The 138,461-nt window shown below is 56.7% G+C and overlaps 4 protein-coding genes across 4 annotated transcripts; 1 reads left to right on the top strand and 3 right to left on the bottom strand.

The window, feature by feature from the left end:
• Positions 1 to 49,088: 49,088 nt before the first annotated feature.
• LOC138065198 (uncharacterized) lies at positions 49,089 to 86,234 on the bottom strand. The gene is made up of 11 exons (XM_068929411.1): positions 86,192 to 86,234; positions 84,917 to 85,029; positions 64,775 to 66,100; positions 59,673 to 59,822; positions 51,869 to 51,912; positions 51,477 to 51,636; positions 51,121 to 51,205; positions 50,849 to 50,964; positions 49,956 to 50,123; positions 49,497 to 49,631; positions 49,089 to 49,241 (listed from the first exon to the last, which is right to left on the bottom strand). The coding sequence occupies exons 1-11, from the start codon at positions 86,232 to 86,234 to the stop codon at positions 49,089 to 49,091; spliced, it is 2,493 nt and encodes an 830-aa protein (XP_068785512.1).
• Positions 86,235 to 90,911: 4,677 nt separating this feature from the next.
• LOC104141844 (olfactory receptor 10A4-like) lies at positions 90,912 to 91,937 on the bottom strand. The gene has a single exon (XM_009671402.2). It carries the CDS (start codon positions 91,935 to 91,937, stop codon positions 90,912 to 90,914), a length of 1,026 nt encoding a protein of 341 aa, XP_009669697.2.
• A 26,903-nt stretch (positions 91,938 to 118,840) lies between these two features.
• Positions 118,841 to 123,201, top strand: LOC138065197 (sperm-associated antigen 4 protein-like). The gene is made up of 9 exons (XM_068929410.1): positions 118,841 to 118,860; positions 119,283 to 119,353; positions 119,891 to 119,952; positions 120,377 to 120,420; positions 120,654 to 120,813; positions 121,085 to 121,169; positions 121,326 to 121,441; positions 122,656 to 122,790; positions 123,049 to 123,201. The coding sequence occupies exons 1-9, from the start codon at positions 118,841 to 118,843 to the stop codon at positions 123,199 to 123,201; spliced, it is 846 nt and encodes a 281-aa protein (XP_068785511.1).
• Positions 123,202 to 128,114: 4,913 nt separating this feature from the next.
• Positions 128,115 to 129,137, bottom strand: LOC138065196 (olfactory receptor 6B1-like). The gene has a single exon (XM_068929409.1). The coding sequence runs from the start codon at positions 129,135 to 129,137 to the stop codon at positions 128,115 to 128,117; it is 1,023 nt and encodes a 340-aa protein (XP_068785510.1).
• Between the last annotated feature and the right edge of the window lie 9,324 nt (positions 129,138 to 138,461).

The following is a 138,461-nucleotide window of genomic DNA, read 5'->3' as shown; positions in this document are numbered from 1 at the left end:
ACAGATGGGCAGGGCCACTCTAAGGTGCTTGTTGCCTCAGGCCCAGGGCCTGTGCCTGCCCAAAGGCAGTAGGAACCTTCTGGTCATCTCAGCCAAGAGCGGTTTTTCCTGCCCTGGCTGCCTCGACAGTCTTGTTTCCAGGAGCTACCAGGAGCACGTAGCTCACGTCATAGCACATCCCCACCCAGCAACCTCAGACCTGCGTGTGGCGATCCCACACCAGAAATGACACTCATCTGCCAGGATGTAAACCCTGCATCTCCATGTCTGGTGTGTCTGTGGAATTAGCAACAACACTAGCAGGACGAAGCAGAAAGACAGAGGTGTTTGGGGGGACAAGAGGGTTTCCAGATCAGTGTATCAGAAAGCCACTGTAAGGTTGCAGCTACTCTAAAGGTGGTCAACGATATAGCCTTCAGAAAGGAGGGCATCCTTTGGAGAAAGCGCAGCAACATGACCAGGGACAGTGTGGGCACTCCAGGGCTGAGTCCAGGTCACAAGGTCAGGCCAGGTTACTCAGGGTTTTATCCAGGCTGTTGCCTTTCATTGCTGCCAGGGCACACTGCTGGCTCACGTTCAGTTGGTGTGCATGGAGACGCCAGGTCCTTTGCAGCAGAGCTGCTCCCCAGCCAGCCAGTCCCCAGCCTGCACTGTCTGCAGGGGCTTCTTCCTGCCCAGCTGCAGGACTTTGCCTTTGTCCTGGTGCAACTTCTCTCACTCGGGAGTCACTTTGCAAAGGTCTAGTGCGTTTCTGCCCAAGGAAGGGGAATTATGGAGGATCATTCCCAGGCAGGGGAGGCCAGTGCGGATTGTCCCCTTCCAACAAGGGAGAGCAAAGGAGATGAGATACGGAGCTCCTCCCTGGGCTTCTCCCAGGATGCTGCACAGCAGGACTGTCTTGTGATCCCCCGTGGGCAAATGCTCAGTCTCTTTCCAGAGGAGCATCTTGGCAGGTACTGCAGATGATGTGCAGTTTCCAGTGGCTCCTGAAAGTCTCTCGCCAGCTCTGCTGCAGAGTGTCTGGGTTGGTTAAAGAAGTAGCAGGGTCACTGTATGATGTGGCCAACACTCCAGATGGGCAGTGTCCAGGGTGAGTAGCAGGTATTTTTGTGGCCTTGAACTCCTCTCTTCCATCATCCATCAGATGGAGGCGTGTGCTGCTGGTTTTCCAGCTCTCAGGAGCAAGAAGGCTGAGTATGGAAATGAAGGAATTTGAGGAAATGAAGGTTTTGGGAGCCAAAGCGTAGATGTGTGAAAGAGGAGAAAAGCTTCAGCATGTCGATGCTTTATGTCCCTTGCAAATAAATCCACTCCAGGCAGCTCAGCCACATTGAAGATCCTGGCTCGGATGATGGAGGAAGATGAGATCTGTCAGTACTTAACACCGAACTGACCATCCCAGATGTTCACAAGCTGCCATAGGCTGGCGGGATCCAGGAGCAGTGACTGTACATGGAGATGTTGTGAAAAGAATTTGTCTGAGGTTAACACATCACTTCTCTGGAACCGGGAGACAGGGGCAGTGTCAGGGTGCAGTACTCTCCGACCAGGTTCCTTTAGCTATTCCACGTGTAGGGAGAGGGCAATGTTTAAGATCAAAGTTTATTCTGAGGGACTTGGGTGTTACATGGGATTTTTGGTTCGGCAGAGTGATTCAGCAATATACTGGAATCACAACTCCAGTGTCTACACTTGACAAACTCTAGCAATTGCAATACACAGTTCAGTCACGATACCAATGTGATTGCCATTACCGGTCTCAAATGTGCTCACCGTCATGATGCTGGGCATCCCCAGTCACCAGGAAGGAATCACGTGGGTTGATGCCAGCTCAAGCCCGTTGCTCTCTCCAGAATTCCTTAGTTAGTTGTTGAGGTGTTATGCTCTGTGTTGGGCTGAGCCACATACACACTTCCCCCATGCTGGTCTGGCTAATCTCAGGGAGACCTTCCCATTGCTTTGAACAAGCCAAGAAGAAACATTCACACCAGGCCCAACTAACGGATATGGCTGCTTATCTAACGCAAAGGTCACCCTCTGGCCCCCTTTGTGTGGAGATAAAGTCAGTCCTCTGTGCAACAGCAAGGATTAACGAGCCGCATCCTACACTGTTGCTGAGCTTCCTGGGGCACCTGGCCCTCTGAGCCTTCTCCCATTGTAGGGGTTGTTGGTCAGTCACACCCCTTCCCACTGAAAGCAACCCTTTTCCTGCACCCACACACACTCCCCTACCACTTCTGCCTCCCCTCCCTGCACTCATGCAGCCTTCCCAAAACCACCTCCCTCCTGCCTCCACAGCCACTCAGGCAGCAAGCTGCCGTGGCCTTGGCAGCTCCTCCGTGTGGGAGAGACACCCAGCAGTGCGCACTCCTCAAACACCTCCTGTATCCCACCAGCACCATCCCCTTTCTCTGCCTTCCAAATCCAGGCCCCCCAAATCAACCACAGCCCCTCCAACACCAACAGGCAGCCTCCAACAGGAGGTGGCCCAGCTGGGACTTCAGCCAGCCCCTCCAGGCCCTTGTCCGGCTCTCCGCCTCCTCCTTAGCAGAGGAGGGAGGCCAGGGATAAAAGGCTGGCACCTGCCCTGGCTGGTGGCAAAGGCCAGAGAGGCATGCCTGCCTCTGCCTTGGCCAGCACCTGGGCCTTTGAGAGCCTGTGATCCATGCACCCTGGGGACATCATCAGCATAGTCCCTGTTCCTGTCATCTGGGGAGTGAGAAGAGATTCAGGGGAAGGCGTTCTGGAAGGTTGTAAAAGGGTAGGGACGTGCGTCGAGACCTTGGTGTGATGTACATGCCATTAATGCAGCCTGCTGGAATGTAGGCGGGATGGCCTTTGCCTAAAGGCAGAGGTGGGATTCAGTTGTTTGGGCAGAGGTAGGGAACCTGAGGTGCCCTGGGGCACTTGCCCAGCAACCAGTCCAAAAGCATAAGGCTTTCCTGTAGGTCCCATGCGCTATCTGCTAGAAACATGTGATTCTGCTAAAAATCCCACGCATCTGACAGGGCCCTGCCAGCCCACTTTTACATCATTAAATCAAGTGTCTGCACTGACTTCCATCAACTCTTTACAGCGTAGGGATCTGCTTGCTCCTCAGCTTCATGATGAGTGGGGCTGCAGCAGCATTAGGCATCTGGTGTCATTCCCGAGGGCCAAGGAAATTGCCTACCTGAGCCCCAGGCTTGGCTCTCTCAGTTACTCCATCCGAGCCAGCAGACACTGGCACGTGCCTTGGACCTCCTCTGTCTCTTCAGCTGTTACCAGGTGTTGGTGTGCGACCAACTGACTGCCACCCTCCATCTCTCTTGGTTACAGTGGGAGCGTAGGCAAGGAGCTCGCATGCAGACACCTCTGTTGTGCCCACTTCAGCTTGGGCAAGGGGCATCCCACCTCCGGTGTTTTGGGGGAGCTGGTGGGAGAGAGCTGAATCCCACCCCACCCCAGGGGCTTCTAAAGTGCCCTGCAATGCCCAGATGGACTCATGTGAAGCCAAACCTGAACCATGAGTAAACGAGCTCTCCTCTGGCCCTTTTTCTAGGCATGCTGCCTAGTTAAGGGAGGGGAATGGGGTCTTCCAGGGTGGGACGTTTCCATCTCTCATAGATGACTGTCTTCTGATGAAACAAGTGGCAATGCTGAAATCAGTGTCTCTGCGTGGTTTAGAGAGGGACAAGAGGTCATTATTTTTGCCTGTCTCAGTGAACATTTCCCAGGAGGAGAAGGGAGCCCAGGGGAGAGAGAACATCAGGCCTTCAGCTGGGCCTCTGCTCCTGAGCGGGGCCAGGCTGCGGGGACCGAGGGAGCTGCTGGCAACCGGGCAGCACGGCCCCGAGACAGCTGTGGGCAGGAGCAGCTCCTCTGCCAAGAGCAGCGGGGCTCCGGGCACTGCCTGCTGCTGCTGACGGGAGATGAGGCGAGAGGGAGAGAAGTGAGAGGCAGTGTGGAGTGGGAGGAGAGAGGAGAGCTTCTTGTGGGGGAAATCTGCACAGCCCTTTGCATGGTAAGTCTGGCTGCAGGGCAATGCTGCCGAGGTTCCTGGAGGGGTCTTCTGCACCCACCCCATCCCATGACTGGAAGATTCTGATGCATTCAGTGACTCCTGGCAGGACAGAAGTCTCCCATCCTTCTCCCATCGAGAGGGCCCTATGGGGGTCCGGGGTGCTAAGAGCTCTAGCTCATGCAGAGGACATGTCCAAAAGGTCTTTTCAGAGGCAGGTGAAAGAAAGGCTGACTGAAAGGGAAGGAGCTTTCCTTCCAGTAAAAGCTAGTTAGTCCCAATAAAACTAGAAAACTCAGATCCTAATTTTGGCAGAGCTCCCTGCTCCTCACAGCACACTCCGCCAGTGCGCAGGGGAGCCCAAGCAAGGGAGCTGCGCACAGCTGCCGTCCGTAAAGGGAGAGGCAGTACAGGGGGTGGGATGGGAGCTGGAAAGTTTTGGGTTTTTTTGAAAAGTCTCTCCTAATTTCTTAGTTCCCCCAAACACGGAGAGAGCACAATGTACAACATCAGCTCCCTCTCTGAATTCCTCCTCCTGGCATTCGCAGACACGCGGCAGCTGCTGCTCTTGCACTTCGCACTCTTCCTGGGCATCTACCTGGCTGCCCTGCTGGGCAATGGCCTCATCATCACCACCATAGCCTGTGACCACCGCCGCCACACCCCCATGGACTTCTTCCTCTTTAATCTCTCCCTCCTCGACGTGGCCTCCATCTCCACCACTGTCCCCACATCCATTGCCCATTCCGTCACGGACACCACGACCATCTCCTACTCGGGATGTGCTGCCCAGGTCTTCCTGGTTTCCTTCTTGTTTGGAGGAGAGATTTCTCTTCTCACTGTCATGGCCTATGACCGCTACGTTGCCATCTGCAGACCCCTGCACTACGGGACCCTCCTGAGCAGCAGAGCTTGTGTCCAAATGGCAGCAGCTGCCTGGGGCAGCAGCTTTCTCAACGCTCTCCTGCACACTGCCAACACCTTTTCCATACCTCTCTGCCAAGGCAATGCTGTGGGGCAGTTCTTCTGTGAGATCCCCCACATCCTCAAGCTCTCCTGCTCACACTCCTACCTCCAGGAAGTTGGGGTTGTTGTGATTACAACCTGTTTAATCTTGGGGTGTTTCATGTTCATTGTGCTGTCCTACGTGCAGATCTTCAGAGCTGTGCTGAGGATCCCCTCGGAGCAGGGCCGACACAAAGCCTTCTCCATGTGCCTCCCTCACCTGGCCGTGGTCTCCCTCTTTGTCAGCACTGGCATGTGTGCCTACCTGAAGCCTCCCTCCCTCTCCTCCCCCTCCCTGGATCTGGTGGTGGCTGTTCTGTACGCGGTGGTGCCTCCAGCAGTGAACCCCCTCATCTACAGCCTGAGGAACAAGGAGCTCAAGGATGCCCTGAGGAAAGTGATTCAGTGGGGACAATGTGGGCACCAATAACCATCCCATGTGCACCCACTCATCATTCACAGGGTGTTTGGCATCAGGGCTCTCTGTTGTTCTTTTCTTGTTTGTCTTCCTTTTCTGATACATTCCCATTAAAAGAAAAAATTTTTGGTTTGTGCCACTTCTCAGGAATCTCATTTGAATCGGAGCCAGAGACCATGGTGAAGCAGGAAGCCAGGTGTCTCCCTTCCTCCGCAGAGATGGGGGAACCTCAGAGCCCGCTAGTCTGAGCTCCCTCGGATGCCCCCAGTGCAATGAGGGGAGTTTCCCTTTGCAGGGTCTCTTTTGGCACTGACACCAAGGGCGCTCAGGGGCACACAGTCAGGCTCGGACAAGTACAGACAGGGTGAGACTGTGGGTCCCGCGTCCCTTAGGCTCTTGGAAAAGGAGAAGGAGCATCAGGTTCCTGGGGGCCCCAGCTCGGGGCAGGCGGCTCTGTCGCTGGGGCAGCAGGAGCTGCGGAGGGGCTGCAGGGCCAGGGCTGTCGTGCTGTGCTGGGCAGCGGGGTGGGCATGGAGGGGCTGCAGCCGAACCACCACAGCGCCCTGCCCAGCACCGAGGAGACCCATAGACACTTTCTGCAGAGCTTTCTTAAGAGACATGGCAGGGTCTCAGATTTGCAAATGTTTCCATTTTTGCTAATTTCCAGGAGTTTTTACACTCTTGCCTGCCCTCCTGGATGGAGGAGGGAAGGCAGGAGGGAGGTTAGCAGCGGTGGAGAGAGGGCGGGAGGGAGGGAAGGCAGGAGGGAGGGGAGGCAGGAGGAGGGAGGCAGCGGCGGAGGGCGGGTGGGAGGGGAGGCTGCCCATGATGACCTCAGAGGGCAGTTTGGGGGGGTTTCCCAGGAGGGGGTTGCCATGCAGCAGGGCTAAAGACATCAGCCAGGTGACCTTGCTGGCCTTGGAAGACATCCACCCCACTCTGCCCCTGACCATCCGGCCACAGCCTGTGCTGCTGCTGCTGCTGCTTGCGATGCGGCCGTGCCAGGGACAGACCTTTCCATTGGTTGTTGATAAGGCTCAAGCAGTTCTGGGCGGCACAGCCTGCGGAGGTCTTGCTAGTGATGGCTCCTCCTTCAGCAGAGCTAGCTCTCCTCAGACTTGCTGAGGGCGCAGTCCATGCCCATGCCCAGGTGGCTTAGGAAGGTATAGAGCAGTGTCAGAGCCAGGAGGGCCCTCCGAGGAACGCTGCTTGTGAGCTACTGCTCGTTGGACTTGAGGCATGAAGCAGCAGCCTTGGAGCTTGGCACTCTGGCCAGTGTGCACACAGCTGGTGGTGCCTCTGCCCAGTGCAGGTCTTGCCAGCTCGTCAGCCCCTTGGCTCTTGGCTCCCAGCTGCTCAGGCCAGCATCTTCTCAGGCGCTCTTTGTCCGACTGGTGCTTGGGCTCTTCCTTGTCACTTGGGTCCTCCTCAGGGCAGTGGGGTCTCCAGGGAGAGCAGGGCTGCCGTGGCTGCCTCGGTCCCCATGCTGCCTTTGCCCTGTCCCCCACGCCACACAGTCACAGAATCACAGTGTGGTTGAGGTGGGAAGGGACCTCTGGAGATCCTCTAGTGCAACCCCCCTGCTCAAGAAGGGTCACCTAGCGCATGTTGCCCAGGATCATGTCCTGGCAGCCTCTGAATAGCTCTAAGGGTGGAGAGTCCACAGCCTCTGTGGGCAATTTGTTCCAGTGCTCAGTCTCCATCACAATAAAGCCGTTTTTCCTCCTGTTGAGACAGAGCTTCCTGTGTTTCAGTTTGTGCCCGTTGCCTCTCATCTTCTCACTGGGCACCACGGAGAAGTCGGGCCTCGTCCTCTTGACATCCTCCCTTCAGATACTTCTACACGTTGACAAGCTCCCCTCAGTCTTCTCTTCTCCAGGCTGAAGAGTTCTAGCTGCCTCAGCCTTTTGTCGTAGGAGAGCTGTGCCAGTCCCTTCATGATCTTCGTAGCCCTCTGGTGGACTCGCTCCAGGAGCTCCCTGTCTCTCTGGTAGTGGGGAGCCCAGAAGTGGACACAGTGCTCCAGATGTGGCCTCGCCAGGGCTGAGGAGAGGGGCAGAATCACCTCCCTCCACCTGCTGGCAACACTCTGCCTAATGCAGCCCAGGATCCCCTGGGCCCTCCTGGCCACAAGGCCGCATTGCTGCCTCATGGTCCACCCGTTGTCCCCCAGCACTCCCAGGTCCTTCTCCACAGAGCAGCTTTCCAGCAGCTGCAGACTGAGTCAGGGGTTTTGGGTTGCCTCCAGCCTCACAGGCCCAGCACACCTGGGCCCTGCTGCTCACCTTCACTCCTTGCGCTGCCACCACAAGGATCGCAGGGCAGGCTGTGTGGCCCAGCGTTGCCCCCTGTGACTCAGCTCCATCTTGTCCCCACTCCCAGCCTAGTGCTGCTGGCCCTGGTGGCTGCCCATGTCTACGTGGAGAGAGGCCTTACAAGAGAAGCCCCACACATGGCCAAGCCTGGCCCCCCCAGTAGTGGGCCCTTGGGTGAGGGTGCAGGTGCCTGGGCCTTCTGAGGGAGATTGTGTGATGAAGTACAGGAAGCCTGGAGGCCCTGGTGCCCTGGGGACACAGAGGTCAGTGGGTGATGCAGGGCGGAGTGGGGGGACCATCTGCCTGGCTTCCCTGCCCTCTGGGGTGTTACAGGAGTGCCTGGATGCTGGAGTTCCCTGCAGGGTGATGAGGCCTAGGGGTTGGAGGGTGTGTTGGGGGGCAGTGGGGCAGCTGCTTGCTTGCTAGGTTGTGTGGGGTCACGGGGCTGCGCGGACTCCAGGGCTCCTGACGCTGCGTCCCAGCGGCTGGATTAGGGAAGCCTTTGTGGCCCTTAGTGGATGACACCGTTGTCCCCTTCTAGCCCTTGCTGCTTGCTGTGTCTCAGGCTCTGAGGAGGGAGCAGGGGGAGGCTCGCAGCACAGATGGGCAGGGCCACTCTAAGGTGCTTGTTGCCTCAGGCCCAGGGCCTGTGCCTGCCCAAAGGCAGTAGGAACCTTCTGGTCATCTCAGCCAAGAGCGGTTTTTCCTGCCCTGGCTGCCTCGACAGTCTTGTTTCCAGGAGCTACCAGGAGCACGTAGCTCACGTCATAGCACATCCCCACCCAGCAACCTCAGACCTGCGTGTGGCGATCCCACACCAGAAATGACACTCATCTGCCAGGATGTAAACCCTGCATCTCCATGTCTGGTGTGTCTGTGGAATTAGCAACAACACTAGCAGGACGAAGCAGAAAGACAGAGGTGTTTGGGGGGACAAGAGGGTTTCCAGATCAGTGTATCAGAAAGCCACTGTAAGGTTGCAGCTACTCTAAAGGTGGTCAACGATATAGCCTTCAGAAAGGAGGGCATCCTTTGGAGAAAGCGCAGCAACATGACCAGGGACAGTGTGGGCACTCCAGGGCTGAGTCCAGGTCACAAGGTCAGGCCAGGTTACTCAGGGTTTTATCCAGGCTGTTGCCTTTCATTGCTGCCAGGGCACACTGCTGGCTCACGTTCAGTTGGTGTGCATGGAGACGCCAGGTCCTTTGCAGCAGAGCTGCTCCCCAGCCAGCCAGTCCCCAGCCTGCACTGTCTGCAGGGGCTTCTTCCTGCCCAGCTGCAGGACTTTGCCTTTGTCCTGGTGCAACTTCTCTCACTCGGGAGTCACTTTGCAAAGGTCTAGTGCGTTTCTGCCCAAGGAAGGGGAATTATGGAGGATCATTCCCAGGCAGGGGAGGCCAGTGCGGATTGTCCCCTTCCAACAAGGGAGAGCAAAGGAGATGAGATACGGAGCTCCTCCCTGGGCTTCTCCCAGGATGCTGCACAGCAGGACTGTCTTGTGATCCCCCGTGGGCAAATGCTCAGTCTCTTTCCAGAGGAGCATCTTGGCAGGTACTGCAGATGATGTGCAGTTTCCAGTGGCTCCTGAAAGTCTCTCGCCAGCTCTGCTGCAGAGTGTCTGGGTTGGTTAAAGAAGTAGCAGGGTCACTGTATGATGTGGCCAACACTCCAGATGGGCAGTGTCCAGGGTGAGTAGCAGGTATTTTTGTGGCCTTGAACTCCTCTCTTCCATCATCCATCAGATGGAGGCGTGTGCTGCTGGTTTTCCAGCTCTCAGGAGCAAGAAGGCTGAGTATGGAAATGAAGGAATTTGAGGAAATGAAGGTTTTGGGAGCCAAAGCGTAGATGTGTGAAAGAGGAGAAAAGCTTCAGCATGTCGATGCTTTATGTCCCTTGCAAATAAATCCACTCCAGGCAGCTCAGCCACATTGAAGATCCTGGCTCGGATGATGGAGGAAGATGAGATCTGTCAGTACTTAACACCGAACTGACCATCCCAGATGTTCACAAGCTGCCATAGGCTGGCGGGATCCAGGAGCAGTGACTGTACATGGAGATGTTGTGAAAAGAATTTGTCTGAGGTTAACACATCACTTCTCTGGAACCGGGAGACAGGGGCAGTGTCAGGGTGCAGTACTCTCCGACCAGGTTCCTTTAGCTATTCCACGTGTAGGGAGAGGGCAATGTTTAAGATCAAAGTTTATTCTGAGGGACTTGGGTGTTACATGGGATTTTTGGTTCGGCAGAGTGATTCAGCAATATACTGGAATCACAACTCCAGTGTCTACACTTGACAAACTCTAGCAATTGCAATACACAGTTCAGTCACGATACCAATGTGATTGCCATTACCGGTCTCAAATGTGCTCACCGTCATGATGCTGGGCATCCCCAGTCACCAGGAAGGAATCACGTGGGTTGATGCCAGCTCAAGCCCGTTGCTCTCTCCAGAATTCCTTAGTTAGTTGTTGAGGTGTTATGCTCTGTGTTGGGCTGAGCCACATACACACTTCCCCCATGCTGGTCTGGCTAATCTCAGGGAGACCTTCCCATTGCTTTGAACAAGCCAAGAAGAAACATTCACACCAGGCCCAACTAACGGATATGGCTGCTTATCTAACGCAAAGGTCACCCTCTGGCCCCCTTTGTGTGGAGATAAAGTCAGTCCTCTGTGCAACAGCAAGGATTAACGAGCCGCATCCTACACTGTTGCTGAGCTTCCTGGGGCACCTGGCCCTCTGAGCCTTCTCCCATTGTAGGGGTTGTTGGTCAGTCACACCCCTTCCCACTGAAAGCAACCCTTTTCCTGCACCCACACACACTCCCCTACCACTTCTGCCTCCCCTCCCTGCACTCATGCAGCCTTCCCAAAACCACCTCCCTCCTGCCTCCACAGCCACTCAGGCAGCAAGCTGCCGTGGGCTTGGCAGCTCCTCCGTGTGGGAGAGACACCCAGCAGTGCGCACTCCTCAAACACCTCCTGTATCCCACCAGCACCATCCCCTTTCTCTGCCTTCCAAATCCAGGCCCCCCAAATCAACCACAGCCCCTCCAACACCAACAGGCAGCCTCCAACAGGAGGTGGCCCAGCTGGGACTTCAGCCAGCCCCTCCAGGCCCTTGTCCGGCTCTCCGCCTCCTCCTTAGCAGAGGAGGGAGGCCAGGGATAAAAGGCTGGCACCTGCCCTGGCTGGTGGCAAAGGCCAGAGAGGCATGCCTGCCTCTGCCTTGGCCAGCACCTGGGCCTTTGAGAGCCTGTGATCCATGCACCCTGGGGACATCATCAGCATAGTCCCTGTTCCTGTCATCTGGGGAGTGAGAAGAGATTCAGGGGAAGGCGTTCTGGAAGGTTGTAAAAGGGTAGGGACGTGCGTCGAGACCTTGGTGTGATGTACATGCCATTAATGCAGCCTGCTGGAATGTAGGCGGGATGGCCTTTGCCTAAAGGCAGAGGTGGGATTCAGTTGTTTGGGCAGAGGTAGGGAACCTGAGGTGCCCTGGGGCACTTGCCCAGCAACCAGTCCAAAAGCATAAGGCTTTCCTGTAGGTCCCATGCGCTATCTGCTAGAAACATGTGATTCTGCTAAAAATCCCACGCATCTGACAGGGCCCTGCCAGCCCACTTTTACATCATTAAATCAAGTGTCTGCACTGACTTCCATCAACTCTTTACAGCGTAGGGATCTGCTTGCTCCTCAGCTTCATGATGAGTGGGGCTGCAGCAGCATTAGGCATCTGGTGTCATTCCCGAGGGCCAAGGAAATTGCCTACCTGAGCCCCAGGCTTGGCTCTCTCAGTTACTCCATCCGAGCCAGCAGACACTGGCACGTGCCTTGGACCTCCTCTGTCTCTTCAGCTGTTACCAGGTGTTGGTGTGCGACCAACTGACTGCCACCCTCCATCTCTCTTGGTTACAGTGGGAGCGTAGGCAAGGAGCTCGCATGCAGACACCTCTGTTGTGCCCACTTCAGCTTGGGCAAGGGGCATCCCACCTCCGGTGTTTTGGGGGAGCTGGTGGGAGAGAGCTGAATCCCACCCCACCCCAGGGGCTTCTAAAGTGCCCTGCAATGCCCAGATGGACTCATGTGAAGCCAAACCTGAACCATGAGTAAACGAGCTCTCCTCTGGCCCTTTTTCTAGGCATGCTGCCTAGTTAAGGGAGGGGAATGGGGTCTTCCAGGGTGGGACGTTTCCATCTCTCATAGATGACTGTCTTCTGATGAAACAAGTGGCAATGCTGAAATCAGTGTCTCTGCGTGGTTTAGAGAGGGACAAGAGGTCATTATTTTTGCCTGTCTCAGTGAACATTTCCCAGGAGGAGAAGGGAGCCCAGGGGAGAGAGAACATCAGGCCTTCAGCTGGGCCTCTGCTCCTGAGCGGGGCCAGGCTGCGGGGACCGAGGGAGCTGCTGGCAACCGGGCAGCACGGCCCCGAGACAGCTGTGGGCAGGAGCAGCTCCTCTGCCAAGAGCAGCGGGGCTCCGGGCACTGCCTGCTGCTGCTGACGGGAGATGAGGCGAGAGGGAGAGAAGTGAGAGGCAGTGTGGAGTGGGAGGAGAGAGGAGAGCTTCTTGTGGGGGAAATCTGCACAGCCCTTTGCATGGTAAGTCTGGCTGCAGGGCAATGCTGCCGAGGTTCCTGGAGGGGTCTTCTGCACCCACCCCATCCCATGACTGGAAGATTCTGATGCATTCAGTGACTCCTGGCAGGACAGAAGTCTCCCATCCTTCTCCCATCGAGAGGGCCCTATGGGGGTCCGGGGTGCTAAGAGCTCTAGCTCATGCAGAGGACATGTCCAAAAGGTCTTTTCAGAGGCAGGTGAAAGAAAGGCTGACTGAAAGGGAAGGAGCTTTCCTTCCAGTAAAAGCTAGTTAGTCCCAATAAAACTAGAAAACTCAGATCCTAATTTTGGCAGAGCTCCCTGCTCCTCACAGCACACTCCGCCAGTGCGCAGGGGAGCCCAAGCAAGGGAGCTGCGCACAGCTGCCGTCCGTAAAGGGAGAGGCAGTACAGGGGGTGGGATGGGAGCTGGAAAGTTTTGGGTTTTTTTGAAAAGTCTCTCCTAATTTCTTAGTTCCCCCAAACACGGAGAGAGCACAATGTACAACATCAGCTCCCTCTCTGAATTCCTCCTCCTGGCATTCGCAGACACGCGGCAGCTGCTGCTCTTGCACTTCGCACTCTTCCTGGGCATCTACCTGGCTGCCCTGCTGGGCAATGGCCTCATCATCACCACCATAGCCTGTGACCACCGCCGCCACACCCCCATGGACTTCTTCCTCTTTAATCTCTCCCTCCTCGACGTGGCCTCCATCTCCACCACTGTCCCCACATCCATTGCCCATTCCGTCACGGACACCACGACCATCTCCTACTCGGGATGTGCTGCCCAGGTCTTCCTGGTTTCCTTCTTGTTTGGAGGAGAGATTTCTCTTCTCACTGTCATGGCCTATGACCGCTACGTTGCCATCTGCAGACCCCTGCACTACGGGACCCTCCTGAGCAGCAGAGCTTGTGTCCAAATGGCAGCAGCTGCCTGGGGCAGCAGCTTTCTCAACGCTCTCCTGCACACTGCCAACACCTTTTCCATACCTCTCTGCCAAGGCAATGCTGTGGGGCAGTTCTTCTGTGAGATCCCCCACATCCTCAAGCTCTCCTGCTCACACTCCTACCTCCAGGAAGTTGGGGTTGTTGTGATTACAACCTGTTTAATCTTGGGGTGTTTCATGTTCATTGTGCTGTCCTACGTGCAGATCTTCAGAGCTGTGCTGAGGATCCCCTCGGAGCAGGGCCGACACAAAGCCTTCTCCATGTGCCTCCCTCACCTGGCCGTGGTCTCCCTCTTTGTCAGCACTGGCATGTGTGCCTACCTGAAGCCTCCCTCCCTCTCCTCCCCCTCCCTGGATCTGGTGGTGGCTGTTCTGTACGCGGTGGTGCCTCCAGCAGTGAACCCCCTCATCTACAGCCTGAGGAACAAGGAGCTCAAGGATGCCCTGAGGAAAGTGATTCAGTGGGGACAATGTGGGCACCAATAACCATCCCATGTGCACCCACTCATCATTCACAGGGTGTTTGGCATCAGGGCTCTCTGTTGTTCTTTTCTTGTTTGTCTTCCTTTTCTGATACATTCCCATTAAAAGAAAAAATTTTTGGTTTGTGCCACTTCTCAGGAATCTCATTTGAATCGGAGCCAGAGACCATGGTGAAGCAGGAAGCCAGGTGTCTCCCTTCCTCCGCAGAGATGGGGGAACCTCAGAGCCCGCTAGTCTGAGCTCCCTCGGATGCCCCCAGTGCAATGAGGGGAGTTTCCCTTTGCAGGGTCTCTTTTGGCACTGACACCAAGGGCGCTCAGGGGCACACAGTCAGGCTCGGACAAGTACAGACAGGGTGAGACTGTGGGTCCCGCGTCCCTTAGGCTCTTGGAAAAGGAGAAGGAGCATCAGGTTCCTGGGGGCCCCAGCTCGGGGCAGGCGGCTCTGTCGCTGGGGCAGCAGGAGCTGCGGAGGGGCTGCAGGGCCAGGGCTGTCGTGCTGTGCTGGGCAGCGGGGTGGGCATGGAGGGGCTGCAGCCGAACCACCACAGCGCCCTGCCCAGCACCGAGGAGACCCATAGACACTTTCTGCAGAGCTTTCTTAAGAGACATGGCAGGGTCTCAGATTTGCAAATGTTTCCATTTTTGCTAATTTCCAGGAGTTTTTACACTCTTGCCTGCCCTCCTGGATGGAGGAGGGAAGGCAGGAGGGAGGTTAGCAGCGGTGGAGAGAGGGCGGGAGGGAGGGAAGGCAGGAGGGAGGGAAGGCAGGAGGGAGGGGAGGCAGGAGGAGGGAGGCAGCGGCGGAGGGCGGGTGGGAGGGGAGGCTGCCCATGATGACCTCAGAGGGCAGTTTGGGGGGGTTTCCCAGGAGGGGGTTGCCATGCAGCAGGGCTAAAGACATCAGCCAGGTGACCTTGCTGGCCTTGGAAGACATCCACCCCACTCTGCCCCTGACCATCCGGCCACAGCCTGTGCTGCTGCTGCTGCTGCTTGCGATGCGGCCGTGCCAGGGACAGACCTTTCCATTGGTTGTTGATAAGGCTCAAGCAGTTCTGGGCGGCACAGCCTGCGGAGGTCTTGCTAGTGATGGCTCCTCCTTCAGCAGAGCTAGCTCTCCTCAGACTTGCTGAGGGCGCAGTCCATGCCCATGCCCAGGTGGCTTAGGAAGGTATAGAGCAGTGTCAGAGCCAGGAGGGCCCTCCGAGGAACGCTGCTTGTGAGCTACTGCTCGTTGGACTTGAGGCATGAAGCAGCAGCCTTGGAGCTTGGCACTCTGGCCAGTGTGCACACAGCTGGTGGTGCCTCTGCCCAGTGCAGGTCTTGCCAGCTCGTCAGCCCCTTGGCTCTTGGCTCCCAGCTGCTCAGGCCAGCATCTTCTCAGGCGCTCTTTGTCCGACTGGTGCTTGGGCTCTTCCTTGTCACTTGGGTCCTCCTCAGGGCAGTGGGGTCTCCAGGGAGAGCAGGGCTGCCGTGGCTGCCTCGGTCCCCATGCTGCCTTTGCCCTGTCCCCCACGCCACACAGTCACAGAATCACAGTGTGGTTGAGGTGGGAAGGGACCTCTGGAGATCCTCTAGTGCAACCCCCCTGCTCAAGAAGGGTCACCTAGCGCATGTTGCCCAGGATCATGTCCTGGCAGCCTCTGAATAGCTCTAAGGGTGGAGAGTCCACAGCCTCTGTGGGCAATTTGTTCCAGTGCTCAGTCTCCATCACAATAAAGCCGTTTTTCCTCCTGTTGAGACAGAGCTTCCTGTGTTTCAGTTTGTGCCCGTTGCCTCTCATCTTCTCACTGGGCACCACGGAGAAGTCGGGCCTCGTCCTCTTGACATCCTCCCTTCAGATACTTCTACACGTTGACAAGCTCCCCTCAGTCTTCTCTTCTCCAGGCTGAAGAGTTCTAGCTGCCTCAGCCTTTTGTCGTAGGAGAGCTGTGCCAGTCCCTTCATGATCTTCGTAGCCCTCTGGTGGACTCGCTCCAGGAGCTCCCTGTCTCTCTGGTAGTGGGGAGCCCAGAAGTGGACACAGTGCTCCAGATGTGGCCTCGCCAGGGCTGAGGAGAGGGGCAGAATCACCTCCCTCCACCTGCTGGCAACACTCTGCCTAATGCAGCCCAGGATCCCCTGGGCCCTCCTGGCCACAAGGCCGCATTGCTGCCTCATGGTCCACCCGTTGTCCCCCAGCACTCCCAGGTCCTTCTCCACAGAGCAGCTTTCCAGCAGCTGCAGACTGAGTCAGGGGTTTTGGGTTGCCTCCAGCCTCACAGGCCCAGCACACCTGGGCCCTGCTGCTCACCTTCACTCCTTGCGCTGCCACCACAAGGATCGCAGGGCAGGCTGTGTGGCCCAGCGTTGCCCCCTGTGACTCAGCTCCATCTTGTCCCCACTCCCAGCCTAGTGCTGCTGGCCCTGGTGGCTGCCCATGTCTACGTGGAGAGAGGCCTTACAAGAGAAGCCCCACACATGGCCAAGCCTGGCCCCCCCAGTAGTGGGCCCTTGGGTGAGGGTGCAGGTGCCTGGGCCTTCTGAGGGAGATTGTGTGATGAAGTACAGGAAGCCTGGAGGCCCTGGTGCCCTGGGGACACAGAGGTCAGTGGGTGATGCAGGGCGGAGTGGGGGGACCATCTGCCTGGCTTCCCTGCCCTCTGGGGTGTTACAGGAGTGCCTGGATGCTGGAGTTCCCTGCAGGGTGATGAGGCCTAGGGGTTGGAGGGTGTGTTGGGGGGCAGTGGGGCAGCTGCTTGCTTGCTAGGTTGTGTGGGGTCACGGGGCTGCGCGGACTCCAGGGCTCCTGACGCTGCGTCCCAGCGGCTGGATTAGGGAAGCCTTTGTGGCCCTTAGTGGATGACACCGTTGTCCCCTTCTAGCCCTTGCTGCTTGCTGTGTCTCAGGCTCTGAGGAGGGAGCAGGGGGAGGCTCGCAGCACAGATGGGCAGGGCCACTCTAAGGTGCTTGTTGCCTCAGGCCCAGGGCCTGTGCCTGCCCAAAGGCAGTAGGAACCTTCTGGTCATCTCAGCCAAGAGCGGTTTTTCCTGCCCTGGCTGCCTCGACAGTCTTGTTTCCAGGAGCTACCAGGAGCACGTAGCTCACGTCATAGCACATCCCCACCCAGCAACCTCAGACCTGCGTGTGGCGATCCCACACCAGAAATGACACTCATCTGCCAGGATGTAAACCCTGCATCTCCATGTCTGGTGTGTCTGTGGAATTAGCAACAACACTAGCAGGACGAAGCAGAAAGACAGAGGTGTTTGGGGGGACAAGAGGGTTTCCAGATCAGTGTATCAGAAAGCCACTGTAAGGTTGCAGCTACTCTAAAGGTGGTCAACGATATAGCCTTCAGAAAGGAGGGCATCCTTTGGAGAAAGCGCAGCAACATGACCAGGGACAGTGTGGGCACTCCAGGGCTGAGTCCAGGTCACAAGGTCAGGCCAGGTTACTCAGGGTTTTATCCAGGCTGTTGCCTTTCATTGCTGCCAGGGCACACTGCTGGCTCACGTTCAGTTGGTGTGCATGGAGACGCCAGGTCCTTTGCAGCAGAGCTGCTCCCCAGCCAGCCAGTCCCCAGCCTGCACTGTCTGCAGGGGCTTCTTCCTGCCCAGCTGCAGGACTTTGCCTTTGTCCTGGTGCAACTTCTCTCACTCGGGAGTCACTTTGCAAAGGTCTAGTGCGTTTCTGCCCAAGGAAGGGGAATTATGGAGGATCATTCCCAGGCAGGGGAGGCCAGTGCGGATTGTCCCCTTCCAACAAGGGAGAGCAAAGGAGATGAGATACGGAGCTCCTCCCTGGGCTTCTCCCAGGATGCTGCACAGCAGGACTGTCTTGTGATCCCCCGTGGGCAAATGCTCAGTCTCTTTCCAGAGGAGCATCTTGGCAGGTACTGCAGATGATGTGCAGTTTCCAGTGGCTCCTGAAAGTCTCTCGCCAGCTCTGCTGCAGAGTGTCTGGGTTGGTTAAAGAAGTAGCAGGGTCACTGTATGATGTGGCCAACACTCCAGATGGGCAGTGTCCAGGGTGAGTAGCAGGTATTTTTGTGGCCTTGAACTCCTCTCTTCCATCATCCATCAGATGGAGGCGTGTGCTGCTGGTTTTCCAGCTCTCAGGAGCAAGAAGGCTGAGTATGGAAATGAAGGAATTTGAGGAAATGAAGGTTTTGGGAGCCAAAGCGTAGATGTGTGAAAGAGGAGAAAAGCTTCAGCATGTCGATGCTTTATGTCCCTTGCAAATAAATCCACTCCAGGCAGCTCAGCCACATTGAAGATCCTGGCTCGGATGATGGAGGAAGATGAGATCTGTCAGTGGACTGACCATCCCAGATGTTCACAAGCTGCCATAGGCTGGCGGGATCCAGGAGCAGTGACTGTACATGGAGATGTTGTGAAAAGAATTTGTCTGAGGTTAACACATCACTTCTCTGGAACCGGGAGACAGGGGCAGTGTCAGGGTGCAGTACTCTCCGACCAGGTTCCTTTAGCTATTGCACGCGTAGGGAGAGGGCAATGTTTAAGATCAAAGTTTATTCTGAGGGACTTGGGTGTTACATGGGATTTTTGGTTTGGCAGAGTGATTCAGCAATATACTGGAATCACAACTCCAGTGTCTACACTTGACAAACTCTAGCAATTGCAATACACAGTTCAGTCACGATACCAATGTGATTGCCATTACCGGTCTCAAATGTGCTCACCGTCATGATGCTGGGCATCCCCAGTCACCAGGAAGGAATCACGTGGGTTGATGCCAGCTCAAGCCCGTTGCTCTCTCCAGAATTCCTTAGTTAGTTGTTGAGGTGTTATGCTCTGTGTTGGGCTGAGCCACATACACACTTCCCCCATGCTGGTCTGGCTAATCTCAGGGAGACCTTCCCATTGCTTTGAACAAGCCAAGAAGAAACATTCACACCAGGCCCAACTAACGGATATGGCTGCTTATCTAACGCAAAGGTCACCCTCTGGCCCTCTTTGTGTTGACATAAAGTCAGTCCTCTGTGCAACAGCAAGGATTAACGAGCCGCATCCTACACTGTTGCTGAGCTTCCTGGGGCACCTGGCCCTCTGAGCCTTCTCCCATTGTAGGGGTTGTTGGTCAGTCACACCCCTTCCCACTGAAAGCAACCCTTTTCCTGCACCCACACACACTCCCCTACCACTTCTGCCTCCCCTCCCTGCACTCATGCAGCCTTCCCAAAACCACCTCCCTCCTGCCTCCACAGCCACTCAGGCAGCAAGCTGCCGTGGCCTTGGCAGCTCCTCCGTGTGGGAGAGACACCCAGCAGTGCGCACTCCTCAAACACCTCCTGTATCCCACCAGCACCATCCCCTTTCTCTGCCTTCCAAATCCAGGCCCCCCAAATCAACCACAGCCCCTCCAACACCAACAGGCAGCCTCCAACAGGAGGTGGCCCAGCTGGGACTTCAGCCAGCCCCTCCAGGCCCTTGTCCGGCTCTCCGCCTCCTCCTTAGCAGAGGAGGGAGGCCAGGGATAAAAGGCTGGCACCTGCCCTGGCTGGTGGCAAAGGCCAGAGAGGCATGCCTGCCTCTGCCTTGGCCAGCACCTGGGCCTTTGAGAGCCTGTGATCCATGCACCCTGGGGACATCATCAGCATAGTCCCTGTTCCTGTCATCTGGGGAGTGAGAAGAGATTCAGGGGAAGGCGTTCTGGAAGGTTGTAAAAGGGTAGGGACGTGCGTCGAGACCTTGGTGTGATGTACATGCCATTAATGCAGCCTGCTGGAATGTAGGCGGGATGGCCTTTGCCTAAAGGCAGAGGTGGGATTCAGTTGTTTGGGCAGAGGTAGGGAACCTGAGGTGCCCTGGGGCACTTGCCCAGCAACCAGTCCAAAAGCATAAGGCTTTCCTGTAGGTCCCATGCGCTATCTGCTAGAAACATGTGATTCTGCTAAAAATCCCACGCATCTGACAGGGCCCTGCCAGCCCACTTTTACATCATTAAATCAAGTGTCTGCACTGACTTCCATCAACTCTTTACAGCGTAGGGATCTGCTTGCTCCTCAGCTTCATGATGAGTGGGGCTGCAGCAGCATTAGGCATCTGGTGTCATTCCCGAGGGCCAAGGAAATTGCCTACCTGAGCCCCAGGCTTGGCTCTCTCAGTTACTCCATCCGAGCCAGCAGACACTGGCACGTGCCTTGGACCTCCTCTGTCTCTTCAGCTGTTACCAGGTGTTGGTGTGCGACCAACTGACTGCCACCCTCCATCTCTCTTGGTTACAGTGGGAGCGTAGGCAAGGAGCTTGCATGCAGACACCTCTGTTGTGCCCACTTCAGCTTGGGCAAGGGGCATCCCACCTCCGGTGTTTTGGGGGAGCTGGTGGGAGAGAGCTGAATCCCACCCCACCCCAGGGGCTTCTAAAGTGCCCTGCAATGCCCAGATGGACTCATGTGAAGCCAAACCTGAACCATGAGTAAACGAGCTCTCCTCTGGCCCTTTTTCTAGGCATGCTGCCTAGTTAAGGGAGGGGAATGGGGTCTTCCAGGGTGGGACGTTTCCATCTCTCATAGATGACTGTCTTCTGATGAAACAAGTGGCAATGCTGAAATCAGTGTCTCTGCGTGGTTTAGAGAGGGACAAGAGGTCATTATTTTTGCCTGTCTCAGTGAACATTTCCCAGGAGGAGAAGGGAGCCCAGGGGAGAGAGAACATCAGGCCTTCAGCTGGGCCTCTGCTCCTGAGCGGGGCCAGGCTGCGGGGACCGAGGGAGCTGCTGGCAACCGGGCAGCACGGCCCCGAGACAGCTGTGGGCAGGAGCAGCTCCTCTGCCAAGAGCAGCGGGGCTCCGGGCACTGCCTGCTGCTGCTGACGGGAGATGAGGCGAGAGGGAGAGAAGTGAGAGGCAGTGTGGAGTGGGAGGAGAGAGGAGAGCTTCTTGTGGGGGAAATCTGCACAGCCCTTTGCATGGTAAGTCTGGCAGCAGGGCAATGCTGCCGAGGTTCCTGGAGGGGTCTTCTGCACCCACCCCATCCCATGACTGGAAGATTCTGATGCATTCAGTGACTCCTGGCAGGACAGAAGTCTCCCATCCTTCTCCCATTGAGAGGGCCCTATGGGGGTCCGGGGTGCTAAGAGCTCTAGCTCATGCAGAGGACATGTCCAAAAGGTCTTTTCAGAGGCAGGTGAAAGAAAGGCTGACTGAAAGGGAAGGAGCTTTCCTTCCAGTAAAAGCTAGTTAGTCCCAATAAAACTAGAAAACTCAGATCCTAATTTTGGCAGAGCTCCCTGCTCCTCACAGCACACTCCGCCAGTGCGCAGGGGAGCCCAAGCAAGGGAGCTGCGCACAGCTGCCGTCCGTAAAGGGAGAGGCAGTACAGGGGGTGGGATGGGAGCTGGAAAGTTTTGGGTTTTTTTGAAAAGTCTCTCCTAATTTCTTAGTTCCCCCAAACACGGAGAGAGCACAATGTACAACATCAGCTCCCTCTCTGAATTCCTCCTCCTGGCATTCGCAGACACGCGGCAGCTGCTGCTCTTGCACTTCGCACTCTTCCTGGGCATCTACCTGGCTGCCCTGCTGGGCAATGGCCTCATCATCACCACCATAGCCTGTGACCACCGCCGCCACACCCCCATGGACTTCTTCCTCTTTAATCTCTCCCTCCTCGACGTGGCCTCCATCTCCACCACTGTCCCCACATCCATTGCCCATTCCGTCACGGACACCACGACCATCTCCTACTCGGGATGTGCTGCCCAGGTCTTCCTGGTTTCCTTCTTGTTTGGAGGAGAGATTTCTCTTCTCACTGTCATGGCCTATGACCGCTACGTTGCCATCTGCAGACCCCTGCACTACGGGACCCTCCTGAGCAGCAGAGCTTGTGTCCAAATGGCAGCAGCTGCCTGGGGCAGCAGCTTTCTCAACGCTCTCCTGCACACTGCCAACACCTTTTCCATACCTCTCTGCCAAGGCAATGCTGTGGGGCAGTTCTTCTGTGAGATCCCCCACATCCTCAAGCTCTCCTGCTCACACTCCTACCTCCAGGAAGTTGGGGTTGTTGTGATTACAACCTGTTTAATCTTGGGGTGTTTCATGTTCATTGTGCTGTCCTACGTGCAGATCTTCAGAGCTGTGCTGAGGATCCCCTCGGAGCAGGGCCGACACAAAGCCTTCTCCATGTGCCTCCCTCACCTGGCCGTGGTCTCCCTCTTTGTCAGCACTGGCATGTGTGCCTACCTGAAGCCTCCCTCCCTCTCCTCCCCCTCCCTGGATCTGGTGGTGGCTGTTCTGTACGCGGTGGTGCCTCCAGCAGTGAACCCCCTCATCTACAGCCTGAGGAACAAGGAGCTCAAGGATGCCCTGAGGAAAGTGATTCAGTGGGGACAATGTGGGCACCAATAACCATCCCATGTGCACCCACTCATCATTCACAGGGTGTTTGGCATCAGGGCTCTCTGTTGTTCTTTTCTTGTTTGTCTTCCTTTTCTGATACATTCCCATTAAAAGAAAAAATTTTTGGTTTGTGCCACTTCTCAGGAATCTCATTTGAATCGGAGCCAGAGACCATGGTGAAGCAGGAAGCCAGGTGTCTCCCTTCCTCCGCAGAGATGGGGGAACCTCAGAGCCCGCTAGTCTGAGCTCCCTCGGATGCCCCCAGTGCAATGAGGGGAGTTTCCCTTTGCAGGGTCTCTTTTGGCACTGACACCAAGGGCGCTCAGGGGCACACAGTCAGGCTCGGACAAGTACAGACAGGGTGAGACTGTGGGTCCCGCGTCCCTTAGGCTCTTGGAAAAGGAGAAGGAGCATCAGGTTCCTGGGGGCCCCAGCTCGGGGCAGGCGGCTCTGTCGCTGGGGCAGCAGGAGCTGCGGAGGGGCTGCAGGGCCAGGGCTGTCGTGCTGTGCTGGGCAGCGGGGTGGGCATGGAGGGGCTGCAGCCGAACCACCACAGCGCCCTGCCCAGCACCGAGGAGACCCATAGACACTTTCTGCAGAGCTTTCTTAAGAGACATGGCAGGGTCTCAGATTTGCAAATGTTTCCATTTTTGCTAATTTCCAGGAGTTTTTACACTCTTGCCTGCCCTCCTGGATGGAGGAGGGAAGGCAGGAGGGAGGTTAGCAGCGGTGGAGAGAGGGCGGGAGGGAGGGAAGGCAGGAGGGAGGGAAGGCAGGAGGGAGGGGAGGCAGGAGGAGGGAGGCAGCGGCGGAGGGCGGGTGGGAGGGGAGGCTGCCCATGATGACCTCAGAGGGCAGTTTGGGGGGGTTTCCCAGGAGGGGGTTGCCATGCAGCAGGGCTAAAGACATCAGCCAGGTGACCTTGCTGGCCTTGGAAGACAGCCACCCCACTCTGCCCCTGACCATCCGGCCACAGCCTGTGCTGCTGCTGCTGCTGCTTGCGATGCGGCCGTGCCAGGGACAGACCTTTCCATTGGTTGTTGATAAGGCTCAAGCAGTTCTGGGCGGCACAGCCTGCGGAGGTCTTGCTAGTGGTGGCTCCTCCTTCAGCAGAGCTAGCTCTGCTCAGACTTGCTGAGGGCGCAGTCCATGCCCATGCCCAGGTGGCTTAGGAAGGTATTGAGCAGTGTCAGAGCCAGGAGGGCCCCCCGAGGAACGCTGCTTGTGAGCTACTGCTCGTTGGAGTTTGAGGCATGAAGCAGCAGCCTTGGAGCTTGGCACGCTGGCCAGTGTGCACACAGCTGGTGGTGCCTCTGCCCAGTGCAGGTCTTGCCAGCTCGTCAGCCCCTTGGCTCTTGGCTCCCAGCTGCTCAGGCCAGCATCTTCTCAGGCGCTCTGTGTCCAGCTGGTGCTTGGGCTCTTCCTTGTCACTTGGGTCCTCCTCAGGGCAGTGGGGTCTCCAGGGAGAGCAGGGCTGCCATGGCTGCCTTGGTCCCCACGCTGCCTTTGCCCTGTCCCCCACGCCACACAGTCACAGAATCACAGTGTGGTTGAGGTGGGAAGGGACCTCTGGAGATCCTCTAGTGCAACCCCCCTGCTCAAGAAGGGTCACCTAGCGCATGTTGCCCAGGATCATGTCCTGGCAGCCTCTGAATAGCTCTAAGGGTGGAGAGTCCACAGCCTCTGTGGGCAATTTGTTCCAGTGCTCAGTCTCCATCACAATAAAGCCGTTTTTCCTCCTGTTGAGACAGAGCTTCCTGTGTTTCAGTTTGTGCCCGTTGCCTCTCATCTTCTCACTGGGCACCACGGAGAAGTCGGGCCTCATCCTCTTGACATCCTCCCTTCAGATACTTCTACACGTTGACAAGTCCCCCTCAGTCTTCTCTTCTCCAGGCTGAAGAGTTCTAGCTGCCTCAGCCTTTTGTCGTAGGAGAGCTGTGCCAGTCCCTTCATCATCTTCGTAGCCCTCTGGTGGACTCGCTCCAGGAGCTCCCTGTCTCTCTGGTAGTGGGGAGCCCAGAAGTGGACACAGTGCTCCAGATGTGGCCTTGCCAGGGCTGAGGAGAGGGGCAGAATCACCTCCCTCCACCTGCTGGCAACACTCTGCCTAATGCAGCCCAGGATCCCCTGGGCCCTCCTGGCCACAAGGCCGCATTGCTGCCTCATGGTCCACCCGTTGTCCCCCAGCACTCCCAGGTCCTTCTCCACAGAGCAGCTTTCCAGCAGCTGCAGACTGAGTCAGGGGTTTTGGGTTGCCTCCAGCCTCACAGGCTCAGCACACCTGGGCCCTGCTGCTCACCTTCACTCCTTGCGCTGCCACCACAAGGATCGCAGGGCAGGCTGTGTGGCCCAGCGTTGCCCCCTGTGACTCAGCTCCATCTTGTCCCCACTCCCAGCCTAGTGCTGCTGGCCCTGGTGGCTGCCCATGTCTACGTGGAGAGAGGCCTTACAAGAGAAGCCCCACACATGGCCAAGCCTGGCCCCCCCAGTAGTGGGCCCTTGGGTGAGGGTGCAGGTGCCTGGGCCTTCTGAGGGAGATTGTGTGATGAAGTACAGGAAGCCTGGAGGCCCTGGTGCCCTGGGGACACAGAGGTCAGTGGGTGATGCAGGGCGGAGTGGGGGGTCCCTCTGCCTGGCTTCCCTGCCCTCTGGGGTGTTACAGGAGTGCCTGGATGCTGGAGTTCCCTGCAGGGTGATGAGGCCTAGGGGTTGGAGGGTGTGTTGGGGGGCAGTGGGGCAGCTGCTTGCTTGCTAGGTTGTGTGGGGTCACGGGGCTGCGCGGACTCCAGGGCTCCTGACGCTGCGTCCCAGCAGCTGGATTAGGGAAGCCTTTGTGGCCCTTAGTGGATGACACCGTTGTCCCCTTCTAGCCACGGTGTCTGTCCCCTTCTAGCCCTTGCTGCTTGCTGTGTCTCAGCTCTGAGGAGGGAGCAGGGGGAGGCTCGCAGCACAGATGGGCAGGGCCACTCTAAGGTGCTTGTTGCCTCAGGCCCAGGGCCTGTGCCTGCCCAAAGGCAGTAGGAACCTTCTGGTCATCTCAGCCAAGAGCGGTTTTTCCTGCCCTGGCTGCCTCGACAGTCTTGTTTCCAGGAGCTACCAGGAGCACGTAGCTCATGTCATAGCACATCACCACCGAGCAACCTCAGACCTGCGTGTGGCGATCCCACACCAGAAATGACACTCATCTGCCAGGATGTAAACCCTGCATCTCCATGTCTGGTGTGTCTGTGGAATTAGCAACAACACTAGCAGGACGAAGCAGAAAGACAGAGGTGTTTGGGGGGACAAGAGGGTTTCCAGATCAGTGTACCAGAAAGCGGCTGTAAGGTTGCAGCTACTCTAAAGATGGTCAACGATATAGCCTTCAGAAAGGAGGGCATCCTTTGGAGAAAGCGCAGGAACATGACCAGGGACAGTGTGGGCACTCCAGGGCTGAGTCCAGGTCACAAGGTCAGGCCAGGTTACTCAGGGTTTTATCCAGGCTGTTGCCTTTCATTGCTGCCAGGGCACACTGCTGGCTCACGTTCAGTTGGTGTGCATGGAGACGCCAGGTCCTTTGCAGCAGAGCTGCTCCCCAGCCAGCCAGTCCCCAGCCTGCACTGTCTGCAGGGGCTTCTTCCTGCCCAGCTGCAGGACTTTGCCTTTGTCCTGGTGCAACTTCTCTCACTCGGGAGTCCCTTTGCAAAGGTCTAGTGCGTTTCTGCCCAAGGAAGGGGAATTATGGAGGATCATTCCCAGGCAGGGGAGGCCAGTGCGGATTGTCCCCTTCCAACAAGGGAGAGCAAAGGAGATGAGATACGGAGCTGCTCCCTGGGCATCTCCCAGGATGCTGCACAGCAGGACTGTCTTGTGATCCCCCGTGGGCAAATGCTCAGTCTCTTTCCAGAGGAGCATCTTGGCAGGTACTGCAGATGATGTGCAGTTTCCAGTGGCTCCTGAAAGTCTCTCGCCAGCTCTGCTGCAGAGTGTCTGGGTTGGTTAACGAAGTAGCAGGGTCACTGTATGATGTGGCCAACACTCCAGATGGGCAGTGTCCAGGGTGAGTAGCAGGTATTTTTGTGGCCTTGAACTCCTCTCTTCCATCATCCATCAGATGGAGGCGTGTGCTGCTGGTTTTCCAGCTCTCAGGAGCAAGAAGGCTGAGTATGGAAATGAAGGAATTTGAGGAAATGAAGGTTTTGGGAGCCAAAGCGTAGATGTCTGAAAGAGGAGAAAAGCTTCAGCATGTCGATGTTTTATGTCCCTTGCAAATAAATCCACTCCAGGCAGCTCAGCCACATTGAAGATCCTGGCTCGGATGATGGAGGAAGATGAGATCTGTCAGTACTTAACACCGAACTGACCATCCCAGATGTTCACAAGCTGCCATAGGCTGGCGGGATCCAGGAGCAGTGACTGTACATGGAGATGTTGTGAAAAGAATTTGTCTGAGGTTAACACATCACTTCTCTGGAACCGGGAGACAGGGGCAGTGTCAGGGTGCAGTACTCTCCGACCAGGTTCCTTTAGCTATTGCACGCGTAGGGAGAGGGCAATGTTTAAGATCAAAGTTTATTCTGAGGGACTTGGGTGTTACATGGGATTTTTGGTTTGGCAGAGTGATTCAGCAATATACTGGAATCACAACTCCAGTGTCTACACTTGACAAACTCTAGCAATTGCAATACACAGTTCAGTCACGATACCAATGTGATTGCCATTACCGGTCTCAAATGTGCTCACCGTCATGATGCTGGGCATCCCCAGTCACCAGGAAGGAATCACGTGGGTTGATGCCAGCTCAAGCCCGTTGCTCTCTCCAGAATTCCTTAGTTAGTTGTTGAGGTGTTATGCTCTGTGTTGGGCTGAGCCACATACACACTTCCCCCATGCTGGTCTGGCTAATCTCGGGGAGACCTTCCCATTGCTTTGAACAACTGGAGAAACATTCACACCAGGCCCAACTAACGGATATGGCTGCTTATCTAACGCAAAGGTCACCCTCTGGCCCTCTTTGTGTTGACATAAAGTCAGTCCTCTGTGCAACAGCAAGGATTAACGAGCCGCATCCTACACTGTTGCTGAGCTTCCTGGGGCACCTGGCCCTCTGAGCCTTCTCCCATTGTAGGGGTTGTTGGTCAGTCACACCCCTTCCCACTGAAAGCAACCCTTTTCCTGCACCCACACACACTCCCCTACCACTTCTGCCTCCCCTCCCTGCACTCATGCAGCCTTCCCAAAACCACCTCCCTCCTGCCTCCACAGCCACTCAGGCAGCAAGCTGCCGTGGCCTTGGCAGCTCCTCCGTGTGGGAGAGACACCCAGCAGTGCGCACTCCTCAAACACCTCCTGTATCCCACCAGCACCATCCCCTTTCTCTGCCTTCCAAATCCAGGCCCCCCAAATCAACCACAGCCCCTCCAACACCAACAGGCAGCCTCCAACAGGAGGTGGCCCAGCTGGGACTTCAGCCAGCCCCTCCAGGCCCTTGTCCGGCTCTCCGCCTCCTCCTTAGCAGAGGAGGGAGGCCAGGGATAAAAGGCTGGCACCTGCCCTGGCTGGTGGCAAAGGCCAGAGAGGCATGCCTGCCTCTGCCTTGGCCAGCACCTGGGCCTTTGAGAGCCTGTGATCCATGCACCCTGGGGACATCATCAGCATAGTCCCTGTTCCTGTCATCTGGGGAGTGAGAAGAGATTCAGGGGAAGGCGTTCTGGAAGGTTGTAAAAGGGTAGGGACGTGCGTCGAGACCTTGGTGTGATGTACATGCCATTAATGCAGCCTGCTGGAATGTAGGCGGGATGGCCTTTGCCTAAAGGCAGAGGTGGGATTCAGTTGTTTGGGCAGAGGTAGGGAACCTGAGGTGCCCTGGGGCACTTGCCCAGCAACCAGTCCAAAAGCATAAGGCTTTCCTGTAGGTCCCATGCGCTATCTGCTAGAAACATGTGATTCTGCTAAAAATCCCACGCATCTGACAGGGCCCTGCCAGCCCACTTTTACATCATTAAATCAAGTGTCTGCACTGACTTCCATCAACTCTTTACAGCGTAGGGATCTGCTTGCTCCTCAGCTTCATGATGAGTGGGGCTGCAGCAGCATTAGGCATCTGGTGTCATTCCCGAGGGCCAAGGAAATTGCCTACCTGAGCCCCAGGCTTGGCTCTCTCAGTTACTCCATCCGAGCCAGCAGACACTGGCACGTGCCTTGGACCTCCTCTGTCTCTTCAGCTGTTACCAGGTGTTGGTGTGCGACCAACTGACTGCCACCCTCCATCTCTCTTGGTTACAGTGGGAGCGTAGGCAAGGAGCTCGCATGCAGACACCTCTGTTGTGCCCACTTCAGCTTGGGCAAGGGGCATCCCACCTCCGGTGTTTTGGGGGAGCTGGTGGGAGAGAGCTGAATCCCACCCCACCCCAGGGGCTTCTAAAGTGCCCTGCAATGCCCAGATGGACTCATGTGAAGCCAAACCTGAACCATGAGTAAACGAGCTCTCCTCTGGCCCTTTTTCTAGGCATGCTGCCTAGTTAAGGGAGGGGAATGGGGTCTTCCAGGGTGGGACGTTTCCATCTCTCATAGATGACTGTCTTCTGATGAAACAAGTGGCAATGCTGAAATCAGTGTCTCTGCGTGGTTTAGAGAGGGACAAGAGGTCATTATTTTTGCCTGTCTCAGTGAACATTTCCCAGGAGGAGAAGGGAGCCCAGGGGAGAGAGAACATCAGGCCTTCAGCTGGGCCTCTGCTCCTGAGCGGGGCCAGGCTGCGGGGACCGAGGGAGCTGCTGGCAACCGGGCAGCACGGCCCCGAGACAGCTGTGGGCAGGAGCAGCTCCTCTGCCAAGAGCAGCGGGGCTCCGGGCACTGCCTGCTGCTGCTGACGGGAGATGAGGCGAGAGGGAGAGAAGTGAGAGGCAGTGTGGAGTGGGAGGAGAGAGGAGAGCTTCTTGTGGGGGAAATCTGCACAGCCCTTTGCATGGTAAGTCTGGCAGCAGGGCAATGCTGCCGAGGTTCCTGGAGGGGTCTTCTGCACCCACCCCATCCCATGACTGGAAGATTCTGATGCATTCAGTGACTCCTGGCAGGACAGAAGTCTCCCATCCTTCTCCCATCGAGAGGGCCCTATGGGGGTCCGGGGTGCTAAGAGCTCTAGCTCATGCAGAGGACATGTCCAAAAGGTCTTTTCAGAGGCAGGTGAAAGAAAGGCTGACTGAAAGGGAAGGAGCTTTCCTTCCAGTAAAAGCTAGTTAGTCCCAATAAAACTAGAAAACTCAGATCCTAATTTTGGCAGAGCTCCCTGCTCCTCACAGCACACTCCGCCAGTGCGCAGGGGAGCCCAAGCAAGGGAGCTGCGCACAGCTGCCGTCCGTAAAGGGAGAGGCAGTACAGGGGGTGGGATGGGAGCTGGAAAGTTTTGGGTTTTTTTGAAAAGTCTCTCCTAATTTCTTAGTTCCCCCAAACACGGAGAGAGCACAATGTACAACATCAGCTCCCTCTCTGAATTCCTCCTCCTGGCATTCGCAGACACGCGGCAGCTGCTGCTCTTGCACTTCGCACTCTTCCTGGGCATCTACCTGGCTGCCCTGCTGGGCAATGGCCTCATCATCACCACCATAGCCTGTGACCACCGCCGCCACACCCCCATGGACTTCTTCCTCTTTAATCTCTCCCTCCTCGACGTGGCCTCCATCTCCACCACTGTCCCCACATCCATTGCCCATTCCGTCACGGACACCACGACCATCTCCTACTCGGGATGTGCTGCCCAGGTCTTCCTGGTTTCCTTCTTGTTTGGAGGAGAGATTTCTCTTCTCACTGTCATGGCCTATGACCGCTACGTTGCCATCTGCAGACCCCTGCACTACGGGACCCTCCTGAGCAGCAGAGCTTGTGTCCAAATGGCAGCAGCTGCCTGGGGCAGCAGCTTTCTCAACGCTCTCCTGCACACTGCCAACACCTTTTCCATACCTCTCTGCCAAGGCAATGCTGTGGGGCAGTTCTTCTGTGAGATCCCCCACATCCTCAAGCTCTCCTGCTCACACTCCTACCTCCAGGAAGTTGGGGTTGTTGTGATTACAACCTGTTTAATCTTGGGGTGTTTCATGTTCATTGTGCTGTCCTACGTGCAGATCTTCAGAGCTGTGCTGAGGATCCCCTCGGAGCAGGGCCGACACAAAGCCTTCTCCATGTGCCTCCCTCACCTGGCCGTGGTCTCCCTCTTTGTCAGCACTGGCATGTGTGCCTACCTGAAGCCTCCCTCCCTCTCCTCCCCCTCCCTGGATCTGGTGGTGGCTGTTCTGTACGCGGTGGTGCCTCCAGCAGTGAACCCCCTCATCTACAGCCTGAGGAACAAGGAGCTCAAGGATGCCCTGAGGAAAGTGATTCAGTGGGGACAATGTGGGCACCAATAACCATCCCATGTGCACCCACTCATCATTCACAGGGTGTTTGGCATCAGGGCTCTCTGTTGTTCTTTTCTTGTTTGTCTTCCTTTTCTGATACATTCCCATTAAAAGAAAAAATTTTTGGTTTGTGCCACTTCTCAGGAATCTCATTTGAATCGGAGCCAGAGACCATGGTGAAGCAGGAAGCCAGGTGTCTCCCTTCCTCCGCAGAGATGGGGGAACCTCAGAGCCCGCTAGTCTGAGCTCCCTCGGATGCCCCCAGTGCAATGAGGGGAGTTTCCCTTTGCAGGGTCTCTTTTGGCACTGACACCAAGGGCGCTCAGGGGCACACAGTCAGGCTCAGACAAGTACAGACAGGGTGAGACTGTGGGTCCCGCGTCCCTTAGGCTCTTGGAAAAGGAGAAGGAGCATCAGGTTCCTGGGGGCCCCAGCTCGGGGCAGGCGGCTCTGTCGCTGGGGCAGCAGGAGCTGCGGAGGGGCTGCAGGGCCAGGGCTGTCGTGCTGTGCTGGGCAGCGGGGTGGGCATGGAGGGGCTGCAGCCGAACCACCACAGCGCCCTGCCCAGCACCGAGGAGACCCATAGACACTTTCTGCAGAGCTTTCTTAAGAGACATGGCAGGGTCTCAGATTTGCAAATGTTTCCATTTTTGCTAATTTCCAGGAGTTTTTACACTCTTGCCTGCCCTCCTGGATGGAGGAGGGAAGGCAGGAGGGAGGTTAGCAGCGGTGGAGAGAGGGCGGGAGGGAGGGAAGGCAGGAGGGAGGGAAGGCAGGAGGGAGGGGAGGCAGGAGGAGGGAGGCAGCGGCGGAGGGCGGGTGGGAGGGGAGGCTGCCCATGATGACCTCAGAGGGCAGTTTGGGGGGGTTTCCCAGGAGGGGGTTGCCATGCAGCAGGGCTAAAGACATCAGCCAGGTGACCTTGCTGGCCTTGGAAGACATCCACCCCACTCTGCCCCTGACCATCCGGCCACAGCCTGTGCTGCTGCTGCTGCTGCTTGCGATGCGGCCGTGCCAGGGACAGACCTTTCCATTGGTTGTTGATAAGGCTCAAGCAGTTCTGGGCGGCACAGCCTGCGGAGGTCTTGCTAGTGGTGGCTCCTCCTTCCGCAGAGCTAGCTCTGCTCAGACTTGCTGAGGGCGCAGTCCATGCCCATGCCCAGGTGGCTTAGGAAGGTATTGAGCAGTGTCAGAGCCAGGAGGGCCCCCCGAGGAACGCTGCTTGTGAGCTACTGCTCGTTGGAGTTTGAGGCATGAAGCAGCAGCCTTGGAGCTTGGCACGCTGGCCAGTGTGCACACAGCTGGTGGTGCCTCTGCCCAGTGCAGGTCTTGCCAGCTCGTCAGCCCCTTGGCTCTTGGCTCCCAGCTGCTCAGGCCAGCATCTTCTCAGGCGCTCTGTGTCCAGCTGGTGCTTGGGCTCTTCCTTGTCACTTGGGTCCTCCTCAGGGCAGTGGGGTCTCCAGGGAGAGCAGGGCTGCCATGGCTGCCTTGGTCCCCACGCTGCCTTTGCCCTGTCCCCCACGCCACACAGTCACAGAATCACAGTGTGGTTGAGGTGGGAAGGGACCTCTGGAGATCCTCTAGTGCAACCCCCCTGCTCAAGAAGGGTCACCTAGCGCATGTTGCCCAGAATCATGTCCTGGCAGCCTCTGAATAGCTCTAAGGGTGGAGAGTCCACAGCCTCTGTGGGCAATTTGTTCCAGTGCTCAGTCTCCATCACAATAAAGCCGTTTTTCCTCCTGTTGAGACAGAGCTTCCTGTGTTTCAGTTTGTGCCCGTTGCCTCTCATCTTCTCACTGGGCACCACGGAGAAGTCGGGCCTCATCCTCTTGACATCCTCCCTTCAGATACTTCTACACGTTGACAAGTCCCCCTCAGTCTTCTCTTCTCCAGGCTGAAGAGTTCTAGCTGCCTCAGCCTTTTGTCGTAGGAGAGCTGTGCCAGTCCCTTCATCATCTTCGTAGCCCTCTGGTGGACTCGCTCCAGGAGCTCCCTGTCTCTCTGGTAGTGGGGAGCCCAGAAGTGGACACAGTGCTCCAGATGTGGCCTTGCCAGGGCTGAGGAGAGGGGCAGAATCACCTCCCTCCACCTGCTGGCAACACTCTGCCTAATGCAGCCCAGGATCCCCTGGGCCCTCCTGGCCACAAGGCCGCATTGCTGCCTCATGGTCCACCCGTTGTCCCCCAGCACTCCCAGGTCCTTCTCCACAGAGCAGCTTTCCAGCAGCTGCAGACTGAGTCAGGGGTTTTGGGTTGCCTCCAGCCTCACAGGCTCAGCACACCTGGGCCCTGCTGCTCACCTTCACTCCTTGCGCTGCCACCACAAGGATCGCAGGGCAGGCTGTGTGGCCCAGCGTTGCCCCCTGTGACTCAGCTCCATCTTGTCCCCACTCCCAGCCTAGTGCTGCTGGCCCTGGTGGCTGCCCATGTCTACGTGGAGAGAGGCCTTACAAGAGAAGCCCCACACATGGCCAAGCCTGGCCCCCCCAGTAGTGGGCCCTTGGGTGAGGGTGCAGGTGCCTGGGCCTTCTGAGGGAGATTGTGTGATGAAGTACAGGAAGCCTGGAGGCCCTGGTGCCCTGGGGACACAGAGGTCAGTGGGTGATGCAGGGCGGAGTGGGGGGTCCCTCTGCCTGGCTTCCCTGCCCTCTGGGGTGTTACAGGAGTGCCTGGATGCTGGAGTTCCCTGCAGGGTGATGAGGCCTAGGGGTTGGAGGGTGTGTTGGGGGGCAGTGGGGCAGCTGCTTGCTTGCTAGGTTGTGTGGGGTCACGGGGCTGCGCGGACTCCAGGGCTCCTGACGCTGTGTCCCAGCAGCTGGATTAGGGAAGCCTTTGTGGCCCTTAGTGGATGACACCGTTGTCCCCTTCTAGCCACGGTGTCTGTCCCCTTCTAGCCCTTGCTGCTTGCTGTGTCTCAGCTCTGAGGAGGGAGCAGGGGGAGGCTCGCAGCACAGATGGGCAGGGCCACTCTAAGGTGCTTGTTGCCTCAGGCCCAGGGCCTGTGCCTGCCCAAAGGCAGTAGGAACCTTCTGGTCATCTCAGCCAAGAGCGGTTTTTCCTGCCCTGGCTGCCTCGACAGTCTTGTTTCCAGGAGCTACCAGGAGCACGTAGCTCATGTCATAGCACATCACCACCGAGCAACCTCAGACCTGCGTGTGGCGATCCCACACCAGAAATGACACTCATCTGCCAGGATGTAAACCCTGCATCTCCATGTCTGGTGTGTCTGTGGAATTAGCAACAACACTAGCAGGACGAAGCAGAAAGACAGAGGTGTTTGGGGGGACAAGAGGGTTTCCAGATCAGTGTACCAGAAAGCGGCTGTAAGGTTGCAGCTACTCTAAAGATGGTCAACGATATAGCCTTCAGAAAGGAGGGCATCCTTTGGAGAAAGCGCAGGAACATGACCAGGGACAGTGTGGGCACTCCAGGGCTGAGTCCAGGTCACAAGGTCAGGCCAGGTTACTCAGGGTTTTATCCAGGCTGTTGCCTTTCATTGCTGCCAGGGCACACTGCTGGCTCACGTTCAGTTGGTGTGCATGGAGACGCCAGGTCCTTTGCAGCAGAGCTGCTCCCCAGCCAGCCAGTCCCCAGCCTGCACTGTCTGCAGGGGCTTCTTCCTGCCCAGCTGCAGGACTTTGCCTTTGTCCTGGTGCAACTTCTCTCACTCGGGAGTCCCTTTGCAAAGGTCTAGTGCGTTTCTGCCCAAGGAAGGGGAATTATGGAGGATCATTCCCAGGCAGGGGAGGCCAGTGCGGATTGTCCCCTTCCAACAAGGGAGAGCAAAGGAGATGAGATACGGAGCTGCTCCCTGGGCATCTCCCAGGATGCTGCACAGCAGGACTGTCTTGTGATCCCCCGTGGGCAAATGCTCAGTCTCTTTCCAGAGGAGCATCTTGGCAGGTACTGCAGATGATGTGCAGTTTCCAGTGGCTCCTGAAAGTCTCTCGCCAGCTCTGCTGCAGAGTGTCTGGGTTGGTTAACGAAGTAGCAGGGTCACTGTATGATGTGGCCAACACTCCAGATGGGCAGTGTCCAGGGTGAGTAGCAGGTATTTTTGTGGCCTTGAACTCCTCTCTTCCATCATCCATCAGATGGAGGCGTGTGCTGCTGGTTTTCCAGCTCTCAGGAGCAAGAAGGCTGAGTATGGAAATGAAGGAATTTGAGGAAATGAAGGTTTTGGGAGCCAAAGCGTAGATGTCTGAAAGAGGAGAAAAGCTTCAGCATGTCGATGTTTTATGTCCCTTGCAAATAAATCCACTCCAGGCAGCTCAGCCACATTGAAGATCCTGGCTCGGATGATGGAGGAAGATGAGATCTGTCAGTACTTAACACCGAACTGACCATCCCAGATGTTCACAAGCTGCCATAGGCTGGCGGGATCCAGGAGCAGTGACTGTACATGGAGATGTTGTGAAAAGAATTTGTCTGAGGTTAACACATCACTTCTCTGGAACCGGGAGACAGGGGCAGTGTCAGGGTGCAGTACTCTCCGACCAGGTTCCTTTAGCTATTCCACGCGTAGGGAGAGGGCAATGTTTAAGATCAAAGTTTATTCTGAGGGACTTGGGTGTTACATGGGATTTTTGGTTTGGCAGAGTGATTCAGCAATATACTGGAATCACAACTCCAGTGTCTACACTTGACAAACTCTAGCAATTGCAATACACAGTTCAGTCACGATACCAATGTGATTGCCAATACCGGTCTCAAATGTGCTCACCGTCATGATGCTGGGCATCCCCAGTCACCAGGAAGGAATCACATGGGTTGATGCCAGCTCAAGCCCGTTGCTCTCTCCAGAATTCCTTAGTTAGTTGTTGAGGTTTTATGCTCTGTGTTGGGCTGAGCCACATACACACTTCCCCCATGCTGGTCTGGCTAATCTCGGGGAGACCTTCCCATTGCTTTGAACAACTGGAGAAACATTCACACCAGGCCCAACTAACGGATATGGCTGCTTATCTAACACAAAGGTCACCCTCTGGCCCCCTTTGTGTTGACATAAAGTCAGTCCTCTGTGCAACAGCAAGGATTAACGAGCCTCATCCTACACTGTTACTGAGCTTCCTGGGGCACCTGGCCCTCTGAGCCTTCTCCCATTGTAGGGGTGGTTGGTCAGTCACACACCCCTTCCCACTGAAAGCAACCCTTTTCCTGCACCCCCACACACTCCCCTACCACTTCTGCCTCCCCTCCCTGCACTCATGCAGCCTTCCCAAACCACCTCCCTCCTGCCTGCCACAGCCACTCAGGCAGCAAGCTGCCGCGGACTTGGCAGCTCCTCCGTGTGGGAGAGACACCCAGCAGTGCGCACTCCTCAAACACCTCCTGTATCCCACCAGCACCATCCCCTTTCTCTGCCTTCCAAATCCAGGCCCCCCAAATCAACCACAGCCCCTCCAACACCAACAGGCAGCCTCCAACAGGAGGTGGCCCAGCTGGGACTTCAGCCAGCCCCTCCAGGCCCTTGTCCGGCTCTCCGCCTCCTCCTTAGCAGAGGAGGGAGGCCAGGGATAAAAGGCTGGCACCTGCCCTGGCTGGTGGCAAAGGCCAGAGAGGCATGCCTGCCTCTGCCTTGGCCAGCACCTGGGCCTTTGAGAGCCTGTGATCCATGCACCCTGGGGACATCATCAGCATAGTCCCTGTTCCTGTCATCTGGGGAGTGAGAAGAGATTCAGGGGAAGGCGTTCTGGAAGGTTGTAAAAGGGTAGGGACGTGCGTCGAGACCTTGGTGTGATGTACGTGCCATTAATGCAGCCTGCTGGAATGTAGGCGGGATGGCCTTTGCCTAAAGGCAGAGGTGGGATTCAGTTGTTTGGGCAGAGGTAGGGAACCTGAGGTGCCCTGGGGCACTTGCCCAGCAACCAGTCCAAAAGCATAAGGCTTTCCTGTAGGTCCCATGCGCTATCTGCTAGAAACATGTGATTCTGCTAAAAATCCCTCGCATCTGACAGGGCCCTGCCAGCCCACTTTTACATCATTAAATCAAGTGTCTGCACTGACTTCCATCAACTCTTTACAGCGTAGGGATCTGCTTGCTCCTCAGCTTCATGATGAGTGGGGCTGCAGCAGCATTAGGCATCTGGTGTCATTCCCGAGGGCCAAGGAAATTGCCTACCTGAGCCCCAGGCTTGGCTCTCTCAGTTACTCCATCCGAGCCAGCAGACACTGGCACGTGCCTTGGACCTCCTCTGTCTCTTCAGCTGTTACCAGGTGTTGGTGTGCGACCAACTGACTGCCACCCTCCATCTCTCTTGGTTACAGTGGGAGCGTAGGCAAGGAGCTCGCATGCAGACACCTCTGTTGTGCCCACTTCAGCTTGGGCAAGGGGCATCCCACCTCCGGTGTTTTGGGGGAGCTGGTGGGAGAGAGCTGAATCCCACCCCACCCCAGGGGCTTCTAAAGTGCCCTGCAATGCCCAGATGGACTCATGTGAAGCCAAACCTGAACCATGGGTAAACGAGCTCTCCTCTGGCCCTTTTTCTAGGCATGCTGCCTAGTTAAGGGAGGGGAATGGGGTCTTCCAGGGTGGGACGTTTCCATCTCTCATAGATGACTGTCTTCTGATGAAACAAGTGGCAATGCTGAAATCAGTGTCTCTGCGTGGTTTAGAGAGGGACAAGAGGTCATTATTTTTGCCTGTCTCAGTGAACATTTCCCAGGAGGAGAAGGGAGCCCAGGGGAGAGAGAACATCAGGCCTTCAGCTGGGCCTCTGCTCCTGAGCGGGGCCAGGCTGCGGGGACCGAGGGAGCTGCTGGCAACCGGGCAGCACGGCCCCGAGACAGCTGTGGGCAGGAGCAGCTCCTCTGCCAAGAGCAGCGGGGCTCCGGGCACTGCCTGCTGCTGCTGACGGGAGATGAGGCGAGAGGGAGAGAAGTGAGAGGCAGTGTGGAGTGGGAGGAGAGAGGAGAGCTTCTTGTGGGGGAAATCTGCACAGCCCTTTGCATGGTAAGTCTGGCTGCAGGGCAATGCTGCCGAGGTTCCTGGAGGGGTCTTCTGCACCCACCCCATCCCATGACTGGAAGATTCTGATGCATTCAGTGACTCCTGGCAGGACAGAAGTCTCCCATCCTTCTCCCATCGAGAGGGCCCTATGGGGGTCCGGGGTGCTAAGAGCTCTAGCTCATGCAGAGGACATGTCCAAAAGGTCTTTTCAGAGGCAGGTGAAAGAAAGGCTGACTGAAAGGGAAGGAGCTTTCCTTCCAGTAAAAGCTAGTTAGTCCCAATAAAACTAGAAAACTCAGATCCTAATTTTGGCAGAGCTCCCTGCTCCTCACAGCACACTCCGCCAGTGCGCAGGGGAGCCCAAGCAAGGGAGCTGCGCACAGCTGCCGTCCGTAAAGGGAGAGGCAGTACAGGGGGTGGGATGGGAGCTGGAAAGTTTTGGGTTTTTTTGAAAAGTCTCTCCTAATTTCTTAGTTCCCCCAAACACGGAGAGAGCACAATGTACAACATCAGCTCCCTCTCTGAATTCCTCCTCCTGGCATTCGCAGACACGCGGCAGCTGCTGCTCTTGCACTTCGCACTCTTCCTGGGCATCTACCTGGCTGCCCTGCTGGGCAATGGCCTCATCATCACCACCATAGCCTGTGACCACCGCCGCCACACCCCCATGGACTTCTTCCTCTTTAATCTCTCCCTCCTCGACGTGGCCTCCATCTCCACCACTGTCCCCACATCCATTGCCCATTCCGTCACGGACACCACGACCATCTCCTACTCGGGATGTGCTGCCCAGGTCTTCCTGGTTTTCTTCTTGTTTGGAGGAGAGATTTCTCTTCTCACTGTCATGGCCTATGACCGCTACGTTGCCATCTGCAGACCCCTGCACTACGGGACCCTCCTGAGCAGCAGAGCTTGTGTCCAAATGGCAGCAGCTGCCTGGGGCAGCAGCTTTCTCAACGCTCTCCTGCACACTGCCAACACCTTTTCCATACCTCTCTGCCAAGGCAATGCTGTGGGGCACTTCTTCTGTGAGATCCCCCACATCCTCAAGCTCTCCTGCTCACACTCCCACCTCCGGGAAGTTGGGGTGGTTGTGATTACAACCTGTTTAATCTTGGGGTGTTTCATGTTCATTGTGCTGTCCTACGTGCAGATCTTCAGAGCTGTGCTGAGGATCCCCTCTGAGCAGGGCCGACACAAAGCCTTCTCCATGTGCCTCCCTCACCTGGCCGTGGTCTCCCTCTTTGTCAGCACTGGCATGTGTGCCTACCTGAAGCCTCCCTCCCTCTCCTCCCCCTCCCTGGATCTGGTGGTGGCTGTTCTGTACGCGGTGGTGCCTCCAGCAGTGAACCCCCTCATCTACAGCCTGAGGAACAAGGAGCTCAAGGATGCCCTGAGGAAAGTGATTCAGTGGGTACAATGTGGGCACCAATAACCATCCCATGTGCACCCACTCATCATTCACAGGGCGTTTGGCATCAGGGCTCTCTGTTGTTCTTTTCTTGTTTGTCTTCCTTTTCTGATACATTCCCATTAAAAGAAAAAATTTTTGGTTTGTGCCACTTCTCAGGAATCTCATTTGAATCGGAGCCAGAGACCATGGTGAAGCAGGAAGCCAGGTGTCTCCCTTCCTCCGCAGAGATGGGGGAACCTCAGAGCCCGCTAGTCTGAGCTCCCTCGGATGCCCCCAGTGCAATGAGGGGAGTTTCCCTTTGCAGGGTCTCTTTTGGCACTGACACCAAGGGCGCTCAGGGGCACACAGTCAGGCTCGGACAAGTACAGACAGGGTGAGACCATGGGTCCCGCGTCCCTTAGGCTCTTGGAAAAGGAGAAGGAGCATCAGGTTCCTGGGGGCACCAGCTCGGGGCAGGCGGCTCTGTCGCTGGGGCAGCAGGAGCTGCGGAGGGGCTGCAGGGCCAGGGCTGTCGTGCTGTGCTGGGCAGCGGGGTGGGCATGGAGGGGCTGCAGCCGAACCACCACAGCGCCCTGCCCAGCACCGAGGAGACCCATAGACACTTTCTGCAGAGCTTTCTTGAGAGACATGGCAGGGTCTCAGATTTGCAAATGTTTCCGCTTTTGCTAATTTCCAGGAGTTTTTACACTCTTGCCTGCCCTCCTGGATGGAGGAGGGAAGGCAGGAGGGAGGTTAGCAGCGGTGGAGAGAGGGCGGGAGGGAGGGAAGGCAGGAGGGAGGGAAGGCAGGAGGGAGGGGAGGCAGGAGGAGGGAGGCAGCGGCGGAGGGCGGGTGGGAGGGGAGGCTGCCCATGATGACCTCAGAGGGCAGTTTGGGGGGGTTTCCCAGGAGGGGGTTGCCATGCAGCAGGGCTAAAGACATCAGCCAGGTGACCTTGCTGGCCTTGGAAGACAGCCACCCCACTCTGCCCCTGACCATCCGGCCACAGCCTGTGCTGCTGCTGCTGCTGCTTGCGATGCGGCCGTGCCAGGGACAGACCTTTCCATTGGTTGTTGATAAGGCTCAAGCAGTTCTGGGCGGCACAGCCTGCGGAGGTCTTGCTAGTGGTGGCTCCTCCTTCCGCAGAGCTAGCTCTGCTCAGACTTGCTGAGGGCGCAGTCCATGCCCATGCCCAGGTGGCTTTGGAAGGTATTGAGCAGTGTCAGAGCCAGGAGGGCCCCCCAAGGAACGCTGCTTGTGAGCTACTGCTCGTTGGAGTTTGAGGCATGAAGCAGCAGCCTTGGAGCTTGGCACGCTGGCCAGTGTGCACACAGCTGGTGGTGCCTCTGCCCAGTGCAGGTCTTGCCAGCTCGTCAGCCCCTTGGCTCTTGGCTCCCAGCTGCTCAGGCCAGCATCTTCTCAGGCGCTCTGTGTCCAGCTGGTGCTTGGGCTCTTCCTTGTCACTTGGGTCCTCCTCAGGGCAGTGGGGTCTCCAGGGAGAGCAGGGCTGCCATGGCTGCCTTGGTCCCCACGCTGCCTTTGCCCTGTCCCCCACGCCACACAGTCACAGAATCACAGTGTGGTTGAGGTGGGAAGGGACCTCTGGAGATCCTCTAGTGCAACCCCCCTGCTCAAGAAGGGTCACCTAGCGCATGTTGCCCAGAATCATGTCCTGGCAGCCTCTGAATAGCTCTAAGGGTGGAGAGTCCACAGCCTCTGTGGGCAATTTGTTCCAGTGCTCAGTCTCCATCACAATAAAGCCGTTTTTCCTCCTGTTGAGACAGAGCTTCCTGTGTTTCAGTTTGTGCCCGTTGCCTCTCATCTTCTCACTGGGCACCACGGAGAAGTCGGGCCTCATCCTCTTGACATCCTCCCTTCAGATACTTCTACACGTTGACAAGCTCCCCTCAGTCTTCTCTTCTCCAGGCTGAAGAGTTCTAGCTGCCTCAGCCTTTTGTCGTAGGAGAGCTGTGCCAGTCCCTTCATCATCTTCGTAGCCCTCTGGTGGACTCGCTCCAGGAGCTCCCTGTCTCTCTGGTAGTGGGGAGCCCAGAAGTGGACACAGTGCTCCAGATGTGGCCTTGCCAGGGCTGAGGAGAGGGGCAGAATCACCTCCCTCCACCTGCTGGCAACACTCTGCCTAATGCAGCCCAGGATCCCCTGGGCCCTCCTGGCCACAAGGCCGCATTGCTGCCTCATGGTCCACCCGTTGTCCCCCAGCACTCCCAGGTCCTTCTCCACAGAGCAGCTTTCCAGCAGCTGCAGACTGAGTCAGGGGTTTTGGGTTGCCTCCAGCCTCACAGGCTCAGCACACCTGGGCCCTGCTGCTCACCTTCACTCCTTGCGCTGCCACCACAAGGATCGCAGGGCAGGCTGTGTGGCCCAGCGTTGCCCCCTGTGACTCAGCTCCATCTTGTCCCCACTCCCAGCCTAGTGCTGCTGGCCCTGGTGGCTGCCCATGTCTACGTGGAGAGAGGCCTTACAAGAGAAGCCCCACACATGGCCAAGCCTGGCCCCCCCAGTAGTGGGCCCTTGGGTGAGGGTGCAGGTGCCTGGGCCTTCTGAGGGAGATTGTGTGATGAAGTACAGGAAGCCTGGAGGCCCTGGTGCCCTGGGGACACAGAGGTCAGTGGGTGATGCAGGGCGGAGTGGGGGGTCCCTCTGCCTGGCTTCCCTGCCCTCTGGGGTGTTACAGGAGTGCCTGGATGCTGGAGTTCCCTGCAGGGTGATGAGGCCTAGGGGTTGGAGGGTGTGTTGGGGGGCAGTGGGGCAGCTGCTTGCTTGCTAGGTTGTGTGGGGTCACGGGGCTGCGCGGACTCCAGGGCTCCTGACGCTGTGTCCCAGCAGCTGGATTAGGGAAGCCTTTGTGGCCCTTAGTGGATGACACCGTTGTCCCCTTCTAGCCACGGTGTCTGTCCCCTTCTAGCCCTTGCTGCTTGCTGTGTCTCAGCTCTGAGGAGGGAGCAGGGGGAGGCTCACAGCACAGATGGGCAGGGCCACTCTAAGGCGCTTGTTGCCTCAGGCCCAGGGCCTGTGCCTGCCCAAAGGCAGTAGGAACCTTCTGGTCATCTCAGCCAAGAGCGGTTTTTCCTGCCCTGGCTGCCTCGACAGTCTTGTTTCCAGGAGCTGCCAGGAGCACGTAGCTCACGTCATAGCACATCCCCACGCAGCAACCTCAGACCTGCGTGTGGCGATCCCACACCAGAAATGACACTCATCTGCCAGGATGTAAACCCTGCATCTCCATGTCTGGTGTGTCTGTGGAATTAGCAACAACACTAGCAGGACGAAGCAGAAAGACAGAGGTGTTTGGGGGGACAAGAGGGTTTCCAGATCAGTGTACCAGAAAGCGGCTGTAAGGTTGCAGCTACTCTAAAGATGGTCAACGATATAGCCTTCAGAAAGGAGGGCATCCTTTGGAGAAAGCACAGGAACATGACCAGGGACAGTGTGGGCACTCCAGGGCTGAGTCCAGGTCACAAGGTCAGGCCAGGTTACTCAGGGTTTTATCCAGGCTGTTGCCTTTCATTGCTGCCAGGGCACACTGCTGGCTCACGTTCAGTTGGTGTGCATGGAGACGCCAGGTCCTTTGCAGCAGAGCTGCTCCCCAGCCAGCCAGTCCCCAGCCTGCACTGTCTGCAGGGACTTCTTCCTGCCCAGCTGCAGGACTTTGCCTTTGTCCTGGTGCAACTTCTCTCACTCGGGAGTCCCTTTGCAAAGGTCTAGTGCGTTTCTGCCCAAGGAAGGGGAATTATGGAGGATCATTCCCAGGCAGGGGAGGCCAGTGCGGATTGTCCCCTTCCAACAAGGGAGAGCAAAGGAGATGAGATACGGAGCTGCTCCCTGGGCATCTCCCAGGATGCTGCACAGCAGGACTGTCTTGTGATCCCCCGTGCACAAATGCTCAGTCTCTTTCCAGAGGAGCATCTTGGCAGGTACTGCAGATGATGTGCAGTTTCCAGTGGCTCCTGAAAGTCTCTCCCCAGCTCTGCTGCAGAGTGTCTGGGTTGGTTAAAGAAGTAGCAGGGTCACTGTATGATGTGACCAACACTCCAGATGGGCAGTGTCCAGGGTGAGTAGCAGGTACTGCAGTATGTACAGCTGGTGGAGTCTAGAGAGCGACCCGGCTCTCCTCATGGTGAACTCCTCCTTTGGGTCAGCTGAACTGCTCTGCAGGCTCCATGGAAATGCATGGCTCCATGGAAAGGTTCCGATGGCCCAAGAATATGGTGTAGGTTCAGGTGGCCAAGGGAACCTGCCCCACCACCCGTCTGGCCCACAGCTGAGGCTCAGGCAGGATGTGGGGAGGGTCTCAGAATTGCTCCATCACAGCTGGCAGACACCCACACACATGACTTGGACCAAGCCTGGAACCTCAGCCATCACCGGGGGTTTGGGTGTGAGCTGCTGACTCCCCCCTCCATCCCTAGTGCTTGTCGTGGCAGCTCAGGCAAGGCCTTGCATGCAGGCAGCTCTTTTGGGCAGCCTGAAACTGAGGCCAGAGGAAGCCCACCTCCGGTGGGTTTGGGGCATGCCTGGGAGGGAGCTGAATCCCCCTCCTGACCAAGGCCTTCTGAGCGGAGATCAAACACCTGCATTTCCTCCTCTGAATCACTGCCCCACGCAGGGGAAATGACCCCCTCTTGGCCACTCTCTGCGTCTCCTGGCCAGCAATGGGACAGGAAGAGCAGGAGGCAGAGGGGAGCAGGTCCAGCCCTCTCCACCTCTGTCGCCTGAGGGGATCAAGCACCCTGCTGAAATCAGTCTCTCTCCACAGCGCCGAGAGGGACTGCAGGGGATTATTGCAGCTGCCAGAGCCTTTCCCAGAAGGGAGCCTGCTGCCCCTCAGGAGCTGCCAGCCTTGGAGCCCCAGGACAATCTCCAGGGAGCCCAGGGGTCAGAGAAAGTCACGCCTTTGGCTGGGCCTCTGCTCCTGAGTGGGGCCAGGCTCCGGGGACCAAGGGAGCTGCTGGAAACCGGGCAGCACAGCCACGAGACAGCTGTGTGCAGGAGCAGCTCCTCTGCCAAGAGCAGCGGGGCTCCGGGCACTGCCTGCTGCTGCTGACGGGAGATGAGGCGAGAGGGAGAGAAGCGAGAGGCAGTGTGGAGTGGGAGGACGGCTGAGTGCTCCTTGTGGGGGAAATCTGCACAGCCCTTTGCATGGTAAGTCTCTGGCTGCAGGGCAATGCTGCCGAGGTTCCTGGAGGGGTCTTCTGCACCCACCCCATCCCATGACTGATAGGGATTTTAAGGATCGCTCTTGCAGCTTCTGCATTGTGGAGGAGGAGGAGGAGGAGGAGATGCTTCAGAGCAGGATGTCCTGCCACACCGTCAGAGGCAGAGGGCATCCTGCTGCCTTCTCCCAGGGACACAGCTGGAGTGTGAAGCCGAGCTGTGCACCCAGGTCTGCCCCGGTTCATCAGTCAGAGTGGTGTCCCTGCACCCCAGGGTGCTGTGTGCCCGGGGCAGTGACTCTGCTGCCTGCACGGGTCAGCACCCAGCCTGCCCGGGGAGCTCCCCACGGCGCTGCAGGGAGAAGCTCTGGGTGAGAGGGGTTTCCCCCAGCAGGGCAGGTCCATTCTCCCGTCGAGAGGGTGCTGCATGGAGCAGGGCTGCCCACAGCTCCAGCTCTCCAGGAGGACCTTTTGAGAGTGGGGTTTTCAAGAGGGCTCGCCTCTGCATGGTGGGAGTGGAAATGCAGCAGTCCGGTTGAGGCAAGAAACTAAGCCTGGTCACCACCACGCTGAGGGGTGACTAGGTTTGCAAGGACCCACAGCAATTGCCCACACAAGCCCTCAGCCTGCAGACAGCACCCACTTCACCTTGCCATCACTGTTCTCGGCCAGCCCCAGCATGCAGACGCTTTCCCCCCAGCAAGCCCCCTGCAGCTTTCCTCTCCCACCCAGCAGAGGAAGGGGGAATGAGCTGACTCAGGAGATGCCACCTTTAAGACCCTTCACCCTCCCGGGGAGTGTGCAGCCGAGCTGTGTGCTCCCCTCCAGAAGGGCCCAGCCCTTGTGTAGGACATCTGTGATACCTGAATGTCCCATGCAGAAGCCGCAGAGGGGTGCTAAGGAGATGGAAGTGCTGCTGGGGGTGGCTGTATGTGGGCAGCTGCAAAAGCATAGTGGAGATGTGGAGACCAGTGTGCTGGCTGTGTCCTAGGGCACAGGGAGAGCTGGTGCCTCTCAGGGCTCACTAGTCTTCACCCTGGGAGCCACGGAAAGGCTGCCTAGTCCAGCCCTGCAGAGCAGACAAAGAAGCAAACAATCCCCCCAGCACGGAAGCTGTTGCTTTTGTGCTCCAAATGCCTCCAAACTGCATGTGAAGATGTTCAACAGACTTCCTACACTCCAGCAGCACTGACCCCTCTGCAGCCTGCAGGCACACGTCCCAGCTCCTCATGGCGCACGCAGCCAGCCCAAGCTGGAGCTGCAGACAGGGAGCTGAGTGAAGGTCCTGCCGAGGAGAAAAGCAGTCTCCGTGTGTGCGTGCGTGCGTATGTGTGTGTGTGTGTGTGTGTGTGTGTTGGGGGGTGTGTGAGAAAGGGGAAGAGCTGTGAACAGAGGAGTCTCTCCTGACTTGTCCCTGTCTTTTCCTCCTGGCACAGTCCCACGGGCCTGCAGGGAACAACATGTCCAACAGCAGCTCCCTCAACGAGTTCCTCCTCCTGGCATTCGCGAACACAAGGCAGCTGCAGCTCTTGCACTTCGCGCTCTTCCTGGGCATCTACCTGGCTGCCCTGCTGGCCAACGGCCTCATCATCACCGCCATAGCCTGCCACCACCGCCTCCACACCCCCATGGACTTCTTCCTCTTTAATCTCTCCCTCCTCGACGTGGCCTCCATCTCCACCACTGTCCCCACATCCATGGCCAATTCCCTCACAAACACCACGACCATCTCCTACTCAGGATGCACTGCCCAGGTCTTAAGTTTTGCCATTTTCATTTTGGCTGAGTATTCCCTTCTCACTGTCATGGCTTAAGACTGCTACGTTGCCATCTGCAGACCCCTGCACTACGGGACCCTCCTGGGTGGCAGCAGAGCTTGTGTCCAAATGGCAGCAGCTGCCTGGGGCAGCAGCTTTCTCAATGCTCTCCTGCACACTGCCAACACCTTTTCCATACCTCTCTGCCAAGGCAATGCTGTGGGGCAGTTCTTCTGTGAGATCCCCCACATCCTCAAGCTCTCCTGCTCACACTCCTACCTCCAGGAAGTTGGGGTTGTTGCGATTACGACCTGTTTAATCTTGGGGTGTTTCGTTTTCATTGTGCTGTCCTACGTGCAGATCTTCAGAGCTGTGCTGAGGATCCCCTCAGAGCAGGGCTGGCACAAAGCCTTCTCCATGTGCCTCCCTCACCTGGCCGTGGTCTCCCTCTTTGTCAGCACTGGCATGTTTGCCTACTTGAAGCTCCCTTCCATCTCCTCCCCATCCCTGGATGTGGTGGTGGCTGTTCTGTATGCAGTGGTGCCTCCAGCAGTGAACCCCCTCATCTACAGCCTGAGGAACAAGGAGCTCAAGGATGCCCTGAAGAAACTCATTCAGTGGGTACAATGTGGGCACCAATAACCATCCCATGTGCACCCACTCATCATTCACAGGGCATTTAACATCAGGGCTCTGTGTTGTTCTTTTCTTGTTTGTCTTCCTTTTCTGATACATTCCCATTAAAAGAGAAAATTTTTGGTTTGTGCCACTTCTCAGGAATCTCATTTGAATCTGAGCCAGAGACCATGGTGAAGCAGGAAGCCAGGTGTCTCCCTTCCTCCGCAGAAATGGGGCAACCTCAGAGTCTGAGCTCCCTCGGATGCCCCCAGTGCAATGAGGGGAGTTTCCCTTTGCAGGGTCTCTTTTGGCACTGACACCAAAGGTGCTCAGGGGCATAGAGTCAGGCTTGGACAAATATAGATGGGGTGAGACTGTGGGTCCCGCGTCCCTTAGGAGAGCTCAGCTCCCCTGGCCACAGGCAGGGTGGGATCTCACAGCCCTCTCCTGCAAGGGTGGCAGCCAGCTGTCCCCGTGGGCTCCTCCCTTCCCTCTGCAGCGCTCCAGTGCTCAGCGGAGTGGGAGTGGAGGGGAAGAGGGTCTCGATGCAGGCTTTTTCCTGGCTGCAGCCTTGCATGGAGGCTGCAGCTTTCCTGGAGACACATCCACCAACAGCAGCAGGACTTCCTCTTTTCAGGGCTGCTCTCCTCCCTTCCACACTGTCCTGCTGTGCTCTGATGTGTGCTGATGGCCCAGGAGTTCTCATAATCCGGTGCTGGCAGGGTTGTGTTTCCATGTGCATGTGTCCTGTGACTACAGGCAGGACCAGGCAATGGGAACCCTCATGCCAGACGTGGCCCCCAGAATAACATTTCCCTAATAAAAGGGGATCTCCTGTGTGACACACCTGAAGTCTGGCCTTTCTTCACAAGATGGAGTCCCAAATACTCCCAAGGGCCTGCTGCTCTGCTGGGGAACTCCATGGGAGGCAGGGGATGAGCTCAGAGTACCCGTGAGATCTGTTAGGGACCAAAGACTGAATTTGGGGCTCAGTTCTCAGTGTCCAGTGCCCGCAGAGATGGGGAATGGTCTCTGAATTGCCGGCCTGGGGCAGTCCCACAGGTGACAGTGCTGATGAGAGATGCCCGACCTTCCGGAGGGGCATCGGAGCGCTCAGGAGAGCTCAGGGGATCTCCAGGGACAGCATGTGCTTCAGATGGGCAGTGAGTGGAGCCTCACAAAGGGAGGGACAGCGCACGGTGGAGTGAGCAGAGGGCAGAGCACTAACTCCAGGTCTTCCTGGGGGAAACGAGGGCTCAGCAATCCCCGGAGAGGCAGTGGGGACCCAGGAGGCCCAGGCAAGGGCGACTGGAGAGTGACGCCTCCACCCTTGGTGCCGAGGGCGGGAGGGAGGGGAGCGGGAGGGGAGGCAGGAGGGAGGGAGGCAGGAGGGAGGGAGGCAGGAGGAGGGAGGGCGGTAGGGGAGGCCCAGCCAGGCCGGGGCACCCCTGGGGGCCCAAGGGCTGCTGTTGCTAGGCAGCACCGGGGTGGGGGGGTGGGGCAGGAGGAGGCCACGTGACCTGCAGCTGGTGGGGTTGCTGGGCAACGCCGGGCGGGGCTGCAGCGGCCCTGGGGGAGGGGTGCCGGCCCTGAGGCGGGGGGGCGGGGGTGGGGCGGGGGGCGGGGGGAGCCGGGCCCTCCGCAGCCCCCGGCCCCGCTGCCCCGGCCGTCGGGGGGCTGGGGGCCGCCGGGGCCGTGTCCGGGGCCCGCGGCTGCCGGGAGCTGCAGTGCCCGGCGGCGCTGGGGGGTGTCCGTGGCTGGCGGTGGGCGCACGAGGAGGCCGGTCGCCCTCCTGCTCCTGCGGAGCCGCCTGCTGCTGCGGGAGCCGGCGCACCGCTGCGCAGCCCCAGCAGGAGAGCAGCCCGCTCCGGGCTCCAGCCCGCTGCCCCCGGGGTCTCGCCCGGCGCTGCTGCCCCCCGGCGCCGAGGGCCAGAGCCAGCCCCGGCCTCCAGCCAGCCCCGACCCCGACCCCGACCCCGGCCCCGGCCCCGGCCCTGCGGCTGTGCCGACCGCGCGAGAGCAGCGCCGCCGCCGGCTCACACGGCCGCACGTATTGATGGGCTGACGCTGGGGTTTAGGAAACACGGACGGGGGGCACTGCCCTCTGCGGAGATCCCTGGCCAGGGGGTCCTGGGAGCGCTCCGGCACTTCTTGGGGGACTTCCTGCAGCGCTGCCAGCTCCTCTCGACCTGCACAGGGCGCTCGTCACGTCTTCGCGGCGGCGGCAGCCCTACGGACGCTGTATCTGGGTATGGTTTGTCCCACGGAGGGTCCCTGCTAGGCCCTTGGAGCCCAAGGGCCCCGGCCTGTCCCCTGCGGCCAAAGACAGGGCCCACCCTTCGACCATGGGGGAAAGGGCCTTCCCTCAGCAGCGCCGCAAGCTGGACTGGTCCTGGAGGAGCTGACGGCTGCGGCAGCTCGCTGGCACTGGAGAGAGGTGGTGGCAGATGCCTGTCCTATGGATGACAGGACGTGCGGAGGAGACTTGCCAAAGGGTCTCTCTGCTTCCTTCCTTTGCAGAGTTGTCTTGGAGGAAGCCGAGGGCCCTCACGCTTCCTGGAGGCAGAGCTGCACTTGTCAGAGACCCGGCCCCTCTCCCGGGTCTCTCTCGAGGTGCTCCCCATGCGCACCGCGGGCAGCCTGGCTCAGGAATGAAGCCCCGGGTGGGCCGAATCACATGAACATGAGCTGCCCCATGGTTTCCTGCTCTTTTTATTGCCGCTCAGAGAAGCTCTCTTGTCTCCTGGCTCAGGTGGGAGTTGTGCCTTGCCAGCACCCCATGAACCTGCACTCGGTAAATACAGGTGTACTCGGGGTTGCCCCAGTTGCTCTGCACCTGGAACTTGATATACTGGAAGGGTCTGGGAAGCTGCTTCTGCAAAGGAGACGGGGGGAGCCATCCTCACTCGGCTGCAAAGAGCAGCAGCCCAGCAAGGTGGCTTCCTTGGCCAGCGCTAGCCCTGCTGGGGAACCCGAGGCGGCAGCCCTGGCAGAGGCGGCAGCCATGGTTCCCACACCAGAGCCACGAGGCGCAGGATGCTTGGCCTCATCCTCCGCCCTCTGTCGCCCAAGGGCTGGCAGGCAAAGCTCCGTTTGTCCCTCCCATGGCGCCCACACGCACTGCCAGTACCTCCAGGCGGAAGGTCTGAACAGCCTCTTTGTCCACGTCAAATAGGAAGAACCCCAGGAGAGTTTCTGCTGCTGCTTCCTCACCCACGCCCTCCAAGGCAACAGACAGTGGGGGCAGGTCAGGCTCCAGCAGAGCCTAAGGAAAAGCGCCTGCGGCGTCCCAATCGGGGATGCCTGCCTCCTGCCCCGCTCTTCTCGCAGCGGTCTGGAGGAGGTGAGTGTGGCTGTGGGTCAGGCTGTGTTGAGCAAGCGCTCCCAGACCCTTGGGCCAGGAAGCACACAACAAGCCGGAGTGGCACAACGGCACCGTGGGCCCCCACAGACCCCAGGCAGGGACGCGCTGCTCTGCAGCCACCAGCCACCAAGCTGCCAGGAGCAACGAGTCTCCCTTGCAGCTTTCGGCCATGGCCAGATTGCCTCCCCGCCCCCTGCCCCGGAGGTGCAAGGCAGAGAGACTTACAGAGACAGCAAAAGCTTTGGGGGCGCTGCTGACTTGCCCGGAAGGAGAGACTGCCTTGGAGATGTGCTCCACGGTGACAGCCCTTGGCCAGATGTGCTCAGGCAGCCGGATGACCACGTGGCCCTCAGCTCCTTGGAAAGCCCAGCACTGTCCAGGCGAAGTGTGCGGCTGCAAGCAGAAAGCAGACCCCTCCAATGGCAAGGCGCTCCAGGAGCCCACAGGACGGGCGGCTTTGCAAGAAGCACAGGCCTGCCTTTGTCTCTCGCCTGCCATTCTGCCTGGAAAGGTGCACAAGTGGCTGGAAGGGACAGGAGGGGGCACTTTCACACTTGTTTTCAGAATACGCAAGTCTTCCTTACGAAACATCTAGGCTCAACTGCCTCTCCAGAATCCTGCTCTGATTTTGCATGGCGTTCAGAGACAGGGCGGCTCTGCCTAGCGCATGTCACCCCATGAGCCTTCGCAGGCTGCGCGGGAGAGACGAGGCCCAGTCCAGCTGCCACGCTTCCTCCCACTGGGCAGATCCCGTCAGGCTCGGGGGCCTGCAGGAGGCTCTGTCCTTGCCTCAGTGGCTTGGCAGGTCCCCCCACAGCTTTTCCTCTCTCTGGAAAGCAACCACTGGAGTGGAGGTGAGCAAACGCAGCTGCCAGGAGGACAAAGGTGCTGAGCAAACGGCGACCAAGGGTTGTGGGCAGGTTGCTGCCGCTGGGTTCAGCTCCGTTCCCCTCCAGCTGGGAGGGCAGCGCTGTTGGGAAGCACGGGGGATCGTCAGGAAGACAAGGAGCGTGGTAAGGTTGAGCGATACTGCTGCTGTGACGGGAGGCGTTTGGGACTTGCTGCCCCAACTGGAAAGCAAGGAAGGGCCTCAGAAGTCATGCTGTCTCTGCTATTACCTGCAGAATGGTGTCGGGAGGGTTGGCAACCGAGAAGAACCATAGGCCAAGCCAGCGAGCCCCACCACCTCGCCCACCATAGGTGCTGGATGTTCTCTCTGTGTCGATTGTGGCCCCTGAAAGACACATGGAAAGCAGCTGCTCAGGGCAGGCCAGAGGCCAGGAGAAGTAGCGACTTAGCAGGTATTTCTCAAGGTTGCAAGCGCAGCTGGGCAGACTTTCTGGGGGGGCCATAGAGCAGCCGAGTGCCAGGAGACTCTCCCTAGGCATACCTGTGGTTTTCAGAGCCCAGTCCACCATCTCGAGGTAGTTTGCCGCTGTCTTCTGCAGTGCTGCCCGGGTCAAGTCAAGAAGGTGCTGGGAAAAACATTGGGAAAGAAGGGAGAGACGGGAGTGAACGTGGAGAATGACACAAACGCCTCAGCGGGCACTCGTGCGTGAGTGTTGAGTGCTTGCCCAGAGCAAAGGGGAGACGCGGGGTCAGTCTCCCACGGGCAAGACTTGTTGGAAAAGGTGCCACACTGGGCAGCAAGAGGACAGAGCTGGCTCTGAGAAGAGCCAGGAGGAAGCGGCAGGAGGGAGCCTCCAAAGGACAGCAAGGTCTCTCCTCCACTCCCAGCCTCTTTACCCCTCTCTTCTCCTCGGCCATCTCGCTCTCCTCCAAGACTTCTTCCACGGAGTGCAGGAGGGCCTCCTTTGCGGCACCCATCTCTGCCTGCAGGCGAGCCACCTGCTCTTCCAGAAGCTCCCGCTCACGGATTTTCTCCCTCAGCAAGGCCAGCGAGTTGCTGAAGACAAAGGGAAAGCACATGTTGTCCAAGGGCCGCCCAGCCCCTGCAGGCAGGCTCCAAACGCAGGCAGGATTCCTGCAGGGTGCCATGTCCTTGCCCCCCTCCTCTTCCCTCCTTCGCCTTCACAAAGGCTCCCCCTTCACCTCCACGTTTAGCAGGCGGGAAAGACTGGAGCCCTGCATGTTTTGCCCATGGTAAGATGGGGCCCATGGTAAGGAAGCGCTCTTACCCGAGAGTCGTGAGCTCTGCTTCCAGCAGCTCCCCTGCCTTCTCCTGGAACACAAAGGCCCTCCGTGAGAGCAAGCACAAGGAGCGCTGTGGGGGCTTCGCAGAGGAGACTTCCCTGGGAGCAGCAGGCAGCAGCTGCTGCTGCTCTCCATCAGTCTGGAGCAAGGCAGAGGGCTGCAGGCCTTTCTGCAGCCACTGTCTCTGGGAAGAGCAAAGCCACCTGCTGCCCCACTTCTCCTTTCTTCAGCCTGCCAGCCTGCAGAGCTCCCTCAGGGACATCTCTGTGTCAAAGCTCATTCAGCAGCTATGGCAGCGTATGGACAGGCACCAGCGTCCCCACCCCCTCCCACGTCTCTGTGAGGATGAGCCCTGGCACTGTGGAGCAGCTTCCCACCTTTGGCAGGGGAGGCAGGAGCTCAGAGCTAGGGCCTCGGCCGCACTTTGCCTTCCCCCAGCAAGAGGCACGTACCTGCAGCGCTTCCTTCTGCCCCTTGCTCTCGCTAAGCAGCAAGCCCCAGCAGTAAAGCCCAGCTGGAAGTCACCACGTCAAGAGACAGTTGTATTAGGAGGCTTTCCCGTGTTCCCTGTAGACACATTTTGGCCTCCCACCCGTTGGGGGCAAGCGCTTGGCTGGGACAGCTGGAGCTGGAGCCAGTGCAGAGAGAGGCTGTGGCTCCAACCCCTGGGGCACCCCCCAGGCCCCGGAGCTTGGACAATAGCTACACCCAACGGCCACAGACCCGCAGGCTAGTGAAGGCATGTGGTCCTGAGCCAAGACAAAATGCACCCGGCCACGCAAGGTTCTGCACAGACATTCAAAGCCCAAAGCTCTGAAGCAGGGAGGGACCTCTCGCCAAAACGATCCTATGCGCTCCGCTCCCTAACACTGCCTGAGCCCAGGGAAGGCGGGAGGCAGGCCGCAGGCCACCTGTGCAGACCATCTCTGGCCTTCACTCTCACAGAGATGTGAAGCTGGAAGGCGACACGGGATCTACTGCCTCTCCCTCCCGCTGACAGCTGGCATCCAGTAGGCCTGGGCTGCCCCGCAAGGTGTTTGGTCAGCACTACTCACCAGCAAAGATTGGGGCGAGCAGGAAAAGGCCCCTCAGGAACCTGCTGCCATTCTGCCAGGCGATGCTTCGTCTACAAGAGAGGGACCGCTGTTGTTATCCGAGCCTACAGCTTGGGCTTTGATCTTGTGATGCATTTAGGGGCTACCTTGCCACCAGGTTGCTCAGCTCAGCAGAGCGGAGAAGCGCAGGGCCCAGGGGTGTTTAGGAAGCTCTGTGCTGGAGCCCACCACCCTGGGGGCACTAAGGCAGTTGAAGACGTCTGGCCTGACACACGGGCAGCAGCCTGGTGCCCCTGGGCTCTCCCAAGGAGAAAGGGCAGGGCCTAGCCCACCAGAAGGCTCTGCGGGGCTGCCTGGCTCCCCAGGCTGGAGGGCAGTGCTGCATGCATCCCCGGTGCTCTGGGGCTACCTGTCCGTGCCAAGGAAGCTGGGCGGCACACAGGGCTCCTTGCCTTTCCCCTCCCTGCTCTTTGGGCCCTGTTGCACCCACCTGCCCAGCTCGGTTGGCATCTTGCCTAGTCCAGCCCAGTCTCCAGCAAGAGGAAAAAGGTCGCAGTGCTGCAACTACCCAAACGCCTCTTGCCAAAGCGCCCGCTGGCTCCTGCAAGCCTTCCTGTTTGCAGAGCTGCCCATCTGGGCCGGCGGGGCTTTTATGTAGGGCAGCTGTTTATGACGTCACAAGAGCCAACTGCCCTAGAGGCAAGGTGCTGCCCATGATGACCTCAGTAGGGGGGTTTGGGGGTTTCCCAGGAGGGGGTTGTCGTACAGCCTGGGAGAGAGAACCCCTGTGGCTTAGCCCCCACCCCAAGCCTGAACCCTCCCAGCACACCCGCGCAGGAGCACTGGTGAGCCCAGAGAGCCAGCTCACTTGGTCACCCGGGCAAGCTGCTGTGGCGTTACCCACCTCCTCCTCTACCAGGCTCTTGCATGTCGTGTCGCAGCCTTGGAGCTTGTCACTCGGGCCAGTGTGCACACAGCTGGTGGTGCCTCTGCCCAGTGCAGGTCTTGCCAGCTCGTCAGCCCCTTGGCTCTTGGCTCCCAGCTGCTCAGGCCAGCATCTTCTCAGGCGCTCTTTGTCCGGCTGGTGCTTGGGCTCTTCCTTGTCACTTGGGTCCTCCTCAGGGCAGTGGGGTCTCCAGGGAGAGCAGGGCTGCCGTGACTGCCTCGGTCCCCATGCTGCCTTTGCCCTGTCCCCCACTTAAAGATGGTAAATGTTATACCCTTCAGAAATGAGGGCATACTTTGGAGAAAGCACAGCAACATGACCAGGGAGGGTCTGGGCACTCCAGGGGTGAGTCCAGGTCACAAGGTCAGGCCAGCTTACTCAGGGTTTTATCCAGCCTGGTCTTGAAGGCCTCCAAGGATGGAGATGGCACTACCTCACTGCACCACCTGATCCAATGCTTGAGTGACCTCCTGCTGAAAAAGTTCCTCTCTCCTAGGCCCACTGGCTCTTGCCTTCCCACCATGCACCACTGTGTGGGAGCCTGACTTTGTCTCCTTGACAACCTCCCTGTGGTTACTGGAAGGCTGCTGTTAGGTCCTCCCAAAGCCGTCTCTTCTTCAGGCTGAAAAAAACACATTTCCCTCAGCCTCTCCTCCACAGGGCCTGGGCCTCAGCCCATGGCCACCTTGGTGGTCCTCAGCTGAACTCCTCACAGTTTTCTAATGCTTTCTTTTATTGGGGGCGGGGGCACGGCCCAAATCTGAATGCAGTCTTCTAGCTAGGGTCGAATGAGAGCTGAGTGGAGGGGGACCATCACTCGCCTGGATCTCCTGGCTGCGCTACTGTGTTCAGGCAGCCCAGGATGCTGTTGCCTTTCATCGCTGCCAATACTGGAAGATTCTGATGCATTGAGTGACTCCTGGCAGGACAGAAGTCTCCCATCCTTCTCCCATCGAGAGGGCCCTATGGGGGTCCCGGGTGCTAAGAGCTCTAGCTCATGCAGAGGACATGTCCAAAAGGTCTTTTCAGAGGCAGGTGAAAGAAAGGCTGATTGAAAGGGAAGGAGCTTTCCTTCTAGTAAAAGCTAGTTAGTCCCAATAAAACTAGAAAACTCAGATCCTAATTTTGGCATGGAGTGAAAAAGGAAACGTTCTTCTGGTTTGTCAAGGAACTAGGACTCCCAAACCTTCACTCTCGGAGATCGCTATGTCTGTGAGAAACTTCAGCAAACCCTTTTGATCCCACCTCAGCCTGCAGGCAGCACCAGCAGCACCTTTATTGCCTCATGAGGGTTTTTCTGACCTGCTCCTTGGGACCTGTGAGCACAGAGCTACCGCTGCCCAGTGCCCTGTCCTGGCAGGTTTCTGTAGGGCAGAAGTGAGTGTGCAGAGGGTGGGATGGGGTCTGTGAGCACCATCAAGGAAAAGACATTGGGAGAGAGAGCAAGAGCTCTCAGCAGAGACAGCTCCGGGCATCAGAGACGGGTAGGGAATAAGAGGGAACTGCAAACAGAGTCGTCATGGGAGGATGGATTTGAGTACATCTTAATCAGTCCCTGCAAGGCAGACAGCTTGCTCCGAGCCAGCCCGCCATGTCTCCTCTCCCACCCAGCAGAGCCTCTGCCCTCACAGCTGTGGAGTCCAGGGCATGAGCCACCTGCTCTGCAGGCAGACCTGCAGCAGAGGAGAGGGGCATCTCTCCTGCCACGGGCCCGTTTTGTGCTGCCCGACAAAGGGGCTGAGAGTGCTTGTCCTGCAATGTCACTGTCTTTGGGGTAGCATGCCCAGCTGGGGAGGTGAAGGCTTTCCCGAGTACCCATCTACCCCTCTCTCCTTGCCTCCCGTGGCAGCAGGATTGTGGTGTTACTCCTTGTTTCCCCTCCTCTCCGTGCTGCCCTTGTTCTTCTCTCGGGCTCCCTGGGGGTGGTGGGTTTTCAGCTGCAGCTCAGACACCTGCCCGGAGAGTTGTGCCACGGAGGTCTCTGCTTGGGAGTGAGGTGTCCGCAGCCCCCTTCTGACCGGTGCAGCTCCAGGACATGCAGTGGGTGGGGAGGGGAGTGGAGCTGACTGTCCCAGAAGGAGAGCCCATCTGCAGTCCTAACAGTCCTTGCACCATTTCCCTGTGGTGTCCTGGCAGGCTTGGGGCTGCCCTCCAGAAGGGCACCGCTGCCTCCTACCACCATCTCCGTGCTGTGTGAGGGAGGGGTGAAGAGTCTTCAGAGATGCTGGGCGTATGGAGATGGTGTTGGGAAGCTGTATGTGGGCAGCTGAAAAGAGCCCTGTGTGTGCTTGGCTAGAAGGGAGAGCGTGGAGACATCGCTCTGGTGCCCTGAGGAAGGGAGAGAAGGTTGGAGATGTGCACTTGGGACCTGGGCTCGTCTGCTCTCAGCAGGGGCTGGATACTTTCTCCGGCAACAGATGAGAGTGACCATCCTGCAGCTCAAAGGGCTGTGAGCACAGGACAGCTGAGAACAAGACTAGTAGACAGTCAAGCTGTCCTCCCTCTGCATGAGGGGACAGGGAATTGGTCTTTCTCAGGAGTCCCAGCAGAAACGCTGAGAATTTCTGCCTTTTGAGGAAGACTGCCCAGGGGGCACAGGGGCATCTCACAGACAATAAACATTAGGAAGAAATCCCTAAAGCTCTGTTCCTCAACCCTCATTCTTCAGAAGTGGTGGTGAAGATGCTGAAATATTCCTTCCACCTGCCCAGTGGCTTTCACCTGACAGACCTTGTGACTGTCAGAGCTAGTCAGCCCCACTCCCATGTCCCCACTGCCCTACAGCAGGATGGACAGACTGCCCTGGAGCCCATGGGCAGAGGCCCGTGCTCCTCACAGCACACTCCGCCAGTGTGCAGTAGACCTCAGGCAAGGGTGATGCGCCCAGATGCTCTCCGTAAAGAGAGAAGCAGTACAAGGGCTTGGATGATGAATTGGAACATTTGGGGTTTTTTTGAAAAGTCTCTCCTAATTTCTTCATGTCTCTTCCTCTTTGGACAGTCCCCCAAAACACGGAGAGAGCATGATGTCCAACAGCAGCTCCCTCTCTGAATTTCTCCTCCTGGCATTCGCAGACACCTGGCAGCTGCAGCTCTTGCACTTCGCACTCTTCCTGGGCATCTACCTGGCTGCCCTGCTGGGCAACGGCCTCATCATCACCACCATAGCCTGCCACCACCTTCTCCACACCCCCATGGACTTCTTCCTCTTTAATCTCTCCCTCCTCGACGTAGGCTCCATCTCCACCACTGTCCCCACATCCATGGCCAATTCCCTCACAAACACCACGACCATCTCCTACTCGGGATGCACTGCCCAGGTCTTCCTGATTGCTTTCTTGTTTGGAGGAGAGTTTTCTCTTCTCACTGTCATGGCCTATGACCGCTACGTTGCCATCTGCAGACCCCTGCACTACGGGACCCTCCTGAGCAGCAGAGCTTGTGTCCAAATGGCAGCAGCTGCCTGGGGCAGCAGCTTTCTCAATGCTCTCCTGCACACTGCCAGCACCTTTTCCATACCTCTCTGCCAAGGCAATGCTGTGGGGCACTTCTTCTGTGAGATCCCCCACATCCTCAAGCTCTCCTGCTCACACTCCTACCTCCAGGAAGTTGGGGTTGTTGTGATTACAACCTGTTTAATCTTGGGGTGTTTCGTTTTCATTGTGCTGTCCTACGTGCAGATCTTCAGAGCTGTGCTGAGGATCCCCTCAGAGCAGGGCCGACACAAAGCCTTCTCCATGTGCCTCCCTCACCTGGCCGTGGTCTCCCTCTTTGTCAGCACTGGCATGTTTGCCTACCTGAAGCCTCCCTCCCTCTCCTCCCCATCCCTGGATCTGGTGGTGGCTGTTCTGTATGCGGTGGTGCCTCCAGCAGTGAACCCCCTCATCTACAGCCTGAGGAACAAGGAGCTCAAGGATGCCCTGAGGAAAGTGATTCAATGGGTACAATGTGGGCACCAATAACCATCCCATGTGCACCCACTCATCATTCACAGGGCGTTTGGCATCAGGGCTCTCTGTTGTTCTTTTCTTCTTTTCTTACTTTTCTGATACATTCTCATTAAAAGAAAAAAAATTTGATTTGTGCCACTTCTCAGGAATCTCATTTGAATCTGAGCCAGAGACCGTGGTGAAGCAGGAAGCCAGGTGTCTCCCTTCCTCCGCAGAGATGGGGGAACCTCAGAGCCCGCTAGTCTGAGCTCCCTCAGGTGCCCCCAGTGCAATGAGGGGAGTTTCCCTTTGCAGGGTCTCTTTTGGCACTGACACCAAGGGTGCTCAGGGGCACACAGCCAGGCTCGGACAAGTACAGACAGGGTGAGACCATGGGTCCCGCGTCCCTTAGGAGAGCTCAGCTCTTGGAAAAGGAGAAGGAGCATCAGGTTCCTGGGCCACCAGCTCGGGGCAGGCGGCTCTGTCGCTGGGGCAGCAGGAGCTGCGGAGGGGCTGCAGGCTGTCGTGCTGTGCTGGGCAGCGGGGTGGGCATGGAGGGGCTGCAGCCGAACCATACAGCGCTCTGCCCACCACCCAGGAGACCCATAGACACTTTCTGCAGAGGTTTCTTAAGAGACATGGCAGGGTCTCAGATTTGCAAATGTTTCCATTTTTGCTAATTTCCAGGAGTTTTTACACTCTTGCCTTCCCTCCTGGATGGAGGAGGGAAGGCAGGAGGGAGAGAAGCAGCGGTAGAGAGAGGGCGGGAGGGAGGGAAGGCAGGAGGGAGGGGAGGCAGGAGGAGGGAGGCAGCGGCGGAGGGCGGGTGGGAGGGGAGGCTGCCCATGATGACCTCAGAGGGCAGTTTGGGGGGGGTTTCCCAGGAGGGGGTTGCCATGCAGCAGGGCTAAAGACATCAGCCAGGTGACCTTGCTGGCCTTGGAAGACATCCACCCGCCTCTGCCCCTGACCATCCGGCCACAGCCTGTGCTGCTGCTGCTGCTGCTTGCGATGCGGCCGTGCCAGGGACAGACCTTTCCATTGGTTGTTGATAAGGCTCAAGCAGTTCTGGGCGGCACAGCCTGCGGAGGTCTTGCTAGTGGTGGCTCCTCCTTCCGCAGAGCTAGCTCTGCTCAGACTTGCTGAGGGCGCAGTCCATGCCCATGCCCAGGTGGCTTAGGAAGGTATTGAGCAGTGTCAGAGCCAGGAGGGCCCCCCGAGGAACGCTGCTTGTGAGCTACTGCTCGTTGGAGTTTGAGGCATGAAGCAGCAGCCTTGGAGCTTGGCACGCTGGCCAGTGTGCACACAGCTGGTGGTGCCTCTGCCCAGTGCAGGTCTTGCCAGCTCGTCAGCCCCTTGGCTCTTGGCTCCCAGCTGCTCAGGCCAGCATCTTCTCAGGCGCTCTGTGTCCAGCTGGTGCTTGGGCTCTTCCTTGTCACTTGGGTCCTCCTCAGGGCAGTGGGGTCTCCAGGGAGGGCAGGGCTGCCGTGACTGCCTCGGTCCCCATGCTGCCTTTGCCCTGTCCCCCACGCCACACAGTCACAGAATCACAGTGTGGTTGAGGTGGGAAGGGACCTCTGGAGATCCTCTAGTGCAACCCCCCTGCTCAAGAAGGGTCACCTAGCGCATGTTGCCCAGAATCATGTCCTGGCAGCCTCTGAATAGCTCTAAGGGTGGAGAGTCCACAACCTCTGTGGGCTATTTGTTCCAGTGCTCAGTCTCCATCACAATAAAGCCGTTTTTCCTCCTGTTGAGACAGAGCTTCCTGTGTTTCAGTTTGTGCCCGTTGCCTCTCATCTTCTCACTGGGCACCACGGAGAAGTCGGGCCTCATCCTCTTGACATCCTCCCTTCAGATACTTCTACACGTTGACAAGCTCCCCTCAGTCTTCTCTTCTCCAGGCTGAAGAGTTCTAGCTGCCTCAGCCTTTTGTCGTAGGAGAGCTGTGCCAGTCCCTTCATGATCTTTGTAGCCCTCTGGTGGACTCGCTCCAGGAGCTCCCTGTCTCTCTGGTAGTGGGGAGCCCAGAAGTGGACACAGTGCTCCAGATGTGGCCTCGCCAGGGCTGAGGAGAGGGGCAGAATCACCTCCCTCCACCTGCTGGCCACACGCTTCCTAATGCAGCCCAGGATCCCCTGGGCCCTCCTGGCCACAAGGCCGCATTGCTGCCTCATGGTCCACCCGTTGTCCCCCAGCACTCCCAGGTCCTTCTCCACAGAGCTGCTTTCCAGCAGCTGCAGACTGAGTCAGGGGTTTTGGGTTGCCTCCAGCCTCACAGGCCCAGCACACCTGGGCCCTGCTGCTCACCTTCACTCCTTGCGCTGCCACCACAAGGATCGCAGGGCAGGCTGTGTGGCCCAGCGTTGCCCCTTGTGACTCAGCTCCATCTTGTCCCCACTCCCAGCCTAGTGCTGCTGGCCCTGGTGGCTGCCCATGTCTACGTGGAGAGAGGCCTTACAAGAGAAGCCCCACACATGGCCAAGCCTGGCCCCCCCCAGTAGTGGGCCCTTGGGTGGGGGTCCAGGTGCCTGGGTCTTCTGAGGGAGATTGTGTGATGAAGTACAGGAAGCCTGGAGGCCCTGGTGCCCGGGGACACAGAGGTCAGTGGGTGATGCAGGGCGGAGTGGGGGGTCCCTCTGCCTGGCTTCCCTGCCCTCTGGGGTGTTACAGGAGTGCCTGGATGCTGGAGTTCCCTGCAGGGTGATGAGGCCTAGGGGTTGGAGGGTGTGTTGGGGGGCAGTGGGGCAGCTGCTTGCTTGCTAGGTTGTGTGAGGTCACGGGGCTGCGCGGACTCCAGGGCTCCTGACGCTGCGTCCCAGCAGCTGGATTAGGGAAGCCTTTGTGGCCCTTAGTGGATGACACCGTTGTCCCCTTCTAGCCCTTGCTGCTTGCTGTGTCTCAGGCTCTGAGGAGGGAGCAGGGGGAGGCTCGCAGCACAGATGGGCAGGGCCACTCTAAGGTGCTTGTTGCCTCAGGCCCAGGGCCTGTGCCTGCCCAAAGGCAGTAGGAACCTTCTGGTCATCTCAGCCAAGAGCGGTTTTTCCTGCCCTGGCTGCCTCGACAGTCTTGTTTGCAGGAGCTACCAGGAGCACGTAGCTCACGTCATAGCACATCCCCACCGAGCAACCTCAGACCTGCGTGTGGCGATCCCACACCAGAAATGACACTCATCTGCCAGGATGTAAACCCTGCATCTCCATGTCTGGTGTGTCTGTGGAATTAGCAACAACACTAGCAGGACGAAGCAGAAAGACAGAGGTGTTTGGGGGGACAAGAGGGTTTCCAGATCAGTGTTCTGGAATGCGGCTGTAAGGTTGCAGCTACTCTAAAGATGGTCAACGATATAGCCTTCAGAAAGGAGGGCATCCTTTGGAGAAAGCGCAGCAACATGACCAGGGACAGTGTGGGCACTCCAGGGCTGAGACCAGGTCACAAGGCCAGGCCAGGTTACTCAGGGTTTTATCCAGGCTGTTGCCTTTCATTGCTGCCAGGGCACACTGCTGGCTCACGTTCAGTTGGTGTGCATGGAGACGCCAGGTCCTTTGCAGCAGAGCTGCTCCCCAGCCAGCCAGTCCCCAGCCTGCACCGTCTGCAGGGGGTCCTTCCTGCCCAGCTGCAGGACTTTGCCTTTGTCCTGGTGCAACTTCTCTCACTCGGGAGTCACTTTGCAAAGGTCTAGTGCGTTTCTGCCCAAGGAAGGGGAATTATGGAGGATCATTCCCAGGCAGGGGAGGCCAGTGCGGATTGTCCCCTTCCAACAAGGGAGAGCAAAGGAGATGAGATACGGAGCTGCTCCCTGGGCATCTCCCAGGATGCTGCACAGCAGGACTGTCTTGTGATCCCCCGTGGACAAATGCTCAGTCTCTTTCCAGAGGAGCATCTTGGCAGGTACTGCAGATGATGTGCAGTTTCCAGTGGCTCCTGAAAGTCTCTCCCCAGCTCTGCTGCAGAGTGTCTGGGTTGGTTAAAGAAGTAGCAGGGTCACTGTATGATGTGGCCAACAGCTCCAGATGGGCAGTGTCCAGGGTGAGTAGCAGGTATTTTTGTGGCCTTGAACTCCTCTCTTCCATCATCCATCAGATGGAGGCGTGTGCTGCTGGTTTTCCAGCTCTCAGGAGCAAGAAGGCTGAGTATGGAAATGAAGGAATTTGAGGAAATGAAGGTTTTGGGGGCCAAAGTGTAGATGTCTGAAAGAGGAGAAAAGCTTCAGCATGTCGATGTTTTATGTCCCTTGCAAATAAATCCACTCCCGTCAGCTCAGCCACATTGAAGATCCTGGCTCGGATGATGGAGGAAGATGAGATCTGTCAGTACTTAACACCGGACTGACCATCCCAGATGTTCACAACCTGCCATAGGCTGGCGGGATCCAGGAGCAGTGACTGTACATGGAGATGTTGTGAAAAGAATTTGTCTGAGGTTAACACATCACTTCTCTGGAACCGGGAGACAGGGGCAGTGTCAGGGTGCAGTACTCTCCGACCAGGTTCCTTTAGCTATTGCACGCGTAGGGAGAGGGCAATGTTTAAGATCAAAGTCTGAGGGACTTGGATGTTGCATGGGATTTTTGGTTTAGCAGAATGATTCAGCAATATACTGGAATCACAACTCCAGTGTCTACACTTGACAAACTCTAGCAATTGCAATACACAGTTCAGTCACGATACCAATGTGATTGCCATTACCGGTCTCAAATGTGCTCACCGTCATGATGCTGGGCATCCCCAGTCGCCAGGAAGGAATCACGTGGGTTGATGCCAGCTCAAGCCCGTTGCTCTCTCCAGAATTCCTTAGTTAGCTGTTGAGGTTTTATGCTCTGTGTTGGGCTGAGCCACATACACACTTCCCCCATGCTGGTCTGGCTAATCTCGGGGAGACCTTCCCATTGCTTTGAACAACTGGAGAAACATTCACACCAGGCCCAACTAACGGGTATGGCTGCTTATCTAACACAAAGGTCACCCTCTGGCCCCCTTTGTGTTGACATAAAGTCAGTCCTCTGTGCAACAGCAAGGATTAACGAGCCCATCCTACACTGTTGCTGAGCTTCCTGGGGCACCTGGCCCTCTGAGCCTTCTCCCATTGTAGGGGTTGTTGGTCAGTCACACACCCCTTCCCACTGAAAGCAACCCTTTTCCTGCACCCCCACACACTCCCCTACCACTTCTGCCTCCCCTCCCTGCACTCATGCAGCCTTCCCAAAACCACCTCCCTCCTGCCTGCCACAGCCACTCAGGCAGCAAGCTGCCGTGGGCTTGGCAGCTCCTCCGTGTGGGAGAGACACCCAGCAGTGCCCACTCCTCAAACACCTCCTGTATCCCACCAGCACCATCCCCTTTCTCTGCCTTCCAAATCCAGGCCCCCCAAATCAACCACAGCCCCTCCAGCACCAACAGGCAGCCTCCAACAGGAGGTGGCCCAGCTGGGACTTCAGCCAGCCCCTCCAGGCCCTTGTCCGGCTCTGTGCCTCCTCCTTAGCAGAGGAGGAAGGCCAGGGATAAAAGGCTGGCACCTGCCCTGGCTGGTGGCAAAGGCCAGAGAGGCATGCCTGCCTCTGCCTTGGCCAGCACCTGGGCCTTTGAGAGCCTGTGATCCATGCACCCTGGGGACATCATCAGCATAGTCCCTGTTCCTGTCATCTGGGGAGTGAGAAGAGATTCAGGGGAAGGCGTTCTGGAAGGTTGTAAAAGGGCAGGGACGTGCGTCGAGATCTTGGTGTGATGTACGTGCCATTAATGCAGCCTGCTGGAATGTAGGCGGGATGGCCTTTGCCTAAAGGCAGAGGTGGGATTCAGTTGTTTGGGCAGAGGTAGGGAACCTGAGGTGCCCTGGGGCACTTGCCCAGCAACCAGTCCAAAAGCATAAGGCTTTCCTGTAGGTCCCATGCGCTATCTGCTAGAAACATGTGATTCTGCTAAAAATCCCACGCATCTGACAGGGCCCTGCCAGCCCATTTTTATTAAATCAAGTGTCTGCACTGAATTCCATCAACTCTTTACAGCGTAGGGATCTGCTTGCTCCTCAGCTTCATGATGAGTGGGGCTGCAGCAGCATTAGGCATCTGGTGTCATTCCCGAGGGCCAAGGAAATTGCCTACCTGAGCCCCAGACATGGCTCTCTCAGATACTCCATCCGAGCCAGCAGACACTGGCACGTGCCTTGGACCTCCTCTGCCTCTTCAGCTGTTACCAGGTGTTGGTGTGCGACCAACTGACTGCCACCCTCCATCTCTCTTGGTTACAGTGGGAGCGTAGGCAAGGAGCTCGCATGCAGACACCTCTGTTGTGCCCACTTCAGCTTGGGCAAGGGGCATCCCACCTCCGGTGTTTTGGGGGAGTTGGTGGGAGAGAGCTGAATCCCACCCCACCCCAGGGGCTTCTAAAGTGCCCTGCAATGCCCAGATTGACTCATGTGAAGCCAAACCTGAACCACAGAATCACAGAATCACAGAATCGTTTAGGTTGGAAGGGACCTCTGGAGATCATCTCGTCCAACCTCCCTGCTCAAGCAGGGTCACCTAGAGCATATTGCCCAGGATCACATCCAGATGGCTTTTGAATATCTCCAGCGAAGGAGACTCCACCACCTCTCTGGGCAACCCGTTCCAATGCTCTGTCACCCTCACAGTCAAGAAGTTTTTTCTCAGGTTCAGATGGAACTTCCTGTGGTTCAGTTTCTGCCCATTGCCTCTTGTCCTGTTGCTGGGCACCACGGAGAAGAGGCTGGCCTCATCCTCTTGACACTCCCCCTTCAGATACTTGTACACGTTGATGAGATCCCCTCTCAATCTTCTCTTCTCCAGGCTGAACAGGCCCAGATCTCTCAGACTTTCTTCCTAGGAGAGGTACTCCAGCCCTCTAATCATCTTGGTAGCCCTCCGCTGGACTCTCTCCAGGAGTGCCATGTCTCTCTTGTACCGGGGAGCCCAGAACTGGACACAGTCCTCCAGGTGAGGCCTCCCCAGGGCTGAGGAGAGGGGCAGGATCACCTCCCTCCACCTGCTGGCAACACTCTGCCTAATGCACCCTAGGATCCCATGGGCCTTCTTGGCCACAAGGGCACACTGCTGGCTCATGTTTAATTTGTTGTCCACCAGCACTCCCAGGTCATTCTCGGCAGAGCTACTTTCCAACAGGTCAACCCCCAGCCTGTACTGGTGCATGGGATTATTCCTGCCTAGGTGCAGGACCTTGCACTTGCCTTTGTTGAACTTCAGGAGGTTCCTCTCCGCCCAGCTCTCCAGCCTGTCCAGGTCCCTCTGAATGGCAGCACAGTCTTCTGGTGTGTTAGCCTCTCCCCCCAGTTTAGTATCATCAGCAAACTTGCTGAGGGTGCACTCTGTCCCTTCCTCCAGGTCATTGATGAATATATTGAACAAGACTGGGCCCAGGACTGACCCCTGGGGGACACCACTAGCCACAGGCCTCCAACTTGACGCTGCACCATTCACCACAACCCTCGGAGCTCGGCCATCCAGCCAGTTCTCAAGCCACCTCACCGTCCACTCATCTAGCCCACACTTCCTGAGCTTACCTAGGAGGATGTGATGGGAGACAGTGTCAAAAGCCTTGCTGAAGTCCAGGGAGACAACATCCACTGCTCTGCCCTCATCTACCCAGCCAGTCATTCTGTCATAGAAGGCTATCAGATTGGTCAAGCATGATTTCCCTTTGGTGAATCCATGCTGACTACTCCTGATCACCTTCTTGTCCTCCAGATGCTTAGTGATGACCTTCAGGAGGAGCTGTTCCATCACCTTTCCAGGCATGGAGGTGAGGCTGACAGGCCTGTAGTTTCCTGGCTCCTCGTTCTTGCCCTTTTTGAAGACTGGCGTGACATTGGCTTTCTTCCAGTCCTCAGGCACCTCTCCTGATCTCCAGGACCTTTCAAAGATGATGGAGAGTGGCCTAGCGATAACATCCGCCAGCTCCCGCAGCACTCGTGGATGCATCCCATCGGGGCCCATGGATTTGTGGATGTCAAGGTTGGACAAAAGATCTCTAACCTGATCCTCCTCCACCAAGGGAGAGTCTTCCTTTCTCCAGCCTTCCTCTCTTGCCTCCAAGGTCTGGAATTCCTGAGGACTGGCCTTAGCAGTGAAGACGGAAGCAAAGGCAGCATTCAATAACTCTGCCTTCTCTGTATCCTTTGTCACCAGGGCACCCGCCCCATTCAGCAGCGGGCCCACGTTTTCCCTAGTCTTCCTTTTGCTGTTGATGTATTTGAAGAAGGCCTTCTTGTTGTCCTTGACATCCCTTGCCAGATTTAATTCCAACTGGGCCTTAGCCTTCCTTGTCGCATCCCTGCACACTCTGACAACGTCCCTGTATTCCTTCCAAGTGGCCTGTCCCCTTTGCCACATTCTGTACACTTTCTTCTTCTGCTGGAGTTTTGCCAGCAGTTCCTTGCTCATCCATGCAGGTCTCCTGCCCGCTTTGCTGGACTTCTTCCTCAGAGGGATGCACTGATCCTGAGCCTGGAGGAAGTGACGCTTGAATATTAACCAGCTCTCTTGGACCCCTCTTCCTTCTAGGGCCCTACCCCAGGAGATTCCCCTAAGTAGGTCCCTGAAGAGGCCAAAGTCAGCTCTCCTGAAGTCCAGCGTTGCAATCCTACTCATTGCCCTGCTCCCTCCTCGCAGGATCCTGAACTCCACCATCTCATGGTCACTGCAGCCAAGGCTGCCCCCAACCTTCACCTCTCCAACTAGACCTTCTTTGTTTGTTAGTACAAGGTCTAGCATTGCACCTCTCCTTGTTGACGTCTCCACCACCTGGGTCAAGAAATTATCATCAATGCTTTGCAGGAACCTCTTTGACTGTTTGTGCCTAGCTGTGCTGTCTTCCCAACAGATGTCAGGGTGGTTGAAGTCTCCCATGAGAACCAGGGCCTGTGATCGTGAGGCTTCTTCCAGCTGTCTGTAGAAGGCCTCATCGATGACTTCCTCCTGATCAGGTGGCCTGTAGTAGACCCCCACAACAGTGTCACCCATGTTAGCCTGCCCTTTAATCCTTACCCATAGGCTCTCAACTTGCTCTTCATCCACCCCTAGGCAGAGCTCCAGACATTCTAGTTGCTCCCTCACATAAAGAGCAACTCCACCACCTCGCCTTCCTGGCCTGTCTTCCCTAAAAAGCACATAGCCATCCATGACAGCATTCCAGTCATGTGAACTATCCCACCATGTCTCTGTCACTGCAATGAGATCATGGCCCTGCGACCGCACACAGATCTCTAACTCTTCCTGCTTATTCCCCATGCTGCGTGCATTGGTATACAGGCATTTGAGAGAGCCAGTCAAGCATGCAGGCTTCCCAGGAGAGGTGCAAGAGGATCCTCCATAGCCATGTGCCATGCTGTCTCCCCTGGTTGTATGCACCCGCTGGAGGCATCCTGACTTGAGCGGTGTTTTACTGACTCCCCTGCCACTATACCACTCCCCTTCCCCCATCTTGCCTAGTTTAAAGCCCTCCGTACCAGGCTGGCCAATCTGTTGGCAAAGACCCGCGTGCCCCGCTTGGTAAGGTGGATCCCATCTCTCCCCATCAGCTGTTGATCTTCAAACAGGGTCCCATGATCATAGAAACCAAAGCCCTGTTGCCAACACCAGCAGCGCAGCCAGCTGTTAACTTGGAAAATTTGTCTACTCCTCCTCCTGTCCTTTCCCCTCACAGGCAAGATTGAGGAGAAAACCACCTGGGCTCCCAGACCCTTCACCACCATTCCCAGAGCTCTGAAGTCCCGTTTGATGGTTTCCAGTTTGCCTTTCGTGTCATTAGCACCCACATGGAAGATCAGCAGAGGGTAGTAGTCTGATGCATGGACAAGCCTTGGCAGTCTTTCCACGACATCTCTTATTCGAGCCCCTGGCAGGCAGCAAACCTCTCTGGACAAGAGATCAGGTTGGCAGATAGGTGCCTCTGTCCCCTGCAGCAGGGAGTCACCCACAACAATCACTCGCCGTTTCTTCCGGGGGTTCCTGCACGGCACAGCATCTGCCAGGCCAGTTGCCTCCCCTGGAGCCATGCCCAGCTCCTCCTCGGCTTGGAGGGCGCTCAACTTGTTCTTCAAGGGTAAGTCTTGAGGAGGAGCAAGAGCCTTTCTCCTTCTACGAGAGGTCACCAGCTTCCAGCCCTCTTCAACAGCGTTATGATGCACCTTTACACACGGTGCTGAGCCCTCTGGCAACTCTGCTGCAGTGGGGGCAGGGGACTCCCGGAGCTGAACAGTCTCCGAGAACACCCTGTCAATCTCCCGCTCATCCTCTCGGATGCTACGCAGCCTACTAACCTCCTCCTGTAGCTCCTTTATCTGGTGACGCAACTGGTCAACCACAGCACACCTCACACAGGAGAGCTGACTGTCAGCCCAGGCCTCGCGGAGAGGCCCCAGGCACTCCCTGCAGCCTGACACCTGCAGAGCTGCATCTGCTGTCTGAGGGTCTGTCTGGGTTGAGGCCTCAGACACAGCCAATGCAGCACCTCCTGCAGCCACTGGGGAACGTGCTCTGCGGCGTGTCATGACCATGCCCCGGGGAAGGACACACCACTGTGCAAAATAGAGAGATGCCTTCTTTGCCTTCTGGCGCCCTTCTGCGCGAACTGCTGCGCAAACTGCTGCGTCGGTTCGCTGCCTCTGTTGGCTGCGCTCAAACCATGGTAAACGAGCTCTCCTCTGGCCCTTTTTCTAGGTGTCCTGTCTAGTTAAGGGATGGGAATGGGGGTCTTCCAGGGTGGGACGTTTCCATCTCTCATAGATGACTGTCTTCTGATGAAACAAGTGGCAACGCTGAAATCAGTGTCTCTGCGTGGTTTAGAGAGGGACAAGAGGTCATTATTTTTGCCTACCTCAGTGAACATTTCCCAGGAGGAGGGAGCCCAGGGGAGAGAGAACATCAGGCCTTCAGCTGGGCCTCTGCTCCTGAGCGGGGCCAGGCTGCGGGGACCAAGGGAGCTGCTGGCAACCTGGCAGCACGGCCCAGAGACAGCTGTGGGCAGGAGCAGCTCCTCTGCCAAGAGCAGTGGGGCTCCGGGCACTGCCTGCTGCTGCTGACATTGGGTGAGAGGAGAGGGAGAAGTGAGAGTCAGTGTGGAGTGGGAGGACGGCTGAGTGCTCGTAGTGGGGGAAATCTTCACAGCCCTTGACACAGTCAGTCTCTGGCTGCCGGGCAACACTCCTGAGGTTCCTGGAGGGATCTTGTAAACCCATCCCATCCCATGACTAATAGGTGCAGTGGCCTCCGGCAGGACAGGCTCATTCTCCCGTCCAGAGGGTGCTGCCATTGGTTAGGGGTGCTCACAGCTCTAGCTCATGCACAGGACATGTCTGAAGCGTCTTTTCAGGGGAAGGTCCAAAAAAAAAAAAAAGTCTATATGACAGGGAGGGAGTTTTCCTTCTAGGAAAAAACTTGTTTGTGCTAATGAGACTAGAAAAAAATAGATGCTAACTGGGAAGGAGATAAAAGGAAAGAGTGTTTTGGTTTGGCCAGGAATTGGGATTCCCAAACCTTCCCTCTCAGAGATCAATAGGTCTGTGAGAAACCTCAGCAAACCCCTTCAACCCCACCTCAGCCTACAGACAGCCCCGGCAACACCTTGATGGCCTCAAGAGGGTTTTTCTGTCCTGCTCCTTAGCACCTTTCCCCAGTGGTTTCCTGTGGGGCAGAAGTGAGCACACACAGGGTGGGATGGGGTCGTTGAGCACTGGCAGGGAAAAGCCATTGGGAGAGAGAGAGAGAGAGCTCTCAGCAGAGAGAGCTCCAGGCATCAGAGATGGGCAGGGAATGCGAGAGAACTGCTAACAGAAACATCACAGGAGGATGGGTTTGAGTACATCTTAATCAGTCCCTGCAAGGCAGAGAGCTTGCTCCGAGCCAGCCCCCCATGTCTCCTCTCCCACCGAGCAGAGCCTCTGCCCTCACAGCCGTGGAGTCCAGGGCATGAGCCACCTGCTCTGCCGGCAGACCTGCAGCAGAGGAGAGGGGCATCTCTCCTGCCATGAGCCTGTTTTGTGCTGCCCGGCAAAGGCAAAGGTTGACTTTATCCCTATGGGAGGCTGAGGGAGCTGCTGTAGGAAGAGTCTGGCCACTCAGGCAAGGGCAGTTCTTAACGCCCTCGACTCAGCACTGCTGTGCTCACACCTGGAATAGTGTGTGCCAGGGTGGGCTGCCCAGGGCTGGAGGAATGGGGAGGAAGCGGAGAGGGTGCAGAGGAGGTGTGCAGAGATGGTGTTTCTGGCCTGAAGCCCAAGGCCTGTATGGAGAGGCTGAGGGACGTGGCCTTCTTCAGCCTGGTGAAGAGTTACAGCTAAGGAGAAAAGAGGAGTAGGCAGTGACTGCTGGAAGGGTGGTTTCAGAGATGATGGCGCCTCTTTTGGTAGAGGGAAAGAGCATGAGAAGAGGAAACGGCCACAAACTGCAGCTTGAAAGGCACAGACTGGACTTTGGGGAAAAGAAATGCACATTTCCTACCAGCAATCAGGGCCTCCAACTTTCTGCTCTCGTCAGCCCCCTGGGGAGGCTTTGTCGGTAATGGTCCTCAGTGGGACCCTTTAACACTCCAAGACACTTTGGTGTTTTCTTCTGGCTGGAGCTTCTTGAGAGCTTTGTTCAGTCTCCTCTCAGCATCTGAGCTTCATGGGCTCAGCACCAAATACCCCCAAGGGGTCATTCAAATGCAAAAAGCCCTCAGGAGCCATGGCTCTTGCCATCATTTCCTTCACTTCTTCCAGTCTTGTGGGGCTAAGTGGAAAGCTTGCAGGAGTGTATTGCAATTAGGAAGATTTCTGTGAGCACCTGAACAAGAAAGATGCCCGCTTTTTAAGCTTTCTTTATTCTTTGGTTTTCAGGATAAGGGATACCCACATTCTCCAATTCCTACTGACCCACAGTGTCTCCTAATGAGGTCTGGACATGTAGGAAAAGCAGTGTTTTTGGTAGGAGACATGCATGGGACCACATTCCTCCTCACCTCCCCAGCCCGGCCAGTTCTCCCATCAGCCGCTGGGGCCCTATGCCACTCTTGTTAACATCTAACCTTCTTCCGCTCGCCTCTGCAGCTGAGCGTTACCGCTCCTGTGCCCCAACTCCCACCTGCTTCCCTTAGAGCACTAGCTGCAAATAGACACAGGAGGATTTGTCTCAAGTGCAGGCAAAACCAAAGTAAATGGGAGACAGTTTAATAAAAGATAAAATACTCTCCTCAACTGTATGGCAAGTCCAAGCTGCTGCCAGCGATGTCCACTTTCCCAAGAAACAACCTTCCTTGAAATGTTTTCGACAGATAGGTGGGAAAGGCTGGATAGAAACACAGCAAAGGAGCTGGCTAAAGAGACAAGGAGGCTCCAGAAAGATGAGGCAAGCTTGAGACTGCCAGAAGCTCCGAGCAGCAGCTGGACAGTTGAGCGGTGGCTGAATGGATAAAGAGCAAGGAGGAAAACTGGGCAACTAGGGCAAGTGCAGACGTGCCGACAGTCCGAGGCAAAGTCAGCTTCAGAAAGGATCAGTTTAATCAGGACATGTGGAAATATGTGAAACATGAGTGGGGTTAAAACCACAGCATAACAGCCAGAGCAGTGGTAATGTGATTTAGTGGGCAGATCAACGTTTCTTCTCCTGAGTTTCATACCTTTCCTCAAAATGTCCATTGTTTCATCATGGGAAAACACTGACATTTGTATTCAAGTGAGTCAATCCTTTTGAACGATGAAAGGGTGCTCATATGTTTTGTAACGCTGAAAACCGTTCTTCACCTTTGCAGGCAGAGCTCCGGGGTCGAAGCACAAGCAGCCAGTGGCACTTGGAGAGGCACCGATGTATCTCAGGTACCTGCCTGGGGCCAGCAGCTCTCCCAGAGGACCTGCGGGAGACGGGAGCCCCTGGGAGCTGCTGAGGGAGGCCGGGCAGAGGGGACCAGGGCACCTGCAAAGGCACCCCATGTCCACCACCCTGTGACTGCTTCCCGCCCCACTTCTGAAAGTTACTTTTCTTTTCAGATAACCACATAATGCATAATCTCCCCAGAAGACTAGCATGCTAAAACAGAACATATCAGGAAAGACAGTAAGAACCTAAAACAAGTGAAGGCTGGAAAGTGTAACAAAACATTTCTTTGCTTTAAATCTTCTTCTTGATTTCTTTCTTGTTTCATTTTTAATGTCGTTTTCTAAACATTTCTGTTTTATTCAGGCCCACACCATCCAAAAACATATTTTGGTGTCTCACACAGAGCCCGGTGCTCAGAACACCACCCCCTGCCCACGGCTGTCTGTGCCGCCCCTCACTCTTTGCACAGAGCACGTCACACTCCGAGCCGTCGGGCTCTCTCGACTGAGGAGCAAAGCCAGGTGAGCAGCTTCAAGGAGATGCTCTCTTTTGGGATGACCAAATTTGCACAAATCTCAACATACCTGTGTCTCCGTGACGTTTTCAAGGAGTCCCTAGAACATCTAGCCACACTCCCTAGTCATTCCCTGCCCCGTCAATGAAGTGCAACTTCATTGCAGGGCACAACAGGGAGGAGGCTGCTCTCACCCCATGCCAGACGCCATCCGTGCAGATGTCTCTGGCTGACCCAGCTGTCTGGACTTCCCTTTCCAGTCAATGGAAGGACACAGGTGTTCTCAACTCAGCGGTTTTGAGATACATTCCCTAATGACAAGCTGAGGCCCCGTAGGAGCCAGCTCAAAGATTTCCAGCCCCACTTGGGAACACAGCTATCCCCAGGCATCTCAGGCAGCAACAGCCTCTGTAGGCGGTCCAATGAATCAAGCCAGAAAATGAAATTCTAGTCATAAGTTGGAATCTTCTCAAGACAAGACTCAGTGCAATAATGGACCAAAAAAATCCTCCTTGCCAAAGCTTCACACATTTTTTACCATTTCCAAATATTTTGTCTTTCTTATTAATTGACAGCACCATGTTCATGCACTGGAGTCCTTAGTCTGTCCAGGCGAGTGTACATATACATATAGACATTATTCACCAAAATACTTTGGCTAGCAATGCTCTGAATGGAGAAACTGTCCTTCAAGGAACTACTTTATTCAAACTGACATGTTTCACAGCTCTTCTTCTTCCTCTGCCTCGTCTCTCTTTCCAGAGCTCTTGAGGAAATGGTTTCCTGAATCACAGCACTGAGGGTGGACGAGGCCTCTGGACATCACCTAGTCCCAGCCCACCTGCTCAAGGCAGAGGGAACTAGATGAGGTTGCCCAGGAGCTCCCCCCACCTATCCCCCAGTTATACGTTGGCCACAAAGGTGCTAAGGTTGTGCTCCATCCATTCTCCAGGCCATTAATTAAACCTGTTAAACAGTAGTGCCCCACATGTTGATCACTGACGGATGCCACCAGGAGGCAGCTGCCACTTGGAACTCATACCACCCATCGCAGCATTTCAGCCTGATGGTCCATCCAAGTCCCTGCTCATCTGGGCCAGCCTCCTGCCAGGCCCTGCTGGACCTGGACTTTCCTGCAGACTAGAGTGTTCCTGTGCTTTGAGGACATTGTCCCTGAAGAGCCAAGGGGGCTCCATGGCTCCTCTGCCCTGTGGGGTCCCGACAAGCAGATCCCAAACACAAGGAAATCCTCTCTCCTGCAGTCCAGGGTGGTGATTCTGCTATTCCTCTTGCCTCTCCACCATCTCCAGGTCACTGCAGTGACAGCCAGGCTCCACATTCACAGCCCCAACCAGGCTGAGCTTCAGGTAAGAAAGAAAGGGGAGGGTGGCACCATCTGCTTAGAGACACAACTGCCGCGGTAGAGAAACCACATGGCAGAAAAGGCGGCTTTTTTCCCCTCACCACTGAGGGGATCCAGGCCCTGGACTTTTCTGTGGTTGAAGGTGGATGCAAAGGATTGCCGGTGTAATGCAGATGTGCCTGAGGCAGTGCCTCCCGGGTTGCCCTTACAGTCAAGGGGGAGACACAGGAGAGGGGGTACCGTGAGCTGTGGTGCTGTCCTGGGTCTGGGCATCCTGGCAGGCGGTGCTGTTGGCTGCCACCCCCGAGAGACCCCTGTCCCCACTAGCAGCATGGAGTCCCCTCCACAATCAACCATCAAGAGCTGCTCTGGCTTCAGAGGGGCTGCTGGGAGCACTGGGGCTGGTGCTGGCCACCCTGCACCTGCCACCAGGGTGCCCCTTAGCCTCCCTGGAGCAACCACAGAGCAGAGCCCTGTCTCGCTGGGCTGTGGGGAAATTTGTGGGATTCCAGCAGTGTGAGAGATTCCTGGAGCATCATGGCTCCCATCTGAGCCCCATCTCTGTGGTCCTGCTGCCCTGCACGTGGCCCCATGGTGCCACAGTGCAGGCACCACACAGGACATGGTGCCTTCAGGAGTGAGGAAACATCCCCCCCCAGCATGGTCCCCACAACAGCCCTCAGTGACCTGCCCACCATGGTCCTCCTTTGCAACCTCTCACTAGTTCTCGGCCCCCGCCCAGCCCTGGCCCCGTCCCAGCCAGGGTGAGCAAACAGGCATGCTCTGGGGTCTGCTGGGGTCTGGCCAGAGGGGGTCATTTCCCCTGCGTGGGGCAGTGATTCAGAGGAGGAAATGCAGGTGTTTGATCTCCGCTGAGAAGGCCTTGGTCGGGAGGGGGATTCAGCTCCCTCCCAGGCATGCCCCAAACCCACCGGAGGTGGGATTCCTCTGGCCTCAGTTTCGGGGTGCCCAAAAGAGCTGCCTGCATGCAAGGCCTTGCCTGAGCTGCCACGAGAAGCACTAGGGATGGAGGCGGGAGTCAGCGGCTCACACCCAAACCCCCGGTGACGGCTGAGGTTCCAGGCTTGGTCCAAGTCATGTGTGTGGGTGTCTGCCAGCTGTGATGGAGCAATTCTGAGACCCTCCCCACATCCTGCCTGAGCCTCAGCTGTGGGCCAGACGGGTGGTGGGGCAGGTTCCCTTGGCCACCTGAACCTACACCATATTCTTGGGCCATCGGAACCTTTCCATGGAGCCATGCATTTCCATGGAGCCTGCAGAGCAGTTCAGCTGACCCAAAGGAGGAGTTCACCATGAGGAGAGCCGGGTCGCTCTCTAGACTCCACCAGCTGTACATACTGCAGTACCTGCTACTCACCCTGGACACTGCCCATCTGGAGTGTTGGTCACATCATACAGTGACCCTGCTACTTCTTTAACCAACCCAGACACTCTGCAGCAGAGCTGGGGAGAGACTTTCAGGAGCCACTGGAAACTGCACATCATCTGCAGTACCTGCCAAGATGCTCCTCTGGAAAGAGACTGAGCATTTGCCCACGGGGGATCACAAGACAGTCCTGCTGTGCAGCATCCTGGGAGAAGCCCAGGGAGCAGCTCCGTATCTCATCTCCTTTGCTCTCCCTTGTTGGAAGGGGACAATCCGCACTGGCCTCCCCTGCCTGGGAATGATCCTCCATAATTCCCCTTCCTTGGGCAGAAACGCACTAGACCTTTGCAAAGGGACTCCCGAGTGAGAGAAGTTTCACCAGGACAAAGGCAAAGTCCTGCAGCTGGGCAGGAAGAAGCCCCTGCAGACGGTTCAGGCTGGGGACTGGCTGGCTGGGGAGCAGCTCTGCTGCAAAGGACCTGGCATCTCCATGCACACCAACTGAACGTGAGCCAGCAGTGTGCCCTGGCAGCGATGAAAGGCAGCAGCATCCTGGGCTGCCTGAACACAGTAGCGCAGCCAGGAGATCCAGGCGAGTGATGGTCCCCCTCCACTCAGCACTCATTAGACCCTAGCTAGAAGACTGCATTCAGATTTGGGCGCTCCCTGCCCCCCAATAAAAGAAAGCAAAGGGTGAGGAGTTCAGCTGAGGACCACCAAGGTGGTCAGGCTCTGAGGCCCAGGCCCTGTGGAGGAGAGGCTGAGGGAAATGTGCTTTTTTCAGCCTGAAGAAGAGACGGCTTTGGGAGGACCTAACAGCAGCCTTCCAGTAACCACAGGGAGGTCGTCAACGAGACAAAGTCAGGCTCCCACACAGTGGTGCATGGTGGGAAGGCAAGAGCCAGTGGGCCTAGGAGAGAGGAACTTTTTCAGCAGGAGGTCACTCAAGCATTGGATCAGGTGGTGCAGTGAGGTAGTGCCATCTCCATCCTTGGAGGCCTTCAAGACCAGGCTGGATAAAACCCTGAGTAAGCTGGCCTGACCTTGTGACCTGGACTCACCCCTGGAGTGCCCAGCCCCTCCCTGGTCATGTTGCTGTGCTTTCTCCAAAGTATGCCCTCATTTCTGAAGGGTATATAACATTTACCATCTTTAAGTGGGGGACAGGGCAAAGGCAGCATGGGGACCGAGGCAGTCACGGCAGCCCTGCCCTCCCTGGAGACCCCACTGCCCTGAGGAGGACCCAAGTGACAAGGAAGAGCCCAAGCACCAGCCGGACAAAGAGCGCCTGAGAAGATGCTGGCCTGAGCAGCTGGGAGCCAAGAGCCAAGGGGCTGACGAGCTGGCAAGACCTGCACTGGGCAGAGGCACCACCAGCTGTGTGCACACTGGCCAGCGTGCCAAGCTCCAAGGCTGCTGCTTCATGCCTCAAACTCCAACGAGCAGTAGCTCACAAGCAGCGTTCCTCGGGGGGCCCTCCTGGCTCTGACACTGCTCAATACCTTCCTAAGCCACCTGGGCATGGGCATGGACTGCGCCCTCAGCAAGTCTGAGCAGAGCTAGCTCTGCGGAAGGAGGAGCCACCACTAGCAAGACCTCCGCAGGCTGTGCCGCCCAGAACTGCTTGAGCCTTATCAACAACCAATGGAAAGGTCTGTCCCTGGCACGGCCGCATCGCAAGCAGCAGCAGCAGCAGCACAGGCTGTGGCCGGATGGTCAGGGGCAGAGTGGGGTGGATGTCTTCCAAGGCCAGCAAGGTCACCTGGCTGATGTCTTTAGCCCTGCTGCATGGCAACCCCCTCCTGGGAAACCCCCCCAAACTGCCCTCTGAGGTCATCATGGGCAGCCTCCCCTCCCACCCACCCTCCGCCGCTGCCTCCCTCCTCCTGCCTCCCCTCCCTCCTGCCTTCCCTCCCTCCCGCCCTCTCTCCACCGCTGCTAACCTCCCTCCTGCCTTCCCTCCTCCTTCCAGGAGGGCAGGCAAGAGTGTAAAAACTCCTGGAAATTAGCAAAAGCGGAAACATTTGCAAATCTGAGACCCTGCCATGTCTCTTAAGAAAGCTCTGCAGAAAGTGTCTATGGGTCTCCTGGGTGCTGGGCAGGGCGCTGTGGTGGTTCGGCTGCAGCCCCTGGATGCCCACCCCGCTGCCCAGCACAGCACGACAGCCCTGGCCCTGCAGCCCCTCCGCAGCTCCTGCTGCCCCAGCGACAGAGCCGCCTGCCCCGAGCTGGGGCCCCAGGAACCTGATGCTCCTTCTCCTTTTCCAAGAGCCTAAGGGACGCGGGACCCACAGTCTCACCCTGTCTGTACTTGTCCGAGCCTGGCTGTGTGCCCCTGAGCACCCTTGGTGTCAGTGCCAAAAGAGACCCTGCAAAGGGAAACTCCCCTCATTGCACTGGGGGCATCCGAGGGAGCTCAGACTAGCGGGCTCTGAGGTTCCCCCATCTCTGCAGAGGAAGAGAGACACCTGGCTTCCTGCTTCACCATGGTCTCTGGCTCAGATTCCTGAGAAGTGGCACAAACCAAACATTTTTTCTTTTAGTGGGAATGTATCAGAAAAGGAAGACAAACAAGAAAAGAACAACACAGAGCCCTGATGTTAAATGCCCTGTGAATGATGAGTGGGTGCACATGGGATGGTTATTGGTGCCCACATTGTACCCACTGAATCACTTTCCTCAGGGCATCCTTGAGCTCCTTGTTCCTCAGGCTGTAGATGAGGGGGTTCACTGCTGGAGGCACCACCGCGTACAGAACAGCCACCACCAGATCCAGGGAGGGGGAGGAGAGGGAGGGAGGTTTCAGGTAGGCACACATGCCAGTGCTGACAAAGAGGGAGACCACGGCCAGGTGAGGGAGGCACATGGAGAAGGCTTTGTGTCGGCCCTGCTCTGAGGGGATCCTCAGCACAGCTCTGAAGATCTGCACGTAGGACAGCACAATGAACATGAAACACCCCAAGATTAAACAGGTTGTAATCACAACCACCCCAACTTCCCGGAGGTAGGAGTGTGAGCAGGAGAGCTTGAGGATGTGGGGGATCTCACAGAAGAAGTGCCCCACAGCATTGCCTTGGCAGAGAGGTATGGAAAAGGTGTTGGCAGTGTGCAGGAGAGCATTGAGAAAGCTGCTGCCCCAGGCAGCTGCTGCCATTTGGACACAAGCTCTGCTGCTCAGGAGGGTCCCGTAGTGCAGGGGTCTGCAGATGGCAACGTAGCGGTCATAAGCCATGACAGTGAGAAGGGAATACTCAGCCAAAATGAAAATGGCAAAACTTAAGACCTGGGCAGTGCATCCTGAGTAGGAGATGGTCGTGGTGTTTGTGAGGGAATTGGCCATGGATGTGGGGACAGTGGTGGAGATGGAGGCCACGTCGAGGAGGGAGAGATTAAAGAGGAAGAAGTCCATGGGGGTGTGGAGGCGGTGGTGGCAGGCTATGGTGGTGATGATGAGGCCGTTGGCCAGCAGGGCAGCCAAGTAGATGCCCAGGAAGAGTGCGAAGTGCAAGAGCTGCAGCTGCCGCGTGTCCGCGAATGCCAGGAGGAGGAACTCGTTGAGGGAGCTGCTGTTGGACATGTTGTTCCCTGCAGGCCCGTGGGACTGTGCAAGGAGGAAAAGACAGGGACAAGTCAGGAGAGACTCCTCTGTTCACAGCTCTTTCCCTTTCTCACACACCCCCCAACACACACACACACACACACACACACACACACACACACACACACACACACACACACACACACACACACACACACACACACACACACACACACACACACACACACACACACACACACAGACTGCTTTTCTCCTCGGCAGGACCTTCACTCAGCTCCCTGTCTGCAGCTCCAGCTTGGGCTGGCTGCGTGAGCCATGAGGAGCCGGGACGTGTGCCTGCAGGCTGCAGAGAGGTCGGTGCTGCTGGAGTGTAGGAAGTCTGTTGAACATCTTCACATGCAGTTTGGAGGCATTTGGAGCACAAAAGCAACAGCTTCCGTGCTGGGGGGACTGTTTGCTTCTTTGTCTGCTCTGCAGGGCTGGACTAGGCAGCCTTTCCGTGGCTCCCAGGGTGAAGACTAGTGAGCCCTGAGAGGCACCAGCTCTCCCTGTGCCCTAGGACACAGCCAGCACACTGGTCTCCACATCTCCACTATGCTTTTGCAGCTGCCCACACACAGCCACCCCCAGCAGCACTTCCATCTCCTTAGCACCCCTCTGTGGCTTCTGTGTGGGACATTCAGCAAGCACAAGAGCTGGGCCCTTCTGGAGGGCAGCACACAACTCAGCAGCACACCCCCCGGGAGGGTGAAGGGTCTTAAAGGTGGCATCTCCTGAGTCAGCTCATTCCCCCTTCCTCTGCTGGGTGGGAGAGGAAAGCTGCAGGGGGCTTGCTGGGGGGAAAGCGTCTGCATGCTGGGGCTGGCCGAGAACAGTGATGGCAAGGTGAAGTGGGTGCTGTCTGCAGGCTGAGGGCTTGTGTGGGCAATTGCTGTGGGTCCTTGCAAACCTAGTCACCCCTCAGCGTGGTGGTGACCAGGCTTAGTTTCTTGCCTCAACCTGACTGCTGCATTTCCACTCCCACCATGCAGAGGCGAGCCCTCTTGAAAACCCCACTCTCAAAAGGTCCTCCTGGAGAGCTGGAGCTGTGGGCAGCCCTGCTCCATGCAGCACCCTCTCGATGGGAGGATGAACCTGCCCTGCTGGGGGAAACCCCTCTCACCCAGAGCTTCTCCCTGCAGCGCCGTGGGGAGCTCCCCGGGCAGGCTGCGTGCTGACCCACACAGGCGGCAGAGTCAGTGCCCCGGGCACACAGCACCCTGGGGTGCAGGGACACCACTCTGACGGACGAACCTGGGCAGACCTGGGTTCACAGCTCAGCTTCACACTCCGGCTGCGTCCCTGGGAGAAGGCAGCAGGATGCCCTGTGCCTCTGACGGTGTGGCACGACATCCTGCTCTGAAGCATCTCCTCCTCCTCCTCCTCCACAATGCAGAAGCTGCAAGAGTGATCCTTAAAATCCCTATTGGTCATGGGATGGGGTGGGTGCAGAAGACCCCTCCAGGAACCTCGGCAGCGTTGCCCTGCTGCCAGAGACTTACCATGCAAAGGGCTGTGCAGATTTCCCCCACAAGGAGCTCTCCTCTCTCCTCCCACTCCACACTGCCTCTCACTTCTCTCCCTCTCGCCTCATCTCCCGTCAGCAGCAGCAGGCAGTGCCCGGAGCCCCGCTGCTCTTGGCAGAGGAGCTGCTCCTGCACACAGCTGGGCACATGGGCACTGCTGCCACGGTGCCACCAGCTCCCTCGGTCCCTGCAGCCTGGCCCCGCTCAGGAGCAGAGGCCCAGCCAAAGGCGTGACTTTCTCTGACCCCTGGGCTCCCTGGAGATTGTCCTGGGGCTCCAAGGCTGGCAGCTCCTGAGGGGCAGCAGGCTCCCTTCTGGGAAAGGCTCTGGCAGCTGCAATAATCCCCTGCAGTCCCTCTCGGCGCTGTGGAGAGACACTGGTTTCAGCAGGGTGCTTGATCCCCTCAGGCGACAGAGGTGGAGAGGGCTGGACCTGCTCCCCTCTGCCTCCTGCTCTTCCTGTCCCATTGCTGGCCAGGAGACGCAGAGAGTGGCCGAGAGGGGGTCATTTCCCCTGCGTGGGGCAGTGATTCAGAGGAGGAAATGCAGGTGTTTGATCTCCGCTCAGAAGGCCTTGGTCGGGAGGGGGATTCAGCTCCCTCCCAGGCATGCCCCAAACCCACTGGAGGTGGGCTTCCTCTGGCCTCAGTTTCGGGGTGCCCAAAAGAGCTGCCTGCATGCAAGGCCTTGCCTGAGCTGCCACGACAAGCACTAGGGATGGAGGGAGGAGTCAGCGGCTCACACCCAAACCCCCGGTGACGGCTGAGGTTCCAGGCTTGGTCCAAGTCATGTGTGTGGGTGTCTGCCAGCTGTGATGGAGCAATTCTGAGACCCCCACATCCTGCCTGAGCCTCAGCTGTGGGCCAGAGGGGTGGTGGGGCAGGTTCCCTTGGCCACCTGAACCTACACCATAGTCTTGGTCCATCGGAACCTTTCCATGCAGCCTGCAGAGCGGTTCAGCTGACACAAATGGAGGAGTTCACCATCAGGAGAGCCGGGTCGCTCTCTAGGCTCCACCAGCTGTACATACTGCAGCTCAAGGCACTTCAGAGCTAAGACCCATGCACCTCCCGGCATTGCAGACACTTCAGTTAATTCAGGGCGCTCATTTTCAGGGAATAAAAGAGGCCTCTAGTGCCGTGCCAGGTGCCTGGGGCGCGCAGCTCCAGGGAAGCTCTGTGCTAGTGAAGGGGGTTCGGGGCAGACGCCACAGGGCCTCTGAAAGGGGTTTGGGTCCTGTGTGCCAGCAACTGACCACCAAGCCCAGGGCATGCAGGGAAGGTCCATCCCAGCTACACCCAGGGGTGCTGCACGATTGGGAGGCACATCACAGCAAGAGTCTCCACTCGTGTGCCTATGCCCTCCAACCCTGGTGGGTCTCCTCTTCCTGAACCTTCACACCCAGTGCTCTGAACAGTGACCAGGCTAACGATGTCCCCACTGTGGATAGATCAAAGGCTGTCCTACCCCAGGCACCTTCTCAGCAGCAGCTTGTCCTTCTTGGACACCCTCTTCACCTCTCTCACAGGCTTTGGAGTCACCTGGGGCAGCAAACCCCTCTCCTACCAGGGCTGCCTGACCCAGCTGGGTTTGTCTCTGGCTTTGGGGACTGCAGGGTTTGCTCTCTTCCTCAGCCCCTGACTTCAGCACCACCTTGCCATGTGCCAGCCACTCCAGCATGTCTCTGCTAGGAAGCAAAGCCTTTGCATACAGTGTGTCCCGGGCATTCTGCAACAGGTTTCCCTGTCATAAGGCTGCACTTGTCCCTGGGGCCACAGCTGGGGTGCTGCAGCTCCAATGTGTAGCAATGCCGTCAGCCTGGGGAACAGGCAAGAGGAGCTGGAGCCCCGTGTGCTGTCACAGAAATGTGGCATTGTTGGAGTGACTGCTGAGACATGGTGGGACAGCTCACACAATGACAGAGCTGCAACTGATGGCTAAAAGGTCTTCAGGAGAGACCAGGAGGGAAGGTGAGGAGGGGGGATGCCCTTTGGGTGAAGGGGAAGCCCAGCTGTATGGAGCTCTTCAGTGGGACGGAGAAAGGGAGGCAGCTGTGCAGGGCAGAGGAGCTGAGGGATTTGGACAACAGAGACTTGCTGAAGATGGAAGGAGAAGCAGCAAGGTGTGCATGGGGGGACCGAATAACCCCATGCCCAAATAATCACTGATGGTCCTTCTCTAAACAGTGGAGAGAGACCCATTCCAGCATTGCAATTTCCCTCAGCAGGGATGGTTATCTACGAGAGGTGGAAATGTCCCACTCTGGAGGTCCCTCTTCCCATCTCTTAACAAGGCAGCACACGCGTACAGGGAAAAGGAGGGAAGCCATTTACCCATGGTTCAGGTATTGATTTGGGTAAGTCAATCGAGGCATCTCGTGCCTGTATGGAAGCCCCTGTGGTGGAGTGGGACTCAGCTCACTGCCATGAACTCCCCAAACACTGAGGAGGTGGGATTCCCCTTGCCCAAGCTGGAGTGCGCACACCAGAGCTGTCTGCACACAAACTGCTTGTCTAAGCTCCCATTATAATCACTGGAGATGGAGGGCGGGAGTCAGTTGGCCACACACAAACACCAGGTGACGTTTGAAGAGACAGAGGTGGTGCAAGGCATGTGCCAGTGTCTGCTGGCTCTGAGGGAGCGCCTGTGAGACCCCTGTCCTCCTAGAGCATGAGCTGGGGGCCAGGTGGGGAATTCCCTTGGCTGTCTCCAATGACCCCAGAGGCCTAATGCTGCTAGAGCACCACGCACTATGAAGCTGAGACACAAGCAGATCCCTACAGAGCAAAATCCTCAAGTAATCCCATGCAGACACCTGATTTAATGACATAAAAATTGGCTGGCAGGGCCATGTCAGATGCCTGGGGTGTCCAGCACAACTGCACATTTCTAGCAAATACAGCCTGGCTCCTACAGGAAAACCATACCCTTTGGGAGTGGTGCTGGGCAAGTGCCCCAGGGCACCTCGGGTTTCCTACCTGTGCCCAGACAACTGAATCCTACCTCTGCCTTCGGGCACAGTCTGTACTGTCCACATCCAAGCATGCTGCATTGGTGGGAGGCACATCACAGCAAGGTCTCCACTCATGGCCCTGCGCTCTTAACACCTTCTAGTTCTCTTCTCCCTGGCCCTCTGCTCACCCCCAGGTGATATGAACAGGGCCTGTGCTGATGATGTCCCCAGGGTGGCTGGATCACTGGCTGTGCAGGCCCAGGGACTTCTTCAGTTGCACCTTGGCCTTCCTGGTGACTGGTTCACCTCTGTCACAGGCCCCCGTGTGCTCCAGACTCAACTCAGGCAGCAAACCCCTCTCCTGCCACTCCTGCACGGCCCAGCTCTGTTTCTCCCTGGCCTTGGGCACTGCAGTGTTTGCTCTCCCAGTGGGAACCTCCTTTCACCATTACATTGCCCCCTGCAGTGTCTACCAGCACGTCTCTGCTCTGAAGTGGGGCCATCACACACACAGTGTCCTTGGCCCTTGGGAACAGGTTTCACCATGGCTAATCTGACTGAAACATTGTTCAAATAACGGAGATGTGGTGGGATCTCTTGCATGATAGGAGAGCCCTGATGTTAGGGGACAAGCTCTTCAGGAGAGACCAACGGGGAAAGATGAGGAAGGGGGATGCCCTCTGTGTGAAGGGGCAGCTTGGGTGTGTGGTGCTCCTCACCCATCAAGGCAAGGGTTTGGGTGAGAGCTTGTGGGTGACCAGGGTGACATCCCAATGGGAGTTACGGACCACCCAGTCAGGGTGAGGAGGTGGCTGCAGACTCCTTTAAGCAATGTGAGCACCTCTGAGGATCCTAGGCCCTTGTTCTTAGGGAGGGGACTTTAATCCTGCTGACATTGAATGGAAGGGCCAAGAGCAGAGTGCAAGCAGGCCAGGAGGTTTCTGGAGGGCATCAGGGACAACTTCTTTGCACAAAGGCACAGCGGGCCGAGACTCGTGATGCTTCTTTGTATGTGGGAATTTCCAGGAGGGAGGAACTGCTCAGGGACGGGATAGTCAGTGTCCGCCTTGCCCGCGGTGACCATGAAAAGTAGCATTCCGGATGCTGAAGGGAGTGAGGAGGGATAGCAGCAGAGCACAGACCCTGGCCTGTGCTCCGAGGAACAGAGGAGCAATGAAAGAATAAAAAGGGAAATGTGGGCTCACTGCTGGATTGGTCAGGGAATCTAGGAAGAGCAGACACAGGTAAGTCTGAGGAGCTCAGGGCCTTCTGGGCTTCAGTCTTCACCAACAAGGTCTGCCAGGCTGCTGTGCCTAGAGTCACAACTCCAGCAGGAAAAAACCTAGCAGCAGTGGAAGAGGGTAGAGTGAGGGATGACTTGCAAGAACTCAACCCATACGAGTCTAAGAGATTGGATGGGCTGCATCTGAGGCCAGGGAGAGGGCTGGCTGCTCTCACAACAAGGCCACCCGCTATCATCTTGGAAATGTTGTGGAGGTCCCAATGAGCAGAAAAAGGAATATGTTGTGCCCATCTTGCAAAAAGGCCACAAGGAGACCCCAGGAGCTGCAGGCCCTTCAGCCACACTTTGGTGAGGAGTGTTGCCATGGAATGAATCCTCTTGCACCACACTTGGTGGGCACATGAGGGAGAAGAAGGTGCCTGGGAACAGTCGGCATGGATGTACTGAAGATTAATCATTCTTTAGCAACCAGATTGCCTTCTGATATCTTTATGTCGATAAAAGAGCCGTACTTGTGGAGGAGAGGAGAGTAGTGGATGTCATTCACCATGATTTTAGTGAGGAGTTTGTCACTGTCTCACACTATATTCTTGTACACAAGGAAGGCATTAGAATAGGCTGTGTAGACAACCAGAGGGATAAAAAGCTGGTTGGATGATGGAGCTCAGAGGGTTTTTGTGAGTGCGGTGTGCTTTACCTGGAAGCCAGTGACTAATGGAATATGCAAGGGTCCGTACTGGGACCTGTCCTGTGGAAAAGGTTCATCAGTGACCTGGAGGACACAGCTCTCCTCACATTGGCAGATGACAGCTAATGAGGAAAAGAGTCATGAGCTTGAGGGCTGCCCTTCAGAGGGACCTCAGCAGGTAGGAGGAATGGGCTGCCAGAACACTGTGAAATTCAAAATGAAACAAGTGCCAGGTCCTGCCCCTGGGGTCCACCAACACCCTGCAGTGATATGGGCTGGGGAGTGCCCGCATGGGCATCAGCTCTGCAGAAAAGGATTGAGAGTCCTTGTGGGCAGCGAGCTGGACGTGAGGCAGCAGTGTTCCCTGGCAGCAGTGGAGGCCCCAGTGTCCTGGGCTGCCTGAAAAAGAGCAAAGCCAGCAGACTGAGGGAAGTGATCATCCCCCTCCACTCAGCACTCGTTAGAGCACATCTAGATCCTGCATCCATTTAAGGCCCTCTGCAGAAGAATGCTGTTGATGACATGGAGTGAGTTGAGTGTCAGGCCTCCAAGGGGGTTGGGGGCCGGAGCACTTGCCCTGGGAGGAGAGGCTGAAGGAACGGGCCTTGCTCAGCCTGGAGAAGGAAAGGCTTTGGGGAGAACCCCTCGCAGCTTCCCAACTCAAGGTTACCACCGATAAAGAACGAGGTTTGTGCAGAGACTCATGGCAGGACAATGAGAGGCAACGGTTACAAGCTGGCACAAGTGCAGCTAAGATTGGATATAAGGGAGAAAAATCAGTGAGAGCAATCAAGAAGGGTTCAGAGATGCTGTGGGTTCTCTATTCTGGGAGGCTTTCAGGACACTGTTGGACAAAGCCCTGTGAAACTCGATGTGAATTCAGTGGTGTTCCCGATGGAAGCAAGAGGTTGGCCTAGAAACCTCTCAAGGTGCCTTCCAACCTGAATGGTTCTGATAACTCTATCATCCCTGATGATAGCCCCAGTGACTCTTACAGTCATGAAATCCATGACTGCATGTGAGTTAGCACCAGAAATGGCATCCTAGGCACACATTAGTAAGGTTCTCTTTATCCCTATGGGAGGCTGAGGGAGCTGGGTTGGTTCAGCCTGGAGAAGAGGAGGCTTTGGGGAGATCAAATAACAGCCTGCCCATAGCCACCAGGAGGTCCTCAAGAACATGGAGGCAGGCCCTTCACTGTTGTGCGCAATGGGAGGAGGAGGCCCAATGGGCACTAGCGGAAACAAGAGCAGATCAGGCTGGAGAGAAGAAAACACCTTTTACCCCTGCAGACAGTGAAGCACTGGGGCAGGTTGCCCAGAGACATTGTGCCATCTTCAGCCTCAGAAGTTTTTAACTCCTAAATGAATAAAGCCCTGAGCAACCTGCTAGGATCTGACAGTTGACCCTGCTGTGGGAAGGAGGTTGGGCTAGAGACCTCCTGAGGTCCCTTCCAGCCTGAAGGATTCTGCATTTCCTTCCACACCATGTCTTTCCTTGCTGACCACAGGGAAAACCTTCAGCTTCCCTGTGACCATGGAAGTGTGTCAGACAAAAGTAGGAGCAGATCCACTGCATGTTTCTTGTCCTGCTCCACTCGGAGTCATTCAGATTCAGGGTGGCTTTGCAGGTGTCTCTAAAGAGCTCCAATATTCCTTCTCCTTAACCTTTTGTTGCATTGTTCCCTCTTCCACCTGACGAGGTCTTCTCTTTCACCATTCTGATCCCCTCCCATACAATCAATCCCCCCTATTAATCCTGTCCTCATTGGCCCTGGCTTTGCTTGCTTTCTACCCTCCTTTGGCTTTTCTGAGAGTGTTCCCATGCTCATTTCTACCTTGGCCAGAAGTTCCTTTACACTGGTACCTCCCTTTATTATACGCAGTGTCCTGCAATTCCTCATGCTGGTCTCCTGTCAGAGGCACTGCAAGACAAGACGAGCCATCTACACACACACATTAAGAGCTGACACAAAGGAGCTCGAGTCCAGAGGGGCCTTGAGAAACTTGGCAATTTGGCCAACACAAACCTCATGGAGTTGTGCAAGGAAAAGTGGCCAGACCAGTACTGGGGGAGCAGAAAACGCTGTGCATCAGGACAGGCTGAGAGCTGACCATCAGAGGAGTGACCCTGAGGAGAAGGGCCTGGACATGACGAGGGATGCCAGAGGAGCCAGCAGTGCATGCTTGCAATAATGAGGCCAGCTGCATATGGGGTTGCATTAGGAAGACCCTGGCCCCCCAGGCAAGGGCAGTTCTCATCCCCCTTGACTCAGCACTGCTGTGGCCACATCTGGAAGAGTGTGTCCCCATGTGGGCTGCCCAGTGCTGGAGGAATGGGGAGGACCTGGAGAAGATGCAGGGGAGGTCTCCCAAGATGGGGGAAGGGTCCTGAAGAACAAGGCCTGTATGGAGAGGCTGAGGGATGTGGCCTTCTTTAGCCTGGTGCAGGGGAGACTAAGGGCGGTACAGTAGGAGCCTGTGAGTGCTTGAAGGGTGGTTTCAGAGGTGATGGAGATTGTTCTACGTAATAGGAAATAGCAAGAGAAGGAGAAAGAGCCAAAAAAAGTGCTGCTTGAGAAGTTCAGAGTGAACTTTTGGAAACTGGAATGTCACTTGTGCTGTGGTTGAACAGGACACCCAGAGGGAGTCAGTGGCGAGCCCCTGGCTTTGTGTCTGGACGAAAAGCAAGAGAGGGCAGAGAGCCATCAGTAAGGGTGGTGAGATGGCTGGGGGAGAGCACAGTGGGGAAGCAGGTTGGGTGTCTACAGGCTGCAGGGACACAGACACAGGAGTGGGACAGCAGAGGGCAGCCTGGGGTGGAGATGACCGAGGGCACTGCCAAGGCTGAAAGCCTCCGACAGGACGGAGGTCTTGGTGCTCTTGGCTTTCTCTGGTGTCTGCCACTGAGGCCAAGGAGACACTGTGTTTCTGAAGGCCCCAGGTCCTCATTACCTCCCCACCCCGCCACAGAGCCCCGGAGGTGCTGTCTCATCCTGCACGAAGCCTTGCACACCCCCACCCTCACTCTGCCCCCCACAAAGAGCCCTGAGCCAAGTCGGAGCGAAAGCACCACCCCACCCAGGGGCTGGGTGTCAGTGCTGGCCCATGCTGTAGGATAACACACAGCAAGGGTGACTTGGTGTCACAGCCACCTGCACATTTCCTTTGCCAACCTGCAACAAGTGCCTCCACCTTTCTGCTCTCATCCGCCCCTGGGGAGGCTTTGTTGGGAATGGTCCTCAGGGGGACCCATTAACACTCCCCGAAACTTGGGATTTAATTCTGACTTGACCTTCTTGAGTGTTTCTTCTCAGTTCCCTCTCAGTGTCTGAGGTTCATGGACTCAGCACCACATACACTCGAGGGGGGATTCAAAGGCCAGAAGCCCTCACAAGCCAGGCCACTCCCCAGCATTTTCATCAGCTCTCAGTTCTGGTGAGGCTAAGTGGAGAGCTCTCAGGAGGGCACTTACAAGAGGAACATTTCCATCAGCAACAACACAAAGAATATCAGATGTTGGCTTTCACAGTTTTCTTCTTGTTTCAGCTTGGAGAATCCCTGTTATCCACATTGCTGGATTCCTCCTGATTCAGAGGGTCTCCTGATGACACCTGGATGTGTAGGAAAGGCAGGATTTCTGGTATGGGACATGTGTGGACAACCTTCCTCCTCCCCTCCCCAGCCCGGCCACTTCTCCCATCAGCCCCTGGGGACCTACTTGGCTCTTGTTAACATCGAACCCTTTTCCCCTCGCCTCTGTAGCTGAGGGTTACAGCTCCTGTGCCCCAAGTCCCACCTGCTTCCCTTAGAGAAGTGGATGTTATTGCTAGGCCACTCTTCATCATTTTTGAAGGGTCCTGGAGAACAGGAGAGGTGCCTGACGAATGGAAGAAAGCCCATGTCACTCCAGTCTCCAAAAAGGGCAAGAGGGAGGAGGCCAGGAATCTACAGGCCTCTCAGCCTCACCTCCAACCCTGGAAAGGTGATCCTGGAGGTCCTCACTAAGCATGTGGAGGACAAGAAGGTGATCAGTAGTAGTCAGCATGGATTCACCAAAGGGAAATCATGCTTGACCAATCTGATAGCCCTTTAAGATGGAATGACTGGCTGGGTAGTTGAAGGGAGAGCAGTGGGTGTTGTCTGCCTGGACTTCAGCAAGGCTTTGGACACTGTGTCCCATCACATCCTCCTAGGGAAGCTCAGGAAGAGTGGTTTGAATGAGTGGATAATGAAGGTGGATTGTGAACTGGCTGGATTGGAGGGCTCAGAGGGTTGTGGTCAGTGGCGCAGTCTAGCTGGAGGCCTGTAGCTAGCGGTGTCCCCCAGGGGTCAGTCCTGGGTCCAGTCTTGTTCCATGTATTCCTCAATGACCTGGAGGAAGGGACAGAGTGCACCCTCAGCAAGTTTGCTGATGCTACTAAACTGGGGGGAGAGGCGAAGACACCAGAAGACTGTGCTGCCATTCCGAGGGACCTGGACAGGCTGGAGAGGTGGGCGGAGAGGAACCTCCTGAAGTTCAACAAAGGCAAGTGCGGGGTCCTGCACCTCGGGAAAATAACCCCGTGCAGCAGTACAGGCTGAGGGCTGAGATGCTGGAAAGCAGCTCTGCCGAGAAGGACCTGGGAGTCCTAGTGGACAACAAGTTAAGCCTGAGGCAGGAATGTGCCCTTGTGGTCAAGAAGGCCAATGGTATGCTGGGGTGCATTAGGCAGAGTGTTGCCAGCATGGTCGAGGGAAGTGATCCTGCCCCTCTCCTCAGCCCTGGGGAGGCCTCACCTGGAGGACTGTGTCCACTTCTGGGCTCCCCAGTACAAGAAAGACATGGAGCTCCTGGGGCTCAGGAACCTTAGGGAATTCAAGAGAGAAAAATGCCCACTCCTGCCCCAGGAGGGAAGAACCCCTTGCAGTGACCCACGAAGGAGACAGACTGGCCGGGAGCAGCTCTGTGGCCAAGGCCCTGAGGGTCCTGGTTCTGAGAAAGCTGAACAGGAGCCAGCAGTGTGCCCTGGCAGCCAGGAAGGCCAACAGCACCCTGGCCTGTATGTGCAGGAGCACGGCCAGTAGCTCAAGGGAAGTGAACATCTGCCTTTGCTCACCACTCATTAGACCTCCATTTAGAGGCTGTGTCCAGAGTTGGGCCCCCCCCCCCGACACAGGAACAACATAGACCAACTCGAGCAAGCTCAGTGGAGGTCCCCCAAGGGGCTCAGGGGCTGGAGCCCTTGTCGTGGGAGGGGAGGCTGAGGGAGCTGGACTTGTTCAGCCTGGGGAAGAGAGGGTTTCAGGGGGACCTGAGGGTAACCTCTGGCTCTTCTGAGCAGTGCACAGTGTGAGGATGAGAGACCAAAAGCATAAGCTGAATCGAAAGAGGTTCTGGCTGGACAGGAGGAGAAACTTTTTACAATGAGGACAGAAAGACAGAGGCAACCGAGACAAGTGGTGCAGTCTCCATCCGTGGAGCTCCTCAAGACCCAGCTGGATAAACCCCTGAGTAACCTCATCTGACCTCATAGGTCACCAGCTGTGACCTGGAGGTTGGGCTGGAGACCTCCTGAGGTCCCTTCCCACCCTTCCCTCCCATTCCCCTTCCTTCCGGCAGATCAGCACTGCGTCAGTTAATCTTGTCTAAAGGAAGGAGAAAAGACCACTTGCCCTTGCAGAGATGGGAAAGGAAGCTCCGCGGCTGGGAAATGGTAGGGGCAGTAAACTGGGATATTAGCCAAGATGTGAAATCACTGGACATGACAGGGGTTTCACTATTGGGGCTTATTAAAGGGTCATAGCTCTAGGTGTGGGATTTGTCTCATGTCCCCTTAACCATCTAGAAACACACATATACACACATCTTTTTCATCAGACTTTTATTAGATGACCTGGAGAAATATTTGGGTTTTTTCCAATGACCTCTTCCCTCCCTTTCTGTTTCAACCTCACAAAACACATGCTCCTTGAGGGGTTCCTGGTGGGGAGCACACACCTTCCCCCATTGTCTCCTTGGCAGGTCACGTATGCACCCGAGGGGGTTTTACCACCCTGCCACAGCAATACTCGGAGCTCGTGGAGCTGGCCAAAGCTCTGCGGAGCCCTTTCCTCAGGGCCGCCCTGACCTCCCTGTTGCGCAGGCTGTAGATGAGGGGGTTGACCAGGGGTGTGAGGACGGTGTAGAAAAAGGAGAACACTTTGTTGAGCTGCCTCAGCTGGGGGGTTCTGGGCATCAGGTAGACAATGATGAGGGTGCCATAGAAAACAGTGACAACAGTGAGGTGAGAGGAAAAGGTGGAGAAGGCCTTCTGCCTGCCCACGCTAGATGGGATCCTCAGGATGGCAGCTATGATGCACACGTAGGAGGCCAGTGTGAACACGAAGGGGAAGACTGCATTAAGGATAGATAGTACGGAAGCTAGTAGTGAGATCACCCTGGTGTCACTGCAGGCGAGCTCCAGCAATGGTGTGAAATCACAGAAGAAGTGGTCAATAACATTGGGGCCACAAAACCTTAAGTGGGATAAGAAAGAAGTGACTACGGTAGAGATAAGGAGTCCCACTAGCCAAGAGGCTGCTGCCAGCTGCAGAGAGACCTTCCAGGTCATGAGGCTTGCATAGAGCAGGGGCTGGCATATGGCCACGTACCGATCGTAGGACATCATGGCCAGCAGGTAACACTCACTAACTGCAAAGGAAACAAAGAAATAGAACTGAGCCATACAGCCGTGAGCAGAGATGGTGCTGTCTCCAGTCAGGAAGCTGGCCAGCAGCCGGGGCAGGATGGTGGAGCTGTAGCAGGTCTCCAAGGAGGACAGATTGACCAGGAAGAAGTACATGGGGGTGTGCAGGTGCCGGTCTGCCACCACCAGCACAACAATGAGCATGTTTGCGACCATCGTTACTGAGTAGATGATGAGTGAGAGGAAGAAGAGTGGTGCCTGGAGCGAGGAGACAACATTCCCCATTCCCAGCAGGAGAAACTCCTTTGGCGATGTGCAATTCTCCCATTCCCCTTTCTCCACAGAGCGCCACAGGTCCCTCATTCCTCTTTCCCAACGAGGCAACCTACAAGAAAAAACATCTGTTTCTTTCCTTCTTTCCAGTGCAGAAGGATCAGGAAGGAAGTGGCTGTCAGAGAAAACACGGAGCCTGGCACTTCCCTGACCGCATTGGTGTTCCCTTTAGGGCCCCCATGACTACTGAAAGGAGGGAACCAGGGGTTTCCAGGGAGTTAAGCCATGCATCTGTGAGCTGCCCCTCGGAGGTGCTCCTTTCCTGCTTGGAGTAGAGGCAGAGGAGAGAAAGCATTCACTCCGACTGTGACAGTGTCTTTCTGGCACCCAAAGTTGTTCTGAATAGCAGCCACCATTCCTAGCAGGCCAGGAGACCCCTTTCTGCGAGCACATCATGCCAGGTGCCCTTTTCCTCAGGGCAGGAGCATGGGCCCTGCACCAAACGGCTGACCTCAGCTCTCCAAAGCAGTTGTATTTGGAAGGGACAGGGCGTGTGCTTCCTTCGACAGTGCGTGGCTCAGGAGGGGACATCCCCAGCACTGTGCAGCAGGACTTCCTCAGAGAGCTCTCAGAGAGAGCCTCCACATGGGCTTGAGGGAGAAAAGGGAGCTGGACCTGAGAGAAGATGGACACCTGAGCGAATCACTGATTGTGAGGAGGAGAGATTGGGAGCAGGGCAGGAGGGAAGAGGCCAGGGGAGATCATTCCCTTGGTGTAGATGCCCCTCCAAGCAATGGTTTGGGAGAGGCTTGGGGCTGCCTGGTGGCACAGCCCAGCAGCTGGACCTCAGCACTGCCAGCTGTGCTTGCGGGGCTCTGGGCTGGCTCAGGGGCAGCAAAGGCACAAACTAACTCTGCACCAACCAACAAGCTCCCCAGCACTCTCCTCTGCTAACAAGGGCATCAGGAGAAACGTGTGGAGGGAAGGGGGAGCTGGAGTAGAAGACACCCAGCAAAGGACATGCCCATCACTTTCCTCACCCATAGATGCCACCGTGCAAAGCCTCCCCAGCCAGAAAGGAACAGACCTGACTCAGAAGACACAACACAAAGCTGCAGGCCTCCGGATGAGGTGGTGACCTCTGCACTGATGGTGTTGGGCAATGATGATGGAGGTCGGGGTCTCACCCTCTGCTTCTTGCCCACCACGGCCTTCTCTTCCCTGAGCTCTCCGCAAACCACAACCCAGCTCTCAGGCATTGCTCTGCCCTTGCCGTCTTCTTTCAGCCCCTCCTGCGGTTGTGTCCAGCAGCAGTTGAATCCCCCCTGCTCTCTGCACTGTCCTGGGGTTGAAAGCACTTCAGGAGTCTCTGAAGGCTCCTGCTGCAGCTGGTCTCTCCCCAGGCACTGCAGAGAGGCAGCAATGCCTAATTGGCTCTCCAAGGAGACTGAAACCTCTGAGCTGCTGGAAACTTTGTGAACACTTCTGGCATACAGCTTGCGCCATAACTCTGGTCGCTCAGACTCTGGCACATGCTCCTTTGAAAGGGAAAGTGAGGCAGAGAAGGCCTCAGGACTCCTCCAAACTCACAATGCAAAGTCAGGAGAGATGCTGTGAATGGGATTCCCCTCACCTGCCTGCAGACACCTCTCTGTTCACTGCCTCGCTCAGGTTGAGAGAGCCCTGGTGGCCTGAGCTGGTCCCTCCAGCCCCCCACCATGGTCAGTGGGGAGGGAGAGGCTGAGCCCCAGGCATTTCCTCCCTGCTATGGAGACTTCCCCTGGGCGATGGGTGAGTCCCCCTCTCGGGTGCCAGGCTCTGTCCCCTGAGGTGAGAGGGCCCCCAAACTCTCCCTGAGGCACGAGTGACTGGTGTGTCAGGGGCTGAAGAGAGCAGAGCTCTTGATATGTCCTTGTGGTTTGTGTCCCTCTCTCCTCCCTGGCAGGTGCCCAGAGGCCTCTGTTGCTCCTGTTGTGGCACCAGTGGGTTCCACTGGGCATGATTCCTCTTGGTGCTGTTGGACTGGCATGGCATGAGGTGCAGTCTCCTTGGCCTCTGCCCTGGCTGGAGGAGCAGGAGCTGCTGGTCCCATGGATGCAGAAGTTTGTGCAGCAGCTGCCTGAGCTTCCTGATGGCCTCCTACTGAACTGACTGCAGTTTGTCATTGTTTTGCCTTAATTGGGGACCCAGCACTGGATGTGGCGCTCTACATGTGGTGTAAGGAGCAGTGAGTAATGGGGGGAGATCACTTCCCTCCATCTCCTGGCCATGCTTCTGCACACACATCCCCGGAGGCTGTTGGCCTTCTTCACTGCCAGTGCACACTGCTGGCTCAGGTTCACTTGGCCATGCACCAGGACCCCCAGGGCCTTTTCCACAGAGCTGCTCCTGACCAGTCTGTTGTCAGGGCCCTGGGGGCACTAAACAGGCCTTCTAGGCCCTGATCAGCCACACCAGGGGCCTCCACAAACCCCCTGCGCATGGCACTGAAGCCCACTTGGTCAGGTCTGGGCCTTAAGTCCCATCTCGACCTACACTGCAGGTGTGCCTATCTGCAGCGGCATTATAGCTGTGCCCATTCCTGACCATGGACCTTGACGATCCAGACTCTGACTCAAGGACTGGATTTCTGGCTAGACCTTGGACATACCTCATCTCTCTGGACATGCCCTGCAATTACAGGGCCTTGTCTGACCCTGGTTACTGTCATTGGGCCTGATCCTGGTTTGCTGACTTGTGTTCCTGGCTTGACCTTGGACCTGCCTCGTCACCAAGAACTCTCCTCATGATCTGGAGTCTTTGCTGAACCCAGCTACCATCTCCAGGTGTGCCCTGCTCGCTTTGCTTGGGTAGGGTGGGGTTGGCCCTGCCTGGGGAGGCCCCTGCCTTTTTGCCCTTGTTATCATGTTTGTCTCCCAGCTGCCCGTCCCTTTGGGAGCAGTCAGCCCTTGCTGTTCCCTGAAAGCTGCCCACAGCCTGTGTTGTTGCAAGGGGTTCTTGCTCCCTAGGGGCAAGAGTTGGCATTTGTCTTGGCTGCATTTCATGAGAGTGCATGCTATGTCCTCCTCCAGACTTTCAAGGTCCCTCTGCATGGCTGCCCCAGCTGTGAGCACAGTGACTTGTATTCCTCCAGTCTAGTCTCCTCTGCAGACTTCCTCCAGGGGAGTGACAAAGATGGACAGATAGCAGCGTAGACCCCTGAGGGACTTCCCTTGTTAAAGGCCCCCAGGCAGAGGATGACCCATCAGACACTGCACTGTGAGCCCAGTCAGCCAAGCAGTGCTTCAGTCTCCTGGTTGTCCACCCATCCACACCATGGCATCCTGACTTGGGACACCCTGTCAAAAGCCTTTGCTAAAGACCAGGTGCGTGACATCCACTGCTCTGCCCTCTCCCACCAATCCAGTTATCTGTCCTAGGGTCAGTGGGGCAAGATTAAGAGCTGGGAAACCCATGCTGACTGTTACCAGTCACGTTCTGCTCCATTTACTCCCATCCGTTTGCTCACAAATGTGTTTCAAGAGGACTCCCTCACACCGTGATTTTCCAAGGCACTGAAGTGAGGCTGAGCAGCCTGTTGTTCCTTGGACCATTTGTTTGACCTCTTCTAAAGAGGGCTTCAAATGTGACTTTCCTCCAGTCCTTGGGCATGCCTGCCCTCATCTCCACCCCCGCACAAGAACAACAGCGAGGATCCTTACAAGGATCTTGGTGACTTCCATCAGCACAGTTGGATGCAGCCATTGGGTCCCATGGCCTGGAGAGGTTGAGTTCTCAGCACTAATCCCTCACTCAGGCCTCGTCCACTGCTAGCCAGATGTCTCCTCCTTGAAGCTGGTCACTAATCACAGAGGAGTCCCGTGACTCCAGGTCAACTCTTTGCTTGAGCAGCAAAGGGTCAACTCTTGCCTTGTTCAGCCTTTCATTACTGTCCAGGCATGTCCTTGAACTCCTGTAAAACCAGGAGCTCTGGCTCTCCTGACACCATCCCTCCCTGCCCAGGCCATGTTCCCCTGGTCCTCCTTTGCAGCCACTCCCTGCTCCCACCTCCAGCATGCTGCCTCTTTGCATTGGAGCTCCACCCCAACGGCCCCCCACCTGCCTTGAGGGAGGAGGAGACCTTTCACACCTGCTGAAGGCCTAAAGCTCTTTGGAAGGGGAAGCCACCAGTGCAGTAAACCTCCAAGGCAAAGGCTTGGAGGTGATCTGACCTAACACCCACCCTTGAAGCAGGAAGGTCTTGCCCCATAGCCAGAGCCCTTTCACCTTGGGTGAAAAACAATAAACAAACAATCAAACAAAAAAAAGAGCCTCTTTTGGAAATCCATAACTACCCTCCCCCATCGAGCCAGCTAGCCCCTCCCCCCAGATCACAGAATCACAAAATCGCTGAGGTTGGAAGGGACCTCTGGAGATCATCTAGTCCAACCTCCCTACTCAAGCAGGGGCCTCTAAAGCATATTGCCCAGGATCACATCCAGATGGGTTGTGAATATTTCCAGGGAAGGAGACTCCACTACCTATCTGGGCAGCCTGTTCCAATGCTCTGTCACCCTCACAGTGAAGAAGTTTTTCCTCAGGTTCAGATGGAACTTCCTGTGGTTCAGTTTGTGCCCATTGCCTCTTGTCCTGTTGCTGGGCACCACGGAGAAGAGACTGGCCTCATCCTCTTGACACTCCCCCTTCAGATACTTATACACGTTGATGAGATCGCCTCTCAGTCTTCTCTTCTCCAGGCTGAACAGGCCCAGATCTCTCAGACTTTCCTCATAGGAGAGATGCTCCAGTCCCCTCATCATCTTTGTAGCCCTCCGCTGGACTCTCTCCAGGAGTGCCATGTCTCTCTTGTACTGGGGAGCCCAAAACTGGACACAGTCCTCCAGGTGAGGCCTCACCAGGGCTGAGGAGAGGGGGGAGAATCACCTCCCTTGACCTACTGGCAACACTCTGCCTAATGCACCCCAGCATACCATTGGCCTTCTTGACCACAAGGGCACATTCCTGCCTCAGGCTTAACTTGTTGTCCACCAGCACTCCCAGGTCCTTCTCTGCAGAGCTACTTTCCAGCAGGTCAACCCTCAGCCTGTACTGCTGCCTGGGGTTATTCCTCTCCGGGGCAGGACCCTGCACTTGCCTTTGTTGAACTTCAGGAGGTTCCTCTCCGCCCACCTCTCCAGCCTGGCCAGGTCCCTCTGAATGGCAGCACAGTCTTCTGGTGTCTTCGCCTCTCCCCCCAGTTTAGTAGCATCAGCAAACTTGCTGAGGGTGCACTCTGTCCCTTCCTCCAGGTCATTGAGGAAGGAGTTGAACAAGACTAGACCCAGGACTGACCCCTGGGGGACACCGCTACCTACAGGCCTCCAACTTGACTCCGCACCATGGACCACAACCCTCTGAGCTCTGCCGTCTAGCCAGTCAGTTCTCAATCCACCTCACCGTCCACTCATCTAGCCCACACTTCCTGAGCTTCCCTAGGAGGATGTGATGGGAGACAGTGTCCAAAGCCTTGCTGAAGTCCAGGCAGACAACACCCACTGCTCTGCCCTCATCTGCCCAGCCAGTCATTCCATCCGAGAAGGCTATCTGGTTGATCAAGCATGATTTCCCTTTGGGGAATCCGTGCTGACTACTCCTGATCACCTTCTTGTCCTCCACATGCTTAGTGATGCCCTCCAGGATCACCTTTCCAGGGATGGAGGGGAAGCTGACAGGCCTGTAGTTTCCTGGCTCCTCCTTCTTGCCCTTTTGGAAGACTGGGGTGACATGGGCTTTCTTCCATTCCTCAGGCACCTCTCCTGTTCTCCAGGACCTTTCCAAGATGATGGCCTAGCGATAACATCCACCAGCTCCCTCAGCACTCGCAGGCGCATCCCATCAGGGCCCATAGACTTGTGGATGTGAAGTTTGGTTAAATGATCTCTAACCCAATCCTCCTTCACCAAGGGAGAGTCTTCCTTTCTCCAGACTTCCTCCCTGGTCTCCAGGGTCTGGGATTCCTGAGGGCTGGCCTTAGCAGTAAAGGCTGAAGCAAAGGCGGCATTCAATAACTCTGCCTTCTCTGTATCCTTCGTCACCAGGGCACCCGCCCCATTCAGCAGCGGGCCCACGTTTTCCCTAATCTTCCTTTTGCTATTGATGTATTTGAGCAAGCCCTTCTTGGTGTCCTTGACATCCCTTGCCAGATTTGATTCCTAATGCGCCTTGGCCTTCCTTGTCACGTCCCTGTAAATTCTGACAACTTCCCTATATTCCTCCCAAGTGGCCTGTCCCCTTTTCCACATTCTGTGTACTTCCTCCTTCTGTTGGAGTTTAGCCAGGAGTTCCTTGCTCATCCATGCAGGTCTCCTGCTGAATCCGCTTTGCTGGACTTCCTACTCAGAGGGATGCACTGATCTTGAGCCTGGAGGAGGTGATGCTTGAATATTAACCAGCTCTCTTGGACCCCTCTTCCTTCTAGGGCCCTACCCCATGGCATTCCTCCCAGAAGGTCCCGCAGGAGGCCAAAGTTAGCTCTCCTGAAGTCCAGCGTTGCAATCCTACTCATTGCCCTGCTCCCTCCTCGGAGGATCCTGAACTCCACCATCTCATGGTCACTGCAGCCAAGGCTGCCCCCAACCTTCACATCTCCAACCAAACCTTCTTTGTTTGTTAGTACAAGGTCCAGCAACACACCTCTCCTCGTTGGCTTCTCCACCACCTGGGTCAGAAAGTCATCCTCAATGCTCTGCAGGACCCTCCTGGACTGGGTGTGCCTAGCTGTGCTCTCTTCCCAGCAGATGTCAGGGGGGTTGAAGGTCCCCAGGAGAACCAGGGCCTGTGATTGTGAAGCTATTTTCAGCTGTCTGTAGAAGGCCTCATCGATGACCTCTTCCTGATCACGTGGCCTGGAGTAAACCCCCACCACCGTGTGACCCATGCTACCCTGCCCTTACCTATAGGCTCTCAACTTGCTCTTCATCCACTCCTAGGCAGAGCTCCATACATTCTAGTTGCTCTCTCACATAAAGAGCAGCTCCACCACCTTGCCTTCCTGGCCTGTCTTTCCTAAAAAGCACGTAGCCATCCATGACCGCATCCCAGTCATGTGAACTATCCCACCATGTCTCTGTCACTGCAATGAGATCATGGCCCTGCGACCGCACACAGATCTCTAACTCTTCCTGTTTATTCCCCTTGCTGCATGCATTGGTATACAGGCATTTGAGAGAGCCAGTCAAGCACGCAAGCTTCCCAGGAGAGGTGCAAGAGGATCCTCCATAGCCATGTCCCATGCTGTCTCCCCTGGCTGTATGCACCCGCTGGAGGCATCGACTTGAGCGGTGTTTCACCGACTCCCCTGCCACTATACCACTCCCCTTCCCCCATCTTGCCTAGTTTTAAGCCCTCCGTACCAGGCTGGCCAATCTGTTGGCAAAGACACGCGTGCCTCGCTTGGTAAGGTGGATCCCATCGCTCCCCATCAGCTGTTGATCTTCAAACAGGGTCCCATGGTCATAGAAACCAAAGCCCTGTTGCCAACACCAGCGGCGCAGCCAGTTGTTCACTTGGAAAACTCGTCTCCTCCTCCTCCCATCCTTTCCCCTCACAGGCAAGATTGAGGAGAAAACGACCTGGGCTCCCAGACCCTTCACCACCATCCCCAGAGCTCTGAAGTCCTGCTTGATGGTTTCCAGTTTGCCTTTTGTGTCGTTAGCGCCCACATGGAAGGGAAGATCAGCAGAGGGTAGTAGTCCGATGCATGGACAAGCCTTGGCAGTCTTTCCACGACATCTCTTATTCGAACCCCTGGCAGGTACCAAACCTCTCTGGACAAGAGGTCAGGTCGGCAGATAGGTGCCTCTGTCCCCTGCAGCAGGCAGTCACCCACAACAATCACTCGCCGCTTCTTCCGGGGCTTCCTGCACGGCACAGCATCTGCCAGGCCAGTTGCCTCCCTTGGAGCCATGCCCAGCCTCTCCTCAGCTTGGAGGGCGCTCAACTTGTTCTTCAAGGGTAAGTCTTGAGGAGGAGCAAGAGCCTTTCTCCTTCTACGAGAGGTCACCAGCTTCCAGACCTCTTCAACAGTGTTATGATGCACCTTTACACACGGTGCTGAGCCCTCTGACAACTCCGCTGCAGTGGGGAGTGGGGACTCCCAGAGCTGCACAGTCTCCGAGAATGCCCTGTCAATCTCCTGCTCATCTTCTCAGATGCTACGCAGCCTAATGACTTCCTCCTGTAACTCCTTTATCTGGTGACACAACTGGTCAACCACAGCACACCTCATGCAGGAGAGCTGACTGTCAGCCCAGGCCTCACGGAGAGGCCCCAGGCACTGCCTGCAGCCTGACACCTGCAGAGCTGCATCTGCTGCCTGAGGGTCTGTCTGGGTTGAAGCCTCAGACACAGCTGATGCAGCACCTCCAGCAGCCACTGGGGAACGGGCTCTGCAGTGTGTCATGACCATGCCCCGGGGAAGGACACACCACTGTGCAAAATAGAGAGGTGCCTTCTTTGCCTTCTGGTGCCCTTCTGCACAAACTGCTGTGTCTCTTCACTGCCTCTGTTGGCTGCACTCTGGGCCTGGCTCCTATATAGGCCTCTGCCTAGCAGTGACTCACAAGGGTGCTTGACCCACCCAATCAGGAGCCACCTGAAACAAAAGCCCCAACTCCCTCTGACCAGGGCAGCCAAGAGAGCCTCGTTAGCAGCAGTCCCACCTAGCTAGAACTTCCCAGGAGAAGTTAAGCCAAGGCCCCCTGCAGGAGTCCTTGCCTAGCTCTCCCTTCCTGCTAGCAGCAAGCACCGTCTAGTTCCTCGGGGGTCCCCAGAAAGTCTCCACAACTTCCAACAAGGCCCACAAAAGGCCCAGGCAGAGCCCAGACACTGCTGCACAAACGGCTGCGTCTGTTTGCTGCCACTGTAGGCTGCGCTCTCTCCCCTGTCCCCATGCGATTACACAAACGTGGTGGACAGCTCACACAGCAGGATGACAATGGGCTCCTGAAGAAGGCAGGCTGCAACAGCAAGGACATGGAGGGGCACTTTGGGCAAAGGGGGTGGCCAGAGAGCTTTTCCTTGGAGGAGATGATGAGCCAGGCGAGACCTTGTAGGAAGCCTAAGAGGACGCATCAGGCAGGGTGACATTCGGGAGGTGTTTGCTAGCAGCTGCCTGTGGAGGGAGAGGAGGTAGCTGAAGCGTTCTTTTGGCAGCTGGAGGAAGCCTCCTGGCCACAGATGCTGGTTCTCAGAGAACAGTTCCAGCAGCCCAAAACCTGCTGGAAGGGCAGTCAGCCTGGGCACAAGCAGCCCGGGGGATTGCTGCATGGGAGGGGGCAGAATTTCTTGACACAGCAATCAATGAGGAAATGAATGCTGACTCAGTCCAAAGCAAAACAGAAGTGGATGGGGATGCCAAGGTGGAGGGCAGCCATAACTGCCGTGATCATGCGAGGGTGGGAAAGTAAGACAAGAAGGAGAATGACAGCGCAGGACAGCAGAAGAGCAGCTTTCAGCTCATTCTGGCTCTGCTTGGCAGGATGCAACAGGAGACAGCCCTGGAGGGCAGAAGGGCCCTGGATCCCTCCTGCATCTTCAGGGTCACCATCCTCCAGGCACAGGAAAACGCCCGTCTGACGTGCAGGGAGTTAGTTGAGCAGCACTTGGCAGGAGACCCCCATGGAGGAACAAGGATGCCCTGTCTTATGGCTTCAAACTCAAGAAGGAAGTTCCTGGAGGGTGGAAAGGGGAAGCGGCTCCCCAGGAGGCAGGCAGAGACATTGCCTGTGTCAGGCAGGTACCTGAGACACATCGGTGCCTTTCCAAATGCCCCTGGCTGCTTGTGCTTCGACCCCGGAGCTCTGCCTGCAAAGGTGAAGAACTGTTTTCAACATCAGAAAAAATACGTGCCCCTTTCCCTCAGCTCAAATGATCAACTCATTTAAAGAAAAAGGTCAGTGTTTCCCCATGATGAAATCATGGGAAGTGCCAGGTAGGGTATTCATCTCAGGAGAAGTATTAGTGATGTCCCCCTGAACTAGCATGTTACATGTCCTGATTAAACTGGTCCTTTCTGAGGTCATCTTTGCCTCAGACTCTCTGGACACATGCACTTGCCCTTGTGTTCCAGTCCCCCTCCTCCCCTTACTCTCCTTGTGCTCTTATCCTCTCCTTCTTTAAGCTAGCTCTGCCCTCTCTAGTTGCTGCTTTGAGCTTCAGGCACTCTAGAGCTTGCCTCCTCTTCCAGGAGTCTCACCACCTCTTCAGCCAATGGCTTAACTCAGTGTCTCTCCAGCCTTTCCTATCTACCCGTCTGAAAGATTTCTAGTCAGGCTCTGCCTGGTGGGAAGTGGACCTCGCTGGAGGCGGCCTGGACTTGAAACACAGTTGAGGAGTGCATTTTGTGGTTCATTAAGCTCTGTCATGGGTTAGTTTTGTTTGATCCCAATTGAGACAAACCCTTCTGTGTGTCTTTGCAGCTGGTTCTGTAAGGGAAGCAGGTGGGACTTGGGGCACAGGAGCTGTAACGCTCAGCTACAGAGGCAAGGGGAAAAGGGTTCGATGTTAACAAGAGCGAAGCAGGTCCCCAGGGGCTGATGGGAGAGCTGGCCGGGCTGGGGAGGGGAGGAGGAAGGTTGTCCACATATGTCCCGTACCAGAAATCCTGCCTTTCCTACACATCCAGGTGTCATCAGGAGACCCTCTGAATCAGGAGGAATCCAGCAATGTGGATAACAGGGATTCTCCAAGCTGAAACAAGAAGAAAACTGTGAAAGCCAACATCTGATATTCTTTGTGTTGTTGCTGATGGAAATGTTCCTCTTGTAAGTGCCCTCCTGAGAGCTCTCCACTTAGCCTCACCAGAACTGAGAGCTGATGAAAATGCTGGGGAGTGGCCTGGCTTGTGAGGGCTTCTGGCCTTTGAATCCCCCCTCGAGTGTATGTGGTGCTGAGTCCATGAACCTCAGACACTGAGAGGGAACTGAGAAGAAACACTCAAGAAGGTCAAGTCAGAATTAAATCCCAAGTTTCGGGGAGTGTTAATGGGTCCCCCTGAGGACCATTCCCAACAAAGCCTCCCCAGGGGCGGATGAGAGCAGAAAGGTGGAGGCACTTGTTGCAGGTTGGCAAAGGAAATGTGCAGGTGGCTGTGACACCAAGTCACCCTTGCTGTGTGTTATCCTACAGCATGGGCCAGCACTGACACCCAGCCCCTGGGTGGGGTGGTGCTTTCGCTCCGACTTGGCTCAGGGCTCTTTGTGGGGGGCAGGGTGAGGGTGGGGGTGTGCAAGGCTGCCTGCAGGATGGGACAGCACCTCCTGGGCTCTGTGGCGGGGTGGGGAGGTAATGAGGACCTGGGGCCTTCAGAAACACAGTGTCTCCTTGGCCTCCGTGGCAGACACCAGACAAAGCCAAGAGCACCAAGACCTCCGTCCTGTCGGAGGCTTTCAGCCTTGGCAGTGCCCTCGGTCGTCTCCACCCCAGGCTGCCCTCTGCTGTCCCACTCCTGCGTCTGTGTCCCTGCAGCCTGTAGACACCCAACCTGCTTCCCCACTGTGCTCTCCCCCAGCCATCTCACCACCCTTACTGATGGCTCTCTGCCCTCTCTTGCTTTTCATCCAGACACAAAGCCAGGGGTTCCCCACTGACTCCCTCTGGGTGTCCTGTTGAACCACAGCACAAGTGACAGTCCAGTTTTCCAAAAGTTCACCCTGAACTTCTCATAATCCATTTATCTTTCATCTCTTTCTCCTTCTCTTGCTATTTCCTATTACGTAGAATAATCTGTGTCACCTCTGAAACCACCCTTCAAACACTCACAGGCTCCTACTGTACCGCCCTTAGTCTCCCCTGCACCAGGCTAAAGAAGGTCACGTCCCTCAGCCTCTCCATAAAGGCCTTGTGCTTCAGGACCCTTCCCCCATCTTGGGAGACCTCCCCTGGACCCTCTTCAGGTCCTCCCCATTCTTCCAGCACTGGGCAGCCCACACGGGAACACTCTTCCAGATGTGGCCACACCAGTGCTGAGTCAACAGGGATAATAACTGCCCTTGCCTGACAGCATGAGGAATTGCAGGACACTGTGTATAATAAAAGGAGGTACTAGTGTAAAGGAACTTCTGGCCAAGGTAGAAATGAGCATGGGAACACTCTCAGAAAAGCCAAAGGAGGGTAGAAAGTAAACATGACCAGGGCCAATGAGGACAGGATAAATAGGGGGGATTGACTGTATGGGAGGGAATCAGAATGGTAAAAGAGAAGACTTTGTCAGGTGGAAAAGGGAACAATGCAACAAAAGGTGAAGCAAAATAAATATCAGAGCTCACTGGGGATACCTGCAAAGTCACCCTGAATATGAATGACTCCGAGTGGAGCAGGACAAGAAACATGCAGTTGATCTGCTCCTACTTTTGTCTAACGCACTTCCATGGTCACTGGGAAGCTGAACGTTTTCTCTTTGTTCAGCAAGGAAAGACGTGCTGTGGAAGGAAATGCAGAATCCTTCAGGCTGGAAAGGACCTCAGGTTGTCTCTAGCCCAACCTCCTTCCCACAGCAGGGTCAACTGCCAGATCCTAGCAGGTTGCTCAGGGCTTTATTCATTTAGGAGTTAAAAACTTCTGAGGATGGAGATGGCACAGCGTCTCTGGGCAACCTGCCCCAGTGCTGCACTGTCTGCAGGGGTAAAATGTGCTTTCTTCTCTCCAGCCTGATCTGCTCTTGTTTCCGCTAGTGCCCATTGGGCCTCCTCCTCCCATTGCACACAACAGTGAAGGGCCTGCCTCCATGTTCTTGAGGACCTCCTGGTGGCTATGGGCAGGCTGTTATTTGATCTCCCCAAAGCCTCCTCTTCTCCAGGTTGAACCAACCCAGCTCCCTTGGCCTCCCATAGGGATAAAGAGAACCTTACTAATGTGTGCCTCAGATGCCATATCTGGTGCTAACTCACATGCAGAAAAGGAATTCATGACTGTAAGAGTCACTGGGGCTATCATCAGGGATGATAGAGCTATCAGAACCATTCAGGTTGGAAGGCACCTTGAGAGGTTTCTAGGCCAACCTCTTGCTTCCATCGGGAACACCACTGAATTCATATCGAGTTTCTCAGGGCTTTGTCCAACAGTGTCCTGAAAGCCTCCCAGAATAGAGAATCCACAACCTCTCTGAACCCTTCTTGATTGCTCTCACTGATTTTTCTCCCTTATATCCAATTACTTGTGCCAGCTTGTAACCGTTGCCTCTCATTGTCCTGCCATGAATCTCTGCACAAACCTCGTTCTTTATCGGTGGTAACCTCGAGTTGGGAAGCTGCAATGAGCTCCCCCCAAAGCCTTTCCTTCTCCAGGCTGAGCAAGGCCCGTTCCCTCAGCCTCTCCTCCCAGGGCAAGAGCTCCGGCCCCCAACCCCCTTGGAGGCCTGACACTCAACTCACTCCATGTCATCAACAGCGTTCTTCTGCAGAGGGCCTTAAATGGATGCAGGATCTAGATGTGCTCTAACGAGTGCTGAGTGGAGGGGGATGATCACTTCCCTCAGTCTGCTGGCTTTGCTCTTTTTCAGGCAGCCCAGGACACTGGGGCCTCCACTGCTGCCAGGGAACACTGCTGCCTCACATCCAGCTCGCTGCCCACAAGGACTCTCAATCCTTTTCTGCAGAGCTGATGCCCATGCGGGCACTCCCCAGCCCATATCACTGCAGGGTGTTGGTGGACCCCAGGGGCAGGACCTGGCACTTGTTTCGTTTTGAATTTCACAGTGTTCTGGCAGCCCGTTCCTCCTACCTGCTGAGGTCCCTCTGAAGGGCAGCCCTCAAGCTCATGACTCTTTTCCTCATTAGCTGTCATCTGCCAATGTGAGGAGAGCTATGTCCTCCAGGTCACTGATGAACCTTTTCCACAGGACAGGTCCCAGTACAGACCCTTGCATATTCCATTAGTCACTGGCTTCCAGGTGAAGCACACCGCACTCACAAAAAACCTCTGAGCTCCATCATCCAACCAGCTTTTTATCCCTCTGGTTGTCTACACAGCCTATTCTAATGCCTTCCTTGTGTACAAGAATATAGTGTGAGACAGTGACAAACTCGTCACTAAAATCATGGTGAATGACATCCACTACTCTCCTCTCCCCCACAAGTACAGGTCTTTTATCAGAGAAGGCAATCCGGTTGCTCAAGAACGAGTTATCTTCAGTACATCGATGCTGACTGTTCCCAGGCACCTTCTTCTCCCTCATGTGCCCACCAAGTGTGGTGCAAGAAGATTCATTCCATGACAGCATTCCTCACCAAAGTGTGGCTGAAGGGCCTGCTGCTCCTTGGGGTGCACTCCTTGGCCTTTTTGCAAGATGGGCACAACATATTCCTTTTTCTGCTCATTGGGACCTCTGCTATCTCCACAACATTTCCAAGATGATAGCGGGTGGCCTTGTTGTGAGAGCAGCCAGCCCTCTCCCTGGCCTCAGATGCAGCCCATCCAATCTCTTAGACTCGTGTGGGTTGAGTTCTTGCAAGTCATCCCTCACTCTACCCTCTTCCACTGCTGCTAGGTTTTTTTCCTGCTGGAGTTGTGACTCTAGGCACAACAGCCCGGCACACCTTGTTGGTGAAGACTGAAGCCCAGAAGGCCCTGAGCTCCTCAGGCCTACCTGTGTCTGCTCTTCCTAGATTCCCTGACCAATCCAGCAGTGAGCCCACATTTCACTTTTCATTCTTTCACTGCTCCTCTGCTCCTCAGAGCACAGGCCAGCGTCTGTGCTCTGCTGCTATCCCTCCTCACTCCCTTCAGCATCCAGAATGCTACTTTTCAAGGTCACCGCAGGCAAGGCGGACACTGACTATCCCGTCCCTGAGCAGTTCCTCCCTCCTTAAAATTCCCACATACAAAGAAGCATCACGAGTCTCGGCCCGCTGTGCCTTTGTGCAAAGAAGTTGTCCCTGATGCCCTCCAGAAACCTCCTGGCCTGCTTGCACTCTGCTCTTGGCCCTTCCATTCAATGTCAGCGGGATTAAAGTCCCCTCCCTAGGAACAAGGACCTAGGATCCTCAGAGGTGCTCACATTGCTTAAAGGAGACTGCAGCCACCTCCTCACCCTGACTGGGTGGTCCGTAACTCCCATTGGGATGTCACCCTGGTCACCCACAAGCTCTCACCCAAACCCTTGCCTTGATGGGTGAGGAGCTCCACCCACCCGAGCTGCCCCTTCACACAGAGGGCATCCCCCTTCCTCATCTTCCCCCTTGGTCTCCCCTGAAGAGCTTGTCCCCTAACATCAGGGCTCTCCTACTGTGCAAGCGATCCCACCACATCTCCGTTATTTGAACAATGTTTCAGTCAGATTAGCCATGGTGAAACCTGTTCCCAAGGGCCAAGACGTGCTGGTAGACAAAGCAGGGGGCAATGTAATGGTGAAAGGAGGTTCCCACTGGGAGAGCAAACGCTGCAGTGCCCAAGGCCAGGGAGAAACAGAGCTGGACTGTGCAGGAGTGGCAGGAGAGGGGTTTGCTGCCTGAGTTGAGTCTGGAGCACACGGGGGCCTGTGACAGAGGTGAACGGATCTCCAGGAAGCACAAGGTGCCACTGAAGAAGTCCCTGGGCCTGCACAGCCAGTGATCCAGCCACCCTGGGGACATCATCAGCACAGGCCCTGTTCATATCACCTGGGGGTGAGCAGAGGGCCAGGGAGAAGAGAACTAGAAGGTGTTAAGAGCGCAGGGCCATGAGTGGAGACCTTGCTGTGATGTGCCTCCCACCAATGCAGCATGCTTGGATGTGGACTGTGGACTGTGGACTATGCCCAAAGGGGACTCCAAAGCACCTTGGGGCCTGTGTCAGAAGTGAAGAGGATGTCCAAGAAGGACAAGCTGCTGCTGAGAAGGTGCCTGGGGTAGGACAGCCTTTGATCTATCCACAGTGGGAACATCGTTAGCCTGGTCACTGTTCAGAGCACTGGGTGTGAAGGTTCAGGAAGAGGAGACCCACCAGGGTTGGAGGGCATAGGCACACGAGTGGAGACTCTTGCTGTGATGTGCCTCCCAATCCTGCAGCACCCCTGGGTGTAGCTGGGATGGACCTTCCCTGCATGCCATGGGCTTGGTGTTCAGTTGCTAGCACACAGGACCAAAACCCCTTCAACAACCCTGTGGCGTCTGCCCTGAACACCCTGGCTTCCCTGGAGGTCCTGTGTGGTCTGTGCCAGACACATGTGGTTGTGCTGGGCACCCCAGGCACCTGGCACGGCACTAGAGGCCTCTTTTATTCCCTGAAAATGAGCGCCCTGAATTGACTGAAGTGTCTGCAATGCCGGGAGGTGCATGGGCCTTAGCTCTGAAGTGCCTTGAGCTGCAGTATGTACAGCTGGTGGAGCCTAGAGAGCGACCCGGCTCTCCTCATGGTGAACGCCTCCTCTGGCTCAGCCGAACAGCTCTGCAGGCTCCATGGAAATGCATGGCTCCATGGAAAGGTTCTGATGGCCCAAGAATATGGTGTAGGTTCAGGTGGTGAAGGGAACCTGCCCCACCACCCCTCTGGCCCACAGCTGAGGCTCAGGCAGGATGTGGGGAGGGTCTCAGAATTGCTCCATCACAGCTGGCAGACACCCACACACATGACTTGGACCAAGCCTGGAACCTCAGCCATCACCGGGGGTTTGGGTGTGAGCTGCTGACTCCCCCCTCCATCCCTAGTGCTTGTCGTGGCAGCTCAGGCAAGGCCTTGCATGCAGGCAGCTCTTTTGGGCACCCCGAAACTGAGGCCACAGGAAGCCCACCTCCGGTGGGTTTGGGGCATGCCTGGGAGGGAGCTGAATCCCCCTCCCGAGCAAGGCCTTCTCAGCGGAGACCAAACACCTGCATTTCCTCCTCTGAATCACTGCCCCACGCAGGGGAAATGACCCCCTCTGGCCAGACCCCAGCAGACCCCAGAGCATGCCTGTTTGCTCACCCTGGCTGGGATGGGGCCAGGGCTGGGCGGGGGCTGAGAACTAGTGAGAGGTTGCAAAGGAGGACCGTGGTGGGCAGGTCACTGAGGGCTGTTGTGGGGACCATGCTGGGGGGGGCATGTTTCCTCCCTCCTGAAGGCACCATGTCCTGTGTGGTGCCTGCACTGTGGCACCATGGGGCCACGTGCAGGGCAGCAGGACCACAGAGATGGGGCTCAGATGGGAGCCATGATGCTCCAGGAATCTCTCACACTGCTGGAATCCCACAAATGTCCCCACAGCCCAGCGAGACAGGGCTCTGCTCTGTGGCACCTTCTGGCAGCAGGTGCAGGGTGGCCAGCACCAGCCCCAGTACTCCCAGGAGCCCCTCTGAAGCCAGAGCAGCTCTTGATGGTTGATTGTGGAGGGGACTCCATGCTGCTAGTGGGGACGGGGGTCTCTCGGGGGTGGCAGCCAACAGCACCGCCTGCCAGGATGCCCAGACCCAGGACAGCACCACAGCTCACGGTACCCCCTCTCCTGTGTCTCCCCCTTGACTGTAAGGGCAACCCGGGAGGCACTGCCTCAGGCACATCTGCATTACACCGGCAATCCTTTGCATCCACCTTCAACCACAGAAAAGTCCAGGGCCTGGATCCCCTCAGTGGTGAGGGGAAAAAAGCCGCCTTTTCTGCCATGTGGTTTCTCTACCGCGGCAGTTGTGTCTCTAAGCAGATGGTGCCACCCTCCCCTTTCTTTCTTACCTGAAGCTCAGCCTGGTTGGGGCTGTGAATGTGGAGCCTGGCTGTCACTGCAGTGACCTGGAGATGGTGGAGAGGCAAGAGGAATAGCAGAATCACCACCCTGGACTGCAGGAGAGAGGATTTCCTTGTGTTTGGGATCTGCTTGTCGGGACCCCACAGGGCAGAGGAGCCATGGAGCCCCCTTGGCTCTTCAGGGACAATGTCCTCAAAGCACAGGAACACTCTAGTCTGCAGGAAAGTCCAGGTCCAGCAGGGCCTGGCAGGAGGCTGGCCCAGATGAGCAGGGACTTGGATGGACCATCAGGCTGAAATGCTGCGATGGGTGGTATGAGTTCCAAGTGGCAGCTGCCTCCTGGTGACATCCGTCAGTGATCAACATGTGGGGCAGTACTGTTTAACAGGTTTAATTAATGGCCTGGAGAATGGATGGAGCACAACCTTAGCACCTTTGTGGCCAACGTATAACTGGGGGATAGGTGGGGGGAGCTCCTGGGCAACCTCATCTAGTTCCCTCTGCCTTGAGCAGGTGGGCTGGGACTAGGTGATGTCCAGAGGCCTCGTCCACCCTCAGTGCTGTGATTCAGGAAACCATTTCCTCAAGAGCTCTGGAAAGAGAGACGAGGCAGAGGAAGAAGAAGAGCTGTGAAACATGTCAGTTTGAATAAAGTAGTTCCTTGAAGGACAGTTTCTCCATTCAGAGCATTGCTAGCCAAAGTATTTTGGTGAATAATGTCTATATGTATATGTACACTCGCCTGGACAGACTAAGGACTCCAGTGCATGAACATGGTGCTGCCAATTAATAAGAAAGACAAAATATTTGGAAGTGGTAAAAAATGTGTGAAGCTTTGGCAAGGAGGATTTTTTTGGTCCATTATTGCACTGAGTCTTGTCTTGAGAAGATTCCAACTTATGACGAGAATTTCATTTTCTGGCTTGATTCATTGGACCGCCTACAGAGGCTGTTGCTGCCTGAGATGCCTGGGGATAGCTGTGTTCCCAAGTGGGGCTGGAAATCTTTGAGCTGGCTCCTACGGGGCCTCAGCTTGTCATTAGGGAACGTATCTCAAAACCGCTGAGTTGAGAACACCTGTGTCCTTCCATTGACTGGAAAGGGAAGTCCAGACAGCTGGGTCAGCCGGAGACATCTGCATGGATGGCGTCTGGCATGGGGTGAGAGCAGCCTCCTCCCTGTTGTGCCCTGCAATGAAGTTGCACTTCATTGACGGGGCAGGGAATGACTAGGGAGTGTGGCTAGATGTTCTAGGGACTCCTTGAAAACGTCACGGAGACACAGGTATGTTGAGATTTGTGCAAATTTGGTCATCCCAGAAGAGAGCATCTCCTTGAAGCTGCTCACCTGGCTTTGCTCCTCAGTCGAGAGAGCCCGACGGCTCGGAGTGTGACGTGCTCTGTGCAAAGAGTGAGGGGCGGCACAGACAGCCGTGGGCAGGGGGTGGTGTTCTGAGCACCGGGCTCTGTGTGAGACACCAAAATATGTTTTTGGATGGTGTGGGCCTGAATAAGACAGAAATGTTTAGAAAACGACATTAAAAATGAAACAAGAAAGAAATCAAGAAGAAGATTTAAAGCAAAGAAATGTTTTGTTACACTTTCCAGCCTTCACTTGTTTTAGGTTCTTACTGTCTTTCCTGATACATTCTGTTTTAGCATGCTAGTCTTCTGGGGAGATTATGCATTATGTGGTTATCTGAAAAGAAAAGTAACTTTCAGAAGTGGGGTGGGAAGCAGTCACAGGGTGGTGGACATGGGGTGCCTTTGCAGGTGCCCTGGTCCCCTCTGCCCGGCCTCCCTCAGCAGCTCCCAGGGGCTCCCGTCTCCCGCAGGTCCTCTGGGAGAGCTGCTGGCCCCAGGCAGGTACCTGAGATACATCGGTGCCTCTCCAAGTGCCACTGGCTGCTTGTGCTTCGACCCCGGAGCTCTGCCTGCAAAGGTGAAGAACGGTTTTCAGCGTTACAAAACATATGAGCACCCTTTCATCGTTCAAAAGGATTGACTCACTTGAATACAAATGTCAGTGTTTTCCCATGATGAAACAATGGACATTTTGAGGAAAGGTATGAAACTCAGGAGAAGAAACGTTGATCTGCCCACTAAATCACATTACCACTGCTCTGGCTGTTATGCTGTGGTTTTAACCCCACTCATGTTTCACATATTTCCACATGTCCTGATTAAACTGATCCTTTCTGAAGCTGACTTTGCCTCAGACTGTCGGCACGTCTGCACTTGCCCTAGTTGCCCAGTTGCCCTAGTTGCCCTCCTTGCTCTTTATCCATTCAGCCACCTCTCAACTGTCCAGCTGCTGCTCGGAGCTTCTGGCAGTCTCAAGCTTGCCTCATCTTTCTGGAGCCTCCTTGTCTCTTTAGCCAGCTCCTTTGCTGTGTTTCTATCCAGCCTTTCCCACCTATCTGTCAAAAACATTTCACGGAAGGTTGTTTCTTGGGAAAGTGGACATCGCTGGCAGCAGCTTGGACTTGCCATACAGTTGAGGAGAGTATTTTATCTTTTATTAAACTGTCTCCCATTTACTTTGGTTTTGCCTGCACTTGAGACAAATCCTCCTGTGTCTATTTGCAGCTAGTGCTCTAAGGGAAGCAGGTGGGAGTTGGGGCACAGGAGCTGTAACCCTCAGCTGCAGAGGCGAGCGGAAGAAGGTTAGATGTTAACAAGAGTGGCATAGGGCCCCAGCGGCTGATGGGAGAACTGGCCGGGCTGGGGAGGTGAGGAGGAATGTGGTCCCATGCATGTCTCCTATCAAAAACACTGCTTTTCCTACATGTCCAGACCTCATTAGGAGACACTGTAGGTCAGTAGGAATTGGAGAATGTGGGTATCCCTTATCCTGAAAACCAAAGAATAAAGAAAGCTTAAAAAGCGGGCATCTTTCTTGTTCAGGTGCTCACAGAAATCTTCCTAATTGCAATACACTCCTGCAAGCTTTCCACTTAGCCCCACAAGACTGGAAGAAGTGAAGGAAATGATGGCAAGAGCCATGGCTCCTGAGGGCTTTTTGCATTTGAATGACCCCTTGGGGGTATTTGGTGCTGAGCCCATGAAGCTCAGATGCTGAGAGGAGACTGAACAAAGCTCTCAAGAAGCTCCAGCCAGAAGAAAACACCAAAGTGTCTTGGAGTGTTAAAGGGTCCCACTGAGGACCATTACCGACAAAGCCTCCCCAGGGGGCTGACGAGAGCAGAAAGTTGGAGGCCCTGATTGCTGGTAGGAAATGTGCATTTCTTTTCCCCAAAGTCCAGTCTGTGCCTTTCAAGCTGCAGTTTGTGGCCGTTTCCTCTTCTCATGCTCTTTCCCTCTACCAAAAGAGGCGCCATCATCTCTGAAACCACCCTTCCAGCAGTCACTGCCTACTCCTCTTTTCTCCTTAGCTGTAACTCTTCACCAGGCTGAAGAAGGCCACGTCCCTCAGCCTCTCCATACAGGCCTTGGGCTTCAGGCCAGAAACACCATCTCTGCACACCTCCTCTGCACCCTCTCCGCTTCCTCCCCATTCCTCCAGCCCTGGGCAGCCCACCCTGGCACACACTATTCCAGGTGTGAGCACAGCAGTGCTGAGTCGAGGGCGTTAAGAACTGCCCTTGCCTGAGTGGCCAGACTCTTCCTACAGCAGCTCCCTCAGCCTCCCATAGGGATAAAGTCAACCTTTGCCTTTGCCGGGCAGCACAAAACAGGCTCATGGCAGGAGAGATGCCCCTCTCCTCTGCTGCAGGTCTGCCTGCAGAGCAGGTGGCTCATGCCCTGGACTCCACGGCTGTGAGGGCAGAGGCTCTGCTGGGTGGGAGAGGAGACATGGGGGGCTGGCTCGGAGCAAGCTCTCTGCCTTGCAGGGACTGATTAAGATGTACTCAAACCCATCCTCCTGTGATGTTTCTGTTAGCAGTTCTCTCGCATTCCCTGCCCATCTCTGATGCCTGGAGCTCTCTCTGCTGAGAGCTCTCTCTCTCTCTCTCCCAATGGCTTTTCCCTGCCAGTGCTCAACGACCCCATCCCACCCTGTGTGTGCTCACTTCTGCCCCACAGGAAACCACTGGGGAAAGGTGCTAAGGAGCAGGACAGAAAAACCCTCTTGAGGCCATCAAGGTGTTGCCGGGGCTGTCTGTAGGCTGAGGTGGGGTTGAAGGGGTTTGCTGAGGTTTCTCACAGACCTATTGATCTCTGAGAGGGAAGGTTTGGGAATCCCAATTCCTGGCCAAACCAAAACACTCTTTCCTTTTATCTCCTTCCCACTATTGGCATCTATTTTTTTCTAGTCTCATTAGCACAAACAAGTTTTTTCCTAGAAGGAAAACTCCCTCCCTGTCATATAGACTTTTTTTTTTTTTTGGACCTTCCCCTGAAAAGACGCTTCAGACATGTCCTGTGCATGAGCTAGAGCTGTGAGCACCCCTAACCAATGGCAGCACCCTCTGGACGGGAGAATGAGCCTGTCCTGCCGGAGGCCACTGCACCTATTAGTCATGGGATGGGATGGGTTTACAAGATCCCTCCAGGAACCTCAGGAGTGTTGCCCGGCAGCCAGAGACTGACTGTGTCAAGGGCTGTGAAGATTTCCCCCACTACGAGCACTCAGCCGTCCTCCCACTCCACACTGACTCTCACTTCTCCCTCTCCTCTCACCCAATGTCAGCAGCAGCAGGCAGTGCCCGGAGCCCCACTGCTCTTGGCAGAGGAGCTGCTCCTGCCCACAGCTGTCTCTGGGCCGTGCTGCCAGGTTGCCAGCAGCTCCCTCGGTCCCCGCAGCCTGGCCCCGCTCAGGAGCAGAGGCCCAGCTGAAGGCCTGATGTTCTCTCTCCCCTGGGCTCCCTCCTCCTGGGAAATGTTCACTGAGGTAGGCAAAAATAATGACCTCTTGTCCCTCTCTAAACCACGCAGAGACACTGATTTCAGCGTTGCCACTTGTTTCATCAGAAGACAGTCATCTATGAGAGATGGAAACGTCCCACCCTGGAAGACCCCATTCCCCTCCCTTAACTAGACAGGACACCTAGAAAAAGGGCCAGAGGAGAGCTCGTTTACCCATGGTTCAGGTTTGGCTTCACATGAGTCCATCTGGGCATTGCAGGGCACTTTAGAAGCCCCTGGGATGTGATGGGATTCAGCTCTCTCCCACCAATTCCCCCAAAACACCGGAGGTGGGATGCCCCTTGCCCAAGCTGAAGTGGGCACAACAGAGGTGTCTGCATGCGAGCTCCTTGCCTACGCTCCCACTGTAACCAAGAGAGATGGAGGGTGGCAGTCAGTTGGTCGCACACCAACACCTGGTAACAGCTGAAGAGGCAGAGGAGGTCCAAGGCACGTGCCAGTGTCTGCTGGCTCGGATGGAGTAACTGAGAGAGCCATGTCGGGGGCTCAGGTAGGCAGTTTCCTTGGCCATCGGGAATGACACCAGATGCCTAATGCTGCTGCAGCCCCATTCATCATGAAGCTGAGGAGCAAGCAGATCCCTACGCTGTAAAGAGTTGATGGAAGTCAGTGCAGACACTTGATTTAATGATGTAAAGATGGGCTGGCAGGGCCCTGTCAGATGCGAGGGATTTTTAGCAGAATCACATGTTTCTAGCAGATAGCGCATGGGACCTACAGGAAAGCCTTATGCTTTTGGACTGGTTGCTGGGCAAGTGCCCCAGGGCACCTCAGGTTCCCTACCTCTGCCCAAACAACTGAATCCCACCTCTGCCTTTAGGCAAAGGCCATCCCGCCTACATTCCAGCAGGCTGCATTAATGGCACGTACATCACACCAAGGTCTCGACGCACGTCCCTGCCCTTTTACAACCTTCCAGAACTCCTTCCCCTGAATCTCTTCTCACTCCCCAGATGACAGGAACAGGCACTATGCTGATGATGTCCCCAGGGTGCATGGATCACAGGCTCTCAAAGGCCCAGGTGCTGGCCAAGGCAGAGGCAGGCATGCCTCTCTGGCCTTTGCCACCAGCCAGGGCAGGTGCCAGCCTTTTATCCCTGGCCTTCCTCCTCTGCTAAGGAGGAGGCGGAGAGCCGGACAAGGGCCTGGAGGGGCTGGCTGAAGTCCCAGCTGGGCCACCTCCTGTTGGAGGCCGCCTGTTGGTGTTGGAGGGGCTGTGGTTGATTTGGGGGGCCTGGATTTGGAAGGCAGAGAAAGGGGATGGTGCTGGTGGGATACAGGAGGTGTTTGAGGAGTGCGCACTGCTGGGTGTCTCTCCCACACGGAGGAGCTGCCAAGCCCACGGCAGCTTGCTGCCTGAGTGGCTGTGGCAGGCAGGAGGGAGGTGGTTTTGGGAAGGCTGCATGAGTGCAGGGAGGGGAGGCAGAAGTGGTAGGGGGGTGTGGGGGGGGTGCAGGAAAAGGGTTGCTTTCAGTGGGAAGGGGTGTGACTGACCAACAACCCCTACAATGGGAGAAGGCTCAGAGGGCCAGGTGCCCCAGGAAGCTCAGCAACAGTGTAGGATGCGGCTCGTTAATCCTTGCTGTCGCACAGAGGACTGACTTTATCTCCACACAAAGGGGGCCAGAGGGTGACCTTTGTGTTAGATAAGCAGCCATATCAGTTAGTTGGGCCTGGTGTGAATGTTTCTCCAGTTGTTCAAAGCAATGGGAAGGTCTCCTTGAGATTAGCCAGACCAGCATGGGGGAAGTGTGTATGTGGCTCAGCCCAACACAGAGCATAAAACCTCAACAGCTAACTAAGGAATTCTGGAGAGAGCAACGGGCTTGAGCTGGCATCAACCCACGTGATTCCTTCCTGGCGACTGGGGATGCCCAGCATCATGACGGTGAGCACATTTGAGACCGGTATTGGCAATCACATTGGTATCGTGACTGAACTGTGTATTGCAATTGCTAGAGTTTGTCAAGTGTAGACACTGGAGTTGTGATTCCAGTATATTGCTGAATCATTCTGCTAAACCAAAAATCCCATGTAACATCCAAGTCCCTCAGAATAAACTTTGATCTTAAACATTGCCCTCTCCCTACGCGTGCAATAGCTAAAGGAACCTGGTCGGAGAGTACTGCACCCTGGCACTGCCCCTGTCTCCCGGTTCCAGAGAAGTGATGTGTTAACCTCAGACAAATTCTTTTCACAACATCTCCATGTACAGTCACTGCTCCTGGATCCCGCCAGCCTATGGCAGGTTGTGAACATCTGGGATGGCCAGTCCACTGTTAAGTACTGACGGATCTCATCTTCCTCCATCATCCGAGCCAGGATCTTCAATGTGGCTGAGCTGACGGGAGTAGATTTATTTTCAAGGGACATAAAACATCGACATGCTGAAGCTTTTCTCCTCTTTCACACATCTACGCTTTGGCCCCCAAAACCTTCATTTCCTCAAATTCCTTCATTTCCATACTCAGCCTTCTTGCTCCTGAGAGCTGGAAAACCAGCAGCACACGCCTCCATCTGATGGATGATGGAAGAGAGGAGTTCAAGGCCACAAAAATACCTGCTACTCACCCTGGACACTGCCCATCCGGAGCTGTTGGCCACATCATACAGTGACCCTGCTACTTCTTTAACCAACCCAGACACTCTGCAGCAGAGCTGGCGAGAGACTTTCAGGAGCCACTGGAAACTGCACATCATCTGCAGTACCTGCCAAGATGCTCCTCTGGAAAGAGACTGAGCATTTGTCCACGGGGGATCACAAGACAGTCCTGCTGTGCAGCATCCTGGGAGATGCCCAGGGAGCAGCTCCGTATCTCATCTCCTTTGCTCTCCCTTGTTGGAAGGGGACAATCCGCACTGGCCTCCCCTGCCTGGGAATGATCCTCCATAATTCCCCTTCCTTGGGCAGAAACGCACTAGACCTTTGCAAAGTGACTCCCGAGTGAGAGAAGTTGCACCAGGACAAAGGCAAAGTCCTGCAGCTGGGCAGGAAGGACCCCCTGCAGATGGTGCAGGCTGGGGACTGGCTGGCTGGGGAGCAGCTCTGCTGCAAAGGACCTGGCGTCTCCATGCACACCAACTGAACGTGAGCCAGCAGTGTGCCCTGGCAGCGATGAAAGGCAACAGCATCCTGGGCTGCCTGAACACAGTAGCGCAGCCAGGAGATCCAGGCGAGTGATGGTCCCCCTCCACTCGCACTCATTAGACCCTAGCTAGAAGACTGCATTCAGATTTGGGTCCCCCCCCCAGCCCCCCAATAAAAGAAAGCATTAGCAAAGGGTGAGGAGTTCAGCTGAGGACCACCAAGGTGGTCAGGCTCTGAGGCCCAGGCCCTGTGGAGGAGAGGCTGAGGGAAATGTGCTTTTTTCAGCCTGAAGAAGAGATGGCTTTGGGAGGACCTAACAGCAGCCTTCCAGTAACCACAGGGAGGTTGTCAACGAGACAAAGTCAGGCTCCCACACAGTGGTGCATGGTGGGAAGGCAAGAGCCAGTGGGCCTAGGAGAGAGGAACTTTTTCAGCAGGAGGTCACTCAAGCATTGGATCAGGTGGTGCAGTGAGGTAGTGCCATCTCCATCCTTGGAGGCCTTCAAGACCAGGCTGGATAAAACCCTGAGTAAGCTGGCCTGACCTTGTGACCTGGACTCACCCCTGGAGTGCCCAGACCCTCCCTGGTCATGTTGCTGTGCTTTCTCCAAAGTATGCCCTCATTTCTGAAGGGTATAACATTTACCATCTTTAAGTGGGGGACAGGGCAAAGGCAGCATGGGGACCGAGGCAGTCACGGCAGCCCTGCTCTCCCTGGAGACCCCACTGCCCTGAGGAGGACCCAAGTGACAAGGAAGAGCCCAAGCACCAGCCGGACAAAGAGCGCCTGAGAAGATGCTGGCCTGAGCAGCTGGGAGCCAAGAGCCAAGGGGCTGACGAGCTGGCAAGACCTGCACTGGGCAGAGGCACCACCAGCTGTGGGCACACTGGCCCGAGTGACAAGCTCCAAGGCTGCGACACGACATGCAAGAGCCTAGTAGAGGAGGAGGTGGGTAACGCCACAGCAGCTTGCCCGGGTGACCAAGTGAGCTGGCTCTCTGGGCTCACCAGTGCTCCTGCGCGGGTGTGCCGGGAGGGTTCAGGCTTGGGGTGGGGGCTAAGCCACAGGGGTTCTCTCTCCCAGGCTGTCCCAGACAACCCCCTCCTGGGAAACCCCCCAACCCCCCTACTGAGGTCATCATGGGCAGCACCTTGCCTCTAGGGCAGTTGGCTCTTGTGATGTCATAAACAGCTGCCCTACATAAAAGCCCCACCTGCCCAGATGGGCAGCTCTGCAAACAGGAAGGCTTGCAGGAGCCAGCGGGCGCTTTGGCAAGAGGCGTTTGGGTAGTTGCAGCACTGCGACCTTTTTCCTCTTGCTGGAGACTGGGCTGGACTAGGCAAGATGCCAACCGAGCTGGGCAGGTGGGTGCAACAGGGCCCAAAGAGCAGGGAGGGGAAAGGCAAGGAGCCCTGTGTGCCGCCCAGCTTCCTTGGCACGGACAGGCAGCCCCAGAGCACCGGGGATGCATGCAGCACTGCCCTCCAGCCTGGGGAGCCAGGCAGCCCAGCAGAGCCTTCTGGTGGGCTAGACCCTGCCCTTTCTCCTTGGGAGAGCCCAGGGGCACCAGGCTGCTGCCCGTGTGTCAGGCCAGATGTCTTCAACTGCCTTAGTGCCCCCAGGGTGGTGGGCTCCAGCGCAGAGCTTCCTAAACACCCCTGGGCCCTGCGCTTCTCCGCTCTGCTGAGCTGAGCAACCTGGTGGCAAGGTAGCCCCTAAATGCATCACCACAAGATCAAAGCCCAAGCTGTAGGCTCGGATAACAACAGCGGTCCCTCTCTTGTAGACGAAGCATCGCCTGGCAGAATGGCAGCAGGTTCCTGAGGGGCCTTTTCCTGCTCGCCCCAATCTTTGCTGGTGAGTAGTGCTGATCAAACACCTTGCGGGGCAGCCCAGGCCTACTGGATGCCAGCTGTCAGCGGGAGGGAGAGGCAGTAGATCCCACCTTCCAGCTTCACATCTCTGTGATGGTGAAGGCCAGAGATGGTCTGCACAGGTGGCCTGCGGCCTGCCTCCCGCCTTCCCTGGGCTCAGGCAGTGTTAGGGAGCGGAGCGCATAGGATCGTTTTGGGGAGAGGTCCCTCCCTGCTTCAGAGCTTTGGGCTTTGAATGTCTGTGCAGAACCTTGCGTGGCCGGGTGCATTTTGTCTTGGCTCAGGACCACATGCCTTCACTAGCCTGTTGGGTCTGTGGCCGTTGGGTGTAGCTATTGTCCAAGCTCCGGGGCCTGGGGGGTGCCCCAGGGGTTGGAGCCACAGCCTCTCTCTGCACTGGCTCCAGCTCCAGCTGTCCCAGCCAAGCGCTTGCCCCCAACGGGTGGGAGGCCACAATGTGCCTACAGGGAACACGGGAAAGCCTCCTAATACAACTGTCTCTTGACGTGGTGACTTCCAGCTGGGCTTTACTGCTGGGGCTTGCTGCTCAGCGAGAGCAAGGGGCAGAAGGAAGCGCTGCAGGTACGTGCCTCTTGCTGGGGGAAGGCAAAGTGCGGCCGAGGCCCTAGCTCTGAGCTCCTGCCTCCCCTGCCAAAGGTGGGAAGCTGCTCCACAGTGCCAGGGCTCATCCTCACAGAGACGTGGGAGGGGGTGGGGACGCTGGTGCTTGTCCGTCAGCCGCCGTAGCTGCTGAATGAGCTTTGACACAGAGATGTCCCTGAGGGAGCTCTGCAGGCTGGCAGGCTGAAGAAAGGAGAAGTGGGGCAGCAGGTGGCTTTGCTCTTCCCAGAGACAGTGGCTGCAGAAAGGCCTGCAGCCCTCTGCCTTGCTCCAGACTGATGGAGAGCAGCAGCAGCTGCTGCCTGCTGCTCCCAGGGAAGTCTCCTCTGCGAAGCCCCCACAGCGCTCCTTGTGCTTGCTCTCACGGAGGGCCTTTGTGTTCCAGGAGAAGGCAGGGGAGCTGCTGGAAACAGAGCTCATGACTCTCAGGTAAGAGCGCTTCCTTACCATGGGCCCCATATTACCATGGGCAAAACATGCAGGGCTCCAGTCTTTCCCACCTGCTAAACGTGGAGGTGAAGGGGGAGCCTTTGTGTAGGCGAGGGAGGGAAGAGGAGGGGGTGCAAGGACATGGCACCCTGCAGGAATCCTGCCTGCGTTTGGAGCCTGCCTGCAGGGGCTGGGTGGCCCTTGGACAACATGTGCTTTCCCTTTGTCTTCAGCAACTCGCTGGCCTTGCTGAGGGAGAAAATCCGTGAGCGGGAGCTTCTAGAAGAGCAGGTGGCTCGCCTGCAGGCAGAGATGGGTGCCGCAAAGGAGGCCCTCCTGCACTCCGTGGAAGAAGTCTTGGAGGAGAGCAAGATGGCCGAGGAGAAGAGAGGGGTAAAGAGGCTGGGAGTGGAGGAGAGACCTTGCTGTCCTTTGGAGGCTCCCTCCTGCCGCTTCCTCCTGGCTCTTCTCAGAGCCAGCTCTGTCCTCTTGCTGCCCAGTGTGGCACCTTTTCCCACAAGTCTTGCCCGTGGGGGATTGACCCCGAGTCTCCCCTTTGCTCTGGGCAAGCACTCAGCACTCACGCACGAGTGCCCGCTGAGGCGTTTGTGTCATTCTCCACGCTCACTCCCGTCTCTCCCTTCTTTCCCAATGTTTTTCCCAGCACCTTCTTGACTTGACCCGGGCAGCACTGGAGAAGACAGCGGCAAACTACCTCGAGATGGTGGACTGGGCTCTGAAAACCACAGGTATGCCTAGGGAGAGTCTCCTGGCACTCGGCTGCTCTATGGCCCCCCCAGAAAGTCTGCCCAGCTGCGCTTGCAACCTTCAGAAATACCTGCTAAGTCGCTGCTTCTCCTGGCCTCTGGCCTGCCCTGAGCAGCTGCTTTCCATGTGTCTTTCAGGGGCCACAATCGACACAGAGAGAACATCCAGCACCTATGGTGGGCGAGGCGGTGGGGCTCGCTGGCTTGGCCTATGGTTCTTCTCGGTTGCCAACCCTCCCGACACCATTCTGCAGGTAATAGCAGAGACGGCATGACTTCTGAGGCCCTTCCTTGCTTTCCAGTTGGGGCAGCAAGTCCCAAACGCCTCCCGTCACAGCAGCAGTATTGCTCAACCTTACCGCGCTCCTTGTCTTCCTGACGATCCCCCGTGCTTCCCGACAGCGCTGCCCTCCCAGCTGGAGGGGAACGGAGCTGAACCCAGCGGCAGCAACCTGCCCACAACCCTTGGTCGCCGTTTGCTCAGCACCTTTGTCCTCCTGGCAGCTGCGTTTGCCCACCTCCACTCCAGTGGTTGCTTTCCAGAGAGAGGGGAAGCTGTGGGGGACCTGCCAAGCCCCTGAGGCAAGGACAGAGCCTCCTGCAGGCCCCCGAGCCTGACGGGATCTGCCCAGTGGGGGGAAGCGTGGCAGCTGAACTGGGCCTCATCTCTCCCGCACAGCCTTCAAAGGCTCATGGGGTGACATGTGCTAGGGAGAGCCGCCCTGTCTCTGAACGCCGTGCAAAATCAGAGCAGGATTCTGGAGAGGCAGTTGAGCCTAGATGTTTCGTAAGGAAGACTTGCGTATTCTGAAAACAAGTGTGAAAGTGCCCCCTCCTGTCCCTTCCAGCCACTTGTGCACCTTTCCAGGCAGAATGGCAGGCGAGAGACAAAGGCAGGCCTGTGCTTCTTGCAAAGCCGCCCGTCCTGTGGGCTCCTGGAGCGCCTTGCCATTGGAGGGGTCTGCTTTCTGCTTGCAGCCGCACACTTCGCCTGGACAGTGCTGGGCTTTCCAAGGAGCTGAGGGCCAAGTGGTCATCCGGCTGCCTGAGCACATCTGGCCAAGGGCTGTCACCGTGGAGCACATCTCCAAGGCAGTCTCTCCTTCCGGGCAAGTCAGCAGCGCCCCCAAAGCTTTTGCTGTCTCTGTAAGTCTCTCTGCCTTGCACCTCCAGCGGGGGGCGGGAAGGCAATCTGGCCATGGCCGAAAGCTGCAAGGGAGACTCGTTGCTCCTGGCAGCTTGGTGGCTGGTGGCTGCAGAGCAGCGCGTCCCTGCCTGGGGTCTGTGGGGGCCCATGGTGCCGTTGTGCCACTCCGGCTTGTTGTGTGCTTCCTGGCCCAAGGGTCTGGGAGCGCTTGCTCAACACAGCCTGACCCACAGCCACACTCACCTCCTCCAGACCGCTGCGAGAGGAGCGGGGCAGGAGGCAGGCATCCCCGATTGGGACGCCGCGGGCGCTTTTCCTTAGGCTCTGCTGGAGCCTGACCTGCCCTCACTGTCTGTTGCCTTGGAGGGCGTGGGTGAGGAAGCAGCAGCAGAAACTCTCCTGGGGCTCTTCCTATTTGACGTGGACAAAGAGGCTGTTCAGACCTTCCGCCTGGAGGTACTGGCAGTGCGTGTGGGCGCGATGGGAGGGACGAACGGAGCTTTGCCTGCCAGCCCTTGGGCGACAGAGGGCGGAGGATGAGGCCAAGCATCCTGCGCCTCATGGTGGCTCTGGCGTGGGAACCATGGCTGCCGCCTCTGCCAGGGCTGCCGCCTCGGGTTCCCCAGCAGGGCTAGCGCTGGCCAAGGAAGCCACCTTGCTGGGCTGCTGCTCTTTGCAGCCGAGTGAGGATGGCTCCCCCCGTCTCCTTTCCAGAAGCAGCTTCCCAGACCCTTCCAGTATATCAAGTTCCAGGTGCAGAGCAACTGGGGCAACCCCGAGTACACCTGTATTTACCGAGTGCAGGTTCACGGGGTGCTGGCAAGGCACAACTCCCACCTGAGCCAGGAGACAAGAGAGCTTCTCTGAGCGGCAATAAAAAGAGCAGGAAACCATGGGCCAGCTCATGTTCATGTGATTCGGCCCACCCGGAGCTTCATTCCTGAGCCAGGCTGCCCGCGGTGCGCATGGGGAGCACCTCGAGAGAGACCCGGGAGAGGGGCCAGGTCTCTGACAAGTGCAGCTCTGCCTCCAGGAAGCGTGAGGGCCCTCGGCTTCCTCCAAGACAACTCTGCAAAGGAAGGAAGCAGAGAGACCCTTTGGCAAGTCTCCTCCGCGCGTCCTGTCATCCATAGGACAGGCATCTGCCACCACCTCTCTCCAGTGCCAGCGAGCTGCCGCAGCCGTCAGCTCCTCCAGGGCCAGTCCAGCTTGCGGCACTGCTGAGGGAAGGCCCTTTCCCCCATGGTCCAAGGGTGGGCCCTGTCTTTGGCCGCAGGGGACAGGCCGGGGCCCTTGGGCTCCAAGGGCCTAGCAGGGACCCTCCGTGGGACAAACCATACCCAGATACAGCGTCCGTAGGGCTGCCGCCGCCGCGCAGACGTGACGAGCACCCTGTGCAGGTCGAGAGGAGCTGGCAGCGCTGCAGGAAGTCCCCCAAGAAGTGCCGGAGCGCTCCCAGGACCCCCTGGCCAGGGATCTCCGCAGAGGGCAGTGCCCCCCGTCCGTGTTTCCTAAACCCCCGCGTCAGCCCATCAATACGTGCGGCCGTGTGAGCCGGCGGCGGCGCTGCTCTCGCGCGGTCGGCACAGCCGCAGGGCCGGGGCCGGGGCCGGGGTCGGGGTCGGGGTCGGGGCTGGCTGGAGGCCGGGGCTGGCTCTGGCCCTCGGCGCCGGGGGGCAGCAGCGCCGGGCGAGACCCCGGGGGCAGCGGGCTGGAGCCCGGAGCGGGCTGCTCTCCTGCTGGGGCTGCGCAGCGGTGCGCCGGCTCCCGCAGCAGCAGGCGGCTCCGCAGGAGCAGGAGGGCGACCGGCCTCCTCGTGCGCCCACCGCCAGCCACGGACACCCCCCAGCGCCGCCGGGCACTGCAGCTCCCGGCAGCCGCGGGCCCCGGACACGGCCCCGGCGGCCCCCAGCCCCCCGACGGCCGGGGCAGCGGGGCCGGGGGCTGCGGAGGGCCCGGCTCCCCCCGCTCCCCGCCCCACCCCCGCCCCCGCCTCAGGGCCGGCACCCCTCCCCCCGGGCCGCTGCAGCCCCGCCCGGCGTTGCCCGGCAACGCCACCAGCGGCAGGTCACGTGGCCTCCTCCTGCCCCACCCCCCCGCCCCGGTGCTGCCTAGCAACAGCGGCCCTTGGGCCCCCAGGGCTGCCCCGGCCTGGCTGGGCCTCCCCTCCCGCCCTCCCTCCTTCTGCCTCCCTCCTCCTCCCTCCCTCCCTCCTGCCTCCCTCCTTCCTCCCTCCCTCCTCCTGCCTCCCTCCCTCCTGCCTTCCCTCCTCCTGCCTTCCTCCTGCCTCCCTCCCTCCCTCCTGCCTCCCTCCTCCTGCCTCCCTCCCTCCTGCCTCCCTCCTCTTGCCTCCCTCCTCCTGCCTCCCTCCCTCCTGCCTTCCCTCCCTCCTGCCTCCCTCCCTCCTGCCTTCCCTCCCTCCTGCCTCCCTCCTCCTGCCTCCCTCCCTCCTTCCTCCCTCCCTCCTTCCTCCCTCCCTCCTCCTGCTTCCCTCCCTCCTCCTGCCTCCCTCCCTCCCGCCTTCCCTCCTCCCGCCTTCGCTCCTCCTTCCTTCCCTCCCTCCTGCCTTCCCTCCCTCCTGCCTTCCCTCCTCCTGCCTTCCCTCCTCCTGCCTCCCTCCCTCCCGCCTTCCCTCCCTCCTGCCTTCCCTCCTCCTACCTCCCTCCTCCTGCCTCCCTCCCTCCTGCCTCCCTCCTTCTTCCTCCCTCCTCCTGCCTCCTTCCTTCCTCCTTTCCTTCCTTCCTTCCTCCCTCCCTTCCTCTCTTCCTTCCTTCCTCCCCTCCCTCCTTCCTCCCCTCCCTCCTTCCTCCCCCCCCCTTCCTTCCCCCTCCCTCCTGCCTTCCCTGCTCGCCCCAGGCAGTCCCACCCCGGGCCACCGCTGCCTGCTGGCCCTTCCTTCTGACCGGTTGCCCTCGCCCCGCTGCCATGGAAGGCAGCTGCCGCCTTTCCGCTGCCCTGGCCCCCGCCGCGGCGCTCGCCAGAGCTCCCGCTGCCTCTTCGAGCCTCCGTCTACTGGCACAAGGCGGTCGGGCACTTTCCTGGGGGCAAATCTCGCGAGCCGCTGGTGCGAGTTGCCTCTCTCTCCAGAAAGAGAAGCTCCCAAGCCGCCTTGAAGTGGCTTCTGCCACTTTCTTCTCTAGCTGTTGCTTAATGACACCCACACTCATCAGGACAGCAAAAGCCCCCCAGAAACGTTGTTGGTTTGCTGATGTCAACCATCTCATGCAGGGCAGGGAAGAGTGTAAAAACTCCTGGAAATTAGCAAAAGCGGAAACATTTGCAAATCTGAGACCCTGCCATGTCTCTCAAGAAAGCTCTGCAGAAAGTGTCTATGGGTCTCCTCGGTGCTGTGTGGTTCGGCTGCAGCCCCTGGATGCCCACCCCGCTGCCCAGCACAGCACGACAGCCCTGGCCCTGCAGCCCCTCCGCAGCTCCCGCTGCCCCAGCGACAGAGCCGCCTGCCCCGAGCTGGTGCCCCCAGGAACCTGATGCTCCTTCTCCTTTTCCATCGCGGACTGCTGCCCTGCTTTGCTCCTGCGACGGCCCTGCTGCACGGAGAGCCTTTCCCCAGGTCAGGGTGTTCATGCTGGCCTGCCCGTTCCTGCACCCTCCCCTGTGCTCCCCGCAGGGCCCCGGGCTGGCGGTGCTGCTCTGCAGAGCAAGGGGCTGGGGGGCCATGGGGGGACTCCTGACTCCGCACTGGTCGTGCCGATTTTGGGCAGCAAGTGGACCCAGCGGGACAGGGATCAGAGTCACCGACACAGCTGGCATGTGTCTGTGCTCCTGGGCAGCGCTGCGAGTGAGCCCAGGGTGTTGGCAGCGGCAGGAGATGTGTTTGGGGGTGCACTAGCTCCAGGCTGTGGTGTTTCACCGAGGGTGCAGGCGTCACTCTCCAGTCGCCCTTGCCTGGGCCTCCTGGGTCCCCACTGCCTCTCCGGGGATTGCTGAGCCCTCGTTTCCCCCAGGAAGACCTGGAGTTAGTGCTCTGCCCTCTGCTCACTCCACCGTGCACTGTCCCTCCCGTTGTGAGGCTCCACTCACTGCCCATCTGAAGCACATGCTGTCCCTGGAGATCCCCTGAGCTCTCCTGAGGGCTCCGATGCCCCTCCAGAAGCTCGGGCATCTCTCATCAGCACTGTCCCCTGTGGGACAGACCCAGGCCGGCAATTCAGAGGCACAGGCACAAACTGAAATACAGGAATTTCCATCTGGTGATGAGGGAAAACTTCTTTCCTGTGAGGGTGACAGAGCACTGGCACAGATGGCCCAGAGAAGTTGTGGACTCTCCTTCCCTAGAATTATTCAAATGCCATCTGGACATAATGCTGGGCAATATGCTCTAGGTGATCGTGCTTGAGTAGGGAGGTTGGACTAGATGATCTCCAGAGGTCCCGTCCAACTTCAACCATTCTGTGATTCTGTGAAATGTCATTGGAAGTCTCCAGAGTGAGGTGAGAGGAATCCCACTCCCAGGGAGGCTGTCTACTCTGGCCAAGGGCACCCCAGAGGGATGCTGGACACAGTCACTGTCTTTTGCAACTGCTAGGTCCAGGAGACAAACGTCCTCTTCAGGACAACTGTCCTCTTCATTCAGGACCTCAACAGGCTGGGAAAATAGGCAAAGAGGAACCTCAGGGAATTCAAGAGAGAAAAATGCCCACTCCTGCCCCAGGAGGGAAGAACCCCTTGCAGTGACCCACGAAGGAGACAGACTGGCCGGGAGCAGCTCTGTGGCCAAGGCCCAGAGGGTCCTGGTTCTGAGAAAGCTGAACAGGAGCCAGCAGTGTGCCCTGGCAGCCAGGAAGGCCAACAGCACCCTGGCCTGTATGTGCAGGAGCACGGCCAGTAGCTCAAGGGAAGTGAACATCTGCCTTTGCTCACCACTCGTTGGACCTCCATTTAGAGGCTGTGTCCAGAGTTGGGCCCCCCCTCCGCCCACTTCAGGAACAACATAGACAAACTCGAGCAAGCTCAGTGGAGGTCCCCCAAGGGGCTCAGGGTCTGGAGCCCTTGTCGTGGGAGGGGAGGCTGAGGGAGCTGGACTTGTTCAGCCTGGGGAAGAGAGGGTTTCAGGGAGACCTGAGGGTAACCTCTGGCTCTTCTGAGCAGTGCACGGTGTGAGGATGAGAGACAACAGGACTAAGCTGAAACAAAAGAGGTTCTTATTAGACGGGAGGAGAAACTTTTTACAATGAGGGCTGAGAGACAGAGGCAACAGAGACCAGTGGTGCAGTCTCCATCCGTGGAGCTTCTCAAGACCCAGCTGGATAAACCCCTGAGTAACCTCATCTGACCTCATAGGTCACCAGCTGTGACCTGGAGGTTGGGCTGGAGACCTCCTGAGGTCCCTTCTCACCTCAAGTTTCCTATGATCCTATCATCCTAAGGCTCAGCTCATTTCTCCCACTCTCCCTCTTCCAAAGAGTGATTTGACCTGCTGCAGCACATGGGCAGAGGACAGCATAGACAGCGCTATTGAGACAGTTTCTGGCAGATCAGCACTGAGTCAGTCAATCTTGCCAAAAGGAAGGAAAAAAGACCACTTGCCCTTGCAGAGATGGGAAAGGAAGCTCAGCGGCTGGGAAATAACCCTTAACCATCTAGAAACACACATATACACACATCTTTTTCATCAGACTTTTATTAGATGACCTGGAGAAATATTTGGTTTTTTCTAATGACCTCTTCCCTCCCTTTCCGTTTCAACCTCACAAAACACATGCTCCTTGAGGGGTTCCTGGTGGGGAGCACACACCTTCCCCTATTGTCTCCTTGGCAGGTCACATATGCACCCGAGGGGGTTTTACCACCCTGGCACAGCAATACTCGGAGCTCTTGGAGTTGGCCAAAGCTCTGCGGAGCCCTTTCCTCAGGGCCTCCCTGACCTCCCTGTTGCGCAGGCTGTAGATGAGGGGGTTGACCAGGGGTGTGAGGTCGGTGTAGAAAAAGGAGAACACTTTGTTGAGCTGCCTCAGCTGGAGGGTTCTGGGCATCAGGTAGACAATGATGAGGGTGCCATAGAAAACAGAGACTACGGCGAGGTGAGAGGAGCAGGTGGAGAAGGCCTTCTGCCTGCCCACACTGGACGGGATCCTCAGGATGGCAGCTATGATGCACACGTAGGAGGCCAGTGTGAACAGGAAGGGGAAGACTATATCCAGGATAGATGTTATGGAAGCTAGGAGTGTGACCACGCTGGTGTCACTGCAGGCGAGCTCCAGCAAAGGGATGAAATCACAGAAGAAGTGGTCAATAACATTGGGGCCACAAAACCTTAAGTGGGATAAGAAAGAAGTGACTACGGTAGAGATAAGGAGTCCCACTAGCCAAGAGGCTGCTGCCAGCTGCAGGGAGACCTTCCAGGTCATGAGGCTTGGATAGAGCAGGGTCTGGCATATGGCCACGTACCGATCGTAGGACATCATGGCCAGCAGGTAACACTCGCTAGTGGCAAAGGAAGCAAAGAAATAGAACTGAGCCATACAGCCATGAGCAGAGATGGTGCTGTCTCCAGTCAGGAAGCTGGCCAGCAGCCGGGGCAGGATGGTGGAGCTGTAGCAGGTCTCCAAGGAGGACAGATTGCCCAGGAAGAAGTACATGGGGGTGTGCAGGTGCCGGTCTGCCACCACCAGCACAACAATGAGGATGTTCGCAACCATCGTTACTGAGTAGATGATGAGCGAGAGGAGGAAGAGTGGTGCCTGGAGCGAGGGGACATTCCCCATTCCCAGCAGGAGAAAATCCATTGGCGATGTGTGATTCTCCCATTCCCCTTTCTGCACAGAGCGCCACAGGTCCCGCATTCCTCTTTCCCAACGAGGCAACCTACAAGAAAAAACATCTGTTTCTTTCCTTCTTTCTAGTGCAGAAGGATCAGGAAGGAAGTGGCTGTCAGAGAAAACACGGAGCCTGGCACTTCCCTGACCGCATTGGTGTTCCCTTTAGGGCCCCCATGACTACTGAAAGGAGAGAACCAGGGGTTTCCAGGGAGTTAAGCCATGCATCTGTGAGCTGCCCCTCGGAGGTGCTCCTTTCCTGCTTGGAGTAGAGGCAGAGGAGAGAAAGCATTCACTCCGACTGTGACAGTGTCTTTCTTGCACCCAGAGTTATTCTGAATAGCAGCCACCGTTCCTAGTAGGCCAGGAGACCCCTTTCTGCGAGCACATCATGCCAGGTGCCCTTTTCCTCAGGGCAGGAGCATGGGCCCTGCACCAAACGGCTGACCTCAGCTCTCCAAAGCAGTTGTATTTGGAAGGGACAGGGCATGTGCTTCCTTTGGCAGTGCGTGGCTCAGGAGTGGACATCCCCGGCACTGTGCAGCAGGACTTCCTCAGAGAACTCTCAGAGAGAGCTTTGTGTGGGCTTGAGAGAGTAAAGGGAGCTGGACCTGAGAGAAGATGGACAGCTGAGCTAATCACTGATTGTGAGGAGGAGAGATTGGGAGCAGGGCAGGAGGGAAGAAGCCAGGGGAGATCATTCCCTTGGTGTAGGTGTCCCTCCAAGCAATGGTTTGGGAGGGGCTTGGGGCTGCCTGGTGGCACAACCCAGCAGCTGGACCTCAGCACTGCCAGCTGTGCTCGCGGGGCTCTGGGCTGGCTCAGGGGCAGCAAAGGCACAAACTAACTCTGCACCAACCAACAAGCTCCCCAGCACTCTGCTCTGCTAACAAGGGCATCAGGAGAAATGAGTGTAGGGAAGGGGGAGCTGGAGTAGAAGACACTCAGCAAAGGACATGCCCATCACCTTTCTCACCCATAGATGCCACCGTGCAAAGCCTCCCCAGCCAGAAAGGAACAGACCTGACTCAGCTGCAGTCCTCCGGATGAGGTGGTGACCTCTGCACTGATGGTGTTGGGCAATGACGATGGAGGTCGGGGTCTCACCCTCTGCTTCCTGCCCACCACGGCCTTCTCTTCCCTGAGCTCTCTGCAAACCACAACCCAGCTCTCAGGCATTGCTCTGCCCTTGCCGTCTTTCTTCAACTCGTCCTGCGGTTGTGTCCAGCAGCAGTTGAATCCCCCCCTGCTCTCTGCACTGTCCTGGGGTTGAAAGCACTTCAGGAGTCTCTGAAGGCTCCTGCTGCAGCTGGTCTCTCCCCTGGCACTGCAGAGAGGCAGCAATGCCTAATTGGCTCTCCAAGGAGGCTGAAACCTCTGAGCTGCTGGAAACTTTGTGAACACTTCTGGCATACAGCTTGCGCCATAACTCTGCTCACTCAAAGTCTGGGACATGCTCCTTTGAAAGGGAAAGTGAGTCAGAGAAGGCCTCAGGACTCCTCCTAACTCACAATGCAAAGTCAGGAGAGATGCTGTGAATGGGATTCCCCTCACCTGCCTGCAGACACCTGTCTGTTCACTGCCTTGCTCAGGTTGAGAGAGCCCTGGTGGCCTGAGCTGGTCCCTCCAGCCCCCCACCATGGTCAGTGGGGAGGGAAAGCTCGAGCCCCAGGCATTTCCTCCCTGCCATGGAGACTTCCCCTGGGCGATGGGTGAGTCCCCCTCTTGGGTGCCAGGCTCTGTCCCCTGAGGTGAGAGGGCCCCCAAACTCTCCCTGAGGCACGAGCGACTGGTGTGTCAGGGGCTGAAGGGAGCAGAGCTCTTGATATGTCCTTGTGGTTTGTGGCACCAGTGGGTTCCACTGGGCATGATTCCTCTTGGTGCTGTTGGACTGGCATGGCGTGAGGTGCAGTCTCCTTGGCCTCTGCCCTGGCTGGAGGAGCAGGAGCTGCTGGTCCCATGGATGCAGAAGTTTGTGCAGCAGCTGCCTGAGCTTCCTGATGGCCTCCTACTGAACTGACTGCAGTTTGTCATTGTTTTGCCTTAATTGGGGACCCAGCACTGGATGTGGCGCTCTAGATGTGGTGTAAGAAGCACTAAGTAATGGGGGGAGATCACTTCCCTCCATCTCCTGGCCGTACTTCTGCACACACATCCCCGGAGGCTGTTGGCCTTCTTCACTGCCAGTGCACACTGCTGGCTCAGGTTCACTTGGCCATGCACCAGGACCTCCAGGGCCTTTTCCACAGAGCTTCTCCTGGCCAATCTGTTGTCAGGGCCCTGACAGGGGCACTAACCAGGCCTTCAAGGCGCTGACCAGCCTCACCAGGGGCCTCCACAAATGCCCCTGCACGTGGCTCAGGAGCTCATTTAAGTTCAATTGTGGGGCCCAGTGCCATCTCGACCTACACTGCAGGTGTGCCTGTCTGCAGCGGCATTACAGCTGTGCCCATTCCTGACCATGGACCCTGTTGATCCAGACTCTGACTCAAGGACTGGATTTCTGACTGGACCTTGGACATACCTCATCTCTCTGGATATGCCCTGCAATTACAGGGCCTTGTCTGACCCTGGTTACTGTCATTGGGCCTGATCCTGGTTTGCTGACTTGTGTTCCTGGCTTGACCTTGGACCTGCCTCGTCACCAAGAACTCTCCTGATGATCTGGAGTCTTTGCTGAACCCAGCTACCATCTCCAGGTGTGCCCTGCTCGCTTTGCTTGGGTAGGGTGGGGTTGGCCCTGCCTGGGGAGGCCCCTGCCTTTTTGGCCTTGTTATCATGTTTGTCTCCCAGCTGCCTGTCCCTTTGGGAGCAGCCGGCCCTTGCTGCTCCCTGAAAGCTGCCCACAGCCTGTGTTGTTGCAAGGGGTTCTTGCTCCCTAGGGGCAAGAGTTGGCATTTGTCTTGGCTGCATTTCATGAGAGTGCATGCTATGTCCTTCTCCAGACTTTCAAGGTCCCTCTGCATGGCTGCCCCAGCTGTGAGCACAGTGACTTGTATTCCTCCAGTCTAGTCTCCTCTGCAGACCTCCTCCAGGGGACTGATAAAGATGGACAGGTAGCAACGTAGATCCCTGAGGGACTTCCCTTGTTAAAGGCCCCCAGGCAGAGGATGGCCCATCAGACACTGCACTGTGAGCCCAGTCAGCCAAGCAGTGCTTCAGTCTCCTGGTTGTCCACCCATCCACACCATGGCATCCTGACTTGGGACACCATGTCAAAAGCCTTGCTGAAGACAAGGTGCGTGTCATCCACTGCTCTGCCCTCTCCCACCAATCCAGTTATCTGTCCTAGAAGGCAATAGGGTCAGTGAGGCAGGATTAAGAGCTGGGAAACCTGTGCTGACTACCAGTCACGTTCTGCTCCATTGACTCCATTGCTCACAAATGTGTTTCAAGAGGACTCCCTCATGCTGTGATTTTCCAAGGCACTGAAGTGAGGCTGAGCAGCCTGTTGTTCCTTGGACCATTTGTTTGGCCTCTTCTAAAGAGGGCTTCAAATGTGACTTTCCTCCAGTCCTTGGGCATGCCTGCCCTCATCTCCACCCCCCACACAAGATCAAGAGCGAGGATCCTTACAAGGATGTTGGTGACTTCCATCAGCACAGTTGGATGCAGCCATTGGGTCCCATGGCCTGGAGAGGTTGAGTTCTCAGCACTAATCTCTCACTCAGGCCTCGTCCACTGCTAGCCAGATGTCTCCTCCTTGAAGCTGGTCACTAATCACAGAGGAGTCCCGTGACTCCAGGTCAACTCTTTGCTTGAGCAGCAAGGGGTCAACTCTTGCCTTGTTCAGCCTTTCATTACTGTCCAGGCATGTCCTTGAACTCCTGTAAAAGTCTCAACCAGGAGCTCTGGCTCTCCTGACACCATCCCTCCCTGCCCAGGCCATGTTCCCCTGGTCCTCCTTTGCAGCCACTCCCTGCTCCCACCTCCAGCATGCTGCCTCTTTGCATTGGAGCTCCACCCCAACGGCCCCCCACCTGCCTTGAGGGAGGAGGAGACCTTTCACACCTGCTGAAGGCCTAAAGCTCTTTGGAAGGGGAAGCCACCAGTGCAGTAAACCTCCAAGGCAAAGGCTTGGAGGTGATCTGACCTAACACCCACCCTTGAAGCAGGAAGGTCTTGCCCCATAGCCAGAGCCGTTTCGCCTTGGGTGAAAAACAATAAACAAACAAACAAACAAAAGAGCCTCTTTTGGAAAAGGAAATCCAAAACTGCCCTCCTCCATCGAACCAGCTAGCCCCTCCCCCCAGATCCTGGCTGCATGTCCTGCTCCTCCCTTGGAGACTATGAAGGAGGGATGTTGCTGTCCCCTGCTCCGGGGGCTGGTGCCTCCCCCCTCTCTTGTCATGCTGTTGAATCCCCTGCACAAGTCTGATGGTCAGAAACCTTCTGGCTTAGGGGAAAGAACAGAGGGTCTTGCATGAACGGCTCAGGCAGGGTCTTCTCAGGCGAGGACCCTTCTCCAACAGACATCTTGTGAGGTCTCTGGGATGGTCAGCAGGCTGAGGGGTCAACCTTCCAGGCCTCCACTGGGGACACAGCTCTCATTCTCACTGACAGACAGGACCCAGGATCTGACGACAAAGGATGCACACAGGGGTAACTGCTCCAGCCAGTTCTGTGCTCCTTGCCCATAGTCCTGGGGTCCCCGAGGGTGCACTTGTGGGACAGTGAGCACAGGCCCATCTCAGACGTGGTGCAGAGCATCCTTCAGCTCCCCTGCACAGCTCCCTCCCAGCAGACCCTGCTCCAGACCTTCCCCACACAGACCACAGCAGGGGGAGCAGGGAACTCCCCAGGTACCGAAGTTGGGCCCCCAGGTTTGGCTGGGTGCTGCACAGACCCCTTCCCCCTCCCACAACAGCATCCTCCCATTCTGCCAGGTGTTGGACAGACCTTTCTACCCGGATGATCCTGGGGGACCCCTTTGTGCACGGCACTGCACAGGCCCTCTCAGCCATACCAGGAACCACCCCATAACATGCTGACCATGGCACAGGTTCCCCTGTAACAACACTCTGGCCCCCTCCCTAACCCCTTCATCACTGTCCCCCATTTCCCCTCACAAACCTGAAGCCATTAGGCCACCACATCACCCCTTCCCTCAAGCTGCTCACCACCCCAGCCCTGAAATCCTGCTGCCCTCCCGTCAAGTACTGATCTTGGGGGAAATGAATCCCGCAACATCTCCCAAGCAAGCATTTCTGTCTCCCGGGTTGATGCCTCCATCGGAGGGGTCCCCAGACCTCCCCTATGACCACTGGATGCAAGGAGGAGCTCTGCGATCTCAGATCATTTTGCAGCAAAGAGTCCTGCTAGGAAGGGGGAAAGCACTTGCTCTCTGGAAGTGCCACTCTCCTGGCAGCGTGTGCAAAGGCCAAGGAGCTACCCTGCAGCTGTCACGGAGTGGACGTCAGGTGTGTTGCCCTGTGACAGGAGAATGGCCATCCATTTCTTTTTCCATCTTTGACCTTTTTCAGCCAAGCTGCTTTCCCATCTCATGCCCGGTGTTGCCTGCCATTGCCCACATCGAGCAAGCAGAACCTCTCCCTGGTACTAGTCACCTTCCCCTTTGCTTTTTTCTTCCAATCAGGTTCCAAAATCTCCACTTCTCCTGGAATAAAATCCCTACACAGAGCCATCATTAACTGCAGCTGAGCTTAGGAGGCAACATGGAGGCACAAAGCATCTGTAGGAATCCACCTCTTGCTTCAGCAGTACCTGTGATGCCTTCATCAAAGTGTGGGTAATGGTTTCATTGAGAATCCCTTCAGGTGAGAAGGCCATCCTGAGAACAGGATGGTTCTCAGTTGCTTTTTTTTAATCTAATACACCTGCATCGATGCTTTCTGTGGATGAAGAGCATGAGTCCATGTTAGGAAACCTTCTGGGAGAGAGAGAGGCTGGCAGAAAGGGGGTTGCCGAAAGAAAAGCTCTTTGGTAAATGGAGGATGGAAGAGAGCAGGGGCAGGTGTGAGGGAGCTTTGGGAGCCATTCATGATGGGGAGGCAGCGCTCCAACAGTGCTGGGGCCTGGTGGGGTGGGGAATCACTCTGTGCTTGCAGATGGAGGTGTTGGGGGCCACATCTTTGGGGCCAGGCTCCAGGGGAGTGTCTGCCAAGGCTGAGGGATATCTGAGGAACGGAGGCAGCATGGGGGATGACAGAGGCCTGAGAGGCCCTGTACAGGGCACGTCCAAGGGCGACGTGACAAAGACCTCTCTATCTCCTGGCTTTGTCACCCTGAAATCGCTGCCTCTGATTTCCTGCTCTAATCAGCCCCCAGGGAGGGACACTTTGATTCCCTGAAACAGCTCCATCGCTAACAGCCCTCAGCAGGCCCCATTAGACCTCCCAGCAGCTGCGTTCCTGACATGGCCCTCCACACTCAGTGACTGTCCCCCGGGAGCTCGTTAGTGCGCAGCAACCATAACGAGCTGATTCTTGCCTCTCCCCCTCTGTCTGGCCTCAGGGGGCTGCTAGGAGAGGTTGGCGTCTAGGAAGGGTTTTGCTAAGCGTGATGATGCTAATGAGCCCATGAGGAAACAGCTGCTTTTTCTTCCTCAGCTTCAAGCCTACACAGTGCTAAATTCAAAATCTGTCTTTCCAGGACATAATGTGGAAATAAAGAAAGTCTCTCCAGCAGCATATGGGAAGTATCGGTGCAAGGTGGAGCTACTTCAGAACGTCACTTTTGGCAGTGAGAGGCAGAATTACTCTAGAAGCATGGCCTCCGATTTCTGTTTGTTTAAGCAGGATGTGACCACAAGGGAGGGTCGGGTACCGGCATAGAGAGATGCTTGGAGGGTTCAAACAGCGTAGATTTAAGGAAGGACTTTCACCCCAAGCTGTGCAGTGAGTCCTGGGCACCACGCGGAGGGTCGCTGCTGGGAGGCTGCTGGACACACAGGTCTGGCACCCAGGCGGGACTCACTCTGCGTCTCCCCAGGGCCCCTTTGAGCTACTCGAGCTATTTCCTTCTCTTGGCTGCATGAAGAAGCTTGGGGAGCTGCTGGCTGCGAAGCACCCGGACATGGCTGACAGAACAGAATATGCATGTCCGGCCCCGACGGGTTGGGGTCCGCGGGCACAGAGCAGCTCTGGGGCTGCCATCACGTGCTCTGCCAGCGCCTGGCTCCTCACCAGCTCTCCTGCAGCTGTTCACGCTACGCGCTGTCCACCCCCGGCAGACAGAGACATGGTGTTGGTGCCACCAGAGTGCAGGCAAGGTTCACACTTGCCTTTCAGGCATGGGCTTAATGAGCAACGAGCTCCTAAATTAGAGTAAACATGTATATGGTAAATCATGACATGTCTGCACACAGAACTAATCAGCCCAGAAGACCAGGAGTATGATGCGAGTCGTTGTGGTCCCTTGCAGACTGGCTGCATTCGGTCCAGTAAGCTGCTGCTCTGCCACCGGCTGGACAGCCGCCTCCCCCTCATGCTCGGTGTCTGCCAGGTGGCTCCTCAGGGTCCCAGATGTTGCCCTCCCAAGTTTCCAGATCCCAATCCACTTTTTGCACCAGTGTCCACACTGCCAGGGGATGGACATCTCACTACCACCCCTGTCAGCACTGATGACTTGCAATGTGGGCGGCCACAGGACACCAGTGCTGCAGCTTCTCAGCTCCATCTGCGGTTGCAATCACAACCTCTCTGGTCAGCTGGCGAGTCTCCTTAGTGGCTTCGGGAGCATTTCCCTACTGCCCAATTCACTGGTTCTCCATCAGCAACACCTCGCCCAGGGTGTGGAGCGCAGTCAGCAAGATCCACCCCAGATCCCCCGCTGCCTTTCGTGCCACCAGCCCTGCTTTTTCCAGCTGGAGCTTGGAGACCAGTTCCACGAGCTGCTCTGGGGATGCCCCCGGCTCACTCTCCAGCTTCAGCCATGCTGTGGGGGTGACCTGCTAAGACCAAAACTCTTTGGAATTAAGTAGATCTCTGCCCAGTAGTGGAAATAACCAATAAGGAAGGTCTAGACCAAACATCTGAGCTGGGAGGTACAACTACATCAGCTCACCCAAACAGCCTGCTGGACTGCTGAGGCTCTCATGCTTGCGGGGGACATTCGGGGGACGCCAGCACAGTGACAGAAGAGGAAGGATGAGCACTTGCATCCTTGCTTAGGGAACTACTTTGCACAAAGGCATGTCATACTAAGAAATTATCCAGTTAACGACTCAGCAGACTGGTGAATTGAGTAACTAGAGAGTTAATAATGGTGGGTAGTGTGAAATTGAGGTTTGCGGGCCCGCTGCTGAATGGGGCAGGGGCCCTGGCCACAGAGGACACAGAGAAGGCAGAGATCCTGAATGCCGCCTTTGCTTCAGTCTTTACTGCTAAGGCCAGCCCTCAGGAATCCCAGACCCTGGAGACAAGGGAGGAAGTCTGGAGAAAGGAAGACTCTCCCTTGGTGGGGGAGGATTGGGTTAGAGATCATTTAACCAAACTTGACATCCACAAGTCTATGGGCCCTGATGGGATGCGCCTGCGAGTGCTGAGGGAGCTGGCGGATGTTATCGCTAGGCCACTCTCCATCCTCTTGGAAAGGTCCTGGAGATCAGGAGAGGTGCCTGAGGACTGGAAGAAAGCCCATGTCACTCCAGTCTTCCAAAAGGGCAAGAAGGAGGAGCCAGGAAACTCCAGGCCTGTCAGCCTCACCTCCACCCCTGGAAAGGTGATGGAACAGCTCCTCCTGGAGGGCATCACTAAACATGTGGAGGACAAGAAGGTGATCAGGAGCAGTCAGCACGGATTCATCAAGGGGAAATCATGCTTGACCAATCTGATAGCCTTCTCGGATGGAATGACTGGCTGGGTAGATGAGGGGAGAGGGTAGATAGGTAGAGGTTGTGGAGTCTCCTTCTCTGGAGATGTTCAAAACCTGCCTGGACCCAATCCTGGGCAACGTGCTCTAGGCGACCCTGCTTGAGCAGGGGGCTTGGACTAGATGATCTCCAGAGGTCCCTTCCAACCTCACCCAATCTGTGATTCTGTGAAGAGCAGCAAAAGAATATCAGGACGTAAAAGCAGCGCTTGGAAGTAAACTCTTTATTCTCAAAAGCAAGGGTGGGGGGGGAGTATCGCGGGGACTCTCTGGTTCTGGGCAGCAGCTCTGCTGGAAGACCCTTGGGCAGGCAGCCAGAGGGGCTGTGCCACGCGATGAGGCGGGAGAGAGAGCCAGTGGGGCAGGAGAGTGAGTGCACAGGGTGCTGAGCCTTCTCCTGCCCAGGAAAGGCAGCAGGAGTGGTGTGGAGCACAGCCCTCTCTCATGTGCTCCCTGCATCTTCTTTTCCCCACCGACTGCTCCAGAGTCTTAGCCGCTTCCCTCTGATCTCTTCCTGAC

The sequence above is a fragment of the Struthio camelus genome, unplaced genomic scaffold, assembly GCF_040807025.1.
Source record: "Struthio camelus isolate bStrCam1 unplaced genomic scaffold, bStrCam1.hap1 HAP1_SCAFFOLD_48, whole genome shotgun sequence".
In the NCBI taxonomy this organism is placed as follows: domain Eukaryota; kingdom Metazoa; phylum Chordata; class Aves; order Struthioniformes; family Struthionidae; genus Struthio; species Struthio camelus.
This window is presented reverse-complemented; position numbering and strand designations above follow the sequence as displayed.

Bases quoted from the DNA above. Each gene is read 5' to 3' on its own strand.
- LOC138065198 (XM_068929411.1), bottom strand. From the start codon at position 86,234: ATGTCTCTGGGCAACCTGCCCCAGTGCTTCACTGTCTGCAGGG. The intron at 66,101-84,916 runs GTAAAGCACACC...GCGACAAGGAAG, and splicing joins CATTAGTCACTGGCTTCCAG to GCTAAGGCCCAGTTGGAATT. The intron at 51,913-59,672 runs GTATCTGAAGGG...TTTGTGTTCCAG, and splicing joins GAGCTTGTCAACGTGTAGAA to GAGAAGGCAGGGGAGCTGCT.
- LOC104141844 (XM_009671402.2), bottom strand. From the start codon at position 91,937: ATGAGGGACCTGTGGCGCTCTGTGGAGAAAGGGGAATGGGAGAATTGC.
- LOC138065197 (XM_068929410.1), top strand. From the start codon at position 118,841: ATGCCAACCGAGCTGGGCAG. The intron at 119,354-119,890 runs GTGAGTAGTGCT...GGTGACTTCCAG, and splicing joins GCTCGCCCCAATCTTTGCTG to CTGGGCTTTACTGCTGGGGC. The intron at 120,421-120,653 runs GTAAGAGCGCTT...CTTTGTCTTCAG, and splicing joins ACAGAGCTCATGACTCTCAG to CAACTCGCTGGCCTTGCTGA.
- LOC138065196 (XM_068929409.1), bottom strand. From the start codon at position 129,137: ATGCGGGACCTGTGGCGCTCTGTGCAGAAAGGGGAATGGGAGAATCAC.